The sequence below is a fragment of the Brachionichthys hirsutus genome, unplaced genomic scaffold, assembly GCF_040956055.1.
Source record: "Brachionichthys hirsutus isolate HB-005 unplaced genomic scaffold, CSIRO-AGI_Bhir_v1 contig_389, whole genome shotgun sequence".
In the NCBI taxonomy this organism is placed as follows: Eukaryota; Metazoa; Chordata; class Actinopteri; order Lophiiformes; family Brachionichthyidae; genus Brachionichthys; species Brachionichthys hirsutus.
The window spans coordinates 9,306-153,484 of NW_027180341.1; the positions used below are offsets into that span (position 1 = coordinate 9,306).

Genomic DNA, 144,179 nt, shown 5'->3' on the forward strand with positions numbered 1-144,179 from the left:
CTGTGGATGGACCAGACGCACGGCGTGGCCAGCCGTGGGTTCTATCCTCAGAGACGTCAGACCACCGATTCACTTGAATCACACATTCAGATAAGACACACAACCTACATGAACTCGCTCTCCTTTCCTCAAAGGAGAAACGGAAGAACTGAACTCTCGTGCTTGCAATTCAAAGAAAGACCATTTGATTGTACTTTTATTTATTTTATTTTATTATAAGAGGGATTTATTTTGTACCTTTTTATTTCTATTATTTTGTATATTGTAAATATGTTGCCAGTTATTGTTATGAGGCAATAAATGTGTCACTGTTCAACGTATAAACGTCTTCTCTTTTAAGTGGGTCAACACAACAAAGTAAGAATTGTCCAACTACCGAACCTAACGTGAATGTTGGGTCATTAGCATGAATATTATACTTGAGTGAGTCTAAGGGCGCTACACTTGTCTCACCTGTTTCATCATGGCTGACAGACAGGTGAGAGCTGTTAGAGATCAGCAGGTCAGTGTCTGCTGCTCCTACCACAGAGCTTATAACCGGCATGCTGACAACAGACTCTGTCGGTGCTGCACCATCTTCAGCTTTCACGGAGAGAGCCTGACCGTCACGCTGGTCATTTTCCTCATGAGTAGGAGTCAACATGACGACATCGGTCTCCTGCTTCAGTCCAAGCGGCTCTCCCTCCTGACTGATGTGGAGTTCCTCCGGTTCCTCTTTCAGGTGGAGAAGCTCTGGGTCCTCTTGGTCCATGCTGGACTCCGTCTTACAGACACGAGGCTGTGGGCGATCTGGAGGGACAACAAAAGGAGGATGACGATGCTGTGACAAAACAAACGTAGACATACGACGACATGAGTAGGGATCAACCGATAATCGTCCGGGCCGGTTATATCGGCCGATATTCGGCCTTTTGACAAATATCGGCATCGACCGATGAGAGGTCAATGTAAAACTGGCTTCGGCCTATTTTGGCTCTGATGCAGCGACGCCTCTCTGCCTGCAGTCACTACTCTGACTCCAGCATTGTCCCACCCACAGCAACATCTGATTGGTTGCACGGGTAAAACAGCCAATCAGCAGCGAGCCGTCCATGAAGGGCTCTCGTGGACATGAAGGTTTGCGAGTGAAGAAACTCCGGAGAGCACGTATATTGAAATTTATGAGCCCAAGAGAAGTCGTCTCACTAGAGAGCATGCAGAACTTTGATTTTGCATCACAAACTAATGCTGCACAATTGGGATTAATAACCACGTTTCTGTAAAAAAATATTTACCTTTGTTTTATTTACTTTATAGCTTGATTTTATTTAACATTTCAGGAAGGTCATTAATAAAATTTTAATTTCATTTTATTAGACGTGCTGCTGAGTTTCCTGCACTTTGTTACAATGTTCAAACAAAGATTTGTTAATTATTGTCCGGAATGTAAAAATACTCAACTCGTGTTGAGTTGAAGTTTACGGCGTTAGTTCAGACAATATTTAGCTGTATTACTGTTTTACTACTAAACTGTGTACTTGAACGTCTGAGCCTCCGGTGCCGGTGCCCCGGGGACGGCGCTGCGGTTCACGGAGGGGACTTTTGATTTCGTGCGGTGGAGGAAAAAGCAGCATAAAGGTGAAGGAGATTTTGTACCAGGAGAGACAGTGCTCGCCAGAAACTACCAAGACAAAGTCAAACGGATTCCTGCCGCTGTTATTGCCCAAACTGGCCCTGTAGCTTACACTGTTCACACAACTGATGGAGTTTGGCGCCACCATGTGGACCAACTCTTGAAGACACCCAAACCAACCCTGAACTGTCAGTGGATATCCATAAAGGTGAAAGACACAACAAAAACAAATAAACTAATCAAACCAAAGGCGACAACTAAACCACATAATATAAACATGCGGTGGCACAGTGGTCAGCGCTGTGATCATCATAACAAACAAACATGCATCATGTCCATCTGCTGTGATGCTACTGCAGGGGGCGACAACCTCTGCAGGGGGCTGCCATGCAGAGAATATTAAGAGGCAAAAGAAAATGGTGTTTTATTATATTTCACATTTCACAAAATGCTAAAGATTGAATTGGTTACACTAAATTGTCCGTACGTGTGAGTGTGTGTGTGAATTATTGTTGGACCGGGACTCGGTATCGGTTCAAAATCAAATGACTCTGATTCCCGTTGAGTGAGAAACAGACGGGCATCCTGGCAGGAACAACACACCAACACATGCAGGATCCGACAGGATCCGACAGGATCCGACAGGCCGGCTCGCCGTCATCCCGACTCAGCTCGCTTCTCAGCTGACTTTAGGTGACTTGAAGCCTCGGCTGCTGAGGAGCTCTTCCTGGTCAGCCGGGTGCAGGATGCTAATGAACGAGCCTGAGTTCCAGTGCACCTCCGGCTGGATGACACCGAGCAGCATCTCTGTCAGGAAGCTTCAACCTGCTTTGCTGCACGGCTGACGCTTAGCCACCGCCTTAGCACGTGTTAGCGTTAAAGCGGCTTTGACGTGCACATTCTACACGGGCTCTCTAGATTTGAGTACAGATCCTCGTCTCCGTTGTGCTTCAGGACCAGAAGAAGCATGGAACCCTGAAGACAGCAGCTGTAGTCCGTTTGGATCCAGGACGGTCACGCTGGATTCCAGTGAGGCTCAGTTTCAGGATGGGTTGCTGGTGAAATTCCCTGGAAAGTACGTCAGCTGTAATCACTACCTACTTTGACTCTCACGTGATGCCTTTAAACTATTGGATGGTTTATCAGGCGTGAAAAACAGGACATCGGTATCGAACGCAGGTAAGAATATCCAGAACCATGCTGTTAAACGAACGCCGTCATTATGAGCCCTGTTTTTAATGGATGTCCGTTTTGAAATGTGTGTGCTTTCTGTTTCAGAAGGATCGGTTTCATACCTCAAGTATCTTTGCTCTGACTGCTATTAGTGAAATTGATGCTTGGATTGAGGTCCAATCAATAAGAGTGCAAGCTTTTCACTGGAAGTCTGCTCTGCAGCTTCTTCATGGTTTTCAGTTTCACACTTTCAGGCGGAGTCAAATGAGTTCAGCTCAAGTTCAACGGATGAAACACGCACTTTATCAGTCGTCACAAATACATGCTGCGCGTTTGTTGGATGGAGATTACGTTGTTTGGATCCTCGCTTTGCTCCCATTCATGGATCGTTCTCGGAAATGTGTGAATGAATCCATTTTTAGTGTTATTTCTTATGATTGAACACTTTGGTTAACAAAATCCCACATAAACATTTTAAAATTTGCTATAAATTACATGCCAACTCTTGAACATTTACACAAACAAGTAAAATTTGAACCCTTCACATGAACAACTTCACTCAGCAAACAGAGGTCGCTGTTGAGTGACCAACACAGTGTCGACACAGTTTGTGTAATGTGTCAAAACACTCCTCGAGGTATCAATAACCCATTTTAGAATAGTGGGACAACATTCAGGATTTTATCTGGTGTATAATTTGATGGATAATGTCTACGATTAGCTGCTCGTTGCTACACGGATGTAAGGCTGTAAAATATACCGACAAGATCAAATCCAGAACAAGTGAAAACGAGAAGAAAGGATTTCAGGAAATAGACATTTCATGAATTTACATCATTTATTATTAGACATTTATTATTTAGGAGACTTTGACCCTCGGATCAAGATTCAGGACAAACGACTGAAAACAATCACTGAGAAGTAATAACTGATAATAATAATAATAAATGTCATTTAAAGGTGCCTTTCTCGGCACTCAAGGACACCGTACAGATATGTATATACACACAAAAATAACATATAACATATAAAAAAGTGAGTTGAAAAGTAATAATTCAATTCAATTCAGTTTTATTTCTATAGCGCCAGATCACAACATAAAGTCATCTCAAGGCACTTTACAGGATTAGCAGGGAAAGACCTGCAGGGAAACACAGAACCCAACTTGACCCACAAGAGCAACGGAGGCAAGGAAAAACTTCCCTCTAACGGGCAGAAACCTTGGACAGAACCTAGGCTCATGGTGGACGGCCATCTGTCTGACCGGCTGGGTTGAGAGAGAGAGAAAGAGAGAGAGAGAGAGAGAGAATGGCAGGTCGGAGACGAGTCAAGGAGATGGATAGGGAAGTGATAGCGAGACAGAGCAGGAGCAGACAAAGTAAAACCAAAATAAATTAAACGAAAATAAATTGAGAAAGTGATAAGGAAATAAAAAAATAAAAATTGACAGTTGGCATCAGGGGGGGGGGGGGCGACAGACAGGTGCATGGAGGAAGAGGATCTCAGGATGCGGGAAGGAGAGGGAACACTAAGGAGGTTGGACAGATATGGGGGGGGGGGGGGGGGGGGTTGTGGATGGTCTTGAGCGTTAACAGAAGGCGAAGACGATTGATGTTTCCAAGATGGAAATAGGCAGGAAGTGGGCTGCTCTCTCTCTCTCGCTCTCTCTTCATCTTCTTCTTCACTGGTCTTCTCTCTCTCTCTATGGTGGAAATAAACAAATAGTATCAAGTACTTTTAATGATACTCTCTATATTATAAACAAATAGCATAAAATATTCAAACATTTTTGAAAATAAAAGCTAGCACAGTGTTTTAACGATACACTATTTATCATAAACAAGCAGAATACCATCTTTTAATGATACACTATTCATTATTAACAGCAATAATATATCTATGATCATTCTATGAAGTGATAAAGTCAAATATGGAAACATACGTAACATTAGCACCGAGCTAATTGTTTTTATTCCTATTTGTGTTGAGTAAATACCTTCGGTTGTATATACGTGTTGTATTCATGAATGTATCAGAAAGACATAAAACCAAGTCTGACACAGAATTTTGTTTTATATTCTGAACTCCATTTTTCCAGATATTAAAACATCACAACCGACCTGAAGAAGTCGGTGCTTGTCAACCTTCATCCAGCAGTGGAACGGCCGATGGGAACCTGCGGGATGAGAAACCACAAAGACTCCGGGGAAGAAGTCGTGTTAGTGAGAAGAACTAGTGAAACATTCATGTGTGGAGAGGAAGAGGAAGAGGAAGAGGAAGAAGAAGAGGAGCCCAGTGCAACATGGGAAGTCCCCTCGCTAACAACTAGCCTAGCCTTATTAATAAGCTTTATCAAAACCCAACCAGCTATCCAACCAACCAAACAACCAGCCATCAAAACCAGGCATTCAGCACACCAGCAGCGACTCCACTTCCTGAGGGTGCTCAGGAGGAACAACCTGGAGGAGAAGCTGCTGGTGGCCTTCTACAGAGCCCCCTGGAGAGCATCCTGGCGTACTGCATCACGGTGTGGTACGCCGCGTGCACAGCAGCGGAGAGGAAAACCCTGCAGAGAGTGATCAACACAGCCCAGAAGATCACCGGCTGCTCTCTGCCCCCCCTGGACTGTATCGCCGGCTCTCGCTACCTCAGCAGAGCTACAAACATCGTCAGAGACTCAACAGCCAACCAAAACGTCACCAACCAAAAATTACAACAAACCAGCCAAACAACCAAACGACCAGTCATCAAAACCAGGCCTTCAGCAGACCAACCAAAATCCACACATTCATCCAATGAACAAGCAGCAAACCAACCAGCCAGCCAGCTAACTAACCAAAAATACCAAGAAACCAGCCAAACAACCAAACAACCAGTCATCAAAACCACCAGTTAATCAATCAAGCCAAAAATCCATCCAACCAAAGAAGCAGAGGAGGAGAAGCTAAAGAAAGGAAGACAGGGAGATTCAGGGAGAGAGACAGGAGGTGTGTGGGGAAGGAGATCTTAATGCTGGAGAAAAATCACAAATCAGAATAAATGAAATAAAATCTATTTTATGTCTTTGGAGGAGGTTAAACTTTAGGAGCTCTCCTTCCTCCCCCAACACCACGCTGCCTGTTCCTCTCCTTGAGGATGGCCCGTATGTTTCTGATCCACTTTGGTACAGGGACAGTTGTCCCAGCACGTCTGGTGGAGGACAGAGGAGGTGCAGGCCGCTTTAGGGAAACGGAGGAGGGAGCGTTTGAGGAGGAGGTGGAGCGAGAGTAAGAGGAGGAGCTAAAGGAAGAGTAGCTTGAGGAAGGGGCAGAGGGAAGAGCAGGGGGGGAGATGTGAGGACTAGGAGGAGACTCAGCAGGAGAGCAGCGGGGGGACCTGATGGGTTCCTCCGGTGCCGGGACCCTCCTCAGGACCAGTCTGGTGTTGTCGGGTTGGCTGGGGTCGGGCACGAGGACAGACGTCCAGACGAAGCGCTGAGAAACCTGAAGAGTGAAAAAATGATTGACACTGAAGCTTGGAGAGGCGGGATCATTCATCCTGACAGAGACACTCGGTGAGCTAACTCATGTGTCCATCCAGGAAATGACAGAGGTTTCAAATTCAAAGGTGTGTAGCGTAGAAAAAGAACATTTCAATTTACCCCATAGGTTGGGAAGCAGCCGCAGCAGGTGCAGGGGGGGGGATAGCCGGGGGGGCACCTGGAGGGAGAACCAGTCGGAGTGGCGGGGAACGCCGGGACGTCACAATCCTGAAAGGACAAAGCATTTGATTCAGTTCATTGGGATTTTTATTTTACAGAATATTACACAAGTTTGGATTAGATAAGACGACTATTAGAACCATTCAGGCTTTGTAGAGCAAGAATTTAAATTAATGTCAAGCAGTTTCATCCATCAAAGAGGCACACGGCAGGGTTGCTCGTAGTCTCCACTTCTATTTGCATTATATCTAGAGCCGCTGAATAAACATGAACAAGACTCAGACGCTCTGATACGATCCTAACCCCCCCCCCCCCCCGATGGAGATGACTCCTAAGCACCCTCTGATGTCGCCGGCTGAGTCTCTGTCTGTTGAGCATTTGCTGCAGTTTTCAAACTCAAATGTGTGGAGCATAGAAAAAGAAAATGTCTATTTACTTCATCAGATGCTTCTGGGGAGCACGTGGAGCAGCTGCAGGGGGGAGGAGGGCTGGGGGGGAACCTGGAGGGAGAACCAGTGGGAGTGGCGGGGACCTCCGGTGCCGGGACCCTCCTCAGGACCAGTCTGGTGTTGTCGGGTTGGCTGGGGTCGGGCACGAGGACAGACGTCCAGACGAAGCGCTGAGAAACCTGAAGACAGAAAGAAAACTTTAGAATCCTGCTGCAGGTCACATCAACGCATCGTCAGCGGATCACTGGTTGAGTCGTGCTGGCATTTGATTTTTGTTTTGTTGTTGTTGTTGTTTTCACTTCAATTTATTACGATTTTTAACAGCAACAGAGCATTTGTTACCAATATTATTGTCCACATAATACAGAATATAACATAATAGTCAGACATCATAAACACATTCAGATCTTTAGGTCCAGCTTTCCTATACGATGGAACTAATCTTAATTACAGTAGTGGCACGCCCAGAAATACACGACCCCATTATCCTTTTGATGAGTTTATACATGAAAAAGCCTTCTGCTGGACGCCATCGCTTTATGAAGATGTGTAACTGCAGTCGTAATAAATAAGTTATCTTTTCCATCTCATAAAGTTCTTTCAGTTTTACTTTCCAAACATTAAGCGACGGTGGTTCTGTCTTCATCCATGAGATTGTGATGCATTTCAGAGCTGATGTGAAACGTATGGTTCAAAGGTCGGTTGCAGGTCGTCCTTTGCGGCCCTGGTGGAGTAATACCCAGAACAGCCACCGTCACATCCCTCGCTATTTCTAACTGAAAGATCTGGTTTATGGCAGGATACACCTCATCCCAAAATGTTTTTATTTTAGGACATGACCAGAATATGTGTGTGTTTGTGATTAGGCACGTCTGTGCTGCAATTTCTCCAACACAGACTTGGGATATTCGGTGTCATTTTAGCAACAATATCTGGAGTCCTGAAATATCTACTGATTATGTTGCATTTAAATTCTCTCCATGTGTTTGAGTTTGTGGTCTGGTGTGCCCAGAGCCGGCTCTAGGCATAGGCAAACTAGGCGGTTGCCTAGGGCGCCACCAGCTGGAGGGGGCGCCACTCCAAGCCTCGAAAAAAAATTATATATATAAAAAAAAAAAATGAAAATAAACTAATAATAGTTATAATTTATTGCCCCAACGGGCGCCCTTTTCTCATGCTCTGCCCTAGAAAATAAAAAACAAACAAATACAGAAAAAATTAAAACCAACACCCCCCCCTCGTTGTTTGTCATTCTTGGTATGACCTGAAACACAATGCCTTGACCGTCCAAGGAGAGGGGGGGGGGGGGGCGATTTATCAATGCGCACCTCAGCTAGACCGAGACAGTTGCTGCTGCAGCATGCCTGTCAACCAGTACGTTTTTATGCATTCTAAGACGTGTACGGCGTAGAAGAACATCTGTACGGGAAAACGCACATTTGTAGCGTCCGTCAGACGCTGAAACAAGGACGAGATGGGTCTCAGAACAAGCTTTTATTAATCGGTAACCCCGCCGCTAACAGGACAGATATCCTCTCCCGTCTCTCTCACCCCCTCCACGCTCACACACACCCCGCCCCTCCTCCCTGATGCCTTCACTGACTCCCTGCAGAGTAGGAATTACGAGCACAAACACGAACTGTTACAGTCCCATCCGGTCTGCACCGAATATCAAGAAACGTGAAAAACATGTTTCCCAATCACAAGCCAGCAAAGGTTTGTATTTTCTGTCCCTGTTTGAAATTTAAATTACAAGCATCATTGATCGATACTTAAGTTTGGTTTACAAAAATAAAAATGCTAACGATTTCCCCCCCCGAAATATCTGTTTCTTATTTAAAAATTTAAATTACAAGCATTATTAATGGTTATTTTAGTTTAGTTAAAATATCAAAATTAAACTATCCTAATTAATAATGTCCAACTATGTACATAAATAAACGCATTTGAAAAAAAATATATGGTGTAAGGTTATTTTGTATTTTGTAAGGAAAAAATCAACGGTTTGTAAGGCCATGGAGCCTTGGAGGTTGACAGTTGCTGCTGCAGAGAGGAGCTTCTCCAAACTAAAGCTTATAAAAACTGACCTGAGATCCACGATGTCACAAGAGCGTCTCAATGGACTTGCTTTAATAAGCATAAATCATGAGCTTTCAAGACAGGTATCATTTGATGATACCATCGATGCCTTTGCCACAAGGAAGTCCAGACGTGTAACATTTTAAATGTAAGCTATCATGGAAAAATTATTTGCTATGTATCTGTTTTGCATTGTTTGTGTGGAAGCTGTCAGGACTTTTAATTTCCTCTTAATCTGAACAGTAACCCTGTTTTATTTCTGTTTATTTATTTTATTTTATTTTATTATTATTATTTGTATTGTATAGCGTGTGCTAGTTGTTTTGAAGAATAATTAAACTTTTAAGGTCCGTCATATGGCTGATGTTATTAATGTTTTATATATATAATGTTTGCTGTGTATGGGGGGGGGGGGGGGGGCAAAATCATAATCTCGCCTAGGGCACCAAAATGGCTAGGGCCGGCTCTGACAATGACAGTGAAAACCAATAACATAAAAATATTGGGGGGTGCCTTTTCTAACTGAAATAGTCATGGGTGCCACATTTACATGACAGTCAGAAAATGTTTTGCACGTTATGTTCATTGGAGTTGAGACATTTGAAGGCGTACCTTATGTTCCTGCATGTTGTCTTCAATCTTGAAATATTCCTGTGCATGAATCCCCCTGTTAAGAAACCAGGAACGTGGAGTTCCCAGTAACTTAACCATTTGTGCAACCTGGAGATAAAATACAGATCCGTCATTTTTACAGCATTTCCAGTTCCGTCCACTGAACTGCCCTTTCCCCACATCATTTCAGATTGGTATTTATTAGAAGTGAAGTTGAGGACTTTCACAAAGTCAGAAAAAGCAATATTTCAAGACACTGAAATGTGGTGTGATCTTAGCAGCTCGATAAAGCTTTTGTTTCCAGCAGCTATAATTAAGTAGGGACAAGCCCGTCCGGTGCTGGACCGGGACTCTTCAGAAAGCTGACCTGACTGAACAACAAACAAGAAGGCTGATTACCTACAGATAACTTACCACGGCTCTATCTGAGCTCCCACGAAACAGCGGTTCACCCAAGAGCATGCAGGCCATCACACAGCCCAGGGACCACATATCAACGGCCACTGTAGGTTTAATGCCGATAAACACTTCTGGAGCCCTAAATGTAGAAAAAAAAGCAATGTGTACGTCACGCATAAATATTGAAAAGGTACAAATCCAAAGTTAAATAATAAGCATGTATGGACAGGAGGTCCACACCTGTTTCTTTGTGATACATCTGGAATCTACCCATTTACACAGTATTTTAATCATAATTGAATAGACTTTACCTGAAACAACGAGTTTGAATCGTCATGCCATGCTCTCCTTCAGACTCGCGCATTGCCAAGCCAAAGTCTATCAGCTTGACACGGAAGGGTCTCTCTCGGTCTACCAGCATGATCTTATCTGGCTTGATGTTCGTGTGGATTATTCTCTGTTCCTCGAGTACCCACAATGCTTCGGCCATCTGCAGACCACAGGGAGGAATGTGTTTGAGTTTCTTTCAGGTTAGAACCGTCAGTGTGAGGTTGCTGCTCTCCATCGTATGGAACTTACCTGTTCAATTATGGCTCTGACGTCACTGGGAGCCATTGGCTTTCTATTTTCAGACATAAAGACCCCGAGGTTCTTGTCCAGCACCTCTAACACCGGTGCCTTTCCAATCGTGAAGTTGAGCCAGCCATAATATTTCACAATGTTCCGCTGGTCCGCCTTCACAGCCATCAACTCTTCCAAAATATCAACCTTGGAAAAACATGAAAATTAGATGTGCTTAGTTCCTGACAGACAATTAATCTGTGACTCTATTATTGTGCTGCTAATGCAAACATGCATCGTTGCTAATGCTTGTTCTATTACCGTGCTAGTGTTACTGCATGTACTATTACATGTTAGTATTAATGCATGTACTATTATTGTGTTAGTGTTAATGCATGTACTATTATTGTGTTAGTGTTAATGCATGTACTATTATTGTGTTAGTGTTAATGCATGTACTATTATTGTGTTAGTGTTAATGCATGTACTATTACCCTGTTCATGTTAATTCAATTCAATTCAATTCAATTCAGTTTTATTTATGTAGCGCCAGATCACAACATAAAGTCATCTCAAGGCACTTTACAGGATTAGCAGGGAAACACAGAACCCAACTTGACCCACAAGAGCAACGGAGGCAAGGAAAAACTTCCCTTTAACAGGCAGAAACCTTGGACAGAACCTAGGCTCATGGTGGACGGCCATCTGTCTGGCCGGCTGGGTTGAGAGAGAGAGAGAGAGAGAGAATGGCAGGTCGGAGACGAGTCAAGGAGATGGATAGGGAAGTGATAGTGAGACAGAGCAGGAGCAGACAAAAACTAAATGCTAATGCTAGCGACGTGGACTTCAGTGGTGAGGGACACAGGTCCAGGTTCTGCAGCACCACGGACAGAAGGACCTGAAAGAGAGAGAGGGACAAACAGCGGGAGAGAGCGAACAAGACTACGGGGAATAGAGACATATTGCACACATCTATTTATAACATAAATATAAATAATCAGATAAAGGGGGAGGAGCTCAGTGTGTCATGATGTTAAGCCACCAATGCTGCCTAATGACAGCAGATTGATTATACTGATTACTGCATTGATTAGTTATAAGCTTTGTTAAAAAGGAAAGTCTTTAATCTACTCTTGAACATAGAGATGGTGTTTGTCTCACGAACCAAAACGGGGAGCCGATTCCACAATAAAGGAGCTTGATAACTGAAAGCTCCGCCCCCCTGTCTGCTCTTGGAAATTTTTGGAACCACGAGCAGGCCAGCGTTTTGGGACCGCAGGGTCCTAGTGGGGCAATACGGGGTAATCATCTCTGTAAGGTAAGGAGGGGCCTGGCCAGTGAGGGCTTTAAAAGTAAGTAGAAGGATTTTATATTCAATCCGTTCCCTAACAGGAAGCCAATGCAGAGACGCCAGAACAGGGGAAATGTGTTCTCTCAGTCTGGTTCCCGTCAAAACACGAGCTGCTGCATTCTGGATCAGCTGGAGATGTTTAATAGACCTTTAGGGGCAACGGAACAGTAAGGAATTGCAGTGTCCAGTCTGGAAGTTACAAAAGCATGGACTATTTTTTCTGCATCTTTTCGGGTTAGTAGGTGCCTGACTTTTGAAATATTCCGAAGCTGAAAGAACGCAGTCCTTGAAATATGCTTTATCTGGGACTGAAATGACAGGTCCTGATCAAAGATTACACCCAGATTCTTGGCAGTGGTGCTGGTGGACACTGAGACGCCATCTAGTTCAACTACAACACTAGAACAGACATTTCTGAGATGCTTTGGCCCAAGAACCAGAACCTCAGTTTTATTTAGATTTAATAACAGGAAGTTCTCGGTCATCCAGGAGTTAATGTCCTTAAGGCACGTCTGAAGTCTAACCAACTGATCGACCTTGTCTGGCTGAACTGACAGGTATAATTGTGTGTCGTCTGCATAGCAGTGGAAATTTATGCTATGTTTCTTAATAATGTTACCTAAGGGTAGCATATACAGCGTGAATAGAATAGGTCCAAGCACTGAACCCTGTGGAACTCCATATTTAACTTCTGTGTACCAAGAACATGTATCATGAACACGTACAAACTGAAATATATCAGATAAATATGATCTAAACCAGTTCAATGCAGATCCTCCAACACCAACTGATTGTTCCAGCCTCTGTAACAGAATCTGATGATCTATTGTGTCAAAGGCTGCACTGAGATCTAATAAAATAAGCACGGAGACAAGTCCATTATCAGACGCTATTAAAAGGTCATTGGTGACTTTAACTAATGCTGTCTCTGTGCTATGATGAGCTCTGAAACCTCAAATAACTGATTGTCTTGTAAGAATTCACACAGCTGACTGGAAACTGCTTTCTCTAAAAGCTTTGACAGGAATGGAAGGTTTGAAATTGGCCGATAGTTAGCCGAGACATCAGCGTCTAATGTTGGTTTTTTGAGAAGTGGTTTAATGACTGCTGTTTTAAAAGACTTGGGTACATAGCCTGTGAGTAAAGATAGATTAATTATATTTAGCAAAGCAATACTGATTGAGGGGAAGACTTCTTTAAGCAGCTTAGTTGGGACCGGGTCTAAGAGACAAGAGCACGGTTTAGATGAGGCAATAGCTGCACTCATTTGCTGCAAGTTAATGGGGGTGAAGCTATCCAAGTAACCATCAAGAGTAACAGTCGTATCTCTACTTCCATTGCCAGGGGGGGGGGGGGGGGGTCAATGCCACACGAAGGCAGACGCTGATGAATGACGTCCCTGATCGATTCGATTTTGGTACTGAAGAAGTTCATGAAATCTTCACTACTGAGACCTGTCGGAACAGAAGGGTCAACAGAGCTGGAGCTTTGTGTTAGCCTAGCTACGGTGTCAAAGAGAAACCTTGGATTAGATTTATTATATTCTATTAGAGATGAGTAATATGCTGCTCTAGCTTTGTGTTAGCCTAGCTACGGTGTCAGAGAGAAACCTCGGATTAGATTTGTTCTCTTCTATTAGAGATGAGTAATATGCTGCTCTAGCTTTGTGTTAGCCTAGCTACGGTGTCAGAGAGAAACCTTGGATTAGATTTGTTCTCTTCTATTAGATGAGTAATATGCTGCTCTAGCTTTGTGTTAGCCTAGCTACGGTGTCAAAGAGAAACCTTGGATTAGATTTGTTCTCTTCTATTAGAGACGAGTAATATGCTGCTCTAGCTTTGTGTTAGCCTAGCTACGGTGTCAGAGACAAACCTTGGATTAGATTTGTTCTCTTCTATTAGAGACGAGTAATATGCTGCTCTAGCTTTGTGTTAGCCTAGCTACGGTGTCAAAGAGAAACCTTGGATTAGATTTGTTCTCTTCTATTAGAGATGAGTAATATGCTGCTCTAGCTTTGTGTTAGCCTAGCTACGGTGTCAGAGAGAAACCTTGGATTAGATTTGTTCTCTTCTATTAGAGATGAGTAATATGCTGCTCTAGCTTTGTGTTAGCCTAGCTACGGTGTCAAAGAGAAACCTTGGATTAGATTTGTTCTCTTCTATTAGAGATGAGTAATATGCTGCTCTAGCTTTGTGTTAGCCTAGCTACGGTATCAAAGAGAAACCTCGGATTAGGTTTGTTCTCTTCTATTAGAGATGAGTAATATGCTGCTCTAGCTTTGTGTTAGCCTAGCTACGGTGTCAAAGAGAAACCTTGGATTAGATTTGTTCTCTTCTATTAGAGATGAGTAATATGCTGCTCTAGCTTTGTGTTAGCCTAGCTACGGTGTCAAAGAGAAACCTTGGATTAGATTTGTTCTCTTCTATTAGAGATGAGTAATATGCTGCTCTAGCTTTGTGTTAGCCTAGCTACGGTATCAAAGAGAAACCTTGGATTAGATTTGTTCTCTTCTATTAGAGATGAGTAATATGCTGCTCTAGCTTTGTGTTAGCCTAGCTACGGTATCAAAGAGAAACCTTGGATTAGATTTGTTCTCTTCTATTAGAGATGAGTAATATGCTGCTCTAGCTTTGTGTTAGCCTAGCTACGGTGTCAGAGAGAAACCTTGGATTAGATTTGTTCTCTTCTATTAGAGATGAGTAATATGCACCTCTTGCCTTGCGGAGCGTCTTCCTGTACATTTTCAGGCTGTTTTTCCAGATTAAACAAGACTCCTCCAATTTAGTTGAGCGCCACCTTCTCTCCAGTCTTCGGGATGTTTGTTTTAACAATCTAATTTCAGAATTGAACGACGGAGCTTTCCTTTTTGGTTTTAGTTTTTTAATTCTTAAGGGGGCGATGGAGTCAAGCGTCGTGCGCATCAAGTCCCCAGCACCACCTACAAGATGATCTATGTGGGAGGGGCTAAAGTTACCACACGACTCCTCAGTAATGTTAAGGCTCGATAAAGAGTTTAATGCTGACGGGATCACTTCTTTGAATTCAGCAATAGCACCATCAGACAGACATCTAGTCAAGGCTGTTCTGTTTGATGGAACGTAGTCCAATAATACAAACGTAAAAGTGATGAACTTGTGGTCTGATAAAAAAGGGTTCAGTGGAAATACGATTAATTGATCAATATCAATACCATACGTGAGAACCAGGTCCAAGGTGTGATTAAAGCTGTGGGTGGGTTCGTTCACTATCTGGGAGAAGCCAATTGAGTCCAGCAATGAGAGGAAGGCAGTAGCAAGGCAGTCGTCACTGACATCTACATGAATGTTAAAATCTCCCACAACAAGTATCTGTTCTGCTTTCAGAACTAAGCTTGTTAAAAATTCTGAAAATTCTGACATGAAATCAGAGTCTGGGCCTGGAGGGCGGTAAACTATAACAATCAGGACTGGCTGGCTTGATTTCCATGTTGGGAGTGACAGACTAAGAATAAGACTCTCAAAGGAGGTATAGTTTACCTCTGCAGCACCACGGACTTAATGCGTGTACTATTACCGTTAGCGTTCTCAATACACACACATACAATGCAAACTATTATTGTGTCAGTGACTGACATTAACCTAAAGGGGATCTGTTTATACACTTCTAATTATAAAATCAGTAGTTTGACTAAACTAACAAAATGACAGCAGTAAACTCAACAAGCGTCCACCTACCTCCATGTCACAATTGGAATGATCCAGGGGTCGTTTCACCGCCACAGACTCTCCAGTATCACCATCCATGCATTTCCGTACTTCTGCGAAGGAGCCGCTTCCCAGCTGGTACATCATCTCATATTTTAAGGTGTTATTTGCGTGGTGCGGGAACTTGTAAATGTACTCACGAAACCATGGGCCTTCATAATCAAGCTCTGAAATTGTGAGGGCCTCAGAAAGCGTCAAATTGTTAGTCGGATCTGTTAAGGTCAACAGAAACCCGACCAACTGGTCAACCTTGGGATCGTTTCCTTTGGAATCCATCTAGTTCAGGAAGCAAGGATCATCAGTCAGAATTGTTATTGCAGCAAACATCTTATAATAATTGGACTTTATATGTGTGAAGAAGAAGCACAAAACCAGTAAATATGACATTATCTCCATTTGTCACCCCCAAAGCTAACATTAAAGCCTTTTACTCTGGACATCCGGTGTAAAGGTTTGCCAGAATTAGGAATTGCATTCCTAACGACTGTTAACCTGGATATTTAACTTTACTTTTCTCAACTGCCTGTTAAATTGGCAAAACCAACATCTATTCTACACAATAAAGTTTACCACTTATTTCAAGAGATTCCTACAGTTAAAAAACAGATAATTGCAGGAATGTTTCAGCGAGGCCCTGAAGGAGTGACCAGCCACTGCTGCATGTGTGAAGAGTTTGCTTTGCCTTACAGGCATGGAAGCATAGAAGAGATTCACTGTTTGTCTTTGTACTACAGTATAAACAGGATGTTACGGCTTGAAAAGTGGCTTAACTTCCTGTTTATACTGTAGTACGCCATTAAAAAGTTAACTTATTAACCTTATTTTGATGTAAAATATATATGGGGGGGCACAAGATTGAGAGTCTGTAGGAGATAAACAGTGGATGACTTACCCACAGTCGATATTCTTGACAATTGTCAAGTAAGAATTTCACAACTTTGTCCACAGACAGCATTCTTCTTTCTGGACACCTACATATGGAAGAAAAATTTTAAAGATCAACTCGGTTCCCTGAACAGAGCACAAATCTCCACGACAAACCTCCCCCCGCCCCCCCATTAGCGCATGAAAACATCAAAAGCACCAAGGCCTCCCCATCGCTTAGTCCAGATCATCCATGGTGACGTCCCCCCCCACACCAAGGTTGATTAAATCCATGTATTAGAACTAGAAAACCCATCTGTGAAGAAATGCAGCTGAAAGGGTCTAAGCTAATATGAGACATTAAAAACTGATGGAATATGAAAATTGTTGGAAACATCAGAATTTGATGCAGAGAAAAAAATCAAACATGTAAATGATATGAAATGAAAAATTAATAGAGATTTTTTTTTGCTCCGACAGTAACAGTAAAAGTAAAATTTACTGGCTTGCATCGCTAAGAAATAGCCAAATAGATCAGAGTGAAAACCTGCAGCTGATGGAGCTGGCGCTACGATACAGACAAGGGGGGGTGAGACTCGTATAAAAGGAGCAGATAGGCAACAATCTGGCTTTGAGAGCCGGTCAGACGGAAACTAAGACAGACTTACGTCTCTGGACTGTTCTCTTTCTCCCAATACAGCTGAGCCGAACTGAAGTCTGCCAGCTTGACTCTGACAGGTTTGGCAAATGGATCTACCACAAAGATATTTTTGGGTGATACGTCATACCTCACCCCGACCTTCTTCAGCATAGACAATGTCACGGCAATCTGAAGAAGAAATGCTAGCGTTAGTTCTACTTTTCGTGGTTTAAATGTGACGTATCTTTGTCACTTTGCCATACCTGTTGGAAGATGTCTCTGATGTGAATCAGGGTCACTACGACCATCTTGACAAAGTCTTCGAGGTTAAAGTCTAGTGTCTCGAATACCAGTGTCAGCAGCGGTGCATGAGGAGCGCAGCCGTAAAACTTGACAATATTAAATTCGTCAAAGTTTCGCCACATAAGCTCTTCCAGGATAATAACCTGCAGGTCAATAGAAGGGAATCAATCACTTTGGAAATGTATTAATAATCTGTACTGAATAACACTGAATATTAAAGGTCCATTATTCTACCCTTTTTCCACAAGTTAATTATAATTATTAGTTATTTCTTGTGTACATGGCATTTGGTGTTTTCTTTTGGACATATTTATTCATTTTTTGCCGAATTATGGTTTTTCATACACGAAAAGGTATTAATACAATTTTCTTCTGCTCAAAACAAACAATAAGCTGAAAAAAAACTAAACGTCACAATAATTTCTTCCAGACATATTTTAGTAGTTGATTACTGACTACACAAACTTCAAATGATTGACTGGATAAACATCCTGTCAATCATCCAGATAACCATCAGCTGTTTTGGGGTTGATAATGACCCAAAATCACCAGAATAGTGCAGAAACATGGGAAAAGTGAGTTTTTATGGGACCTTAAAGAATGTGAGCATCAAAATGAACAAGGCCTACCTCATTGTCATAGCTGTTCTCATCATCTCTCTTTATGACAGTTAGAATCTGCCGAGTTTCTTTATCTTTGTAGAAATACGAACCATCGCTGTGCACGTATTGATTCCTCAGCAGAAAATGGAACACAAAAAAATTAGAGAAAATAGGGCAGGAGAAGGAGAAGGAGAAGAGGATCTGCTACAGAGGATTCATCCAAGTGACTCTTGCCATTAGTGTACTACTTACTTCCCTAGTTTCTTTTTGGTCAACAACCCATGTGAGCAGAGGCAAGGATTGGCTGGATTGTTCACTATGAAACGATGGTAGAGCAGTAGAAACAGAACTAACCACCAACAAAACAAAAAAACCATCAGCATCCTTGGAGTGCCTCACCTGACCACACGTGTACGAACACTGCTGCAAGCACCGTGCATGGGTAAAACGCCGTTGGCGATGCTGCACAGGGACCTAAATGTTGGTGAAGGAAAAACAGGAGGCGGGGTTCTAGGTTTGATACTCCAACCCCGCGATGATGACCTGAGGAGTGGTCGTGGGATAGACAGAAACCTCACCCGTGACCAAGAACTGGGAAAACGTCCAAAACAAAAAAAAACCCTTGTTGGAGGACAATCCTACCAAATACTACAACAGTTTCTCTTCCAGGACTTCCTGTACTGAAGAGAAGACGAGCGCAGGGGAGGGACCCGTGGCGAGGAACAGCAGAGCTGTGCGTGACGTACGATTAGCTGGGTTCATCTTCGTGGTGTCCCTCTGACGACTGGAGGTTGGGTTAAGGCTGTGTGTGTGAACATGCTGATACTGAACGCGGCCCCCGCACAACAACTAGCGGCCCCTCTCTGGGCCCCCGATCAGCCTCGAGCAGAAGCGAGTCCGAACAGGACATTATCAGGGCGACGTCGAGCTCAGGTCCAGAATTGTCAGGTCAGATGAAGGATGTTACGATCAGGCTTCCTCTCCTCTTCCTCTACTTCCACCACCCCCCCCCCCCCCCCCATCACCCCATTTGTCATTCCTCAAGCTCTCCTTCCACAACCTCTTCCTCTTTGTAAGTGCCTCATCTCTATCAGGATGGCTGGCCAATCAGGAGCACTCCTCTCCGATGCGCTGGCACGAGCGGCCCACCTTGCGGTCCAGCTTCACCATCTTGAGGATGGCCTCCTCGCGACCACGGCCCAGATGGTCGAACAGACAGTCGTGCTGCTCGGGCAGACGGTGAAGCATGCAGAACACGTAGCCTGGGTGGAAACAGAAAATGGTTTGATGGATTCCCACTTCCTACAGAGAAACCGTTTGGCCATCACCTGGCCAAACACAGCATGGAAAACATTTTCTTACCGGTCTCGCAGAACCTTTTGCGATACGTTTCATATTCAAGTTGAAGATTAAGCAATGAACGAAGCCAAAAGTGAATTATGCTGAAGAAAAGAACTGCAGCGGTCTCGTGAAGATGGAGGTCAGTGCCGTATTTGACGATGACAAAGCCTCACCACAGCGGCAGGAGCCCAGTTCCTGCTGCACCAGCTCTAACTTGGTTTGGCAGCGGTAGCAGCGCCGGCGGTTCTTCTGCTTCGGCAGCCCGCGGGCCTCCTCGCCGCCGCCCTCCTTGTCGTCCGTTCGTGGCCGTTTCTCTGGCGTTTCCTCGCTCTCAGAGCCCGATGCTGAAAATAATCAGCAGGGTTGAAAGTTAGCGCTTCAAGTGGGGCAGGATATAGAGCTACGGGCCGGAACAGGAGAACGAGCGTACCCGATTCTCGGGGGCGTTTTGTGGGGGTGCAGAGTGTGCCTTGGGCCGTTTCTGTGGACGACACGCCTGCAGGTGGAGAATAAAGAGATGCAAGACAGGATTTGTAAAGATGAGTCTCAATGAACATGGAAGACAACTTCCAAGTTAAACCGCTCAGCCAAAATGGGTGACTTCACATACATCAGGAGTCTTAGACTTTTACTGAATGGAACTTGAGGCTTGTCCTTTTTCGCTGTAGAAACAATGACTCAGGAGCCAAACAATCATTGCAATCCACCAGTGAGGACGCCATTAGACTGAAAGCATCATGAGATAACTCTCTAGATGCTTGTTCGATGACTGACTTCCCCTGCCCATGTAGAGAAGCCTGGCAGCTGCTTGTATAAAGCAACAGTTGTAGAAGTCAAACAGACTACGAGCCCACACTCTAGCACAGACATGGGCAAACCACGGCCCGCGGGCCGTATACGGCCCGTTATGCTTTTCAATACGGCCCGCCGAACTTGTCCAATTACCAAAAAATTCAAAATCATAACTTTCATTTTGTCCCTGCAATACCCGTGTTTCACCAGCAGATGGCGCACTGACAACCGCGGTGGAGTGTAGCGAATTACTCTGCATTAGTTTCTTTTTCCCCATTACTCTCTGACCCCGTCTGTAGAAATGAGCGGACCGAAGAAAAGCAAAGTGGACGGTGAGGGCCGAGTGTTTAATAAAGAGCGCACAACAAGATTTCTTTTCACCGAAATCCGATCTACGGCTGCATGTCTGATATGCCAAGAAGCCGTTGCGGGTGGCTCCTGCACAGAGTCCTGCCGTCGCTTCTCTGATTTAAAGAAAATTGACGCATCACTTCAGCTGGTGTCCCGTCCCGTCACAAGACCTTGAAACCGCACCGCAGGATCTGCAGGATAAGTTCAAGTCTCTTAACCTGAATGACTTTTATGTCTCACTTAACGAAGCAACGTTTCCAAACCTCCGGAGGACGGCACAGAATATGCTGCTGTTTGGCTCGACCTACGTGTGTGAGCAGACGTCCAGCGTCATGATCAATAAATCCCGTTCTTCTAATGAAGTGCGCATTTATGCACAGCAGTGGAACAACAATGAGTGCAGCAGAAATGATTGAGATTTAGTATTTCGTGTTTTGATATGTTTTGAATGTTGAAAGTGATCATCTTTTTTCAATAAATGTTGCTTTATTTACGTGTTCAAGTAAAATTTATTAAAAACAGATGCAATCACCAGGTTTGACAGATCACAATGTCATTGCTATTTTAATCTATTTACATTTCTCCTCACACCGTTGTGCCAAAATATGTGTAAATGCTGCATCTTGCATATTCATTGAGACAAACGTACTACCTGGATTAGGGCTATTTTGCACATTTGAAAGACGCAGTTCTTCGTACACACTGTTAGTAAATCGGGTTGTACATTTATCTGTGTGTGTTTACTGTGCTATGAGGTTTGCACACGACACGCAGCGCTTTAGTATATCTAAACACTCATCCAAATGCTCCTGGCCCGGCCCCTCTGTCAAAATTTCAAACCCAATGTGGCCCGCACGTCAAAAAGTTTGCCCACCCCTGCTCTAGCAACAAACCGGGCTTTCCAGTCTGAACCAGCAGCTGATTTCACTCGGGCATTGAGTGCCAGTTGAACCATGTGTACCTTGTGTATGGTGATTCTATTTGTTGTGGCTGCTCACCAACCATCGGAGTATTGCAGTATGAAATTACTTCCTGAATTCTGCAATGCACCCATGGTTCCTTGATGGCATTGTTGAACGTTTTAGAGACTGTGCTGTCGGTACTTTGGCACCTGGCTCTCTATCCCCCTCTGTACTTCACCACTACATTTAAAGACAAAGAACATCCTTCCAATCTTCAACATGTTTCTTTTTTCTTGACGTGGAGGTCGCCGGTTGGACAACCTTACCTTCCCTTGTGTTGGGAAAGATGGGCGAAGGCTCTTCGGTTAACGGCTGCTCGGAGCTCGAGGGTGGCGCTAGGCTACTGCTCGTCTCGCTACTGAAAACTGGCGATTGGCTACTCCCAGTGATCTGGATTGGCGTGGAGGTGCAGTCCTCCCCTGGCTGCTTCTTCTGGATGTCTGTGGTCAATGACAGAAAATAATGAAGTAGGAAGAAATGCGTGTTCAGGACAGGAAATGGAGAGATACACGAAGAGAACAAACACAGAAACTCAAAACAAACGTTCTGTGTAGAGCAGAGGTGTCCATGAACCCAATCACATGATATAGGTACTCAATACAAACACATGGAACACTTAGTATGGAACCAACTTAACTTGCACACATGCATTAGGCAAATTTTGAATAAGAGCTTAAGTAATGATCCGATTCATCAAATGAAACCGTTCAGATCAATCATTCAAGTCACTCCATATGGCCTAAACGTCCTGGTTGCAACTTACCCTCATAGTTGTGCCAAAAAGAAATACATATATACACATCTTTGCATTTGGACTCTTTTTTTGTCTGCTTGGGTACCTTTAAATTGTCATGACTTGATTTCACCTCCGTCAAGATTTTCAAATAATAAATGCACCCAAGTGATTAATTTTTAAATATTCCCTCAACTTTGCCAGCTGAAAAATGATTTGGTAAAAGACCCGATCGCCTCAGACTATTGTGCTGCACTTGGAACCTCTCTGTAGGACACTGGTTGGTATTGATCCACTGTTTTATACCCTCCAGGGGACGCAAGGGAGGGCAACCCAGATTTGAGCTTTTCCTCCACATGCAGACTAACCCACTTGCGCTCAGCCTCTATACTCGTGTGCATCGAGTCTATTCCGAGCATTCGCGCCGTCTGTGAGGCTGAACTGAGGCCAGGCCTTTCTGCCATACTCACCGACAGGGCTGCAGTGCTCCCTCAACCCATCCTGCTAGAATAGTTGGAAACATTTCATGTTTATATTAAACAGTATTAATTGTTGGAATGCATGCCTCTAATCTCTAGGTCTCTACCATGGCTGGGCAGTATGCCTCCAAATCAATGTTACTGTCATTTCAAACTTAGGACTTTATAGTTTTACAGTATTGCATGTTTCTGGCATTCACTCGTTTTCTTCTGCTTTGCGGGTCACGGGAGTAGGCTGGGTACACCCTGAATGTGTCGCCAGCGCAACGTGGGGCCACGCTCAGACAGACAACCACCCACACACACACTGATACACTATGGGCAATTTACATAAAACGCATGTTTTTGGTGGTGGGAGGAAACGGGAGAACTCGGAGGAAACCCATGAACAGACAAACTCAGCACGGACATGATTCAAACCTGGTACCTTCTTGTTGTGAGGTGACAGCACGAACCACTCCGCCACCGTGCTCCCCAATCAGAGCTGGTCATTTATGTGACATAGCGAGACTAAAAGTGGTAATTACATTCAAGTACCTTCCAGTACATCATTGACATCATTACTGGTGTCAGTCCACAGCTGCTTGTGTGCCAGATTCTTTTAGAATACTCTGCCTTTAAAATGACAGTACTGTGCATCTTTACCAATGGGCCTTCAGTTGAGACTGATCCAGACCTGACAACCCTGGGAAAAAATGCACAGCCAAGCATAAACCATATTATAACTAGAAAGACAGAGACTGCAGACCCCGCCTCCAAAAGACTATTGGATCGTGTGAGACAGTAAACAGGGCTTCCGGATCAGAGGGGCCAAACCTGCTCTAGCTTGCTGCTCTGGAACGTACTACAAGACACCTTCTGGACTCTTTTTCCCATCATGCCATTCGTGTCCCTCCCTCTTAAAGTGGCAGTTTACAGCACAGGCACAATTCCTGATGTAAAAATAATTCTAGAATCTGGATCCAGATCCAGATCTGGATCCAGATCCAGATCAACGCCATTCTCGGGGAGGACCGAGCCACGGACAGAACCTTGCTTGTGTAAAAAATTGAAGTCGATTGGGTTACTAGTTTTTGAAAGAAGAAAGAAGGAATGGGCAAGAGCTAACTTCTTCAAAGACCCTTTCAAGTTTGTAAAGGGTCTGTTCACGAAGGAGAAAAATGGAAATCTCCAAACAACAAGGGAAGACCTCGAAGCCCACCTATCACAAATATACTCCGACAGCCGCCGACATGAACAGGTCTCACTACCACATGACATGCCACCGTTACATCCTCCAAAACATCAGCTAGACGTCAGCCCTCCCAAGTGGAGTGAAGTAGAAAGAACTGTACGCCGAGCAAGAGCAGCATCCTCCCCCGGGATCAACGGGGTGCCATACAAACTCTATAAGTATGCACCAGATGTCCTGCGTTTCCTATGGCGACTGATGAGGCTGGTATGGCTGAAGCAGACGATACCAACAGCCTGGCGAAGGGCAGGGAGCATCCTGATCCCAAAGGAAAAGGACTCTACTGATATTAGCCAGTTCCGCCAAATCAGTCTCCTGAATGTAGAGGGTAAAATCTTCTTCAGTGTAGTGGCTCACAGGCTGACTAACTATCTGGAAGTGAACAACTTCATTGACACATCTGTGCAGAAAGCGGGGATGCCAGGCTTTCCCGGGTGCATGGAGCACCTGAGCATGATATGGCACCAAGTCCAGGCTGCAAAAAGGGATGGAAGAGACCTCCATGTTGTTTTCCTTGATTTGGCCAATGCCTTTGGCTCGGTTCCACACAACATCTTATGGTCGGCATTTAGCTATTTTCAAGTTCCAGATGCTATCACTGCCCTCGTCAGGGCCTACTTCCGAGATGTGCAGATATGCCTGTCAACAGCAGAGTACACCACGGCTTGGCAGCATCTGGAGGTGGGCATCATGGCAGGATGCACCATTTCCCCACTTGTCTTCACCATGGCCATGGAAGTCATTATCCGTGCATCTCGATGGGTGGTGGGAGGAGAGCGGCTAAAACCAGGCTTGCGCCTCCCTCCCATTAGGGCATACATGGATGATATGACCACTCTAACCTCAACCATTCCATGCACAAGACGGCTGCTGAAGAAGTTGCAGGAGAACATCGAATGGGCCCGGATGAGGTTTAAACCGAGCAAGTCCAGGAGCTTATCTGTGGTGAAAGGGAAGCTATCAGACCAGCGCTTTAACATCGGCGAGGAGCCCATACCAACTGTGTTAGAGAAGCCAATCAAGAGCCTCGGGCGTTGGTACGATGCAACCCTTAAGGATATGGTTCAAGTGGAGCAGCTTAGACGGGATGCCATCAGCGGTCTTCAGAGCATTGACAGGACCATGCTCCCTGGCAGGCTGAAGCTTTGGTGTCTTCAGTTTGGTCTCATACCTCGGCTGATGTGGCCTCTGACCATTTATGAGGTACCGTGCTCGAAGGTTGAGAAGCTGGAGAGGGTCATCAGCTCTTTTGCCAGGAAATGGCTTGGGCTTCCCAGGTGCCTTACCAACATAGCACTGTATGGTAGAGGCATCCTGGAGCTTCCTCTATGTAGCCTCACAGAGGAATACAAGAGCAGCAAAGTCAGGCTGGAGATGATGCTGACAGATTCTCGAGACCCCTGTGTAGCTCAAACCGCTCCTGCAATTGCAACTGGGAGGAAGTGGACTCCAACTGTAGCTATACACCAGGCTAAATCAGCCCTTAAGCACCGGGATATTGTCGGCCACGTGCAAATGGGAAGAGGAGGCATTGGCCTAGAGGAGGGTAAACCATCCTGGTGCAAGGCATCTCCAGCTCAGCGACGTGGGCTGGTGGTCGAGGAGGTTCGCCGAGAGGAGCAGGCTGCAAGGTGTGCAAAGGCTGTCTCACAAGGAAAGCAAGGTCAATGGATGCGTTGGGAAGATGTCGAGAAGCGCAAGCTCTCTTGGAGAGAGATGTGGGACATGGAAGCTTATCGAACCAGCTTTATCCTGCGAGCGACATATGATGTGCTACCATCACCACAGAACCTCAACCAATGGTACGGAGAAGATCCTACATGCCCCCTCTGTCCATCTCCAGCAAACTTGAAGCACATTCTAGTTGGCTGCAAGACAAGCCTTACACAAGGCCGTTACACCTGGCGGCACAATCAAGTCCTGAAGTGTCTGGCAGCTGCACTGGAGAATAGAAGAATGGTCGTCAATGCCCTGCCCCCCCTTTCCTCCCATCTTACATCATCAGGACATTTTGTCCGTGAAGGGGAAAAACAACAAAAAAGATGTATTCCAAAATCAGAGGTAGGACAGATGGGAGCAGCACGGGACTGGAAGCTCCTTGTTGATCTGGAGCAGAGACTCTGCTTTCCAGTGGAGATCGCCACGACCAACCTCAGGCCAGATCTTGTGTTGTGGTCTACCTCAATTCGAAGTGTTTACATCATAGAGCTCACAGTGCCATGGGAGGATAATATAGGCGAGGCCTTTGAGCGGAAGAAGCTTCGGTATGCTGAGCTGGCAGCGGATGCTGAACAACGGGGCTGGAAGACCACAGTCCTCCCTGTAGAAGTGGGCTGCAGAGGCTTTGTAGGCAGGACTGCTACTAGTCTCCTCAGGGGCATGGGAATCCGGGGCCAGGCCCAACGGCAAATCATCAGAGCCCTGTCCAGTGCTGCTGAACGAGCAAGCCAGTGGCTCTGGATCAGGAGAAGAGACAACAGCTGGGCCCCAAAATGACAGAGACAACATCAGGGGGTATAGAAGGGGGTAAGGCAGAGGGGGGCACACCCGGGACGCCAGGTGTTGCTGCTGAACCCTCTTGAGGTGTCGTGGGCCTGTTCAGTGAAACACCTATGATGGAGGGTGCCCACCTGATGACCCCAATGAAACCCTTAGCCCCTTCTATCCTGCCCTGTGATGACTATAATCCCTACCCATTTATCAAGGTAAAAAAGGATTGTAACATCCAGTCCCATTCCGGTATGCAGTCAGACAAGTTTGGCTCAGGGATGAGGATGCCCCTGCCATGCAGAGTCCAGTGCACTTTGGGTGATAACACCATATCCTGTGTTTGTAAAACTGATCATCTGGATAAACCAGTGACTGCTGGGAAAGATCAGCTGGCAACTAGGGAAAGACCTTGTGACAGCTTGGAAAGACTGCAGACAGGAGGGAAAGACCCCGCCGGGCCTGCCACAGGCTAGCTCCCTGTGGTGGGAGGGGTATGGCACTGTAGTGCACATATCCCACCCAATATTGGCTACGAAAAATCTAAATGAGAAAATACCCCTAGAATCTGCGAGAGCGGGGGCGGAAGATGATTCAATGGCAGACCACACGGTAATTGACCCTGGAACGAACTCGACAATGAACATGATGATCAGCACTTTACCTGAGAAAACAACATCAACTCCAGGAAAAACGCTCCAGAGTTGCATTTGTGGCTGGGCGAAGGTTACATCTGCTGCAGGCCTAAAGATACATCAAGGCAGGAAAAAATGTTTGAAGAAAGTGGTGCAGGGATCTCGCATCGACCACTACTTCTTAAGAAGCAAGTCGAGTCAGTCAAGTGAAGTTCAGCGGCAGGACGTAAACCATAGTCCGCAGGACATCAATCCCCCTGTCCAAGAGGAGGAGGAATCAAGCACAGCAGAGTACCATGAGCCTAGCATACAACATCATGCAACAGAAACGAAGACCCAGGAGCGGAAGTCACCCATTAACTGGCCAAAATCCTGTGACAAAAAGGTATGGGAAACAGTCAACACAGACCTCATATTGCTGTTGGAGCAGCTTCGTGGAAATGCAGTGAAGAAACTGGATAGAATGGGAGAGCTCATTTACAACTATGGAGCTGAACGCTTCGGCGCTGCAAGCAAAAGGAAGAAAACACCATCCATCCCTATTCAATCCAGGAGACAGCAGGAAATAATTCAACTGGTCAAAGAAAGAAGGCAGCTGAAGAAACAGTGGAGGAAAACCACAGAGGAAGAGAAGGAGGGCATAAACGTGCTGCAGGCAGAAATTAAGAACCGGCTATCAGTACTGAGAAGAGCTGAAAACCTGAGAAAGAGGCGTAGAAAGAAGGAATGGGCAAGAGCTAACTTCTTCAAAGACCCTTTCAAGTTTGTAAAGGGTCTGTTCACGAAGGAGAAAAATGGAAATCTCCAAACAACAAGGGAAGACCTCGAAGCCCACCTATCACAAATATACTCCGACAGCCGCCGACATGAACAGGTCTCACTACCACATGACATGCCACCGTTACATCCTCCAAAACATCAGCTAGACGTCAGCCCTCCCAAGTGGAGTGAAGTAGAAAGAACTGTACGCCGAGCAAGAGCAGCATCCTCCCCCGGGATCAACGGGGTGCCATACAAACTCTATAAGTATGCACCAGATGTCCTGCGTTTCCTATGGCGACTGATGAGGCTGGTATGGCTGAAGCAGACGATACCAACAGCCTGGCGAAGGGCAGGGAGCATCCTGATCCCAAAGGAAAAGGACTCTACTGATATTAGCCAGTTCCGCCAAATCAGTCTCCTGAATGTAGAGGGTAAAATCTTCTTCAGTGTAGTGGCTCACAGGCTGACTAACTATCTGGAAGTGAACAACTTCATTGACACATCTGTGCAGAAAGCGGGGATGCCAGGCTTTCCCGGGTGCATGGAGCACCTGAGCATGATATGGCACCAAGTCCAGGCTGCAAAAAGGGATGGAAGAGACCTCCATGTTGTTTTCCTTGATTTGGCCAATGCCTTTGGCTCGGTTCCACACAACATCTTATGGTCGGCATTTAGCTATTTTCAAGTTCCAGATGCTATCACTGCCCTCGTCAGGGCCTACTTCCGAGATGTGCAGATATGCCTGTCAACAGCAGAGTACACCACGGCTTGGCAGCATCTGGAGGTGGGCATCATGGCAGGATGCACCATTTCCCCACTTGTCTTCACCATGGCCATGGAAGTCATTATCCGTGCATCTCGATGGGTGGTGGGAGGAGAGCGGCTAAAACCAGGCTTGCGCCTCCCTCCCATTAGGGCATACATGGATGATATGACCACTCTAACCTCAACCATTCCATGCACAAGACGGCTGCTGAAGAAGTTGCAGGAGAACATCGAATGGGCCCGGATGAGGTTTAAACCGAGCAAGTCCAGGAGCTTATCTGTGGTGAAAGGGAAGCTATCAGACCAGCGCTTTAACATCGGCGAGGAGCCCATACCAACTGTGTTAGAGAAGCCAATCAAGAGCCTCGGGCGTTGGTACGATGCAACCCTTAAGGATATGGTTCAAGTGGAGCAGCTTAGACGGGATGCCATCAGCGGTCTTCAGAGCATTGACAGGACCATGCTCCCTGGCAGGCTGAAGCTTTGGTGTCTTCAGTTTGGTCTCATACCTCGGCTGATGTGGCCTCTGACCATTTATGAGGTACCGTGCTCGAAGGTTGAGAAGCTGGAGAGGGTCATCAGCTCTTTTGCCAGGAAATGGCTTGGGCTTCCCAGGTGCCTTACCAACATAGCACTGTATGGTAGAGGCATCCTGGAGCTTCCTCTATGTAGCCTCACAGAGGAATACAAGAGCAGCAAAGTCAGGCTGGAGATGATGCTGACAGATTCTCGAGACCCCTGTGTAGCTCAAACCGCTCCTGCAATTGCAACTGGGAGGAAGTGGACTCCAACTGTAGCTATACACCAGGCTAAATCAGCCCTTAAGCACCGGGATATTGTCGGCCACGTGCAAATGGGAAGAGGAGGCATTGGCCTAGAGGAGGGTAAACCATCCTGGTGCAAGGCATCTCCAGCTCAGCGACGTGGGCTGGTGGTCGAGGAGGTTCGCCGAGAGGAGCAGGCTGCAAGGTGTGCAAAGGCTGTCTCACAAGGAAAGCAAGGTCAATGGATGCGTTGGGAAGATGTCGAGAAGCGCAAGCTCTCTTGGAGAGAGATGTGGGACATGGAAGCTTATCGAACCAGCTTTATCCTGCGAGCGACATATGATGTGCTACCATCACCACAGAACCTCAACCAATGGTACGGAGAAGATCCTACATGCCCCCTCTGTCCATCTCCAGCAAACTTGAAGCACATTCTAGTTGGCTGCAAGACAAGCCTTACACAAGGCCGTTACACCTGGCGGCACAATCAAGTCCTGAAGTGTCTGGCAGCTGCACTGGAGAATAGAAGAATGGTCGTCAATGCCCTGCCCCCCCTTTCCTCCCATCTTACATCATCAGGACATTTTGTCCGTGAAGGGGAAAAACAACAAAAAAGATGTATTCCAAAATCAGAGGTAGGACAGATGGGAGCAGCACGGGACTGGAAGCTCCTTGTTGATCTGGAGCAGAGACTCTGCTTTCCAGTGGAGATCGCCACGACCAACCTCAGGCCAGATCTTGTGTTGTGGTCTACCTCAATTCGAAGTGTTTACATCATAGAGCTCACAGTGCCATGGGAGGATAATATAGGCGAGGCCTTTGAGCGGAAGAAGCTTCGGTATGCTGAGCTGGCAGCGGATGCTGAACAACGGGGCTGGAAGACCACAGTCCTCCCTGTAGAAGTGGGCTGCAGAGGCTTTGTAGGCAGGACTGCTACTAGTCTCCTCAGGGGCATGGGAATCCGGGGCCAGGCCCAACGGCAAATCATCAGAGCCCTGTCCAGTGCTGCTGAACGAGCAAGCCAGTGGCTCTGGATCAGGAGAAGAGACAACAGCTGGGCCCCAAAATGACAGAGACAACATCAGGGGGTATAGAAGGGGGTAAGGCAGAGGGGGGCACACCCGGGACGCCAGGTGTTGCTGCTGAACCCTCTTGAGGTGTCGTGGGCCTGTTCAGTGAAACACCTATGATGGAGGGTGCCCACCTGATGACCCCAATGAAACCCTTAGCCCCTTCTATCCTGCCCTGTGATGACTATAATCCCTACCCATTTATCAAGGTAAAAAAGGATTGTAACATCCAGTCCCATTCCGGTATGCAGTCAGACAAGTTTGGCTCAGGGATGAGGATGCCCCTGCCATGCAGAGTCCAGTGCACTTTGGGTGATAACACCATATCCTGTGTTTGTAAAACTGAGTTATGCGCTCGGACAGACAAACAGACAAAGGATTCTTTAACATTGCGAGATAGGGCACTTGGAGGCGAGAGTCTGCAATCTCTGATTGATCAGCTTGTTTTCAATTGAACCCTGGTTCGTTTCGTAAGCGGTGATTCAAGATTCAAGATTTATTGTCATCGTCTCAGAACAGCAACAAAATTGTGATTGGAGCATCAACACTGCATAGTCTGCCACCAGTGCATGAACCCCCAAAAATAATGCAGGGCAGAACAGAGCACGTTATATTTGATCTGGTGTGCATTTTTTATTTTTGAGAAGGTATGTGCACCTGCGCACCATTTATGTGCACCACTTAACAGAAATTATAAGCAAGATGTACGGCTTATTGAACTAATTATTTTTGAAATGCATTTTTTCAGTTTTAGTGGGAATAGTTTTGTTGGTCTCGCTTTTTAGCCAGCGCATCAAAGTCTGGAGTGAGTTTGGTTGTGGAGATACTCAGGATGGATCTGAGGTGTTGGTATGTTAACCTGGATCTGTGGCTGGCTTTGTTGATGTCAACTGCCAACCTCTGAGCAGTAGCCTCCCGCTCTTTTTTCGTTGACTGCTCGCTAGCATTGTTAGCATGCTTTGGGGCTATTGTAGCCATTGTATTCTTTAATAGCCTATCGGCATATCAGGTGGACAGCAGTTGATCTGTGAAAAAAATATTTAGGTGTTGATAGAATAATTTAATATTTCCATCCGCTCTTAACTGTTATTGGAAGGAACAGCCCCATCTGGTGGACAGCAATGTTATTATGATGTCACTAGTCAAGGGGCGAAGCTTGAACTTTGTCAATAAAGGCCTCGAAACAGGAAGTCGGGGGGAGAACACGATGCCAGAGGGCCAAGACGGTCCGTGTGGCCGCTAGAGAAAAGTAACTGGTGTCAAGCCTGATTTCATTACCGGTGTGTTTGGTAATTAATAACATGATAGGGATTTATCTCGATCAGGTGTCCACTTATTAAACACAACATTCTCTGTCCACTTTCCTTTTCTTAGGTCCGCTCATCTTTACAGAAGGGCAGCGGGGTCAAAGAGTAAAGCACAAGTGCGGTGTAATATGCCACACCTCAATAAAGGTCAATGTATATACAGTGCACCATCTAGTCGGAAAACGTGAGAAATGCAGGGAAAATAAAACATTAACAAGGTTTATCAATATAATTTCTTCAAATTCGCCAGGCCGGATTAAAAAACTTAATGGGCCACATATGGCCCCTGGGCCATAGTTTGTCCATGCCTGGTCGAACTCACTATTTTCTGCTCAATGGTGAAAAAATAATTATGAAATTTGAGTTTTCTGCAACGTTCCTAGCATTACCTTTTAGCATTGTTAGCATTCCTGACTGGAATCAGTTGGCACACCTAGCAGTCTCTGTGAGAGTAGCTCTAGATGCCAAACAGAAGCTTCAAATGAAACAGGTGGAACTGTTTCCTATTTATGTGTGATCAGTGACATCAGAGATGTACTGTACTATGTCATAAGCATACAAAAATGCAGGCCTTTCCATTAACAAATACATGCAGATTTTACTGGTCAACCATTCAAGGCAGTGAATGCGTGTCAACCACACCTCAAGCACTGCTGTTCCACGGGGTGAACACATCGAAGCAATTCAACACCATCAATACCAACTGATCGCCTGGCTGTGAACAAGACAGAAACTTGTCAACCAAATCCACCAACTAGCTGCCAATATTCTCCCATGCTTTTAATGTCATTTGCCAAGTTAAGGTTTTAAGGATAACAATTGTTTTCATTATTAAGTGATCAGCGAAATGTAACTATAAAATGTTTTCAAATTTTCCAAGACGAAGCCCAAAGCGATATCTGGCTTGTTGAAATAGTGAGATATAAAATTACAAGAACTATGTAAAATCTAGAGTTCTCCCGTCGATTTTCATCTCCATTTTGATCTCTGGCTTCTTCCTCACTGTCCTCATGTCTTTGCTGACGCTGTGGTTCAGACTCTGAAGGCTGAACGGAGGAGCTGATCGCTGCTAACAGATCACTGCCATGCTAATCAATAGCAGTGAGCTGGGTGCTGCAACTATTTGACATCACACCCAGAATGCCTAGCAAAGAAAACAACATTGGCGACCCCCAAACAGAATGGATTTTATATCTTATAAGAAATTATTACATATTTTTGTCTATGTATTTACATAGTAAAAGGTAAATTCTTGTACTTTTGAACTGATTTGTCGAAACAGTCAGGGATCACTTTAAGAGAACCGGGAAATATTTGGCATTAATGATGTGACAAAACATAACTGAAATAAGATTTATTTTCAATGATCAATTATGATCATTTAAAGAAGTCCAGAAGTCCATCTGAACCTGACAGAGGACCGGGATGCTGTAAACCTGTCACATTTGGACAGGCTGGTGGATGAGACAGAGACTTACCCGCAAAACATTTGGAGCAGAGATTCATGGTTTTACTGGACCTGATGGGATATAAAGAAAACCAATGTCATACATCTCACACATCCAGGTTTTTCCTTAACTTATTAAGACTGCTAAGCAAATGTAAAGCTTTTGATACAATTTAATGTCAAATATTTGCTTATGAAACTGCACACAATATCCAGTGGAGAAGAAGCCTCTTATTTCACCACCGAACAATTCCAGCATCCGTTTGTTGCAGACTGGCTGGACACAACATGGCTGCTTCTGTAACACTAGCACGACCTTTATCTCCCCCCTGGCTCGGATTGGACAGTAAAATCTTTCACAACGGTGAAGCTCTTTGTGTTTGCTGATCCTGTAACCGGGCCTTTGTGTCAATAATTTCAAGGAGGGCTGACAGGAATTTGTAGTATGGAGAAGCAAATGAGTGTTATAGGGACACTTAAGAGTAGCTCACAGAGGGTAATACGGCTGTATGGTTATTTTCCTGTCGGCTTCAGAATTGATTCAGCACTGCCAGGTTATATGCAAGCAGAGCTACTATAATCTCAAGTCCATTTTTTTGATCATTAACTATTCAAGGACAAGACCTGAACAGACAAGGCACATGTGCACCTGTTAATTTGACTTTGGAAATGATACATTATTCTAACCCCAACTGTATGATGACCATCACAGACAAGCAGAATGTGAAATGTCCTAAAATGGCCACCGTACATTGGAGATACTCAGGATTGTGTCATAACGATACAGAAAACCACCCTGTTAAATGGGTTTTCAACAAGAACACAATCTTTTCAACTTTCTGGCTCAATCTGACAGCGACCAGAGGGCACAGGGACATCACCAGACATGCTCCATGAGAACAGTGATACCCTACAGAGACTGGCCAACCGTAGGGTATCGTCTGGTCATACAGGAGCAACGCGTCCAATCCTGCAGGACAAGCTTGAACAGACCATTATGCTCCTAAAGCAATGCTAGCGCTCCAACCCAATCCACAATCCGCATTTAAACACAATGTCCAGTGAGCGTTTTGGAAGTCTCACCATTAAAGGTTGAGATCTGACATCCTTTCTTGTGATAAAGAATCACCATGTCTAACAATGATCACGCCCGTGAAAGAACTGGTGTCCATACCGACAGCAGTCAAGGAGGCCAATCACCAATATTTGAAGCTGATATTCATTTGCTGTAAAAGTGAAACTATTGGCGTAAAAATTTAGAATACAAACTCCGAAAACTTAATTTCATTTAAATTCCTTGAAGCAAACGTTTCTTGAAGATATTTTTTTTTTATCTTGGGCAATAATCAACAAGATCGTAAAGAGGGAGAGAATGATCAGTACAGGCTGACCAGACAGAGAGACAGAGACAGGAAGGATGTTCAGCATGTTAGAGTGATGAAGAGTAGAGACAGGAAGGATGTTCAGCATGTTAGAGTGATGAAGAGTAGAGACAGGAAGGATGTTCAGCATGTTAGAGTGATGAAGAGTAGAGACAGGAAGGATGTTCAGCATGTTAGTGATGAAGAGTAGAGACAGGAAGGATGTTCAGCATGTTAGAGTGATGAAGAGTAGAGACAGGAAGGATGTTCAGCATGTTAGAGTGATGAAGAGTAGAGACAGGAAGGATGTTCAGCATGTTAGAGTGATGAAGAGTAGAGACAGGAAGGATGTTCAGCATGTTAGAGTGATGAAGAGTAGAGACAGGAAGGATGTTCAGCATGTTAGTGATGAAGAGGAGAGACAGGAAGGATGTCCAGCATGTTAGAGTGATGAAGAGTAGAGACAGGAAGGATGTTCAGCATGTTAGAGTGATGAAGAGTAGAGACAGGAAGGATGTTCAGCATGTTAGAGTGATGAAGAGTAGAGACAGGAAGGATGTCCAGCATGTTAGAGTGATGAAGAATAGAGACAGGAAGGATGTTCAGCATGTTAGAGTGATGAAGAGTAGAGACAGGAAGGATGTTCAGCATGTTAGAGTGATGAAGAGTAGAGACAGGAAGGATGTTCAGCATGTTAGTGATGAAGAGTAGAGACAGGAAGGATGTCCAGCATGTTAGAGTGATGAAGAGTAGAGACAGGAAGGATGTCCAGCATGTTAGTGATGAAGAGTAGAGACAGGAAGGATGTTCAGCATGTTAGAGTGATGACGAGTAGAGACAGGAAGGATGTTCAGCGTGTTAGAGTGATGAAGAGTAGAGACAGGAAGGATGTTCAGCATGTTAGAGTGATGAAGAGTAGAGACAGGAAGGATGTTCAGCATGTTAGTGATGAAGAGTAGAGACAGGAAGGATGTCCAGCATGTTAGAGTGATGAAGAGTAGAGACAGGAAGGATGTTCAGCATGTTAGTGATGAAGAGTAGAGACAGGAAGGATGTTCAGCATGTTAGAGTGATGAAGAGTAGAGACAGGAAGGATGTTCAGCATGTTAGAGTGATGAAAAGTAGAGACAGGAAGGATGTCCAGCATGTTAGAGTGATGAAGAGTAGAGACAGGAAGGATGTTCAGCATGTTAGAGTGATGAAGAGTAGAGACAGGAAGGATGTTCAGCATGTTAGTGATGAAGAGTAGAGACAGGAAGGATGTTCAGCATGTTAGAGTGATGAAGAGTAGAGACAGGAAGGATGTTCAGCATGTTAGTGATGAAGAGTAGAGACAGGAAGGATGTTCAGCATGTTAGTGATGAAGAGTAGAGACAGGAAGGATGTTCAGCATGTTAGTGATGAAGAGTAGAGACAGGAAGGATGTTCAGCATGTTAGTGATGAAGAGTTTCACATCTTACCATCTGATTCACAAAATCATTTCCGTTATCTCCCTCTGGCCAGACTAGTTCTAAAGATCTTCACTTATTTTTAAGGTAAACATTGTCATAATGATTCCTTCGGGAAACCCATACGCGTGAACCCGCACGCGCGCAACCATTCATGCGCGCCCAGCACGGCGAAATCTCATACACGTGAACCCGCACGCGCGTAACCTAATTCGCACGACCAGCGCGGGTTAAAGCAACCGCAGTACTTTAACACAAGTTTGTCTTACCTTCTTTAAAATGTGCGCAGGATCGCTGTTCGGCCTCGTCAAACCACCCATCGGCGAACCGGAAGAGGAAGGCTGGCCAGTGAAGAAGTTGCTCCACTGGACGTTAGATTCGCTCCGTCGGAGCGCGTGCACGTTCAGCTTCCTCACCGCGGCTCGAAGACGTCGGTTATATTGAGCGCCGGCACTTCGAAGGACCAACTTATGTCGGGGTTTTTCCCTGACACACTGTGTAAGAAATAATTAAACGCACACAAAATGAATCGGGCAGACAAGCTTCGATACTTTGCCGGTAAGGAGGACCTTGCTCGCCCAGCGGCTGCGACCAAGAGACCCCTCAGCCCTTTTATTAACACGGTGAACGTAGGTGTTTCCCAGGTATTTACGTAGATCCCTACCCCCTTCGATGAAACTAGAGACAAAAGGAATTTTTCCTAGAGAAACCCCCGTGGCTTCCTCCATCTTAAAAACTCTACAATGAGACAATGAAAATAAAACAATAACTCTGACAAATGTCTAGCTAGTTTACTGGATGATGCTAGCGGGGTCAGACTCTATAGGCGCATAGTGGTCTATCGTTGTTGTCAAAACTAATTTAATACCAAATCATGTGCATTCTGTAAAATTAGCTACTAATGTTAAACATACAATATATCAAATGTTTATTACCGTAAATGTCTAGCTAGTTTACTGGATGATGCTGCTGGGGTCAGACTCTATAGGCGCATAGTGGTCTAGCGTTGTTGTCAAAACTAATTTAATACCAAATCATGTGCATTCTGTAAAATTAGCTGCTAATGTTAAACATACAATATATCAAATGTTTATTACCGTAAATGTCTAGCTAGTTTACTGGATGATGCTACCGGGGTCAGACTCTATAGGCGCATAGTGGTCTAGCGTTGTTGTTAAAACTAATTTAATACCAAATCATGTGCATTCTGTAAAATTAGCTGCTAATGTTAAACATACAATATATCAAATGTTTATTACCGTAAATGTCTAGCTAGTTTACTGGATGATGCTACCGGGGTCAGACTCTATAGGCGCATAGTGGTCTAGCGTTGTTGTCAAAACTAATTTAATACCAAATCATGTGCATTCTGTGTGCACCGATCCGTCTGTCGATCTCCCGCTCCATCCTTCCCTCACTCGTGAACAAGACCCCGAGGTACTTGAACTCCTCCACTTGTATATCATTAATATCATTAATGATATTCATATATGTAAATACACTGATCATGTTTAATGATTACTCACACTAATTATTAACAAAGTTTTAACAAGGTAGGGGACAGATTTGACTAGAAGTCTTTTATTTTATACAAACTCTTGAGAAACCATGGAAATAAACATTCCACAAAGAATGGGACTATCAATTATTATTTTTTCTAATCTTGTGTTGTTTCAACAGGTAAAAAAAATATATAAAAACTAATTTAAACAGCAGGTCTCCCATCCCCAGTCAGAACTGCTGCTGCCTGATGATTCCAGAACGGACTGAGAATCCTCTTGAGCTGCTTCTAGCAGGAATAAATTTATTCCCGGTTTCCTTTTGGTCTCTGCAAACGAAAAGGTCATTAGAACTCCCACCATCCTCCAAATGCTCAGCTGTCATTCAGGAGTAGAAGTGACTGTTTCTCACCATTAGTGCCTTGGTCCTCGTCGATGGAAGCCTTTGTCATGCATTCAGGGTCTTCTGCTGAAGACTCTGGCGTCTTCGATTTGGATGATCTGCAGTAGTTTTGGTGTGGTTTATCAGTCGGCATAATGAAAGTAGAGATGACCATCTCCGGTATAATCCTCATCACAGGGTCCATCACCAACATCCTCTTCAGCACATCAGTGCACAGGTTCCTGTCACTCCTTTCATTTTCATTGTCTTCCTCCAAATCTTCTCACCTGTCTTGTCTCTCCTCGTCCACCGTACTGAATCTACTCTCAGGTGGAGCGGGCTGCACCAGGGTCACACCTGGTGTTGACCTTACAGGAGATGGACTCCTGGACTCTGTGTTGCACACTTGAAGAATGACTCAGTGTGTTTTGGAATGAATTTATTGTAAAATACATACAGACAACATATTTACATGCGCCGGTGTCCTCCTGCGCCACATTCTAGCATCTCTATGCGTGCCCGTAGGTTGCTGCTATCAGTGCTGTCAGACGTGCTCACCACGCAGCACACTCCCTGCTGTGGCGGATGTCGGTAATACACCGTCAATGTATATTGCCTGCATGTCGATATCTCGAGTACAACATTTTACCCCAAACCCATACCATGAAGACTAACAATAGTAAGTCCAGAGTAAAAGGCTTTAATGTTAGTAACAATACTTCAGTAATATACAATAACAATAATGATATGTAAGAGTGTGGGGGTGTCTTGCTTCACAAACACACTATCCTCACATCTGGTTGGGAGATGATGTCACTGGGGTCCATCTGAGGGGTAACAGGCTGATCCATGGTCACCCAGGCTTTTAAAACTGAGCTTCTCACCCTATCTCTAAGGTAGAGCCCCGCCCCCCTACGGAGGAAGCTCATTTCAGCCGCTTGTACCTGCGACCTTGTTCTTTCGGTCACTATCCAAAGCTCGTGACCATAGGTGAGGGTAGGAGAACGAAGATCGACCGGTAAATCGAGAGCTTCACCTTTGGGCTCAGCTCTCTCTTCACCATGACGGATCTGTGCAGAGTCCGCATCACTGCAGACGCTGCACCGATCCGTCTGTCGATCTCTCGCTCCATCCTTCCCTCACTCGTGAACAAGACCCCGAGGTACTTGAACTCCTCCACTTGGGGCAGGATCTCCTCCCCGACCCGGAGGGTACACTCCACCCTTTTCCGGCTGAGAACCATGGCCTCGGATTTGGAGGTGCTGATTCTCATCCCGGCCGCTTCACATGCGGCTGCGAACCGATCCAGTGAGAGCTGGAGGGCACGGCCTGATGAAGCCAACAGGATCACGTCGTCTGCAAAAAGCAGCGATCCAATCCTGAGGTCACCAAACCGAACCCCCTCAACGCCCTGGCTGCACCTAGAAATTCTGTCCATAAAAGTTACGAACAGAGGGGCAGCCCTGACGGAGTCCAACCCGCACTGGAAATAGGTCCGACTTATTGCCGGCAACGCGGACCAAGCTCTGGCACCGGTCATATAGGGAGCGGACACCCCGTATCAGGGGGTCCGACACCCCATACTCCCGGAGCACCCCCCACAGGACTCCCCGAGGGACACGGTCGAATGCCTTCTCCAAATCCACAAAACACATGTGGACTGGTTGGGCAAACTCCGATGCACCCTCAAGGACCCCGCCGAGGGTGTAGAGCTGGTCCACAGTTCCACGGCCAGGACAAAAACCGCATTGCTCCTCATGGATCTGAGGTTAGACTATCCAGCGGATCCTCCTCTCCAGTACCCCTGAATAGACCTTACTGGGGAGGCTGAGGAGTGTGGTCCCTCTATAGTTGGAACACACCCTCCGGTCCCCCTCTCTGGCCCTCCTCTGGACTCGGGAGCTGTAAACTGAGTCCAAGTCAGGCAGACGGTGACCCACAATCCCCTGAGCTGTCCTCCAAATGCTCAGGTTTCATTCAGCGAGCTGGAGGAACCACGTTCCCGGATCCCGGTCACAAAGCCTTTGTTTTATGTCTCCTCATCCACCGAACTGAAACGACTCTCAGGTGGAGCAGGCTGCACCAGGGTCACACCTGGTGGTAACCTTACAGGAGATGGACTGCAGGGCTCTCGTTGGGAGATGTCACTGGGGTCCATCTGAGGAGAAACAGGCTGCTCCATGGTCACACAGGGTATTAATATGCTCTTCATTCTGCGGAAGAAATGTGAGAACATCTTCTTCCACTTCTTCTTCTTCTTCTTCTTCTTCTTCTTATCCTCCTCCATGGATGTTCCCTGGGTCTCTGCAAACAAAAAGGTCATTAGAACTCCCACCATCCTCCAAATGCTCAGCTGTCATTCAGGAGTAGAAGTGACTGTTTCTCACCATTAGTGACTTGGTCCTCGTGGATGGAAGCCTTTGTGATGCCTGAACATTCTGGCATCTTGTGTTTGACGGTTTGCAAACTAAACACAGATAGAAAAGTATTCCTGTTATCATCTGAAAGAACCTGATAAACCTCACTCAAAGGTGATGATGATGGTTGCCATAACCAGAGAAAATCTTCTCACCTGTCTTGTCTCTCCTCGTCCACCGAACTGAATCTACTCTCAGGTGGAGCGGGCTGCACCAGGGTCACACCTGCTGTTGACCTTACAGGAGATGGACTGCTGGACTCTCGTTGGGAGATGATGTCACTGGGGTCCATCTGAGGGGTAACAGGCTGATCCATGGTCACACAGGCTTTTAAAACTTCCCCCATTCTGAAACTCTTCTCCTCCATGGATGTTCCCTGGGTCTCTGCAAATGAAAAGCACATTAGAACTCCCACCATCCTCCAAATGCTCAGCTGTCATTCAGGAGTAGAAGTGACTGTTTCTCACCATTAGTGCCTTGGTCCTCGTCGATGGAAGCCTTTGTGATGCATGCAGGGTCTTCTTCATGCAGGGCCTTCTGCTGAAGAGTCGGCATGATGAAAGTAGAAATGACCATCTCTGGTATAATTCTCATCACAGGGTCCATCACCAACATCCTCTTCAGCACATCAGTGCACAGGTTCCTGTCACTCCTTTCGTTTTCATTGTCTTCCTCCAGGTTCACCTAGTTCAGGAAGAAACGGTTAAAGCCACCATCAGTCACTCATTCTTATGATCCATAAGAACATCATCGTTCATCATTTAAAAAAACAAGGAACTTTTATCCCTTACTTTATTCAGATCATCCAGACAATTCAGCTCCTGACCTGTGGGATAAAGACCTGGCCTGGGATCCTCCTCAAGCATCTGAAGAAGAAGAAGAAGATGAAGAACTTTAGGAGGAAATGCTTTCTGAAGGAAAGTGTTTGTGTTTACATGACAGTCAGAAAATGTTTTGCACGTTATGTTCATTGGAGTTGAGACATTTGAAGGCGTACCTTATGTTCCTGCATGTTGTCTTCAATCTTGAAATATTCCTGTGCATGAATCCCCCTGTTAAGAAACCAGGAACGTGGAGTTCCCAGTAACTTAACCATTTGTGCAACCTGGAGATAAAATACAGATCCGTCATTTTTACAGCATTTCCAGTTCCGTCCACTGAACTGCCCTTTCCCCACATCATTTCAGATTGGTATTTATTAGAAGTGAAGTTGAGGACTTTCACAAAGTCAGAAAAAGCAATATTTCAAGACACTGAAATGTGGTGTGATCTTAGCAGCTCGATAAAGCTTTTGTTTCCAGCAGCTATAATTAAGTAGGGACAAGCCCGTCCGGTGCTGGACCGGGGACTCTTCAGAAAGCTGACCTGACTGAACAACAAACAAGAAGGCTGATTACCTACAGATAACTTACCACGGCTCTATCTGAGCTCCCACGAAACAGCGGTTCACCCAAGAGCATGCAGGCCATCACACAGCCCAGGGACCACATATCAACGGCCACTGTAGGTTTAATGCCGATAAACACTTCTGGAGCCCTAAATGTAGAAAAAAAAGCAATGTGTACGTCACGCATAAATATTGAAAAGGTACAAATCCAAAGTTAAACAACAAGCATGTATGGACAGGAGGTCCACACCTGTTTCTTTGTGATAAATCTGGAATCTACCCATTTACACAGTATTTTAATCATAATTGAATAGACTTTACCTGAAACAACGAGTTTGAATCGTCATGCCATGCTCTCCTTCAGACTCGCGCATTGCCAAGCCAAAGTCTATCAGCTTGACACGGAAGGGTCTCTCTCGGTCTACCAGCATGATCTTATCTGGCTTGATGTTCGTGTGGATTATTCTCTGTTCCTCGAGTACCCACAATGCTTCGGCCATCTGCAGACCACAGGGAGGAATGTGTTTGAGTTTCTTTCAGGTTAGAACCGTCAGTGTGAGGTTGCTGCTCTCCATCGTATGGAACTTACCTGTTCAATTATGGCTCTGACGTCACTGGGAGCCATTGGCTTTCTATTTTCAGACATAAAGACCCCGAGGTTCTTGTCCAGCACCTCTAACACCGGTGCCTTTCCAATCGTGAAGTTGAGCCAGCCATAATATTTCACAATGTTCCGCTGGTCCGCCTTCACAGCCATCAACTCTTCCAAAATATCAACCTTGGAAAAACATGAAAATTAGATGTGCTTAGTTCCTGACAGACAATTAATCTGTGACTCTATTATTGTGCTGCTAATGCAAACATACATCGTTGCTAATGCTTGTTCTATTACCGTGCTAGTGTTACTGCATGTACTATTACATGTTAGTATTAATGCATGTACTATTATTGTGTTAGTGTTAATGCATGTACTATTATTGTGTTAGTGTTAATGCATGTACTATTACCCTGTTCATGTTAATGCGTGTACTATTACCGTTAGCGTTCTCAATACACACACATGCAATGCAAACTATCATTGAGTCAGTGACTGACATTAACCTAAAGGGGATCTGTTTATACACTTCTAATTATAAAATCAGTAGTTTGACTAAACTAACAAAATGACAGCAGTAAACTCAACAAGCGTCCACCTACCTCCATGTCACAATTGGAATGATCCAGGGGTCGTTTCACCGCCACAGACTCTCCAGTATCACCATCCATGCATTTCCGTACTTCTGCGAAGGAGCCGCTTCCCAGCTGGTACATCATCTCATATTTTAAGGTGTTATTTGCGTGGTGCGGGAACTTGTAAAGGTACTCATGAAACCATGGGCCTTCATAATCAAGCTCTGAACTTGCGAAGGATTCAAAAAGCGTCAAATTGTTAGTCGGATCTGTTAAGGTCAACAGAAACCCGACCAACTGGTCAACCTTGGGATCGTTTCCTTTGGAATCCATCTAGTTCAGGAAGCAAGGATCATCAGTCAGAATTGTTATTGCAGCAAACATCTTATATTAATTGGACTTTATATGTGTGAAGAAGAAGCACAAAACCAGTAAATATGACATTATCTCCATTTGTCACCCCCAAAGCTAACATTAAAGCCTTTTACTCTGGACATCCGGTGTAAAGGTTTGCCAGAATTAGGAATGTGATTGCATTCCTAACGACTGTTAACCTGGATATTTAACTTTACATTTATCAACTGCCTGTTAAATTGGCAAAACCAACATCTATTCTACACTATAAAGTTTACCACTTATTTCAAGAGATTCCTACAGTTAAAAAACAGATAATTGCAGGAATGTTTCAGCGAGGCCCTGAAGGAGTGACCAGCCACTGCTGCATGTGTGAAGAGTTTGCTTTGCCTTACAGGCATGGAAGCATAGAAGAGATTCACTGTTTGTCTTTTCATTGTACTACAGTATAAACAGGATGTTACGGCATGGAAAGTGGCTTAACTTCCTGTTTATACTGTAGTACGCCATTAAAAAGTTAACTTATTAACCTTATTTTGATGTAAAATATATATGGGGGGGCACAAGATTGAGAGTCTGTAGGAGATAAACAGTGGATGACTTACCCACAGTCGATATTCTTGACAATTGTCAAGTAAGAATTTCACAACTTTGTCCACAGACAGCATTCTTCTTTCTGGACACCTACATATGGAAGAAAAATTTTAAAGATCAACTCGGTTCCCTGAACAGAGCACAAATCTCCACGACAAACCTCCCCCCGCCCCCCCATTAGCGCATGAAAACATCAAAAGCACCAAGGCCTCCCCATCGCTTAGTCCAGATCATCCATGGTGACGTCCCCCCCCACACCAAGGTTGATTAAATCCATGTATTATAACTAGAAAACCCATCTGTGAAGAAATGCAGCTGAAAGGGTCTAAGCTAATATGAGACATTAAAAACTGATGGAATATGAAAATTGTTGGAAACATCAGAATTTGATGCAGAGAAAAAAATCAAACATGTAAATGATATGAAATGAAAAATTAATAGAGATTTTTTTTTGCTCCGACAGTAACAGTAAAAGTAAAATTTACTGGCTTGCATCGCTAAGAAATAGCCAAATAGATCAGAGTGAAAACCTGCAGCTGATGGAGCTGGCGCTACGATACAGACAAGGGGGGGGGGGGGGGTGAGACTCGTATAAAAGGAGCAGATAGGCAACAATCTGGCTTTGAGAGCCGGTCAGACGGAAACTAAGACAGACTTACGTCTCTGGACTGTTCTCTTTCTCCCAATACAGCTGAGCCGAACTGAAGTCTGCCAGCTTGACTCTGACAGGTTTGGCAAATGGATCTACCACAAAGATATTTTTGGGTGATACGTCATAGCTCACCCCGACCTTCTTCAGCATAGACAATGTCACGGCAATCTGAAGAAGAAATGCTAGCGTTAGTTCTACTTTTCGTGGTTTAAATGTGACGTATCTTTGTCACTTTGCCATACCTGTTGGAAGATGTCTCTGATGTGAATCAGGGTCACTACGACCATCTTGACAAAGTCTTCGAGGTTAAAGTCTAGTGTCTCGAATACCAGTGTCAGCAGCGGTGCATGAGGAGCGCAGCCGTAAAACTTGACAATATTAAATTCGTCAAAGTTTCGCCACATAAGCTCTTCCAGGATAATAACCTGCAGGTCAATAGAAGGGAATCAATCACTTTGGAAATGTATTAATAATCTGTACTGAATAACACTGAATATTAAAGGTATATTATTCTACCCTTTTTCCACAAGTTAATTATAATTATTAGTTATTTCTTGTGTACATGGCATTTGGTGTTTTCTTTTGGACATATTTATTCATTTTTTGCCGAATTATGGTTTTTCATACACAAAAAGGTATTAATACAATTTTCTTCTGCTCAAAACAAACAATAAGCTAAAAAAAAACTAAACGTCACAATAATTTCTTCCAGACATATTTTAGTAGTTGATTACTGACTACACAAACTTCAAATGATTGACTGGATAAACATCCTGTCAATCATCCAGATAACCATCAGCTGTTTTGGGGTTGATAATGACCCAAAATCACCAGAATAGTGCAGAAACATGGGAAAAGTGAGTTTTTATGGGACCTTAAAGAATGTGAGCATCAAAATGAACAAGGCCTACCTCATTGTCATAGCTGTTCTCATCATCTCTCTTTATGACAGTTAGAATCTGCCGAGTTTCTTTATCTTTGTAGAGATACAAACCATCGCTGTGCACGTATTGATTCATCGTGCCACTCCTGCATCCAGGCTCTGGCGTGCAATTTATAGATTTCTCTCTTATGCTTTGATGTCTGGTGACCATTGAAGATGGATTCATTACATAACAAGTTCAAAGATCAAAGATCAAAGCTTTAACATCTAAGCGAGCATTCACTGGGGTGGTAATTCCTACCCATTCACACCATCAAAGACATTTACTCACTTTTCACCCACGAATAACGCCACTGTTAACGGCAATCCAAACCTCCGTGGTGATGATGCCTATTCAAACTTTGCGTTTAATTGACTAATTAGCTCATTATTAGCACCCGACTTCGAGCGTATCAGTGGGGTTTGTATTACTCGGCATCGTTATTGTTAGACCATAGTCTTACCTCTCTCCAGAGTCCAGACGGATCCCTCAACCATGACCGCTCATTCCACACCTTCCAAAGAGCCTTCAATCCCATAAGTATCCTCCTCAAACAGTCAGTGAACTCATACTTAATTATTCCAATGCAGTACATTAATGTATTATCAGTAATCTCAAAATGGAATTAACTTTAACCCAAAACCGCTGCAACCAAAATATCGATACAACTTAAAATCTGCTCGACGTTGAAGCTGGTAACAATGAGCTGGATTAAACCGTTTTCTGTTCACGGCTCATTCACACCGAACACCAGGATAACGGGGGCAAAGGAAACAGACTAACACACATCCTCAAATCCAGTTTTATTTTCCTCAGCAGAAAATGGAACACAAAATAATTAGAGAAAATAGGGCAGAATATTGTTCTCGCTTATCTTTATACATCTAACTAAAGATATGCAACTCTATGCTAGGGTGTAAGTAACTCAAACTGATAAGATTAAATATTTTTTCTTTCTCTAAAAAGGTACAGAAGGAATTGTTTCTTCCATTTCTGATTAGCACTCCAAAACAAATATCAGAATTAGAACCAGCCAAGCAGAAACACACAAGAGGCCAGGCAGGAGACGTTTGGGTACAATCACCCTTATGATTTTAAAAAGGTCAATGAACAAAAAGGGAACAAGCGAAATCACGGTTGATCGGCGAGTTGAGCTCACTAAACCACCGAGTGGCTGTAATCCTGGTCTCCATGGTAACCAGGCCGGTTACCCTGGAGAGGTTTAAACCAACTTTTCGTTGTCCTGTGCATCAATGTGATATCACTATTTAGGGCAGGATGAACCCTCCTCCCTTTAATTTAGTGAAAGCTCACTGGGAGAAATGAGTGGAGCCAAAATCATGTGGACATCCCCGACGTGAAAATTCAATCTAATCCCACCCAGGAAGTACAAAATCAGAAATAAGTTACAGAACAGTTTTCAGGGTAGAATGTAATTTCTGAATTCAGTTTAGCATTCTTTATTGTTCGTCTACAACTAGTGATGAACTCGGGGTCAGTTTTTAGCATAAATACATGGCATTTTGGAGAACAACTCTTCATTTGGAAGCAAATATTCAGTTGTATTCCCCTTAATGCAAAACAGTACTACTCGGTATATTGAAAAAAGGGGAGGGAAAGAAGGAGAAGAGGATCTGCTACAGAGGATTCATCCAAGTGACTCTTGCCATTAGTGTACTACTTACTTCCCTAGTTTCTTTTTGGTCAACAACCCATGTGAGCAGAGGCAAGGATTGGCTGGATTGTTCACTATGAAACGATGGTAGAGCAGTAGAAACAGAACTAACCACCAACAAAACAAAAAAACCATCAGCATCCTTGGAGTGCCTCACCTGACCACACGTGTACGAACACTGCTGCAAGCACCGTGCATGGGTAAAACGCCGTTGGCGATGCTGCACAGGGACCTAAATGTTGGTGAAGGAAAAACAGGAGGAGGCGGGGTTCTAGGTTTGATACTCCAACCCCGCGATGATGACCTGAGGAGTGGTCGTGGGATAGACAGAAACCTCACCCGTGACCAAGAACTGGGAAAACGTCCAAAACAAAAAAAAACCCTTGTTGGAGGACAATCCTACCAAATACTACAACAGTTTCTCTTCCAGGACTTCCTGTACTGAAGAGAAGACGAGCGCAGGGGAGGGACCCGTGGCGAGGAACAGCAGAGCTGTGCGTGACGTACGATTAGCTGGGTTCATCTTCGTGGTGTCCCTCTGACGACTGGAGGTTGGGTTAAGGCTGTGTGTGTGAACATGCTGATACTGAACGCGGCCCCCGCACAACAACTAGCGGCCCCTCTCTGGGCCCCCGATCAGCCTCGAGCAGAAGCGAGTCCTAACAGGACATTATCAGGGCGACGTCGAGCTCAGGTCCAGAATTGTCAGGTCAGATGAAGGATGTTACGATCAGGCTTCCTCTCCTCTTCCTCTACCACCCCCCCCCCCCCCCCCATCACCCCATTTGTCATTCCTCGAGCTCTCCTTCCACAACCTCTTCCTCTTTGTAAGTGCCTCATCTCTATCAGGATGGCTGGCCAATCAGGAGCACTCCTCTCCGATGCGCTGGCACGAGCGGCCCACCTTGCGGTCCAGCTTCACCATCTTGAGGATGGCCTCCTCGCGACCACGGCCCAGATGGTCGAACAGACAGTCGTGCTGCTCGGGCAGACGGTGAAGCATGCAGAACACGTAGCCTGGGTGGAAACAGAAAATGGTTTGATGGATTCCCACTTCCTACAGAGAAACCGTTTGGCCATCACCTGGCCAAACACAGCATGGAAAACATTTTCTTACCGGTCTCGCAGAACCTTTTGCGATACGTTTCATATTCAAGTTGAAGATTAAGCAATGAACGAAGCCAAAAGTGAATTATGCTGAAGAAAAGAACTGCAGCGGTCTCGTGAAGATGGAGGTCAGTGCCGTATTTGACGATGACAAAGCCTCACCACAGCGGCAGGAGCCCAGTTCCTGCTGCACCAGCTCTAACTTGGTTTGGCAGCGGTAGCAGCGCCGGCGGTTCTTCTGCTTCGGCAGCCCGCGGGCCTCCTCGCCGCCGCCCTCCTTGTCGTCCGTTCGTGGCCGTTTCTCTGGCGTTTCCTCGCTCTCAGAGCCCGATGCTGAAAATAATCAGCAGGGTTGAAAGTTAGCGCTTCAAGTGGGGCAGGATATAGAGCTACGGGCCGGAACAGGAGAACGAGCGTACCCGATTCTCGGGGGCGTTTTGTGGGGGTGCAGAGTGTGCCTTGGGCCGTTTCTGTGGACGACACGCCTGCAGGTGGAGAATAAAGAGATGCAAGACAGGATTTGTAAAGATGAGTCTCAATGAACATGGAAGACAACTTCCAAGTTAAACCGCTCAGCCAAAATGGGTGACTTCACATACATCAGGAGTCTTGGACTTTTACTGAATGGAACTTGAGGCTTGTCCTTTTTCGCTGTAGAAACAATGACTCAGGAGCCAAACAATCATTGCAATCCACCAGTGAGGACGCCATTAGACTGAAAGCATCATGAGATAACTCTCTAGATGCTTGTTCGATGACTGACTTCCCCTGCCCATGTAGAGAAGCCTGGCAGCTGCTTGTATAAAGCAACAGTTGTAGAAGTCAAACAGACTACGAGCCCACACTCTAGCACAGACATGGGCAAACCACGGCCCGCGGGCCGTATACGGCCCGTTATGCTTTTCAATACGGCACGCCGAACTTGTCCAATTACCAAAAAATTCAAAATCATAACTTTCATTTTGTCCCTGCAATACCCGTGTTTCACCAGCAGATGGCGCACTGACAACCGCGGTGGAGTGTAGCGAATTACTCTGCATTAGTTTCTTTTTCCCCATTACTCTCTGACCCCGTCTGTAGAAATGAGCGGACCGAAGAAAAGCAAAGTAGACGGTGAGGGCCGAGTGTTTAATAAAGAGCGCACAACAAGATTTCTTTTCACCGAAATCCGATCTACGGCTGCATGTCTGATATGCCAAGAAGCCGTTGCGGGTGGCTCCTGCACAGAGTCCTGCCGTCGCTTCTCTGATTTAAAGAAAATTGACGCATCACTTCAGCTGGTGTCCCGTCCCGTCACAAGACCTTGAAACCGCACCGCAGGATCTGCAGGATAAGTTCAAGTCTCTTAACCTGAATGACTTTTATGTCTCACTTAACGAAGCAACGTTTCCAAACCTCCGGAGGACGGCACAGAATATGCTGTTGTTTGGCTCGACCTACGTGTGTGAGCAGACGTCCAGCGTCATGATCAATAAATCCCGTTCTTCTAATGAAGTGCGCATTTATGCACAGCAGTGGAACAACAATGAGTGCAGCAGAAATGATTGAGATTTAGTATTTCGTGTTTTGATATGTTTTGAATGTTGAAAGTGATCATCTTTTTTCAATAAATGTTGCTTTATTTACGTGTTCAAGTAAAATTTATTAAAAACAGATGCAATCACCAGGTTTGACAGATCACAATGTCATTGCTATTTTAATCTATTTACATTTCTCCTCACACCGTTGTGCCAAAATATGTGTAAATGCTGCATCTTGCATATTCATTGAGACAAACGTACTACCTGCATTAGGGCTATTTTGCACATTTGAAAGACGCAGTTCTTCGTACACACTGTTAGTAAATCGGGTTGTACATTTATCTGTGTGTGTTTACTGTGCTATGAGGTTTGCACACGACACGCAGCGCTTTAGTATATCTAAACACTCATCCAAATGCTCCTGGCCCGGCCCCTCTGTCAAAATTTCAAACCCAATGTGGCCCGCACGTCAAAAAGTTTGCCCACCCCTGCTCTAGCAACAAACCGGGCTTTCCAGTCTGAACCAGCAGCTGATTTCACTCGGGCATTGAGTGCCAGTTGAACCATGTGTACCTTGTGTATGGTGATTCTATTTGTTGTGGCTGCTCACCAACCATCGGAGTATTGCAGTATGAAATTACTTCCTGAATTCTGCAATGCACCCATGGTTCCTTGATGGCATTGTTGAACGTTTTAGAGACTGTGCTGTCGGTACTTTGGCACCTGGCTCTCTATCCCCCTCTGTACTTCACCACTACATTTAAAGACAAAGAACATCCTTCCAATCTTCAACATGTTTCTTTTTTCTTGACGTGGAGGTCGCCGGTTGGACAACCTTACCTTCCCTTGTGTTGGGAAAGATGGGCGAAGGCTCTTCGGTTAACGGCTGCTCGGAGCTCGAGGGTGGCGCTAGGCTACTGCTCGTCTCGCTACTGAAAACTGGCGATTGGCTACTCCCAGTGATCTGGATTGGCGTGGAGGTGCAGTCCTCCCCTGGCTGCTTCTTCTGGATGTCTGTGGTCAATGACAGAAAATAATGAAGTAGGAAGAAATGCGTGTTCAGGACAGGAAATGGAGAGATACACGAAGAGAACAAACACAGAAACTCAAAACAAACGTTCTGTGTAGTGCAGAGGTGTCCATGAACCCAATCACATGATATAGGTACTCAATACAAACACATGGAACACTTAGTATGGAACCAACTTAACTTGCACACATGCATTAGGCAAATTTTGAATAAGAGCTTAAGTAATGATCCGATTCATCAAATGAAACCGTTCAGATCAATCATTCAAGTCACTCCATATGGCCTAAACGTCCTGGTTGCAACTTACCCTCATAGTTGTGCCAAAAAGAAATACATATATACACATCTTTGCATTTGGACTCTTTTTTTGTCTGCTTGGGTACCTTTAAATTGTCATGACTTGATTTCACCTCCGTCAAGATTTTCAAATAATAAATGCACCCAAGTGATTAATTTTTAAATATTCCCTCAACTTTGCCAGCTGAAAAATGATTTGGTAAAAGACCCGATCGCCTCAGACTATTGTGCTGCACTTGGAACCTCTCTGTAGGACACTGGTTGGTATTGATCCACTGTTTTATACCCTCCAGGGGACGCAAGGGAGGGCAACCCAGATTTGAGCTTTTCCTCCACATGCAGACTAACCCACTTGCGCTCAGCCTCTATACTCGTGTGCATCGAGTCTATTCCGAGCATTCGCGCCGTCTGTGAGGCTGAACTGAGGCCAGGCCTTTCTGCCATACTCACCGACAGGGCTGCAGTGCTCCCTCAACCCATCCTGCTAGAATAGTTGGAAACATTTCATGTTTATATTAAACAGTATTAATTGTTGGAATGCATGCCTCTAATCTCTAGGTCTCTACCATGGCTGGGCAGTATGCCTCCAAATCAATGCTACTGTCATTTCAAACTTAGGACTTTATAGTTTTACAGTATTGCATGTTTCTGGCATTCACTCGTTTTCTTCTGCTTTGCGGGTCACGGGAGTAGGCTGGGTACACCCTGAATGTGTCGCCAGCGCAACGTGGGGCCACGCTCAGACAGACAACCACCCACACACACACTGATACACTATGGGCAATTTACATAAAACGCATGTTTTTGGTGGTGGGAGGAAACGGGAGAACTCGGAGGAAACCCATGAACATACAAACTCAGCACGGACATGATTCAAACCTGGTACCTTCTTGTTGTGAGGTGACAGCACGAACCACTCCGCCACCGTGCTCCCCAATCAGAGCTGGTCATTTATGTGACATAGCGAGACTAAAAGTGGTAATTACATTCAAGTACCTTCCAGTACGTCATTGACATCATTACTGGTGTCAGTCCACAGCTGCTTGTGTGCCAGATTCTTTTAGAATACTCTGCCTTTAAAATGACAGTACTGTGCATCTTTACCAATGGGCCTTCAGTTGAGACTGATCCAGACCTGACAACCCTGGGAAAAAATGCACAGCCAAGCACAAACCATAATATAACTAGAAAGACAGAGACTGCAGACCCCGCCTCCAAAAGACTATTGGATCGTGTGAGACAGTAAACAGGGCTTCCGGATCAGAGGGGCCAAACCTGCTCTAGCTTGCTGCTCCGGAACGTACTACAAGACACCTTCTGGACTCTTTTTCCCATCATGCCATTCGTGTCCCTCCCTCTTAAAGTGGCAGTTTACAGTACAGGCACAATTCCAGATGTCAAAATAATTCTAGAATCTGGATCCAGATCCAGATCAACGCCATTCTCGGGGAGGACCGAGCTACGGACAGAACCTTGCTTGTGTAAAAAATTCAAGTCGATTGGGTTACTAGTTTTTGAGTTATGCGCTCGGACAGACAAACAGACAAAGGATTCTTTAACATTGCGAGATAGGGCACTTGGAGGCGAGGGTCTGCAATCTCTGATTGATCAGCTTGTTTTCAATTGAACCCTGGTTCGTTTCGTAAGCGGTGATTCAAGATTCAAGATTTATTGTCATCGTCTCAGAACAGCAACAAAATTGTGATTGGAGCATCAACACTGCATAGTCTGCCACCAGTGCATGAACCCCCAAAAATAATGCAGGGCGGAACAGAGCACGTTATATTTGATCTGGTGTGCATTTTTTATTTTTGAGAAGGTATGTGCACCTGCGCACCATTTATGTGCACCACTTAACAGAAATTATAAGCAAGATGTACGGCTTATTGAACTAATTATTTTTGAAATGCATTTTTTCAGTTTTAGTGGGAATAGTTTTGTTGGTCTCGCTTTTTAGCCAGCGCATCAAAGTCTGGAGTGAGTTTGGTTGTGGAGATACTCAGGATGGATCTGAGGTGTTGGTATGTTAACCTGGATCTGTGGCTGGCTTTGTTGATGTCAACTGCCAACCTCTGAGCAGTAGCCTCCCGCTCTTTTTTCGTTGACTGCTCGCTAGCATTGTTAGCATGCTTTGGGGCTATTGTAGCCATTGCATTCTTTAATAGCCTATCGGCATATCAGGTGGACAGCAGTTGATCTGTGAAAAAAATATTTAGGTGTTGATAGAATAATTTAATATTTCCATCCGCTCTTAACTGTTATTGGAAGGAACAGCCCCATCTGGTGGACAGCAATGTTATTATGATGTCACTAGTCAAGGGGCGAAGCTTGAACTTTGTCAATAAAGGCCTCGAAACAGGAAGTCGGGGGGAGAACACGATGCCAGAGGGCCAAGACGGTCCGTGTGGCCGCTAGAGAAAAGTAACTGGTGTCAAGCCTGATTTCATTACCGGTGTGTTTGGTAATTAATAACATGATAGGGATTTATCTCGATCAGGTGTCCACTTATTAAACACAACATTCTCTGTCCACTTTCCTTTTCTTAGGTCCGCTCATCTTTACAGAAGGGCAGCGGGGTCAAAGAGTAAAGCACAAGTGCGGTGTAATATGCCACACCTCAATAAAGGTCAATGTATATACAGTGCACCATCTAGTAGGAAAACGTGAGAAATGCAGGGAAAATAAAACATTAACAAGGTTTATCAATATAATTTCTTCAAATTCGCCAGGCCGGATTAAAAAACTTAATGGGCCACATATGGCCCCTGGGCCATAGTTTGTCCATGCCTGGTCAAACTCACTATTTTCTGCTCAATGGTGAAAATATAATTATGAAATTTGAGTTTTCTGCAACGTTCCTAGCATTACCTTTTCGCATTGTTAGCATTCCTGACTGGAATCAGTTGGCACACCTAGCAGTCTCTGTGAGAGTAGCTCTAGATGCCAAACAGAAGCTTCAAATGAAACAGGTGGAACTGTTTCCTATTTATGTGTGATCAGTAACATCAGAGATGTACTGTACTATGTCATAAGCATACAAAAATGCAGGCCTTTCCATTAACAAATACATGCAGATTTTACTGGTCAACCACTCAAGGCAGTGAATGCGTGTCAACCACACCTCAAGCACTGCTGTTCCACGGGGTGAACACATCGAAGCAATTCAACACCATCAATACCAACTGATCGCCTGGCTGTGAACAAGACAGAAACTTGTCAACCAAATCCACCAACTAGCTGCCAATATTCTCCCATGCTTTTAATGTCATTTGCCAAGTTAAGGTTTTAAGGATAACAATTGTTTTCATTATTAACTGATCAGCGAAATGTAACTATAAAATGTTTTCAAAATTTCCAAGACGAAGCCCAAAGCGATATCTGGCTTGTTGAAATAGTGAGATATAAAATTACAAGAACTATGTAAAATCTAGAGTTCTCCCGTCGATTTTCATCTCCATTTTGATCTCTGGCTTCTTCCTCACTGTCCTCATGTCTTTGCTGACGCTGTGGTTCAGACTCTGAAGGCTGAACGGAGGAGCTGATCGCTGCTAACAGATCACTGCCATGCTAATCAATAGCAGTGAGCTGGGTGCTGCAACTATTTGACATCACACCCAGAATGCCTAGCAAAGAAAACAACATTGGCGACCCCCAAACAGAATGGATTTTATATCTTATAAGAAATTATTACATATTTTTGTCTATGTATTTACATAGTAAAAGGTAAATTCTTGTACTTTTGAACTGATTTGTCGAAACAGTCAGGGATCACTTTAAGAGAACCGGGAAATATTTGGCATTAATGATGTGACAAAACATAACTGAAATAAGATTTATTTTCAATGATCAATTATGATCATTTAAAGAAGTCCAGAAGTCCATCTGAACCTGACAGAGGACCGGGATGCTGTAAACCTGTCACATTTGGACAGGCTGGTGGATGAGACAGAGACTTACCCGCAAAACATTTGGAGCAGAGATTCATGGTTTTACTGGACCTGATGGGATATAAAGAAAACCAATGTCATACATCTCACACATCCAGGTTTTTCCTTAACTTATTAAGACTGCTAAGCAAATGTAAAGCTTTTGATACAATTTAATGTCAAATATTTGCTTATGAAACTGCACACAATATCCAGTGGAGAAGAAGCCTCTTATTTCACCACCGAACAATTCCAGCATCCGTTTGTTGCAGACTGGCTGGACACAACATGGCTGCTTCTGTAACACTAGCACGACCTTTATCTCCCCCCTGGCTCGGATTGGACAGTAAAATCTTTCATAACTGTGAAGCTCTTTGTGTTTGCTGATCCTGTAACCGGGCCTTTGTGTCAATAATTTCAAGGAGGGCTGACAGGAATTTGTAGTATGGAGAAGCAAATGAGTGTTATAGGGACACTTAAGAGTAGCTCACAGAGGGTAATACGGCTGTATGGTTATTTTCCTGTTGGCTTCAGAATTGATTCAGCACTGCCAGGTTATATGCAAGCAGAGCTACTATAATCTCAAGTCCATTTTTTTGATCATTAACTATTCAAGGACAAGACCTGAACAGACAAGGCACATGTGCACCTGTTAATTTGACTTTGGAAATGATACATTATTCTAACCCCAACTGTATGATGACCATCACAGACAAGCAGAATGTGAAATGTCCTAAAATGGCCACCGTACATTGGAGATACTCAGGATTGTGTCATAACGATACAGAAAACCACCCTGTTAAATGGGTTTTCAACAAGAACACAATCTTTTCAACTTTCTGGCTCAATCTGACAGCGACCAGAGGGCACAGGGACATCACCAGACATGCTCCATGAGAACAGTGATACCCTACAGAGACTGGCCAACCGTAGGGTATCGTCTGGTCATACAGGAGCAACGCGTCCAATCCTGCAGGACAAGCTTGAACAGACCATTATGCTCCTAAAGCAATGCTAGCGCTCCAACCCAATCCACAATCCGCATTTAAACACAATGTCCAGTGAGCGTTTTGGAAGTCTCACCATTAAAGGTTGAGATCTGACATCCTTTCTTGTGATAAAGAATCACCATGTCTAACAATGATCACGCCCGTGAAAGAACTGGTGTCCATACCGACAGCAGTCAAGGAGGCCAATAACCAATATTTGAAGCTGATATTCATTTGCTGTAAAAGTGAAACTATTGGCGTAAAAATTTAGAATACAAACTCCGAAAACTTAATTTCATTTAAATTCCTTGAAGCAAACGTTTCTTGAAGATATTTTTTTTTTATCTTGGGCAATAATCAACAAGATCGTAAAGAGGGAGAGAATGATCAGTACAGGCTGACCAGACAGAGAGACAGAGACAGGAAGGATGTTCAGCATGTTAGAGTGATGAAGAGTAGAGACAGGAAGGATGTTCAGCATGTTAGAGTGATGAAGAGTAGAGACAGGAAGGATGTTCAGCATGTTAGAGTGATGAAGAGTAGAGACAGGAAGGATGTTCAGCATGTTAGAGTGATGAAGAGTAGAGACAGGAAGGATGTTCAGCATGTTAGAGTGATGAAGAGTAGAGACAGGAAGGATGTTCAGCATGTTAGAGTGATGAAGAATAGAGACAGGAAGGATGTTCAGCATGTTAGTGATGAAGAGTAGAGACAGGAAGGATGTCCAGCATGTTAGAGTGATGAAGAGTAGAGACAGGAAGGATGTTCAGCATGTTAGAGTGATGAAGAGTAGAGACAGGAAGGATGTTCAGCATGTTAGAGTGATGAAGAGTAGAGACAGGAAGGATGTCCAGCATGTTAGAGTGATGAAGAGTAGAGACAGGAAGGATGTTCAGCATGTTAGAGTGATGAAGAATAGAGACAGGAAGGATGTTCAGCATGTTAGAGTGATGAAGAGCAGAGACAGGAAGGATGTTCAGCATGTTAGTGATGAAGAGTAGAGACAGGAAGGATGTTCAGCATGTTAGTGATGAAGAGTAGAGACAGGAAGGATGTTCAGCATGTTAGAGTGATGAAGAGTAGAGACAGGAAGGATGTTCAGCATGTTAGAGTGATGAAGAGTAGAGACAGGAAGGATGTTCAGCATGTTAGTGATGAAGAGTAGAGACAGGAAGGATGTTCAGCATGTCAGAGTGATGAAGAGTAGAGACAGGAAGGATGTTCAGCATGTTAGTGATGAAGAGTAGAGACAGGAAGGATGTTCAGCATGTTAGAGTGATGAAGAGTAGAGACAGGAAGGATGTTCAGCATGTTAGTGATGAAGAGTAGAGACAGGAAGGATGTCCAGCATGTTAGAGTGATGAAGAGTAGAGACAGGAAGGATGTCCAGCATGTTAGTGATGAAGAGTAGAGACAGGAAGGATGTTCAGCGTGTTAGAGTGATGAAGAGTAGAGACAGGAAGGATGTTCAGCATGTTAGAGTGATGAAGAGTAGAGACAGGAAGGATGTTCAGCATGTTAGTGATGAAGAGTAGAGACAGGAAGGATGTCCAGCATGTTAGAGTGATGAAGAGTAGAGACAGGAAGGATGTTCAGCATGTTAGTGATGAAGAGTAGAGACAGGAAGGATGTTCAGCATGTTAGAGTGATGAAGAGTAGAGACAGGAAGGATGTTCAGCATGTTAGAGTGATGAAGAGTAGAGACAGGAAGGATGTTCAGCATGTTAGAGTGATGAAGAGTAGAGACAGGAAGGATGTTCAGCATGTTAGAGTGATGAAGAGTAGAGACAGGAAGGATGTTCAGCATGTTAGTGATGAAGAGTAGAGACAGGAAGGATGTTCAGCATGTTAGTGATGAAGAGTAGAGACAGGAAGGATGTTCAGCATGTTAGAGTGATGAAGAGTAGAGACAGGAAGGATGTTCAGCATGTTAGTGATGAAGAGTAGAGACAGGAAGGATGTTCAGCATGTTAGAGTGATGAAGAGTAGAGACAGGAAGGATGTTCAGCATGTTAGAGTGATGAAGAGTAGAGACAGGAAGGATGTTCAGCATGTTAGAGTGATGAAGAGTAGAGACAGGAAGGATGTTCAGCATGTTAGTGATGAAGAGTAGAGACAGGAAGGATGTTCAGCATGTTAGTGATGAAGAGTAGAGACAGGAAGGATGTTCAGCATGTTAGTGATGAAGAGTAGAGACAGGAAGGATGTTCAGCATGTTAGTGATGAAGAGTAGAGACAGGAAGGATGTCCAGCATGTTAGAGTGATGAAGAGTAGAGACAGGAAGGATGTTCAGCATGTTAGTGATGAAGAGTAGAGACAGGAAGGATGTTCAGCATGTTAGAGTGATGAAGAGTAGAGACAGGAAGGATGTTCAGCATGTTAGAGTGATGAAGAGTAGAGACAGGAAGGATGTTCAGCATGTTAGAGTGATGAAGAGTAGAGACAGGAAGGATGTTCAGCATGTTAGAGTGATGAAGAGTAGAGACAGGAAGGATGTTCAGCATGTTAGTGATGAAGAGTAGAGACAGGAAGGATGTTCAGCATGTTAGTGATGAAGAGTAGAGACAGGAAGGATGTTCAGCATGTTAGAGTGATGAAGAGTAGAGACAGGAAGGATGTTCAGCATGTTAGTGATGAAGAGTAGAGACAGGAAGGATGTTCAGCATGTTAGAGTGATGAAGAGTAGAGACAGGAAGGATGTTCAGCATGTTAGAGTGATGAAGAGTAGAGACAGGAAGGATGTTCAGCATGTTAGTGATGAAGAGTAGAGACAGGAAGGATGTTCAGCATGTTAGTGATGAAGAGTAGAGACAGGAAGGATGTTCAGCATGTTAGTGATGAAGAGTAGAGACAGGAAGGATGTTCAGCATGTTAGAGTGATGAAGAGTAGAGACAGGAAGGATGTTCAGCATGTTAGTGATGAAGAGTAGAGACAGGAAGGATGTTCAGCATGTTAGAGTGATGAAGAGTAGAGACAGGAAGGATGTTCAGCATGTTAGAGTGATGAAGAGTAGAGACAGGAAGGATGTTCAGCATGTTAGAGTGATGAAGAGTAGAGACAGGAAGGATGTTCAGCATGTTAGTGATGAAGAGTAGAGACAGGAAGGATGTTCAGCATGTTAGAGTGATGAAGAGTAGAGACAGGAAGGATGTTCAGCATGTTAGTGATGAAGAGTAGAGACAGGAAGGATGTTCAGCATGTTAGTGATGAAGAGTAGAGACAGGAAGGATGTTCAGCATGTTAGTGATGAAGAGTTTCACATCTTACCATCTGATTCACAAAATCATTTCCGTTATCTCCCTCTGGCCAGACTAGTTCTAAAGATCTTCACTTATTTTTAAGGTAAACATTGTCATAATGATTCCTTCGGGAAACCCATACGCGTGAACCCGCACGCGCGCAACCATTCATGCGCGCCCAGCACGGCGAAATCTCATACACGTGAACCCGCACGCGCGTAACCTAATTCGCGCGACCAGCGCGGGTTAAAGCAACCGCAGTACTTTAACACAAGTTTGTCTTACCTTCTTTAAAATGTGCGCAGGATCGCTGTTCGGCCTCGTCAAACCACCCATCGGCGAACCGGAAGAGGAAGGCTGGCCAGTGAAGAAGTTGCTCCACTGGACGTTAGATTCGCTCCGTCGGAGCGCGTGCACGTTCAGCTTCCTCACCGCGGCTCGAAGACGTCGGTTATATTGAGCGCCGGCACTTCGAAGGACCAACTTATGTCGGGGTTTTTCCCTGACACACTGTGTAAGAAATAATTAAACGCACACAAAATGAATCGGGCAGACAAGCTTCGATACTTTGCCGGTAAGGAGGACCTTGCTCGCCCAGCGGCTGCGACCAAGAGACCCCTCAGCCCTTTTATTAACACGGTGAACGTAGGTGTTTCCCAGGTATTTACGTAGATCCCTACCCCCTTCGATGAAACTAGAGACAAAAGGAATTTTTCCTAGAGAAACCCCCGTGGCTTCCTCCATCTTAAAAACTCTACAATGAGACAATGAAAATAAAACAATAACTCTGACAAATGTCTAGCTAGTTTACTGGATGATGCTAGCGGGGTCAGACTCTATAGGCGCATAGTGGTCTATCGTTGTTGTCAAAACTAATTTAATACCAAATCATGTGCATTCTGTAAAATTAGCTACTAATGTTAAACATACAATATATCAAATGTTTATTACCGTAAATGTCTAGCTAGTTTACTGGATGATGCTACCGGGGTCAGACTCTATAGGCGCATAGTGGTCTAGCGTTGTTGTCAAAACTAATTTAAGACCAAATCATGTGCATTCTGTAAAATTAGCTACTAATGTTAAACATACAATATATCAAATGTTTATTACCGTAAATGTCTAGCTAGTTTACTGGATGATGCTGCTGGGGTCAGACTCTATAGGCGCATAGTGGTCTAGCGTTGTTGTCAAAACTAATTTAAGACCAAATCATGTGCATTCTGTAAAATTAGCTACTAATGTTAAACATACAATATATCAAATGTTTATTACCGTAAATGTCTAGCTAATTTACTGCATGATGCTACCGGGGTCAGACTCTATAGGCGCATAGTGGTCTAGCATTGTTGTTAAAACTAATTTAATACCAAATCATGTGCATTCTGTAAAATTAGCTGCTAATGTTAAACATACAATATATCAAATGTTTATTACCGTAAATGTCTAGCTAGTTTACTGGATGATGCTACCGGGGTCAGACTCTATAGGCGCATAGTGGTCTAGCGTTGTTGTTAAAACTAATTTAATACCAAATCATGTGCATTCTGTAAAATTAGCTGCTAATGTTAAACATACAATATATCAAATGTTTATTACCGTAAATGTCTAGCTAGTTTACTGGATGATGCTACCGGGGTCAGACTCTATAGGCGCATAGTGGTCTAGCGTTGTTGTCAAAACTAATTTAATATCAAATCATGTGCATTCTGTAAAATTAGCTACTAATGTTAAACATACAATATATCAAATGTTTATTACCGTAAATGTCTAGCTAGTTTACTGGATGATGCTACCGGGGTCAGACTCTATAGGCGCATAGTGGTCTAGCGTTGTTGTCAAAACTAATTTAATACCAAATCATGTGCATTCTGTAAAATTAGCTACTAATGTTAAACATACAATATATCAAATGTTTATTACCGTAAATGTCTAGCTAGTTTACTGGATGATGCTACCGGGGTCAGACTCTATAGGCGCATAGTGGTCTATCGTTGTTGTCAAAACTAATTTAATACCAAATCATGTGCATTCTGTGTGCACCGATCCGCTGCACCGATCCGTCTGTCAATCTCCCGCTCCATCCTTCCCTCACTCGTGAACAAGACCCCGAGGTACTTGAACTCCTCCACTTGTATATCATTAATATCATTAATGATATTCATATATGTAAATACACTGATCATGTTTAATGATTACTCACACTAATTATTAACAAAGTTTTAACAAGGTAGGGGACAGATTTGACTAGAAGTCTTTTATTTTTTACAAACTCTTGAGAAACCATGGAAATAAACATTCCACAAAGAATGGGACTATCAATTATTATTTTTTCTAATCTTGTGTTGTTTCAACAGGTAAAAAGAATATATAAAAACTAATTTAAACAGCAGGTCTCCCATCCCCAGTCAGAACTGCTGCTGCCTGATGATTCCAGAACGGACTGAGAATCCTCTTGAGCTGCTTCTAGCAGGAATAAATTTATTCCCGGTTTCCTTTTGGTCTCTGCAAACGAAAAGGTCATTAGAACTCCCACCATCCTCCAAATGCTCAGCTGTCATTCAGGAGTAGAAGTGACTGTTTCTCACCATTAGTGCCTTGGTCCTCGTCGATGGAAGCCTTTGTCATGCATTCAGGGTCTTCTGCTGAAGACTCTGGCGTCTTTGATTTGGATGATCTGCAGTAGTTTTGGTGGGGTTTATCAGTCGGCATAATGAAAGTAGAGATGACCATCTCCGGTATAATCCTCATCACAGGGTCCATCACCAACATCCTCTTCAGCACATCAGTGCACAGGTTCCTGTCACTCCTTTCATTTTCATTGTCTTCCTCCAAATCTTCTCACCTGTCTTGTCTCTCCTCATCCACCGTACTGAATCTACTCTCAGGTGGAGCGGGCTGCACCAGGGTCACACCTGGTGTTGACCTTACAGGAGATGGACTCCTGGACTCTGTGTTGCACACTTGAAGAATGACTCAGTGTGTTTTGGAATGAATTTATTGTAAAATACATACAGACAACATATTTACATGCGCCGGTGTCCTCCTGCGCCACATTCTAGCATCTCTATGCGTGCCCGTAGGTTGCTGCTATCAGTGCTGTCAGACGTGCTCACCACGCAGCACACTCCCTGCTGTGGCGGATGTCGGTAATACACCGTCAATGTATATTGCCTGCATGTCGATATCTCGAGTACAACATTTTACCCCAAACCCATACCATGAAGACTAACAATAGTAAGTCCAGAGTAAAAGGCTTTAATGTTAGTAACAATACTTCAGTAATATACAATAACAATAATGATATGTAAGAGTGTGGGGGTGTCTTGCTTCACAAACACACTATCCTCACATCTGGTTGGGAGATGATGTCACTGGGGTCCATCTGAGGGGTAACAGGCTGATCCATGGTCACCCAGGCTTTTAAAACTGAGCTTCTCACCCTATCTCTAAGGTAGAGCCCCGCCCCCCTACGGAGGAAGCTCATTTCAGCCGCTTGTACCTGCGACCTTGTTCTTTCGGTCACTATCCAAAGCTCGTGACCATAGGTGAGGGTAGGAGAACGAAGATCGACCGGTAAATCGAGAGCTTCACCTTTGGGCTCAGCTCTCTCTTCACCATGACGGATCTGTGCAGAGTCCGCATCACTGCAGACGCTGCACCGATCCGTCTGTCGATCTCTCGCTCCATCCTTCCCTCACTCGTGAACAAGACCCCGAGGTACTTGAACTCCTCCACTTGGGGCAGGATCTCCTCCCCGACCCGGAGGGTACACTCCACCCTTTTCCGGCTGAGAACCATGGCCTCGGATTTGGAGGTGCTGATTCTCATCCCGGCCGCTGCGGCTGCGAACCGATCCAGTGAGAGCTGGAGGGCACGGCCTGATGAAGCCAACAGGATCACGTCGTCTGCAAAAAGCAGCGATCCAATCCTGAGGTCACCAAACCGAACCCCCTCAACGCCCTGGCTGCACCTAGAAATTCTGTCCATAAAAGTTACGAACAGAGGGGCAGCCCTGACGGAGTCCAACCCGCACTGGAAATAGGTCCGACTTATTGCCGGCAACGCGGACCAAGCTCTGGCACCGGTCATATACGGAGCGGACACCCCGTATCAGGGGGTCCGACACCCCATACTCCCGGAGCACCCCCCACAGGACTCCCCAAGGGACACGGTCGAATGCCTTCTCCAAATCCACAAAACACATGTGGACTGGTTGGGCAAACTCCGATGCACCCTCAAGGACCCCGCCGAGGGTGTAGAGCTGGTCCACAGTTCCACGGCCAGGACAAAAACCGCATTGCTCCTCATGGATCTGAGGTTAGACTATCCAGCAGATCCTCCTCTCCAGTACCCCTGAATAGACCTTACTGGGGAGGCTGAGGAGTGTGGTCCCTCTATAGTTGGAACACACCCTCCGGTCCCCCTCTCTGGCCCTCCTCTGGACTCGGGAGCTGTAAACTGAGTCCAAGTCAGGCAGACGGTGACCCACAATCCCCTGTGCTGTCCTCCAAATGCTCAGGTTTCATTCAGCGAGCTGGAGGAACCACGTTCCCGGATCCCGGTCACAAAGCCTTTGTTTTATGTCTCCTCGTCCACCGAACTGAAACGACTCTCAGGTGGAGCAGGCTGCACCAGGGTCACACCTGGTGGTAACCTTACAGGAGATGGACTGCAGGGCTCTCGTTGGGAGATGTCACTGGGGTCCATCTGAGGAGAAACAGGCTGCTCCATGGTCACACAGGGTATTAATATGCTCTTCATTCTGCGGAAGAAATGTGAGAACATCTTCTTCCACTTCTTCTTCTTCTTCTTCTTCTTCTTCTTATCCTCCTCCATGGATGTTCCCTGGGTCTCTGCAAACAAAAAGGTCATTAGAACTCCCACCATCCTCCAAATGCTAAGCTGTCATTCAGGAGTAGAAGTGACTGTTTCTCACCATTAGTGACTTGGTCCTCGTGGATGGAAGCCTTTGTGATGCCTGAACATTCTGGCATCTTGTGTTTGACGGTTTGCAAACTAAACACAGATAGAAAAGTATTCCTGTTATCATCTGAAAGAACCTGATAAACCTCACTCAAAGGTGATGATGATGGTTGCCATAACCAGAGAAAATCTTCTCACCTGTCTTGTCTCTCCTCGTCCACCGAACTGAATCTACTCTCAGGTGGAGCGGGCTGCACCAGGGTCACACCTGCTGTTGACCTTACAGGAGATGGACTGCTGGACTCTCGTTGGGAGATGATGTGACTGGGGTCCATCTGAGGGGTAACAGGCTGATCCATGGTCACACAGGCTTTTAAAACTTCCCCCATTCTGAAACTCTTCTCCTCCATGGATGTTCCCTGGGTCTCTGCAAACGAAAAGCACATTAGAACTCCCACCATCCTCCAAATGCTCAGCTGTCATTCAGGAGTAGAAGTGACTGTTTCTCACCATTAGTGCCTTGGTCCTCGTCGATGGAAGCCTTTGTGATGCATGCAGGGTCTTCTTCATGCAGGGTCTTCTGCTGAAGAGTCGGCATGATGAAAGTAGAAATGACCATCTCTGGTATAATTCTCATCACAGGGTCCATCACCAACATCCTCTTCAGCACATCAGTGCACAGGTTCCTGTCACTCCTTTCGTTTTCACTGTCTTCCTCCAGGTTCACCTAGTTCAGGAAGAAACGGTTAAAGCCACCATCAGTCACTCATTCTTATGATCCATAAGAACATCATCGTTCATCATTTAAAAAAACAAGGAACTTTTATCCCTTACTTTATTCAGATCATCCAGACAATTCAGCTCCTGACCTGTGGGATAAAGACCTGGCCTGGGATCCTCCTCAAGCATCTGAAGAAGAAGAAGAAGATGAAGAACTTTAGGAGGAAATGCTTTCTGAAGGAAAGTGTTTGTGTTTACATGACAGTCAGAAAATGTTTTGCACGTTATGTTCATTGGAGTTGAGACATTTGAAGGCGTACCTTATGTTCCTGCATGTTGTCTTCAATCTTGAAATATTCCTGTGCATGAATCCCCCTGTTAAGAAACCAGGAACGTGGAGTTCCCAGTAACTTAACCATTTGTGCAACCTGGAGATAAAATACAGATCCGTCATTTTTACAGCATTTCCAGTTCCGTCCACTGAACTGCCCTTTCCCCACATCATTTCAGATTGGTATTTATTAGAAGTGAAGTTGAGGACTTTCACAAAGTCAGAAAAAGCAATATTTCAAGACACTGAAATGTGGTGTGATCTTAGCAGCTCGATAAAGCTTTTGTTTCCAGCAGCTATAATTAAGTAGGGACAAGCCCGTCCGGTGCTGGACCGGGACTCTTCAGAAAGCTGACCTGACTGAACAACAAACAAGAAGGCTGATTACCTACAGATAACTTACCACGGCTCTATCTGAGCTCCCACGAAACAGCGGTTCACCCAAGAGCATGCAGGCCATCACACAGCCCAGGGACCACATATCAACGGCCACTGTAGGTTTAATGCCGATAAACACTTCTGGAGCCCTAAATGTAGAAAAAAAAGCAATGTGTACGTCACGCATAAATATTGAAAAGGTACAAATCCAAAGTTAAATAACAAGCATGTATGGACAGGAGGTCCACACCTGTTTCTTTGTGATAAATCTGGAATCTACCCATTTACACAGTATTTTAATCATAATTGAATAGACTTTACCTGAAACAACGAGTTTGAATCGTCATGCCATGCTCTCCTTCAGACTCGCGCATTGCCAAGCCAAAGTCTATCAGCTTGACACGGAAGGGTCTCTCTCGGTCTACCAGCATGATCTTATCTGGCTTGATGTTCGTGTGGATTATTCTCTGTTCCTCGAGTACCCACAATGCTTCGGCCATCTGCAGACCACAGGGAGGAATGTGTTTGAGTTTCTTTCAGGTTAGAACCGTCAGTGTGAGGTTGCTGCTCTCCATCGTATGGAACTTACCTGTTCAATTATGGCTCTGACGTCACTGGGAGCCATTGGCTTTCTATTTTCAGACATAAAGACCCCGAGGTTCTTGTCCAGCACCTCTAACACCGGTGCCTTTCCAATCGTGAAGTTGAGCCAGCCATAATATTTCACAATGTTCCGCTGGTCCGCCTTCACAGCCATCAACTCTTCCAAAATATCAACCTTGGAAAAACATGAAAATTAGATGTGCTTAGTTCCTGACAGACAATTAATCTGTGACTCTATTATTGTGCTGCTAATGCAAACATACATCGTTGCTAATGCTTGTTCTATTACCGTGCTAGTGTTACTGCATGTACTATTACATGTTAGTATTAATGCATGTACTATTATTGTGTTAGTGTTAATGCATGTACTATTATTGTGTTAGTGTTAATGCATGTACTATTACCCTGTTCATGTTAATGCGTGTACTATTACCGTTAGCGTTCTCAATACACACACATGCAATGCAAACTATTATTGTGTCAGTGACTGACATTAACCTAAAGGGGATCTGTTTATACACTTCTAATTATAAAATCAGTAGTTTGACTAAACTAACAAAATGACAGCAGTAAACTCAACAAGCGTCCACCTACCTCCATGTCACAATTGGAATGATCCAGGGGTCGTTTCACCGCCACAGACTCTCCAGTATCACCATCCATGCATTTCCGTACTTCTGCGAAGGAGCCGCTTCCCAGCTGGTACATCATCTCATATTTTAAGGTGTTATTTGCGTGGTGCGGGAACTTGTAAAGGTACTCATGAAACCATGGGCCTTCATAATCAAGCTCTGAACTTGCGAAGGATTCAAAAAGCGTCAAATTGTTAGTCGGATCTGTTAAGGTCAACAGAAACCCGACCAACTGGTCAACCTTGGGATCGTTTCCTTTGGAATCCATCTAGTTCAGGAAGCAAGGATCATCAGTCAGAATTGTTATTGCAGCAAACATCTTATATTAATTGGACTTTATATGTGTGAAGAAGAAGCACAAAACCAGTAAATATGACATTATCTCCATTTGTCACCCCCAAAGCTAACATTAAAGCCTTTTACTCTGGACATCCGGTGTAAAGGTTTGCCAGAATTAGGAATGCGATTGCATTCCTAACGACTGTTAACCTGGATATTTAACTTTACATTTATCAACTGCCTGTTAAATTGGCAAAACCAACATCTATTCTACACAATAAAGTTTACCACTTATTTCAAGAGATTCCTACAGTTAAAAAACAGATAATTGCAGGAATGTTTCAGCGAGGCCCTGAAGGAGTGACCAGCCACTGCTGCATGTGTGAAGAGTTTGCTTTGCCTTACAGGCATGGAAGCATAGAAGAGATTCACTGTTTGTCTTTGTACTACAGTATAAACAGGATGTTACGGCTTGAAAAGTGGCTTAACTTCCTGTTTATACTGTAGTACGCCATTAAAAAGTTAACTTATTAACCTTATTTTGATGTAAAATATATATGGGGGGGCACAAGATTGAGAGTCTGTAGGAGATAAACAGTGGATGACTTACCCACAGTCGATATTCTTGACAATTGTCAAGTAAGAATTTCACAACTTTGTCCACAGACAGCATTCTTCTTTCTGGACACCTACATATGGAAGAAAAATTTTAAAGATCAACTCGGTTCCCTGAACAGAGCACAAATCTCCACGACAAACCTCCCCCCGCCCCCCCATTAGCGCATGAAAACATCAAAAGCACCAAGGCCTCCCCATCGCTTAGTCCAGATCATCCATGGTGACGTCCCCCCCCACACCAAGGTTGATTAAATCCATGTATTATAACTAGAAAACCCATCTGTGAAGAAATGCAGCTGAAAGGGTCTAAGCTAATATGAGACATTAAAAACTGATGGAATATGAAAATTGTTGGAAACATCAGAATTTGATGCAGAGAAAAAAATCAAACATGTAAATGATATGAAATGAAAAATTAATAGAGATTTTTTTTTGCTCCGACAGTAACAGTAAAAGTAAAATTTACTGGCTTGCATCGCTAAGAAATAGCCAAATAGATCAGAGTGAAAACCTGCAGCTGATGGAGCTGGCGCTACGATACAGACAAGGGGGGGGGGGGGGGGGTGAGACTCGTATAAAAGAAGCAGATAGGCAACAATCTGGCTTTGAGAGCCGGTCAGACGGAAACTAAGACAGACTTACGTCTCTGGACTGTTCTCTTTCTCCCAATACAGCTGAGCCGAACTGAAGTCTGCCAGCTTGACTCTGACAGGTTTGGCAAATGGATCTACCACAAAGATATTTTTGGGTGATACGTCATAGCTCACCCCGACCTTCTTCAGCATAGACAATGTCACGGCAATCTGAAGAAGAAATGCTAGCGTTAGTTCTACTTTTCGTGGTTTAAATGTGACGTATCTTTGTCACTTTGCCATACCTGTTGGAAGATGTCTCTGATGTGAATCAGGGTCACTACGACCATCTTGACAAAGTCTTCGAGGTTAAAGTCTAGTGTCTCGAATACCAGTGTCAGCAGCGGTGCATGAGGAGCGCAGCCGTAAAACTTGACAATATTAAATTCGTCAAAGTTTCGCCACATAAGCTCTTCCAGGATAATAACCTGCAGGTCAATAGAAGGGAATCAATCACTTTGGAAATGTATTAATAATCTGTACTGAATAACACTGAATATTAAAGGTATATTATTCTACCCTTTTTCCACAAGTTAATTATAATTATTAGTTATTTCTTGTGTACATGGCATTTGGTGTTTTCTTTTGGACATATTTATTCATTTTTTGCCGAATTATGGTTTTTCATACACAAAAAGGTATTAATACAATTTTCTTCTGCTCAAAACAAACAATAAGCTGAAAAAAAACTAAACGTCACAATAATTTCTTCCAGACATATTTTAGTAGTTGATTACTGACTACACAAACTTCAAATGATTGACTGGATAAACATCCTGTCAATCATCCAGATAACCATCAGCTGTTTTGGGGTTGATAATGACCCAAAATCACCAGAATAGTGCAGAAACATGGGAAAAGTGAGTTTTTATGGGACCTTAAAGAATGTGAGCATCAAAATGAACAAGGCCTACCTCATTGTCATAGCTGTTCTCATCATCTCTCTGTATGACAGTTAGAATCTGGCGAGTTTCTTTATCCTTGTAGAAATACAAACCATCGCTGTCCACGTATTGATTCATCGTGCCACTCCTGCATCCAGGCTCTGGCGTGCAATTTATAGATTTCTCTCTTATGCTTTGATGTCTGGTGACCATTGAAGATGGATTCATTACATAACAAGTTCAAAGATCAAAGATCAAAGCTTTAACATCTAAGCGAGCATTCACTGGGGTGGTAATTCCTACCCATTCACACCATCAAAGACATTTACTCACTTTTCACCCACGAATAACGCCACTGTTAACGGCAATCCAAACCTCCGTGGTGATGATGCCTATTCAAACTTTGCGTTTAATTGACTAATTAGCTCATTATTAGCACCCGACTTCGAGCGTATCAGTGGGGTTTGTATTACTCGGCATCGTTATTGTTAGACCATAGTCTTACCTCTCTCCAGAGTCCAGACGGATCCCTCAACCATGACCGCTCATTCCACACCTTCCAAAGAGCCTTCAATCCCATAAGTATCCTCCTCAAACAGTCAGTGAACTCATACTTAATTATTCCAATGCAGTACATTAATGTATTATCAGTAATCTCAAAATGGAATTAACTTTAACCCAAAACCGCTGCAACCAAAATATCGATACAAACTTAAAATCTGCTCGACGTTGAAGCTGGTAACAATGAGCTGGATTAAACCGTTTTCTGTTCACGGCTCATTCACACCGAACACCAGGATAACGGGGGCAAAGGAAACAGACTAACACACATCCTCAAATCCAGTTTTATTTTCCTCAGCAGAAAATGGAACACAAAATAATTAGAGAAAATAGGGCAGAATATTGTTCTCGCTTATCTTTATACATCTAACTAAAGATATGCAACTCTATGCTAGGGTGTAAGTAACTCAAACTGATAAGATTAAATATTTTTTCTTTCTCTAAAAAGGTACAGAAGGAATTGTTTCTTCCATTTCTGATTAGCACTCCAAAACAAATATCAGAATTAGAACCAGCCAAGCAGAAACACACAAGAGGCCAGGCAGGAGACGTTTGGGTACAATCACCCTTATGATTTTAAAAAGGTCAATGAACAAAAAGGGAACAAGCGAAATCACGGTTGATCGGCGAGTTGAGCTCACTAAACCACCGAGTGGCTGTAATCCTGGTCTCCATGGTAACCAGGCCGGTTACCTGGAGAGGTTTAAACCAACTTTTCGTTGTCCTGTGCATCAATGTGATATCACTATTTAGGGCAGGATGAACCCTCCTCCCTTTAATTTAGTGAAAGCTCACTGGGAGAAATGAGTGGAGCCAAAATCATGTGGACATCCCCGACGTGAAAATTCAATCTAATCCCACCCAGGAAGTACAAAATCAGAAATAAGTTACGGAACAGTTTTCAGGGTAGAATGTAATTTCTGAATTCAGTTTAGCATTCTTTATTGTTCGTCTACAACTAGTGATGAACTCGGGGTCAGTTTTTAGCATAAATACATGGCATTTTGGAGAACAACTCTTCATTTGGAAGCAAATATTCAGTTGTATTCCCCTTAATGCAAAACAGTACTACTCGGTATATTGAAAAAAGGGGAGGGAAAGAAGGAGAAGAGGATCTGCTACAGAGGATTCATCCAAGTGACTCTTGCCATTAGTGTACTACTTACTTCCCTAGTTTCTTTTTGGTCAACAACCCATGTGAGCAGAGGCAAGGATTGGCTGGATTGTTCACTATGAAACGATGGTAGAGCAGTAGAAACAGAACTAACCACCAACAAAACAAAAAAACCATCAGCATCCTTGGAGTGCCTCACCTGACCACACGTGTACGAACACTGCTGCAAGCACCGTGCATGGGTAAAACGCCGTTGGCGATGCTGCACAGGGACCTAAATGTTGGTGAAGGAAAAACAGGAGGAGGCGGGGTTCTAGGTTTGATACTCCAACCCCGCGATGATGACCTGAGGAGTGGTCGTGGGATAGACAGAAACCTCACCCGTGACCAAGAACTGGGAAAACGTCCAAAACAAAAAAAAACCCTTGTTGGAGGACAATCCTACCAAATACTACAACAGTTTCTCTTCCAGGACTTCCTGTACTGAAGAGAAGACGAGCGCAGGGGAGGGACCCGTGGCGAGGAACAGCAGAGCTGTGCGTGACGTACGATTAGCTGGGTTCATCTTCGTGGTGTCCCTCTGACGACTGGAGGTTGGGTTAAGGCTGTGTGTGTGAACATGCTGATACTGAACGCGGCCCCCGCACAACAACTAGCGGCCCCTCTCTGGGCCCCCGATCAGCCTCGAGCAGAAGCGAGTCCGAACAGGACATTATCAGGGCGACGTCGAGCTCAGGTCCAGAATTGTCAGGTCAGATGAAGGATGTTACGATCAGGCTTCCTCTCCTCTTCCTCTACTTCCACCACCCCCCCCCCCCCCCATCACCCCATTTGTCATTCCTCAAGCTCTCCTTCCACAACCTCTTCCTCTTTGTAAGTGCCTCATCTCTATCAGGATGGCTGGCCAATCAGGAGCACTCCTCTCCGATGCGCTGGCACGAGCGGCCCACCTTGCGGTCCAGCTTCACCATCTTGAGGATGGCCTCCTCGCGACCACGGCCCAGATGGTCGAACAGACAGTCGTGCTGCTCGGGCAGACGGTGAAGCATGCAGAACACGTAGCCTGGGTGGAAACAGAAAATGGTTTGATGGATTCCCACTTCCTACAGAGAAACCGTTTGGCCATCACCTGGCCAAACACAGCATGGAAAACATTTTCTTACCGGTCTCGCAGAACCTTTTGCGATACGTTTCATATTCAAGTTGAAGATTAAGCAATGAACAAAGCCAAAAGTGAATTATGCTGAAGAAAAGAACTGCAGCGGTCTCGTGAAGATGGAGGTCAGTGCCGTATTTGACGATGACAAAGCCTCACCACAGCGGCAGGAGCCCAGTTCCTGCTGCACCAGCTCTAACTTGGTTTGGCAGCGGTAGCAGCGCCGGCGGTTCTTCTGCTTCGGCAGCCCGCGGGCCTCCTCGCCGCCGCCCTCCTTGTCGTCCGTTCGTGGCCGTTTCTCTGGCGTTTCCTCGCTCTCAGAGCCCGATGCTGAAAATAATCAGCAGGGTTGAAAGTTAGCGCTTCAAGTGGGGCAGGATATAGAGCTACGGGCCGGAACAGGAGAACGAGCGTACCCGATTCTCGGGGGCGTTTTGTGGGGGTGCAGAGTGTGCCTTGGGCCGTTTCTGTGGACGACACGCCTGCAGGTGGAGAATAAAGAGATGCAAGACAGGATTTGTAAAGATGAGTCTCAATGAACATGGAAGACAACTTCCAAGTTAAACCGCTCAGCCAAAATGGGTGACTTCACATACATCAGGAGTCTTAGACTTTTACTGAATGGAACTTGAGGCTTGTCCTTTTTCGCTGTAGAAACAATGACTCAGGAGCCAAACAATCATTGCAATCCACCAGTGAGGACGCCATTAGACTGAAAGCATCATGAGATAACTCTCTAGATGCTTGTTCGATGACTGACTTCCCCTGCCCATGTAGAGAAGCCTGGCAGCTGCTTGTATAAAGCAACAGTTGTAGAAGTCAAACAGACTACGAGCCCACACTCTAGCACAGACATGGGCAAACCACGGCCCGCGGGCCGTATACGGCCCGTTATGCTTTTCAATACGGCCCGCCGAACTTGTCCAATTACCAAAAAATTCAAAATCATAACTTTCATTTTGTCCCTGCAATACCCGTGTTTCACCAGCAGATGGCGCACTGACAACCGCGGTGGAGTGTAGCGAATTACTCTGCATTAGTTTCTTTTTCCCCATTACTCTCTGACCCCGTCTGTAGAAATGAGCGGACCGAAGAAAAGCAAAGTAGACGGTGAGGGCCGAGTGTTTAATAAAGAGCGCACAACAAGATTTCTTTTCACCGAAATCCGATCTACGGCTGCATGTCTGATATGCCAAGAAGCCGTTGCGGGTGGCTCCTGCACAGAGTCCTGCCGTCGCTTCTCTGATTTAAAGAAAATTGACGCATCACTTCAGCTGGTGTCCCGTCCCGTCACAAGACCTTGAAACCGCACCGCAGGATCTGCAGGATAAGTTCAAGTCTCTTAACCTGAATGACTTTTATGTCTCACTTAACGAAGCAACGTTTCCAAACCTCCGGAGGACGGCACAGAATATGCTGTTGTTTGGCTCGACCTACGTGTGTGAGCAGACGTCCAGCGTCATGATCAATAAATCCCGTTCTTCTAATGAAGTGCGCATTTATGCACAGCAGTGGAACAACAATGAGTGCAGCAGAAATGATTGAGATTTAGTATTTCGTGTTTTGATATGTTTTGAATGTTGAAAGTGATCATCTTTTTTCAATAAATGTTGCTTTATTTACGTGTTCAAGTAAAATTTATTAAAAACAGATGCAATCACCAGGTTTGACAGATCACAATGTCATTGCTATTTTAATCTATTTACATTTCTCCTCACACCGTTGTGCCAAAATATGTGTAAATGCTGCATCTTGCATATTCATTGAGACAAACGTACTACCTGGATTAGGGCTATTTTGCACATTTGAAAGACGCAGTTCTTCGTACACACTGTTAGTAAATCGGGTTGTACATTTATCTGTGTGTGTTTACTGTGCTATGAGGTTTGCACACGACACGCAGCGCTTTAGTATATCTAAACACTCATCCAAATTCTCCTGGCCCGGCCCCTCTGTCAAAATTTCAAACCCAATGTGGCCCGCACGTCAAAAAGTTTGCCCACCCCTGCTCTAGCAACAAACCGGGCTTTCCAGTCTGAACCAGCAGCTGATTTCACTCGGGCATTGAGTGCCAGTTGAACCATGTGTACCTTGTGTATGGTGATTCTATTTGTTGTGGCTGCTCACCAACCATCGGAGTATTGCAGTATGAAATTACTTCATGAATTCTGCAATGCACCCATGGTTCCTTGATGGCATTGTTGAACGTTTTAGAGACTGTGCTGTCGGTACTTTGGCACCTGGCTCTCTATCCCCCTCTGTACTTCACCACTACATTTAAAGACAAAGAACATCCTTCCAATCTTCAACATGTTTCTTTTTTCTTGACGTGGAGGTCGCCGGTTGGACAACCTTACCTTCCCTTGCGTTGGGAAAGATGGGCGAAGGCTCTTCGGTTAACGGCTGCTCGGAGCTCGAGGGTGGCGCTAGGCTACTGCTCGTCTCGCTACTGAAAACTGGCGATTGGCTACTCCCAGTGATCTGGATTGGCGTGGAGGTGCAGTCCTCCCCTGGCTGCTTCTTCTGGATGTCTGTGGTCAATGACAGAAAATAATGAAGTAGGAAGAAATGCGTGTTCAGGACAGGAAATGGAGAGATACACGAAGAGAACAAACACAGAAACTCAAAACAAACGTTCTGTGTAGTGCAGAGGTGTCCATGAACCCAATCACATGATATAGGTACTCAATACAAACACATGGAACACTTAGTATGGAACCAACTTAACTTGCACACATGCATTAGGCAAATTTTGAATAAGAGCTTAAGTAATGATCCGATTCATCAAATGAAACCGTTCAGATCAATCATTCAAGTCACTCCATATGGCCTAAACGTCCTGGTTGCAACTTACCCTCATAGTTGTGCCAAAAAGAAATACATATATACACATCTTTGCATTTGGACTCTTTTTTTGTCTGCTTGGGTACCTTTAAATTGTCATGACTTGATTTCACCTCCGTCAAGATTTTCAAATAATAAATGCACCCAAGTGATTAATTTTTAAATATTCCCTCAACTTTGCCAGCTGAAAAATGATTTGGTAAAAGACCCGATCGCCTCAGACTATTGTGCTGCACTTGGAACCTCTCTGTAGGACACTGGTTGGTATTGATCCACTGTTTTATACCCTCCAGGGGACGCAAGGGAGGGCAACCCAGATTTGAGCTTTTCCTCCACATGCAGACTAACCCACTTGCGCTCAGCCTCTATACTCGTGTGCATCGAGTCTATTCCGAGCATTCGCGCCATCTGTGAGGCTGAACTGAGGCCAGGCCTTTCTGCCATACTCACCGACAGGGCTGCAGTGCTCCCTCAACCCATCCTGCTAGAATAGTTGGAAACATTTCATGTTTATATTAAACAGTATTAATTGTTGGAATGCATGCCTCTAATCTCTAGGTCTCTACCATGGCTGGGCAGTATGCCTCCAAATCAATGCTACTGTCATTTCAAACTTAGGACTTTATAGTTTTACAGAATTGCATGTTTCTGGCATTCACTCGTTTTCTTCTGCTTTGCGGGTCACGGGAGTAGGCTGGGTACACCCTGAATGTGTCGCCAGCGCAACGTGGGGCCACGCTCAGACAGACAACCACCCACACACACACTGATACACTATGGGCAATTTACATAAAACGCATGTTTTTGGTGGTGGGAGGAAACGGGAGAACTCGGAGGAAACCCATGAACATACAAACTCAGCACGGACATGATTCAAACCTGGTACCTTCTTGTTGTGAGGTGACAGCACGAACCACTCCGCCACCGTGCTCCCCAATCAGAGCTGGTCATTTATGTGACATAGCGAGACTAAAAGTGGTAATTACATTCAAGTACCTTCCAGTACGTCATTGACATCATTACTGGTGTCAGTCCACAGCTGCTTGTGTGCCAGATTCTTTTAGAATACTCTGCCTTTAAAATGACAGTACTGTGCATCTTTACCAATGGGCCTTCAGTTGAGACTGATCCAGACCTGACAACCCTGGGAAAAAATGCACAGCCAAGCATAAACCATAATATAACTAGAAAGACAGAGACTGCAGACCCCGCCTCCAAAAGACTATTGGATCGTGTGAGACAGTAAACAGGGCTTCCGGATCAGAGGGGCCAAACCTGCTCTAGCTTGCTGCTCCGGAACGTACTACAAGACACCTTCTGGACTCTTTTTCCCATCATGCCATTCGTGTCCCTCCCTCTTAAAGTGGCAGTTTACAGCACAGGCACAATTCCTGATGTAAAAATAATTCTAGAATCTGGATCCAGATCCAGATCTGGATCCAGATCCAGATCAACGCCATTCTCGGGGAGGACCGAGCCACGGACAGAACCTTGCTTGTGTAAAAAATTGAAGTCGATTGGGTTACTAGTTTTTGAGTTATGCGCTCGGACAGACAAACAGACAAAGGATTCTTTAACATTGCGAGATAGGGCACTTGGAGGCGAGGGTCTGCAATCTCTGATTGATCAGCTTGTTTTCAATTGAACCCTGGTTCGTTTCGTAAGCGGTGATTCAAGATTCAAGATTTATTGTCATCGTCTCAGAACAGCAACAAAATTGTGATTGGAGCATCAACACTGCATAGTCTGCCACCAGTGCATGAACCCCCAAAAATAATGCAGGGCGGAACAGAGCACGTTATATTTGATCTGGTGTGCATTTTTTATTTTTGAGAAGGTATGTGCACCTGTGCACCATTTATGTGCACCACTTAACAGAAATTATAAGCAAGATGTACGGCTTATTGAACTAATTATTTTTGAAATGCATTTTTTCAGTTTTAGTGGGAATAGTTTTGTTGGTCTCGCTTTTTAGCCAGCGCATCAAAGTCTGGAGTGAGTTTGGTTGTGGAGATACTCAGGATGGATCTGAGGTGTTGGTATGTTAACCTGGATCTGTGGCTGGCTTTGTTGATGTCAACTGCCAACCTCTGAGCAGTAGCCTCCCGCTCTTTTTTCGTTGACTGCTCGCTAGCATTGTTAGCATGCTTTGGGGCTATTGTAGCCATTGTATTCTTTAATAGCCTATCGGCATATCAGGTGGACAGCAGTTGATCTGTGAAAAAAATATTTAGGTGTTGATAGAATAATTTAATATTTCCATCCGCTCTTAACTGTTATTGGAAGGAACAGCCCCATCTGGTGGACAGCAATGTTATTATGATGTCACTAGTCAAGGGGCGAAGCTTGAACTTTGTCAATAAAGGCCTCGAAACAGGAAGTCGGGGGGAGAACACGATGGCAGAGGGCCAAGACGGTCCGTGTGGCCGCTAGGGAAAAGTAACTGGTGTCAAGCCTGATTTCATTACCGGTGTGTTTGGTAATTAATAACATGATAGGGATTTATCTCGATCAGGTGTCCACTTATTAAACACAACATTCTCTGTCCACTTTCCTTTTCTTAGGTCCGCTCATCTTTACAGAAGGGCAGCGGGGTCAAAGAGTAAAGCACAAGTGCGGTGTAATATGCCACACCTCAATAAAGGTCAATGTATATACAGTGCACCATCTAGTAGGAAAACGTGAGAAATGCAGGGAAAATAAAACATTAACAAGGTTTATCAATATAATTTCTTCAAATTCGCCAGGCCGGATTAAAAAACTTAATGGGCCACATATGGCCCCTGGGCCATAGTTTGTCCATGCCTGGTCGAACTCACTATTTTCTGCTCAATGGTGAAAATATAATTATGAAATTTGAGTTTTCTGCAACGTTCCTAGCATTACCTTTTCGCATTGTTAGCATTCCTGACTGGAATCAGTTGGCACACCTAGCAGTCTCTGTGAGAGTAGCTCTAGATGCCAAACAGAAGCTTCAAATGAAACAGGTGGAACTGTTTCCTATTTATGTGTGATCAGTAACATCAGAGATGTACTGTACTATGTCATAAGCATACAAAAATGCAGGCCTTTCCATTAACAAATACATGCAGATTTTACTGGTCAACCACTCAAGGCAGTGAATGCATGTCAACCACACCTCAAGCACTGCTGTTCCACGGGGTGAACACATCGAAGCAATTCAACACCATCAATACCAACTGATCGCCTGGCTGTGAACAAGACAGAAACTTGTCAACCAAATCCACCAACTAGCTGCCAATATTCTCCCATGCTTTTAATGTCATTTGCCAAGTTAAGGTTTTAAGGATAACAATTGTTTTCATTATTAAGTGATCAGCGAAATGTAACTATAAAATGTTTTCAAAATTTCCAAGACGAAGCCCAAAGCGATATCTGGCTTGTTGAAATAGTGAGATATAAAATTACAAGAACTATGTAAAATCTAGAGTTCTCCCGTCGATTTTCATCTCCATTTTGATCTCTGGCTTCTTCCTCACTGTCCTCATGTCTTTGCTGACGCTGTGGTTCAGACTCTGAAGGCTGAACGGAGGAGCTGATCGCTGCTAACAGATCACTGCCATGCTAATCAATAGCAGTGAGCTGGGTGCTGCAACTATTTGACATCACACCCAGAATGCCTAGCAAAGAAAACAACATTGGCGACCCCCAAACAGAATGGATTTTATATCTTATAAGAAATTATTACATATTTTTGTCTATGTATTTACATAGTAAAAGGTAAATTCTTGTACTTTTGAACTGATTTGTCGAAACTGTCAGGGATCACTTTAAGAGAACCGGGAAATATTTGGCATTAATGATGTGACAAAACATAACTGAAATAAGATTTATTTTCAATGATCAATTATGATCATTTAAAGAAGTCCAGAAGTCCATCTGAACCTGACAGAGGACCGGGATGCTGTAAACCTGTCACATTTGGACAGGCTGGTGGATGAGACAGAGACTTACCCGCAAAACATTTGGAGCAGAGATTCATGGTTTTAATGGACCTGATGGGATATAAAGAAAACCAATGTCATACATCTCACACATCCAGGTTTTTCCTTAACTTATTAAGACTGCTAAGCAAATGTAAAGCTTTTGATACAATTTAATGTCAAATATTTGCTTATGAAACTGCACACAATATCCAGTGGAGAAGAAGCCTCTTATTTCACCACCAAACAATTCCAGCATCCGTTTGTTGCAGACTGGCTGGACACAACATGGCTGCTTCTGTAACACTAGCACGACCTTTATCTCCCCCCTGGCTCGGATTGGACAGTAAAATCTTTCACAACGGTGAAGCTCTTTGTGTTTGCTGATCCTGTAACTGGGCCTTTGTGTCAATAATTTCAAGGAGGGCTGACAGGAATTTGTAGTATGGAGAAGCAAATGAGTGTTATAGGGACACTTAAGAGTAGCTCACAGAGGGTAATACGGCTGTATGGTTATTTTCCTGTCGGCTTCAGAATTGATTCAGCACTGCCAGGTTATATGCAAGCAGAGCTACTATAATCTCAAGTCCATTTTTTTGATCATTAACTATTCAAGGACAAGACCTGAACAGACAAGGCACATGTGTACCTGTTAATTTGACTTTGGAAATGATACATTATTCTAACCCCAACTGTATGATGACCATCACAGACAAGCAGAATGTGAAATGTCCTAAAATGGCCACCGTACATTGGAGATACTCAGGATTGTGTCATAACGATACAGAAAACCACCCTGTTAAATGGGTTTTCAACAAGAACACAATCTTTTCAACTTTCTGGCTCAATCTGACAGCGACCAGAGGGCACAGGGACATCACCAGACATGCTCCATGAGAACAGTGATACCCTACAGAGACTGGCCAACCATAGGGTATCGTCTGGTCATACAGGAGCAACGCGTCCAATCCTGCAGGACAAGCTTGAACAGACCATTATGCTCCTAAAGCAATGCTAGCGCTCCAACCCAATCCACAATCCGCATTTAAACACAATGTCCAGTGAGCGTTTTGGAAGTCTCACCATTAAAGGTTGAGATCTGACATCCTTTCTTGTGATAAAGAATCACCATGTCTAACAATGATCACGCCCGTGAAAGAACTGGTGTCCATACCGACAGCAGTCAAGGAGGCCAATAACCAATATTTGAAGCTGATATTCATTTGCTGTAAAAGTGAAACTATTGGCGTAAAAATTTAGAATACAAACTCCGAAAACTTAATTTCATTTAAATTCCTTGAAGCAAACGTTTCTTGAAGATATTTTTTTTTTATCTTGGGCAATAATCAACAAGATTGTAAAGAGGGAGAGAATGATCAGTACAGGCTGACCAGACAGAGAGACAGAGACAGGAAGGATGTTCAGCATGTTAGAGTGATGAAGAGTAGAGACAGGAAGGATGTTCAGCATGTTAGAGTGATGAAGAGTAGAGACAGGAAGGATGTTCAGCATGTTAGAGTGATGAAGAGTAGAGACAGGAAGGATGTTCAGCATGTTAGAGTGATGAAGAGTAGAGACAGGAAGGATGTTCAGCATGTTAGAGTGATGAAGAGTAGAGACAGGAAGGATGTTCAGCATGTTAGAGTGATGAAGAGTAGAGACAGGAAGGATGTTCAGCATGTTAGAGTGATGAAGAGTAGAGACAGGAAGGATGTTCAGCATGTTAGTGATGAAGAGTAGAGACAGGAAGGATGTTCAGCATGTTAGAGTGATGAAGAATAGAGACAGGAAGGATGTTCAGCATGTTAGTGATGAAGAGTAGAGACAGGAAGGATGTTCAGCATGTTAGAGTGATGAAGAGTAGAGACAGGAAGGATGTTCAGCATGTTAGAGTGATGAAGAGTAGAGACAGGAAGGATGTTCAGCATGTTAGAGTGATGAAGAGTAGAGACAGGAAGGATGTTCAGCATGTTAGAGTGATGAAGAGTAGAGACAGGAAGGATGTTCAGCATGTTAGAGTGATGAAGAATAGAGACAGGAAGGATGTTCAGCATGTTAGTGATGAAGAGTAGAGACAGGAAGGATGTCCAGCATGTTAGAGTGATGAAGAGTAGAGACAGGAAGGATGTTCAGCATGTTAGAGTGATGAAGAGTAGAAACAGGAAGGATGTTCAGCATGTTAGAGTGATGAAGAGTAGAGACAGGAAGGATGTTCAGCATGTTAGTGATGAAGAGTAGAGACAGGAAGGATGTTCAGCATGTTAGAGTGATGAAGAATAGAGACAGGAAGGATGTTCAGCATGTTAGAGTGATGAAGAGTAGAGACAGGAAGGATGTTCAGCATGTTAGAGTGATGAAGAGTAGAGACAGGAAGGATGTTCAGCATGTTAGTGATGAAGAGTAGAGACAGGAAGGATGTCCAGCATGTTAGAGTGATGAAGAGTAGAGACAGGAAGGATGTCCAGCATGTTAGTGATGAAGAGTAGAGACAGGAAGGATGTTCAGCGTGTTAGAGTGATGAAGAGTAGAGACAGGAAGGATGTTCAGCATGTTAGAGTGATGAAGAGTAGAGACAGGAAGGATGTTCAGCATGTTAGTGATGAAGAGTAGAGACAGGAAGGATGTCCAGCATGTTAGAGTGATGAAGAGTAGAGACAGGAAGGATGTTCAGCATGTTAGTGATGAAGAGTAGAGACAGGAAGGATGTTCAGCATGTTAGAGTGATGAAGAGTAGAGACAGGAAGGATGTTCAGCATGTTAGAGTGATGAAGAGTAGAGACAGGAAGGATGTTCAGCATGTTAGAGTGATGAAGAGTAGAGACAGGAAGGATGTTCAGCATGTTAGAGTGATGAAGAGTAGAGACAGGAAGGATGTTCAGCATGTTAGTGATGAAGAGTAGAGACAGGAAGGATGTTCAGCATGTTAGTGATGAAGAGTAGAGACAGGAAGGATGTTCAGCATGTTAGAGTGATGAAGAGTAGAGACAGGAAGGATGTTCAGCATGTTAGTGATGAAGAGTAGAGACAGGAAGGATGTTCAGCATGTTAGTGATGAAGAGTAGAGACAGGAAGGATGTTCAGCATGTTAGTGATGAAGAGTAGAGACAGGAAGGATGTTCAGCATGTTAGAGTGATGAAGAGTAGAGACAGGAAGGATGTTCAGCATGTTAGTGATGAAGAGTAGAGACAGGAAGGATGTTCAGCATGTTAGTGATGAAGAGTTTCACATCTTACCATCTGATTCACAAAATCATTTCCGTTATCTCCCTCTGGCCAGACTAGTTCTAAAGATCTTCACTTATTTTTAAGGTAAACATTGTCATAATGATTCCTTCGGGAAACCCATACGCGTGAACCCGCACGCGCGCAACCATTCATGCGCGCCCAGCACGGCGAAATCTCATACACGTGAACCCGCACGCGCGTAACCTAATTCGCGCGACCAGCGCGGGTTAAAGCAACCGCAGTACTTTAACACAAGTTTGTCTTACCTTCTTTAAAATGTGCGCAGGATCGCTGTTCGGCCTCGTCAAACCACCCATCGGCGAACCGGAAGAGGAAGGCTGGCCAGTGAAGAAGTTGCTCCACTGGACGTTAGATTCGCTCCGTCGGAGCGCGTGCACGTTCAGCTTCCTCACCGCGGCTCGAAGACGTCGGTTATATTGAGCGCCGGCACTTCGAAGGACCAACTTATGTCGGGGTTTTTCCCTGACACACTGTGTAAGAAATAATTAAACGCACACAAAATGAATCGGGCAGACAAGCTTCGATACTTTGCCGGTAAGGAGGACCTTGCTCGCCCAGCGGCTGCGACCAAGAGACCCCTCAGCCCTTTTATTAACACGGTGAACGTAGGTGTTTCCCAGGTATTTACGTAGATCCCTACCCCCTTCGATGAAACTAGAGACAAAAGGAATTTTTCCTAGAGAAACCCCCGTGGCTTCCTCCATCTTAAAAACTCTACAATGAGACAATGAAAATAAAACAATAACTCTGACAAATGTCTAGCTAGTTTACTGGATGATGCTAGCGGGGTCAGACTCTATAGGCGCATAGTGGTCTATCGTTGTTGTCAAAACTAATTTAATACCAAATCATGTGCATTCTGTAAAATTAGCTACTAATGTTAAACATACAATATATCAAATGTTTATTACCGTAAATGTCTAGCTAGTTTACTGGATGATGCTACCGGGGTCAGACTCTATAGGCGCATAGTGGTCTAGCGTTGTTGTCAAAACTAATTTAAGACCAAATCATGTGCATTCTGTAAAATTAGCTACTAATGTTAAACATACAATATATCAAATGTTTATTACCGTAAATGTCTAGCTAGTTTACTGGATGATGCTGCTGGGGTCAGACTCTATAGGCGCATAGTGGTCTAGCGTTGTTGTCAAAACTAATTTAAGACCAAATCATGTGCATTCTGTAAAATTAGCTACTAATGTTAAACATACAATATATCAAATGTTTATTACCGTAAATGTCTAGCTAATTTACTGCATGATGCTACCGGGGTCAGACTCTATAGGCGCATAGTGGTCTAGCATTGTTGTTAAAACTAATTTAATACCAAATCATGTGCATTCTGTAAAATTAGCTGCTAATGTTAAACATACAATATATCAAATGTTTATTACCGTAAATGTCTAGCTAGTTTACTGGATGATGCTACCGGGGTCAGACTCTATAGGCGCATAGTGGTCTAGCGTTGTTGTTAAAACTAATTTAATACCAAATCATGTGCATTCTGTAAAATTAGCTGCTAATGTTAAACATACAATATATCAAATGTTTATTACCGTAAATGTCTAGCTAGTTTACTGGATGATGCTACCGGGGTCAGACTCTATAGGCGCATAGTGGTCTAGCGTTGTTGTCAAAACTAATTTAATATCAAATCATGTGCATTCTGTAAAATTAGCTACTAATGTTAAACATACAATATATCAAATGTTTATTACCGTAAATGTCTAGCTAGTTTACTGGATGATGCTACCGGGGTCAGACTCTATAGGCGCATAGTGGTCTAGCGTTGTTGTCAAAACTAATTTAATACCAAATCATGTGCATTCTGTAAAATTAGCTACTAATGTTAAACATACAATATATCAAATGTTTATTACCGTAAATGTCTAGCTAGTTTACTGGATGATGCTACCGGGGTCAGACTCTATAGGCGCATAGTGGTCTATCGTTGTTGTCAAAACTAATTTAATACCAAATCATGTGCATTCTGTGTGCACCGATCCGCTGCACCGATCCGTCTGTCAATCTCCCGCTCCATCCTTCCCTCACTCGTGAACAAGACCCCGAGGTACTTGAACTCCTCCACTTGTATATCATTAATATCATTAATGATATTCATATATGTAAATACACTGATCATGTTTAATGATTACTCACACTAATTATTAACAAAGTTTTAACAAGGTAGGGGACAGATTTGACTAGAAGTCTTTTATTTTTTACAAACTCTTGAGAAACCATGGAAATAAACATTCCACAAAGAATGGGACTATCAATTATTATTTTTTCTAATCTTGTGTTGTTTCAACAGGTAAAAAAAATATATAAAAACTAATTTAAACAGCAGGTCTCCCATCCCCAGTCAGAACTGCTGCTGCCTGATGATTCCAGAACGGACTGAGAATCCTCTTGAGCTGCTTCTAGCAGGAATAAATTTATTCCCGGTTTCCTTTTGGTCTCTGCAAACGAAAAGGTCATTAGAACTCCCACCATCCTCCAAATGCTCAGCTGTCATTCAGGAGTAGAAGTGACTGTTTCTCACCATTAGTGCCTTGGTCCTCGTCGATGGAAGCCTTTGTCATGCATTCAGGGTCTTCTGCTGAAGACTCTGGCGTCTTTGATTTGGATGATCTGCAGTAGTTTTGGTGGGGTTTATCAGTCGGCATAATGAAAGTAGAGATGACCATCTCCGGTATAATCCTCATCACAGGGTCCATCACCAACATCCTCTTCAGCACATCAGTGCACAGGTTCCTGTCACTCCTTTCATTTTCATTGTCTTCCTCCAAATCTTCTCACCTGTCTTGTCTCTCCTCATCCACCGTACTGAATCTACTCTCAGGTGGAGCGGGCTGCACCAGGGTCACACCTGGTGTTGACCTTACAGGAGATGGACTCCTGGACTCTGTGTTGCACACTTGAAGAATGACTCAGTGTGTTTTGGAATGAATTTATTGTAAAATACATACAGACAACATATTTACATGCGCCGGTGTCCTCCTGCGCCACATTCTAGCATCTCTATGCGTGCCCGTAGGTTGCTGCTATCAGTGCTGTCAGACGTGCTCACCACGCAGCACACTCCCTGCTGTGGCGGATGTCGGTAATACACCGTCAATGTATATTGCCTGCATGTCGATATCTCGAGTACAACATTTTACCCCAAACCCATACCATGAAGACTAACAATAGTAAGTCCAGAGTAAAAGGCTTTAATGTTAGTAACAATACTTCAGTAATATACAATAACAATAATGATATGTAAGAGTGTGGGGGTGTCTTGCTTCACAAACACACTATCCTCACATCTGGTTGGGAGATGATGTCACTGGGGTCCATCTGAGGGGTAACAGGCTGATCCATGGTCACCCAGGCTTTTAAAACTGAGCTTCTCACCCTATCTCTAAGGTAGAGCCCCGCCCCCCTACGGAGGAAGCTCATTTCAGCCGCTTGTACCTGCGACCTTGTTCTTTCGGTCACTATCCAAAGCTCGTGACCATAGGTGAGGGTAGGAGAACGAAGATCGACCGGTAAATCGAGAGCTTCACCTTTGGGCTCAGCTCTCTCTTCACCATGACGGATCTGTGCAGAGTCCGCATCACTGCAGACGCTGCACCGATCCGTCTGTCGATCTCTCGCTCCATCCTTCCCTCACTCGTGAACAAGACCCCGAGGTACTTGAACTCCTCCACTTGGGGCAGGATCTCCTCCCCGACCCGGAGGGTACACTCCACCCTTTTCCGGCTGAGAACCATGGCCTCGGATTTGGAGGTGCTGATTCTCATCCCGGCCGCTGCGGCTGCGAACCGATCCAGTGAGAGCTGGAGGGCACGGCCTGATGAAGCCAACAGGATCACGTCGTCTGCAAAAAGCAGCGATCCAATCCTGAGGTCACCAAACCGAACCCCCTCAACGCCCTGGCTGCACCTAGAAATTCTGTCCATAAAAGTTACGAACAGAGGGGCAGCCCTGACGGAGTCCAACCCGCACTGGAAATAGGTCCGACTTATTGCCGGCAACGCGGACCAAGCTCTGGCACCGGTCATATACGGAGCGGACACCCCGTATCAGGGGGTCCGACACCCCATACTCCCGGAGCACCCCCCACAGGACTCCCCGAGGGACACGGTCGAATGCCTTCTCCAAATCCACAAAACACATGTGGACTGGTTGGGCAAACTCCGATGCACCCTCAAGGACCCCGCCGAGGGTGTAGAGCTGGTCCACAGTTCCACGGCCAGGACAAAAACCGCATTGCTCCTCATGGATCTGAGGTTAGACTATCCAGCAGATCCTCCTCTCCAGTACCCCTGAATAGACCTTACTGGGGAGGCTGAGGAGTGTGGTCCCTCTATAGTTGGAACACACCCTCCGGTCCCCCTCTCTGGCCCTCCTCTGGACTCGGGAGCTGTAAACTGAGTCCAAGTCAGGCAGACGGTGACCCACAATCCCCTGAGCTGTCCTCCAAATGCTCAGGTTTCATTCAGCGAGCTGGAGGAACCACGTTCCCGGATCCCGGTCACAAAGCCTTTGTTTTATGTCTCCTCGTCCACCGAACTGAAACGACTCTCAGGTGGAGCAGGCTGCACCAGGGTCACACCTGGTGGTAACCTTACAGGAGATGGACTGCAGGGCTCTCGTTGGGAGATGTCACTGGGGTCCATCTGAGGAGAAACAGGCTGCTCCATGGTCACACAGGGTATTAATATGCTCTTCATTCTGCGGAAGAAATGTGAGAACATCTTCTTCCACTTCTTCTTCTTCTTCTTCTTCTTCTTCTTATCCTCCTCCATGGATGTTCCCTGGGTCTCTGCAAACAAAAAGGTCATTAGAACTCCCACCATCCTCCAAATGCTAAGCTGTCATTCAGGAGTAGAAGTGACTGTTTCTCACCATTAGTGACTTGGTCCTCGTGGATGGAAGCCTTTGTGATGCCTGAACATTCTGGCATCTTGTGTTTGACGGTTTGCAAACTAAACACAGATAGAAAAGTATTCCTGTTATCATCTGAAAGAACCTGATAAACCTCACTCAAAGGTGATGATGATGGTTGCCATAACCAGAGAAAATCTTCTCACCTGTCTTGTCTCTCCTCGTCCACCGAACTGAATCTACTCTCAGGTGGAGCGGGCTGCACCAGGGTCACACCTGCTGTTGACCTTACAGGAGATGGACTGCTGGACTCTCGTTGGGAGATGATGTGACTGGGGTCCATCTGAGGGGTAACAGGCTGATCCATGGTCACACAGGCTTTTAAAACTTCCCCCATTCTGAAACTCTTCTCCTCCATGGATGTTCCCTGGGTCTCTGCAAACGAAAAGCACATTAGAACTCCCACCATCCTCCAAATGCTCAGCTGTCATTCAGGAGTAGAAGTGACTGTTTCTCACCATTAGTGCCTTGGTCCTCGTCGATGGAAGCCTTTGTGATGCATGCAGGGTCTTCTTCATGCAGGGTCTTCTGCTGAAGAGTCGGCATGATGAAAGTAGAAATGACCATCTCTGGTATAATTCTCATCACAGGGTCCATCACCAACATCCTCTTCAGCACATCAGTGCACAGGTTCCTGTCACTCCTTTCGTTTTCACTGTCTTCCTCCAGGTTCACCTAGTTCAGGAAGAAACGGTTAAAGCCACCATCAGTCACTCATTCTTATGATCCATAAGAACATCATCGTTCATCATTTAAAAAAACAAGGAACTTTTATCCCTTACTTTATTCAGATCATCCAGACAATTCAGCTCCTGACCTGTGGGATAAAGACCTGGCCTGGGATCCTCCTCAAGCATCTGAAGAAGAAGAAGAAGATGAAGAACTTTAGGAGGAAATGCTTTCTGAAGGAAAGTGTTTGTGTTTACATGACAGTCAGAAAATGTTTTGCACGTTATGTTCATTGGAGTTGAGACATTTGAAGGCGTACCTTATGTTCCTGCATGTTGTCTTCAATCTTGAAATATTCCTGTGCATGAATCCCCCTGTTAAGAAACCAGGAACGTGGAGTTCCCAGTAACTTAACCATTTGTGCAACCTGGAGATAAAATACAGATCCGTCATTTTTACAGCATTTCCAGTTCCGTCCACTGAACTGCCCTTTCCCCACATCATTTCAGATTGGTATTTATTAGAAGTGAAGTTGAGGACTTTCACAAAGTCAGAAAAAGCAATATTTCAAGACACTGAAATGTGGTGTGATCTTAGCAGCTCGATAAAGCTTTTGTTTCCAGCAGCTATAATTAAGTAGGGACAAGCCCGTCCGGTGCTGGACCGGGACTCTTCAGAAAGCTGACCTGACTGAACAACAAACAAGAAGGCTGATTACCTACAGATAACTTACCACGGCTCTATCTGAGCTCCCACGAAACAGCGGTTCACCCAAGAGCATGCAGGCCATCACACAGCCCAGGGACCACATATCAACGGCCACTGTAGGTTTAATGCCGATAAACACTTCTGGAGCCCTAAATGTAGAAAAAAAAGCAATGTGTACGTCACGCATAAATATTGAAAAGGTACAAATCCAAAGTTAAATAACAAGCATGTATGGACAGGAGGTCCACACCTGTTTCTTTGTGATAAATCTGGAATCTACCCATTTACACAGTATTTTAATCATAATTGAATAGACTTTACCTGAAACAACGAGTTTGAATCGTCATGCCATGCTCTCCTTCAGACTCGCGCATTGCCAAGCCAAAGTCTATCAGCTTGACACGGAAGGGTCTCTCTCGGTCTACCAGCATGATCTTATCTGGCTTGATGTTCGTGTGGATTATTCTCTGTTCCTCGAGTACCCACAATGCTTCGGCCATCTGCAGACCACAGGGAGGAATGTGTTTGAGTTTCTTTCAGGTTAGAACCGTCAGTGTGAGGTTGCTGCTCTCCATCGTATGGAACTTACCTGTTCAATTATGGCTCTGACGTCACTGGGAGCCATTGGCTTTCTATTTTCAGACATAAAGACCCCGAGGTTCTTGTCCAGCACCTCTAACACCGGTGCCTTTCCAATCGTGAAGTTGAGCCAGCCATAATATTTCACAATGTTCCGCTGGTCCGCCTTCACAGCCATCAACTCTTCCAAAATATCAACCTTGGAAAAACATGAAAATTAGATGTGCTTAGTTCCTGACAGACAATTAATCTGTGACTCTATTATTGTGCTGCTAATGCAAACATACATCGTTGCTAATGCTTGTTCTATTACCGTGCTAGTGTTACTGCATGTACTATTACATGTTAGTATTAATGCATGTACTATTATTGTGTTAGTGTTAATGCATGTACTATTATTGTGTTAGTGTTAATGCATGTACTATTACCCTGTTCATGTTAATGCGTGTACTATTACCGTTAGCGTTCTCAATACACACACATGCAATGCAAACTATTATTGTGTCAGTGACTGACATTAACCTAAAGGGGATCTGTTTATACACTTCTAATTATAAAATCAGTAGTTTGACTAAACTAACAAAATGACAGCAGTAAACTCAACAAGCGTCCACCTACCTCCATGTCACAATTGGAATGATCCAGGGGTCGTTTCACCGCCACAGACTCTCCAGTATCACCATCCATGCATTTCCGTACTTCTGCGAAGGAGCCGCTTCCCAGCTGGTACATCATCTCATATTTTAAGGTGTTATTTGCGTGGTGCGGGAACTTGTAAAGGTACTCATGAAACCATGGGCCTTCATAATCAAGCTCTGAACTTGCGAAGGATTCAAAAAGCGTCAAATTGTTAGTCGGATCTGTTAAGGTCAACAGAAACCCGACCAACTGGTCAACCTTGGGATCGTTTCCTTTGGAATCCATCTAGTTCAGGAAGCAAGGATCATCAGTCAGAATTGTTATTGCAGCAAACATCTTATATTAATTGGACTTTATATGTGTGAAGAAGAAGCACAAAACCAGTAAATATGACATTATCTCCATTTGTCACCCCCAAAGCTAACATTAAAGCCTTTTACTCTGGACATCCGGTGTAAAGGTTTGCCAGAATTAGGAATGTGATTGCATTCCTAACGACTGTTAACCTGGATATTTAACTTTACATTTATCAACTGCCTGTTAAATTGGCAAAACCAACATCTATTCTACACTATAAAGTTTACCACTTATTTCAAGAGATTCCTACAGTTAAAAAACAGATAATTGCAGGAATGTTTCAGCGAGGCCCTGAAGGAGTGACCAGCCACTGCTGCATGTGTGAAGAGTTTGCTTTGCCTTACAGGCATGGAAGCATAGAAGAGATTCACTGTTTGTCTTTTCATTGTACTACAGTATAAACAGGATGTTACGGCATGGAAAGTGGCTTAACTTCCTGTTTATACTGTAGTACGCCATTAAAAAGTTAACTTATTAACCTTATTTTGATGTAAAATATATATGGGGGGGCACAAGATTGAGAGTCTGTAGGAGATAAACAGTGGATGACTTACCCACAGTCGATATTCTTGACAATTGTCAAGTAAGAATTTCACAACTTTGTCCACAGACAGCATTCTTCTTTCTGGACACCTACATATGGAAGAAAAATTTTAAAGATCAACTCGGTTCCCTGAACAGAGCACAAATCTCCACGACAAACCTCCCCCCGCCCCCCCATTAGCGCATGAAAACATCAAAAGCACCAAGGCCTCCCCATCGCTTAGTCCAGATCATCCATGGTGACGTCCCCCCCCACACCAAGGTTGATTAAATCCATGTATTATAACTAGAAAACCCATCTGTGAAGAAATGCAGCTGAAAGGGTCTAAGCTAATATGAGACATTAAAAACTGATGGAATATGAAAATTGTTGGAAACATCAGAATTTGATGCAGAGAAAAAAATCAAACATGTAAATGATATGAAATGAAAAATTAATAGAGATTTTTTTTTGCTCCGACAGTAACAGTAAAAGTAAAATTTACTGGCTTGCATCGCTAAGAAATAGCCAAATAGATCAGAGTGAAAACCTGCAGCTGATGGAGCTGGCGCTACGATACAGACAAGGGGGGGTGAGACTCGTATAAAAGGAGCAGATAGGCAACAATCTGGCTTTGAGAGCCGGTCAGACGGAAACTAAGACAGACTTACGTCTCTGGACTGTTCTCTTTCTCCCAATACAGCTGAGCCGAACTGAAGTCTGCCAGCTTGACTCTGACAGGTTTGGCAAATGGATCTACCACAAAGATATTTTTGGGTGATACGTCATAGCTCACCCCGACCTTCTTCAGCATAGACAATGTCACGGCAATCTGAAGAAGAAATGCTAGCGTTAGTTCTACTTTTCGTGGTTTAAATGTGACGTATCTTTGTCACTTTGCCATACCTGTTGGAAGATGTCTCTGATGTGAATCAGGGTCACTACGACCATCTTGACAAAGTCTTCGAGGTTAAAGTCTAGTGTCTCGAATACCAGTGTCAGCAGCGGTGCATGAGGAGCGCAGCCGTAAAACTTGACAATATTAAATTCGTCAAAGTTTCGCCACATAAGCTCTTCCAGGATAATAACCTGCAGGTCAATAGAAGGGAATCAATCACTTTGGAAATGTATTAATAATCTGTACTGAATAACACTGAATATTAAAGGTATATTATTCTACCCTTTTTCCACAAGTTAATTATAATTATTAGTTATTTCTTGTGTACATGGCATTTGGTGTTTTCTTTTGGACATATTTATTCATTTTTTGCCGAATTATGGTTTTTCATACACAAAAAGGTATTAATACAATTTTCTTCTGCTCAAAACAAACAATAAGCTGAAAAAAAACTAAACGTCACAATAATTTCTTCCAGACATATTTTAGTAGTTGATTACTGACTACACAAACTTCAAATGATTGACTGGATAAACATCCTGTCAATCATCCAGATAACCATCAGCTGTTTTGGGGTTGATAATGACCCAAAATCACCAGAATAGTGCAGAAACATGGGAAAAGTGAGTTTTTATGGGACCTTAAAGAATGTGAGCATCAAAATGAACAAGGCCTACCTCATTGTCATAGCTGTTCTCATCATCTCTCTGTATGACAGTTAGAATCTGGCGAGTTTCTTTATCCTTGTAGAAATACAAACCATCGCTGTCCACGTATTGATTCATCGTGCCACTCCTGCATCCAGGCTCTGGCGTGCAATTTATAGATTTCTCTCTTATGCTTTGATGTCTGGTGACCATTGAAGATGGATTCATTACATAACAAGTTCAAAGATCAAAGATCAAAGCTTTAACATCTAAGCGAGCATTCACTGGGGTGGTAATTCCTACCCATTCACACCATCAAAGACATTTACTCACTTTTCACCCACGAATAACGCCACTGTTAACGGCAATCCAAACCTCCGTGGTGATGATGCCTATTCAAACTTTGCGTTTAATTGACTAATTAGCTCATTATTAGCACCCGACTTCGAGCGTATCAGTGGGGTTTGTATTACTCGGCATCGTTATTGTTAGACCATAGTCTTACCTCTCTCCAGAGTCCAGACGGATCCCTCAACCATGACCGCTCATTCCACACCTTCCAAAGAGCCTTCAATCCCATAAGTATCCTCCTCAAACAGTCAGTGAACTCATACTTAATTATTCCAATGCAGTACATTAATGTATTATCAGTAATCTCAAAATGGAATTAACTTTAACCCAAAACCGCTGCAACCAAAATATCGATACAAACTTAAAATCTGCTCGACGTTGAAGCTGGTAACAATGAGCTGGATTAAACCGTTTTCTGTTCACGGCTCATTCACACCGAACACCAGGATAACGGGGGCAAAGGAAACAGACTAACACACATCCTCAAATCCAGTTTTATTTTCCTCAGCAGAAAATGGAACACAAAATAATTAGAGAAAATAGGGCAGAATATTGTTCTCGCTTATCTTTATACATCTAACTAAAGATATGCAACTCTATGCTAGGGTGTAAGTAACTCAAACTGATAAGATTAAATATTTTTTCTTTCTCTAAAAAGGTACAGAAGGAATTGTTTCTTCCATTTCTGATTAGCACTCCAAAACAAATATCAGAATTAGAACCAGCCAAGCAGAAACACACAAGAGGCCAGGCAGGAGACGTTTGGGTACAATCACCCTTATGATTTTAAAAAGGTCAATGAACAAAAAGGGAACAAGCGAAATCACGGTTGATCGGCGAGTTGAGCTCACTAAACCACCGAGTGGCTGTAATCCTGGTCTCCATGGTAACCAGGCCGGTTACCTGGAGAGGTTTAAACCAACTTTTCGTTGTCCTGTGCATCAATGTGATATCACTATTTAGGGCAGGATGAACCCTCCTCCCTTTAATTTAGTGAAAGCTCACTGGGAGAAATGAGTGGAGCCAAAATCATGTGGACATCCCCGACGTGAAAATTCAATCTAATCCCACCCAGGAAGTACAAAATCAGAAATAAGTTACGGAACAGTTTTCAGGGTAGAATGTAATTTCTGAATTCAGTTTAGCATTCTTTATTGTTCGTCTACAACTAGTGATGAACTCGGGGTCAGTTTTTAGCATAAATACATGGCATTTTGGAGAACAACTCTTCATTTGGAAGCAAATATTCAGTTGTATTCCCCTTAATGCAAAACAGTACTACTCGGTATATTGAAAAAAGGGGAGGGAAAGAAGGAGAAGAGGATCTGCTACAGAGGATTCATCCAAGTGACTCTTGCCATTAGTGTACTACTTACTTCCCTAGTTTCTTTTTGGTCAACAACCCATGTGAGCAGAGGCAAGGATTGGCTGGATTGTTCACTATGAAACGATGGTAGAGCAGTAGAAACAGAACTAACCACCAACAAAACAAAAAAACCATCAGCATCCTTGGAGTGCCTCACCTGACCACACGTGTACGAACACTGCTGCAAGCACCGTGCATGGGTAAAACGCCGTTGGCGATGCTGCACAGGGACCTAAATGTTGGTGAAGGAAAAACAGGAGGAGGCGGGGTTCTAGGTTTGATACTCCAACCCCGCGATGATGACCTGAGGAGTGGTCGTGGGATAGACAGAAACCTCACCCGTGACCAAGAACTGGGAAAACGTCCAAAACAAAAAAAAACCCTTGTTGGAGGACAATCCTACCAAATACTACAACAGTTTCTCTTCCAGGACTTCCTGTACTGAAGAGAAGACGAGCGCAGGGGAGGGACCCGTGGCGAGGAACAGCAGAGCTGTGCGTGACGTACGATTAGCTGGGTTCATCTTCGTGGTGTCCCTCTGACGACTGGAGGTTGGGTTAAGGCTGTGTGTGTGAACATGCTGATACTGAACGCGGCCCCCGCACAACAACTAGCGGCCCCTCTCTGGGCCCCCGATCAGCCTCGAGCAGAAGCGAGTCCGAACAGGACATTATCAGGGCGACGTCGAGCTCAGGTCCAGAATTGTCAGGTCAGATGAAGGATGTTACGATCAGGCTTCCTCTCCTCTTCCTCTACTTCCACCACCCCCCCCCCCCCCCATCACCCCATTTGTCATTCCTCGAGCTCTCCTTCCACAACCTCTTCCTCTTTGTAAGTGCCTCATCTCTATCAGGATGGCTGGCCAATCAGGAGCACTCCTCTCCGATGCGCTGGCACGAGCGGCCCACCTTGCGGTCCAGCTTCACCATCTTGAGGATGGCCTCCTCGCGACCACGGCCCAGATGGTCGAACAGACAGTCGTGCTGCTCGGGCAGACGGTGAAGCATGCAGAACACGTAGCCTGGGTGGAAACAGAAAATGGTTTGATGGATTCCCACTTCCTACAGAGAAACCGTTTGGCCATCACCTGGCCAAACACAGCATGGAAAACATTTTCTTACCGGTCTCGCAGAACCTTTTGCGATACGTTTCATATTCAAGTTGAAGATTAAGCAATGAACGAAGCCAAAAGTGAATTATGCTGAAGAAAAGAACTGCAGCGGTCTCGTGAAGATGGAGGTCAGTGCCGTATTTGACGATGACAAAGCCTCACCACAGCGGCAGGAGCCCAGTTCCTGCTGCACCAGCTCTAACTTGGTTTGGCAGCGGTAGCAGCGCCGGCGGTTCTTCTGCTTCGGCAGCCCGCGGGCCTCCTCGCCGCCGCCCTCCTTGTCGTCCGTTCGTGGCCGTTTCTCTGGCGTTTCCTCGCTCTCAGAGCCCGATGCTGAAAATAATCAGCAGGGTTGAAAGTTAGCGCTTCAAGTGGGGCAGGATATAGAGCTACGGGCCGGAACAGGAGAACGAGCGTACCCGATTCTCGGGGGCGTTTTGTGGGGGTGCAGAGTGTGCCTTGGGCCGTTTCTGTGGACGACACGCCTGCAGGTGGAGAATAAAGAGATGCAAGACAGGATTTGTAAAGATGAGTCTCAATGAACATGGAAGACAACTTCCAAGTTAAACCGCTCAGCCAAAATGGGTGACTTCACATACATCAGGAGTCTTAGACTTTTACTGAATGGAACTTGAGGCTTGTCCTTTTTCGCTGTAGAAACAATGACTCAGGAGCCAAACAATCATTGCAATCCACCAGTGAGGACGCCATTAGACTGAAAGCATCATGAGATAACTCTCTAGATGCTTGTTCGATGACTGACTTCCCCTGCCCACGTAGAGAAGCCTGGCAGCTGCTTGTATAAAGCAACAGTTGTAGAAGTCAAACAGACTACGAGCCCACACTCTAGCACAGACATGGGCAAACCACGGCCCGCGGGCCGTATACGGCCCGTTATGCTTTTCAATACGGCCCGCCGAACTTGTCCAATTACCAAAAAATTCAAAATCATAACTTTCATTTTGTCCCTGCAATACCCGTGTTTCACCAGCAGATGGCGCACTGACAACCGCGGTGGAGTGTAGCGAATTACTCTGCATTAGTTTCTTTTTCCCCATTACTCTCTGACCCCGTCTGTAGAAATGAGCGGACCGAAGAAAAGCAAAGTAGACGGTGAGGGCCGAGTGTTTAATAAAGAGCGCACAACAAGATTTCTTTTCACCGAAATCCGATCTACGGCTGCATGTCTGATATGCCAAGAAGCCGTTGCGGGTGGCTCCTGCACAGAGTCCTGCCGTCGCTTCTCTGATTTAAAGAAAATTGACGCATCACTTCAGCTGGTGTCCCGTCCCGTCACAAGACCTTGAAACCGCACCGCAGGATCTGCAGGATAAGTTCAAGTCTCTTAACCTGAATGACTTTTATGTCTCACTTAACGAAGCAACGTTTCCAAACCTCCGGAGGACGGCACAGAATATGCTGTTGTTTGGCTCGACCTACGTGTGTGAGCAGACGTCCAGCGTCATGATCAATAAATCCCGTTCTTCTAATGAAGTGCGTATTTATGCACAGCAGTGGAACAACAATGAGTGCAGCAGAAATGATTGAGATTTAGTATTTCGTGTTTTGATATGTTTTGAATGTTGAAAGTGATCATCTTTTTTCAATAAATGTTGCTTTATTTACGTGTTCAAGTAAAATTTATTAAAAACAGATGCAATCACCAGGTTTGACAGATCACAATGTCATTGCTATTTTAATCTATTTACATTTCTCCTCACACCGTTGTGCCAAAATATGTGTAAATGCTGCATCTTGCATATTCATTGAGACAAACGTACTACCTGGATTAGGGCTATTTTGCACATTTGAAAGACGCAGTTCTTCGTACACACTGTTAGTAAATCGGGTTGTACATTTATCTGTGTGTGTTTACTGTGCTATGAGGTTTGCACACGACACGCAGCGCTTTAGTATATCTAAACACTCATCCAAATGCTCCTGGCCCGGCCCCTCTGTCAAAATTTCAAACCCAATGTGGCCCGCACGTCAAAAAGTTTGCCCACCCCTGCTCTAGCAACAAACCGGGCTTTCCAGTCTGAACCAGCAGCTGATTTCACTCGGGCATTGAGTGCCAGTTGAACCATGTGTACCTTGTGTATGGTGATTCTATTTGTTGTGGCTGCTCACCAACCATCGGAGTATTGCAGTATGAAATTACTTCCTGAATTCTGCAATGCACCCATGGTTCCTTGATGGCATTGTTGAACGTTTTAGAGACTGTGCTGTCGGTACTTTGGCACCTGGCTCTCTATCCCCCTCTGTACTTCACCACTACATTTAAAGACAAAGAACATCCTTCCAATCTTCAACATGTTTCTTTTTTCTTGACGTGGAGGTCGCCGGTTGGACAACCTTACCTTCCCTTGTGTTGGGAAAGATGGGCGAAGGCTCTTCGGTTAACGGCTGCTCGGAGCTCGAGGGTGGCGCTAGGCTACTGCTCGTCTCGCTACTGAAAACTGGCGATTGGCTACTCCCAGTGATCTGGATTGGCGTGGAGGTGCAGTCCTCCCCTGGCTGCTTCTTCTGGATGTCTGTGGTCAATGACAAAAAATAATGAAGTAGGAAGAAATGCGTGTTCAGGACAGGAAATGGAGAGATACACGAAGAGAACAAACACAGAAACTCAAAACAAACGTTCTGTGTAGAGCAGAGGTGTCCATGAACCCAATCACATGATATAGGTACTCAATACAAACACATGGAACACTTAGTATGGAACCAACTTAACTTGCACACATGCATTAGGCAAATTTTGAATAAGAGCTTAAGTAATGATCCGATTCATCAAATGAAACCGTTCAGATCAATCATTCAAGTCACTCCATATGGCCTAAACGTCCTGGTTGCAACTTACCCTCATAGTTGTGCCAAAAAGAAATACATATATACACATCTTTGCATTTGGACTCTTTTTTTGTCTGCTTGGGTACCTTTAAATTGTCATGACTTGATTTCACCTCCTTCAAGATTTTCAAATAATAAATGCACCCAAGTGATTAATTTTTAAATATTCCCTCAACTTTGCCAGCTGAAAAATGATTTGGTAAAAGACCCGATCGCCTCAGACTATTGTGCTGCACTTGGAACCTCTCTGTAGGACACTGGTTGGTATTGATCCACTGTTTTATACCCTCCAGGGGACGCAAGGGAGGGCAACCCAGATTTGAGCTTTTCCTCCACATGCAGACTAACCCACTTGCGCTCAGCCTCTATACTCGTGTGCATCGAGTCTATTCCGAGCATTCGCGCCGTCTGTGAGGCTGAACTGAGGCCAGGCCTTTCTGCCATACTCACCGACAGGGCTGCAGTGCTCCCTCAACCCATCCTGCTAGAATAGTTGGAAACATTTCATGTTTATATTAAACAGTATTAATTGTTGGAATGCATGCCTCTAATCTCTAGGTCTCTACCATGGCTGGGCAGTATGCCTCCAAATCAATGTTACTGTCATTTCAAACTTAGGACTTTATAGTTTTACAGTATTGCATGTTTCTGGCATTCACTCGTTTTCTTCTGCTTTGCGGGTCACGGGAGTAGGCTGGGTACACCCTGAATGTGTCGCCAGCGCAACGTGGGGCCACGCTCAGACAGACAACCACCCACACACACACTGATACACTATGGGCAATTTACATAAAACGCATGTTTTTGGTGGTGGGAGGAAACGGGAGAACTCGGAGGAAACCCATGAACATACAAACTCAGCACGGACATGATTCAAACCTGGTACCTTCTTGTTGTGAGGTGACAGCACGAACCACTCCGCCACCGTGCTCCCCAATCAGAGCTGGTCATTTATGTGACATAGCGAGACTAAAAGTGGTAATTACATTCAAGTACCTTCCAGTACGTCATTGACATCATTACTGGTGTCAGTCCACAGCTGCTTGTGTGCCAGATTCTTTTAGAATACTCTGCCTTTAAAATGACAGTACTGTGCATCTTTACCAATGGGCCTTCAGTTGAGACTGATCCAGACCTGACAACCCTGGGAAAAAATGCACAGCCAAGCATAAACCATAATATAACTAGAAAGACAGAGACTGCAGACCCCGCCTCCAAAAGACTATTGGATCGTGTGAGACAGTAAACAGGGCTTCCGGATCAGAGGGGCCAAACCTGCTCTAGCTTGCTGCTCTGGCACGTACTACAAGACACCTTCTGGACTCTTTTTCCCATCATGCCATTCGTGTCCCTCCCTCTTAAAGTGGCAGTTTACAGCACAGGCACAATTCCTGATGTAAAAATAATTCTAGAATCTGGATCCAGATCCGGATCAACGCCATTCTCGGGGAGGACCGAGCCACGGACAGAACCTTGCTTGTGTAAAAAATTCAAGTCGATTGAGTTACTAGTTTTTGAGTTATGCGCTCGGACAGACAAACAGACAAAGGATTCTTTAACATTGCGAGATAGGGCACTTGGAGGCGAGGGTCTGCAATCTCTGATTGATCAGCTTGTTTTCAATTGAACCCTGGTTCGTTTCGTAAGCGGTGATTCAAGATTCAAGATTTATTGTCATCGTCTCAGAACAGCAACAAAATTGTGATTGGAGCATCAACACTGCATAGTCTGCCACCAGTGCATGAACCCCCAAAAATAATGCAGAGCGGAACAGAGCACGTTATATTTGATCTGGTGTGCATTTTTTATTTTTGAGAAGGTATGTGCACCTGCGCACCATTTATGTGCACCACTTAACAGAAATTATAAGCAAGATGTACGGCTTATTGAACTAATTATTTTTGAAATGCATTTTTTCAGTTTTAGTCGGAATAGTTTTGTTGGTCTCGCTTTTTAGCCAGCGCATCAAAGTCTGGAGTGAGTTTGGTTGTGGAGATACTCAGGATGGATCTGAGGTGTTGGTATGTTAACCTGGATCTGTGGCTGGCTTTGTTGATGTCAACTGCCAACCTCTGAGCAGTAGCCTCCCGCTCTTTTTTCGTTGACTGCTCGCTAGCATTGTTAGCATGCTTTGGGCCTATTGTAGCCATTGTATTCTTTAATAGCCTATGGGCATATCAGGTGGACAGCAGTTGATCTGTGAAAAAAATATTTAGGTGTTGATAGAATAATTTAATATTTCCATCCGCTCTTAACTGTTATTGGAAGGAACAGCCCCATCTGGTGGACAGCGATGTTATTATGATGTCACTAGTCAAGGGGCGAAGCTTAAACTTTGTAAATAAAGGCCTCGAAACAGGAAGTCGGGGGGAGAATACGATGGCAGAGGGCCAAGACGGTCCGTGTGGCCGCTAGAGAAAAGTAACTGGTGTCAAGCCTGATTTCATTACCGGTGTGTTTGGTGATTAATAACATGATAGGGATTTATCTCGATCAGGTGTCCACTTATTAAACACAACATTCTCTGTCCACTTTCCTTTTCTTAGGTCCGCTCATCTTTACAGAAGGGCAGCGGGGTCAAAGAGTAAAGCACAAGTGCGGTGTAATATGCCACACCTCAATAAAGGTCAATGTATATACAGTGCACCATCTAGTAGGAAAACGTGAGAAATGCAGGGAAAATAAAACATTAACAAGGTTTATCAATATAATTTCTTCAAATTCGCCAGGCCGGATTAAAAAACTTAATGGGCCACATATGGCCCCTGGGCCATAGTTTGTCCATGCCTGGTCGAACTCACTATTTTCTGCTCAATGGTGAAAATATAATTATGAAATTTGAGTTTTCTGCAACGTTCCTAGCATTACCTTTTCGCATTGTTAGCATTCATGACTGGAATCAGTTGGCACACCTAGCAGTCTCTGTGAGAGTAGCTCTAGATGCCAAACAGAAGCTTCAAATGAAACAGGTGGAACTGTTTCCTATTTATGTGTGATCAGTGACATCAGAGATGTACTGTACTATGTCATAAGCATACAAAAATGCAGGCCTTTCCATTAACAAATACATGCAGATTTTACTGGTCAACCACTCAAGGCAGTGAATGCGTGTCAACCACACCTCAAGCACTGCTGTTCCACGGGGTGAACACATCGAAGCAATTCAACACCATCAATACCAACTGATCGCCTGGCTGTGAACAAGACAGAAACTTGTCAACCAAATCCACCAACTAGCTGCCAATATTCTCCCATGCTTTTAATGTTATTTGCCAAGTTAAGGTTTTAAGGATAACAATTGTTTTCATTATTAAGTGATCAGCGAAATGTAACTATAAAATGTTTTCAAAATTTCCAAGACGAAGCCCAAAGCGATATCTGGCTTGTTGAAATAGTGAGATATAAAATTACAAGAACTATGTAAAATCTAGAGTTCTCCCGTCGATTTTCATCTCCATTTTGATCTCTGGCTTCTTCCTCACTGTCCTCATGTCTTTGCTGACGCTGTGGTTCAGACTCTGAAGGCTGAACGGAGGAGCTGATCGCTGCTAACAGATCACTGCCATGCTAATCAATAGCAGTGAGCTGGGTGCTGCAACTATTTGACATCACACCCAGAATGCCTAGCAAAGAAAACAACATTGGCGACCCCCAAACAGAATGGATTTTATATCTTATAAGAAATTATTACATATTTTTGTCTATGTATTTACATAGTAAAAGGTAAATTCTTGTACTTTTGAACTGATTTGTCGAAACAGTCAGGGATCACTTTAAGAGAACCGGGAAATATTTGGCATTAATGATGTGACAAAACATAACTGAAATAAGATTTATTTTCAATGATCAATTATGATCATTTAAAGAAGTCCAGAAGTCCATCTGAAGCTGACAGAGGACCGGGATGCTGTAAACCTGTCACATTTGGACAGGCTGGTGGATGAGACAGAGACTTACCCGCAAAACATTTGGAGCAGAGATTCATGGTTTTACTGGACCTGATGGGATATAAAGAAAACCAATGTCATACATCTCACACATCCAGGTTTTTCCTTAACTTATTAAGACTGCTAAGCAAATGTAAAGCTTTTGATACAATTTAATGTCAAATATTTGCTTATGAAACTGCACACAATATCCAGTGGAGAAGAAGCCTCTTATTTCACCACCAAACAATTCCAGCATCCGTTTGTTGCAGACTGGCTGGACACAACATGGCTGCTTCTGTAACACTAGCACGACCTTTATCTCCCCCCTGGCTCGGATTGGACAGTAAAATCTTTCACAACGGTGAAGCTCTTTGTGTTTGCTGATCCTGTAACCGGGCCTTTGTGTCAATAATTTCAAGGAGGGCTGACAGGAATTTGTAGTATGGAGAAGCAAATGAGTGTTATAGGGACACTTAAGAGTAGCTCACAGAGGGTAATACGGCTGTATGGTTATTTTCCTGTCGGCTTCAGAATTGATTCAGCACTGCCAGGTTATATGCAAGCAGAGCTACTATAATCTCAAGTCCATTTTTTTGATCATTAACTATTCAAGGACAAGACCTGAACAGACAAGGCACATGTGTACCTGTTAATTTGACTTTGGAAATGATACATTATTCTAACCCCAACTGTATGATGACCATCACAGACAAGCAGAATGTGAAATGTCCTAAAATGGCCACCGTACATTGGAGATACTCAGGATTGTGTCATAACGATACAGAAAACCACCCTGTTAAATGGGTTTTCAACAAGAACACAATCTTTTCAACTTTCTGGCTCAATCTGACAGCGACCAGAGGGCACAGGGACATCACCAGACATGCTCCATGAGAACAGTGATACCCTACAGAGACTGGCCAACCGTAGGGTATCGTCTGGTCATACAGGAGCAACGCGTCCAATCCTGCAGGACAAGCTTGAACAGACCATTATGCTCCTAAAGCAATGCTAGCGCTCCAACCCAATCCACAATCCGCATTTAAACACAATGTCCAGTGAGCGTTTTGGAAGTCTCACCATTAAAGGTTGAGATCTGACATCCTTTCTTGTGATAAAGAATCACCATGTCTAACAATGATCACGCCCATGAAAGAACTGGTGTCCATACCGACAGCAGTCAAGGAGGCCAATAACCAATATTTGAAGCTGATATTCATTTGCTGTAAAAGTGAAACTATTGGCGTAAAAATTTAGAATACAAACTCCGAAAACTTAATTTCATTTAAATTCCTTGAAGCAAACGTTTCTTGAAGATATTTTTTTTTTATCTTGGGCAATAATCAACAAGATCGTAAAGAGGGAGAGAATGATCAGTACAGGCTGACCAGACAGAGAGACAGAGACAGGAAGGATGTTCAGCATGTTAGAGTGATGAAGAGTAGAGACAGGAAGGATGTTCAGCATGTTAGAGTGATGAAGAGTAGAGACAGGAAGGATGTTCAGCATGTTAGAGTGATGAAGAGTAGAGACAGGAAGGATGTTCAGCATGTTAGTGATGAAGAGTAGAGACAGGAAGGATGTTCAGCATGTTAGAGTGATGAAGAGTAGAGACAGGAAGGATGTTCAGCATGTTAGAGTGATGAAGAGTAGAGACAGGAAGGATGTTCAGCATGTTAGTGATGAAGAGTAGAGACAGGAAGGATGTTCAGCATGTTAGAGTGATGAAGAGTAGAGACAGGAAGGATGTTCAGCATGTTAGAGTGATGAAGAGTAGAGACAGGAAGGATGTTCAGCATGTTAGAGTGATGAAGAGTAGAGACAGGAAGGATGTTCAGCATGTTAGAGTGATGAAGAGTAGAGACAGGAAGGATGTTCAGCATGTTAGAGTGATGAAGAGTAGAGACAGGAAGGATGTTCAGCATGTTAGAGTGATGAAGAGTAGAGACAGGAAGGATGTTCAGCATGTTAGAGTGATGAAGAGTAGAGACAGGAAGGATGTTCAGCATGTTAGTGATGAAGAGTAGAGACAGGAAGGATGTTCAGCATGTTAGAGTGATGAAGAGTAGAGACAGGAAGGATGTTCAGCATGTTAGTGATGAAGAGTAGAGACAGGAAGGATGTTCAGCATGTCAGAGTGATGAAGAGTAGAGACAGGAAGGATGTTCAGCATGTTAGTGATGAAGAGTAGAGACAGGAAGGATGTTCAGCATGTTAGTGATGAAGAGTAGAGACAGGAAGGATGTTCAGCATGTTAGAGTGATGAAGAGTAGAGACAGGAAGGATGTTCAGCATGTTAGAGTGATGAAGAGTAGAGACAGGAAGGATGTTCAGCATGTTAGAGTGATGAAGAGTAGAGACAGGAAGGATGTTCAGCATGTTAGTGATGAAGAGTAGAGACAGGAAGGATGTTCAGCATGTTAGTGATGAAGAGTAGAGACAGGAAGGATGTTCAGCATGTTAGTGATGAAGAGTAGAGACAGGAAGGATGTTCAGCATGTTAGTGATGAAGAGTAGAGACAGGAAGGATGTTCAGCATGTTAGAGTGATGAAGAGTAGAGACAGGAAGGATGTTCAGCATGTTAGTGATGAAGAGTAGAGACAGGAAGGATGTCCAGCATGTTAGTGATGAAGAGTAGAGACAGGAAGGATGTTCAGCATGTTAGTGATGAAGAGTAGAGACAGGAAGGATGTTCAGCATGTTAGAGTGATGAAGAGTAGAGACAGGAAGGATGTTCAGCATGTTAGAGTGATGAAGAGTAGAGACAGGAAGGATGTTCAGCATGTTAGAGTGATGAAGAGTAGAGACAGGAAGGATGTTCAGCATGTTAGTGATGAAGAGTAGAGACAGGAAGGATGTTCAGCATGTTAGAGTGATGAAGAGTAGAGACAGGAAGGATGTTCAGCATGTTAGTGATGAAGAGTAGAGACAGGAAGGGTGTCCAGCATGTTAGAGTGATGAAGAGTAGAGACAGGAAGGATGTTCAGCACGTTAGTGATGAAGAGTAGAGACAGGAAGGATGTCCAGCATGTTAGAGTGATGAAGAGTAGAGACAGGAAGGATGTTCAGCACGTTAGTGATGAAGAGTAGAGACAGGAAGGATGTCCAGCATGTTAGAGTGATGAAGAGTAGAGACAGGAAGGATGTTCAGCATGTTAGAGTGATGAAGAGTAGAGACAGGAAGGATGTTCAGCACGTTAGTGATGAAGAGTAGAGACAGGAAGGATGTCCAGCATGTTAGAGTGATGAAGAGTAGAGACAGGAAGGATGTTCAGCATGTTAGAGTGATGAAGAGTAGAGACAGGAAGGATGTTCAGCATGTTAGTGATGAAGAGTAGAGACAGGAAGGATGTTCAGCATGTTAGAGTGATGAAGAGTAGAGACAGGAAGGATGTTCAGCATGTTAGTGATGAAGAGCAGAGACAGGAAGGATGTTCAGCATGTTAGAGTGATGAAGAGTAGAGACAGGAAGGATGTTCAGCATGTTAGTGATGAAGAGTAGAGACAGGAAGGATGTTCAGCATGTTAGAGTGATGAAGAGTAGAGACAGGAAGGATGTTCAGCATGTTAGTGATGAAGAGTAGAGACAGGAAGGATGTTCAGCATGTCAGAGTGATGAAGAGTAGAGACAGGAAGGATGTTCAGCATGTTAGTGATGAAGAGTAGAGACAGGAAGGATGTTCAGCATGTTAGTGATGAAGAGTAGAGGCAGGAAGGATGTTCAGCATGTTAGTGATGAAGAGTAGAGACAGGAAGGATGTTCAGCATGTTAGAGTGATGAAGAGTAGAGACAGGAAGGATGTTCAGCATGTTAGAGTGATGAAGAGTAGAGACAGGAAGGATGTTCAGCATGTTAGAGTGATGAAGAGTAGAGACAGGAAGGATGTTCAGCATGTTAGTGATGAAGAGTAGAGACAGGAAGGATGTTCAGCATGTTAGAGTGATGAAGAGTAGAGACAGGAAGGATGTTCAGCATGTTAGTGATGAAGAGTAGAGACAGGAAGGGTGTCCAGCATGTTAGAGTGATGAAGAGTAGAGACAGGAAGGATGTTCAGCATGTTAGTGATGAAGAGTAGAGACAGGAAGGATGTTCAGCATGTTAGAGTGATGAAGAGTAGAGACAGGAAGGATGTTCAGCACGTTAGTGATGAAGAGTAGAGACAGGAAGGATGTCCAGCATGTTAGAGTGATGAAGAGTAGAGACAGGAAGGATGTTCAGCATGTTAGAGTGATGAAGAGTAGAGACAGGAAGGATGTTCAGCATGTTAGTGATGAAGAGTAGAGACAGGAAGGATGTTCAGCATGTTAGAGTGATGAAGAGCAGAGACAGGAAGGATGTTCAGCATGTTAGAGTGATGAAGAGTAGAGACAGGAAGGATGTTCAGCATGTTAGAGTGATGAAGAGTAGAGACAGGAAGGATGTTCAGCATGTTAGAGTGATGAAGAGTAGAGCCAGGAAGGATGTTCAGCATGTTAGAGTGATGAAGAGTAGAGACAGGAAGGATGTTCAGCATGTTAGTGATGAAGAGTAGAGACAGGAAGGATGTTCAGCATGTTAGTGATGAAGAGTAGAGACAGGAAGGATGTTCAGCATGTTAGTGATGAAGAGTAGAGACAGGAAGGATGTTCAGCATGTTAGTGATGAAGAGTTTCACATCTTACCATCTGATTCACAAAATCATTTCCGTTATCTCCCTCTGGCCAGACTAGTTCTAAAGATCTTCACTTATTTTTAAGGTAAACATTGTCATAATGATTCCTTCGGGAAACCCATACGCGTGAACCCGCACGCGCGCAACCATTCATGCGCGCCCAGCACGGCGAAATCTCATACACGTGAACCCGCACGCGCGTAACCTAATTCGCGCGACCAGCGCGGGTTAAAGCAACCGCAGTACTTTAACACAAGTTTGTCTTACCTTCTTTAAAATGTGCGCAGGATCGCTGTTCGGCCTCGTCAAACCACCCATCGGCAAACCGGAAGAGGAAGGCTGGCCAGTGAAGAAGTTGCTCCACTGGACGTTAGATTCGCTCCGTCGGAGCGCGTGCACGTTCAGCTTCCTCACCGCGGCTCGAAGACGTCGGTTATATTGAGCGCCGGCACTTCGAAGGACCAACTTATGTCGGGGTTTTTCCCTGACACACTGTGTAAGAAATAATTAAACGCACACAAAATGAATCGGGCAGACAAGCTTCGATACTTTGCCGGTAAGGAGGACCTTGCTCGCCCAGCGGCTGCGACCAAGAGACCCCTCAGCCCTTTTATTAACACGGTGAACGTAGGTGTTTCCCAGGTATTTACGTAGATCCCTACCCCCTTCGATGAAACTAGAGACAAAAGGAATTTTTCCTAGAGAAACCCCCGTGGCTTCCTCCATCTTAAAAACTCTACAATGAGACAATGAAAATAAAACAATAACTCTGACAAATGTCTAGCTAGTTTACTGGATGATGCTACCGGGGTCAGACTCTATAGGCGCATAGTGGTCTATCGTTGTTGTCAAAACTAATTTAAGACCAAATCATGTGCATTCTGTAAAATTAGCTACTAATGTTAAACATACAATATATCAAATGTTTATTACCGTAAACGTCTAGCTAGTTTACTGGATGATGCTACCGGGGTCAGACTCTATAGGCGCATAGTGGTCTAGCGTTGTTGTCAAAACTAATTTAATACCAAATCATGTGCATTCTGTAAAATTAGCTACTAATGTTAAACATACAATATATCAAATGTTTATTACCGTAAATGTCTAGCTAGTTTACTGGATGATGCTACCGGGGTCAGACTCTATAGGCGCATAGTGGTCTAGCGTTGTTGTCAAAACTAATTTAATACCAAATCATGTGCATTCTGTGTGCACCGATCCGCTGCACCGATCCGTCTGTCGATCTCCCGCTCCATCCTTCCCTCACTCGTGAACAAGACCCCGAGGTACTTGAACTCCTCCACTTGTATATCATTAATATCATTAATGATATTCATATATGTAAATACACTGATCATGTTTAATGATTACTCACACTAATTATTAACAAAGTTTTAACAAGGTAGGGGACAGATTTGACTAGAAGTCTTTTATTTTATACAAACTCTTGAGAAACCATGGAAATAAACATTCCACAAAGAATGGGACTATCAATTATTATTTTTTCTAATCTTGTGTTGTTTCAACAGGTAAAAAAAATATATAAAAACTAATTTAAACAGCAGGTCTCCCATCCCCAGTCAGAACTGCTGCTGCCTGATGATTCCAGAACGGACTGAGAATCCTCTTGAGCTGCTTCTAGCAGGAATAAATTTATTCCCGGTTTCCTTTTGGTCTCTGCAAACGAAAAGGTCATTAGAACTCCCACCATCCTCCAAATGCTCAGCTGTCATTCAGGAGTAGAAGTGACTGTTTCTCACCATTAGTGCCTTGGTCCTCGTGGATGGAAGCCTTTGTCATGCATTCAGGGTCTTCTGCTGAAGACTCTGGCGTCTTCGATTTGGATGATCTGCAGTAGTTTTGGTGTGGTTTATCAGTCGGCATAATGAAAGTAGAGATGACCATCTCCGGTATAATCCTCATCACAGGGTCCATCACCAACATCCTCTTCAGCACATCAGTGCACAGGTTCCTGTCACTCCTTTCATTTTCATTGTCTTCCTCCAAATCTTCTCACCTGTCTTGTCTCTCCTCATCCACCGTACTGAATCTACTCTCAGGTGGAGCGGGCTGCACCAGGGTCACACCTGGTGTTGACCTTACAGGAGATGGACTCCTGGACTCTGTGTTGCACACTTGAAGAATGACTCAGTGTGTTTTGGAATGAATTTATTGTAAAATACATACAGACAACATATTTACATGCGCCGGTGTCCTCCTGCGCCACATTCTAGCATCTCTATGCGTGCCCGTAGGTTGCTGCTATCAGTGCTGTCAGACGTGCTCACCACGCAGCACACTCCCTGCTGTGGCGGATGTCGGTAATACACCGTCAATGTATATTGCCTGCATGTCGATATCTCGAGTACAACATTTTACCCCAAACCCATACCATGAAGACTAACAATAGTAAGTCCAGAGTAAAAGGCTTTAATGTTAGTAACAATACTTCAGTAATATACAATAACAATAATGATATGTAAGAGTGTGGGGGTGTCTTGCTTCACAAACACACTATCCTCACATCTGGTTGGGAGATGATGTCACTGGGGTCCATCTGAGGGGTAACAGGCTGATCCATGGTCACCCAGGCTTTTAAAACTGAGCTTCTCACCCTATCTCTAAGGTAGAGCCCCGCCCCCCTACGGAGGAAGCTCATTTCAGCCGCTTGTACCTGCGACCTTGTTCTTTCGGTCACTATCCAAAGCTCGTGACCATAGGTGAGGGTAGGAGAACGAAGATCGACCGCTAAATCGAGAGCTTCACCTTTGGGCTCAGCTCTCTCTTCACCATGACGGATCTGTGCAGAGTCCGCATCACTGCAGACGCTGCACCGATCCGTCTGTCGATCTCTCGCTCCATCCTTCCCTCACTCGTGAACAAGACCCCGAGGTACTTGAACTCCTCCACTTGGGGCAGGATCTCCTCCCCGACCCGGAGGGTACACTCCACCCTTTTCCGGCTGAGAACCATGGCCTCGGATTTGGAGGTGCTGATTCTCATCCCGGCCGCTGCGGCTGCGAACCGATCCAGTGAGAGCTGGAGGGCACGGCCTGATGAAGCCAACAGGATCACGTCGTCTGCAAAAAGCAGCGATCCAATCCTGAGGTCACCAAACCGAACCCCCTCAACGCCCTGGCTGCACCTAGAAATTCTGTCCATAAAAGTTACGAACAGAGGGGCAGCCCTGACGGAGTCCAACCCGCACTGGAAATAGGTCCGACTTATTGCCGGCAACGCGGACCAAGCTCTGGCACCGGTCATATACGGAGCGGACACCCCGTATCAGGGGGTCCGACACCCCATACTCCCGGAGCACCCCCCACAGGACTCCCCGAGGGACACGGTCGAATGCCTTCTCCAAATCCACAAAACACATGTGGACTGGTTGGGCAAACTCCGATGCACCCTCAAGGACCCCGCCGAGGGTGTAGAGCTGGTCCACAGTTCCACGGCCAGGACAAAAACCGCATTGCTCCTCATGGATCTGAGGTTAGACTATCCAGCAGATCCTCCTCTCCAGTACCCCTGAATAGACCTTACTGGGGAGGCTGAGGAGTGTGGTCCCTCTATAGTTGGAACACACCCTCCGGTCCCCCTCTCTGGCCCTCCTCTGGACTCGGGAGCTGTAAACTGAGTCCAAGTCAGGCAGACGGTGACCCACAATCCCCTGAGCTGTCCTCCAAATGCTCAGGTTTCATTCAGCGAGCTGGAGGAACCACGTTCCCGGATCCCGGTCACAAAGCCTTTGTTTTATGTCTCCTCGTCCACCGAACTGAAACGACTCTCAGGTGGAGCAGGCTGCACCAGGGTCACACCTGGTGGTAACCTTACAGGAGATGGACTGCAGGGCTCTCGTTGGGAGATGTCACTGGGGTCCATCTGAGGAGAAACAGGCTGCTCCATGGTCACACAGGGTATTAATATGCTCTTCATTCTGCGGAAGAAATGTGAGAACATCTTCTTCCACTTCTTCTTCTTCTTCTTCTTCTTCTTCTTATCCTCCTCCATGGATGTTCCCTGGGTCTCTGCAAACAAAAAGGTCATTAGAACTCCCACCATCCTCCAAATGCTCAGCTGTCATTCAGGAGTAGAAGTGACTGTTTCTCACCATTAGTGCCTTGGTCCTCGTGGATGGAAGCCTTTGTGATGCCTGAACATTCTGGCATCTTGTGTTTGACGGTTTGCAAACTAAACACAGATAGAAAAGTATTCCTGTTATCATCTGAAAGAACCTGATAAACCTCACTCAAAGGTGATGATGATGGTTGCCATAACCAGAGAAAATCTTCTCACCTGTCTTGTCTCTCCTCGTCCACCGAACTGAATCTACTCTCAGGTGGAGCGGGCTGCACCAGGGTCACACCTGCTGTTGACCTTACAGGAGATGGACTGCTGGACTCTCGTTGGGAGATGATGTCACTGGGGTCCATCTGAGGGGTAACAGGCTGATCCATGGTCACACAGGCTTTTAAAACTTCCCCCATTCTGAAACTCTTCTCCTCCATGGATGTTCCCTGGGTCTCTGCAAACGAAAAGCACATTAGAACTCCCACCATCCTCCAAATGCTCAGCTGTCATTCAGGAGTAGAAGTGACTGTTTCTCACCATTAGTGCCGTGGTCCTCGTCGATGGAAGCCTTTGTGATGCATGCAGGGTCTTCTTCATGCAGGGTCTTCTGCTGAAGAGTCGGCATGATGAAAGTAGAAATGACCATCTCTGGTATAATTCTCATCACAGGGTCCATCACCAACATCCTCTTCAGCACATCAGTGCACAGGTTCCTGTCACTCCTTTCGTTTTCACTGTCTTCCTCCAGGTTCACCTAGTTCAGGAAGAAACGGTTAAAGCCACCATCAGTCACTCATTCTTATGATCCATAAGAACATCATCGTTCATCATTTAAAAAAACAAGGAACTTTTATCCCTTACTTTATTCAGATCATCCAGACAATTCAGCTCCTGACCTGTGGGATAAAGACCTGGCCTGGGATCCTCCTCAAGCATCTGAAGAAGAAGAAGAAGATGAAGAACTTTAGGAGGAAATGCTTTCTGAAGGAAAGTGTTTGTGTTTACATGACAGTCAGAAAATGTTTTGCACGTTATGTTCATTGGAGTTGAGACATTTGAAGGCGTACCTTATGTTCCTGCATGTTGTCTTCAATCTTGAAATATTCCTGTGCATGAATCCCCCTGTTAAGAAACCAGGAACGTGGAGTTCCCAGTAACTTAACCATTTGTGCAACCTGGAGATAAAATACAGATCCGTCATTTTTACAGCATTTCCAGTTCCGTCCACTGAACTGCCCTTTCCCCACATCATTTCAGATTGGTATTTATTAGAAGTGAAGTTGAGGACTTTCACAAAGTCAGAAAAAGCAATATTTCAAGACACTGAAATGTGGTGTGATCTTAGCAGCTCGATAAAGCTTTTGTTTCCAGCAGCTATAATTAAGTAGGGACAAGCCCGTCCGGTGCTGGACCGGGACTCTTCAGAAAGCTGACCTGACTGAACAACAAACAAGAAGGCTGATTACCTACAGATAACTTACCACGGCTCTATCTGAGCTCCCACGAAACAGCGGTTCACCCAAGAGCATGCAGGCCATCACACAGCCCAGGGACCACATATCAACGGCCACTGTAGGTTTAATGCCGATAAACACTTCTGGAGCCCTAAATGTAGAAAAAAAAGCAATGTGTACGTCACGCATAAATATTGAAAAGGTACAAATCCAAAGTTAAATAACAAGCATGTATGGACAGGAGGTCCACACCTGTTTCTTTGTGATAAATCTGGAATCTACCCATTTACACAGTATTTTAATCATAATAGAATAGACTTTACCTGAAACAACGAGTTTGAATCGTCATGCCATGCTCTCCTTCAGACTCGCGCATTGCCAAGCCAAAGTCTATCAGCTTGACACGGAAGGGTCTCTCTCGGTCTACCAGCATGATCTTATCTGGCTTGATGTTCGTGTGGATTATTCTCTGTTCCTCGAGTACCCACAATGCTTCGGCCATCTGCAGACCACAGGGAGGAATGTGTTTGAGTTTCTTTCAGGTTAGAACCGTCAGTGTGAGGTTGCTGCTCTCCATCGTATGGAACTTACCTGTTCAATTATGGCTCTGACGTCACTGGGAGCCATTGGCTTTCTATTTTCAGACATAAAGACCCCGAGGTTCTTGTCCAGCACCTCTAACACCGGTGCCTTTCCAATCGTGAAGTTGAGCCAGCCATAATATTTCACAATGTTCCGCTGGTCCGCCTTCACAGCCATCAACTCTTCCAAAATATCAACCTTGGAAAAACATGAAAATTAGATGTGCTTAGTTCCTGACAGACAATTAATCTGTGACTCTATTATTGTGCTGCTAATGCAAACATACATCGTTGCTAATGCTTGTTCTATTACCGTGCTAGTGTTACTGCATGTACTATTACATGTTAGTATTAATGCATGTACTATTATTGTGTTAGTGTTAATGCATGTACTATTATTGTGTTAGTGTTAATGCATGTACTATTACCCTGTTCATGTTAATGCGTGTACTATTACCGTTAGCGTTCTCAATACACACACATGCAATGCAAACTATCATTGAGTCAGTGACTGACATTAACCTAAAGGGGATCTGTTTATACACTTCTAATTATAAAATCAGTAGTTTGACTAAACTAACAAAATGACAGCAGTAAACTCAACAAGCGTCCACCTACCTCCATGTCACAATTGGAATGATCCAGGGGTCGTTTCACCGCCACAGACTCTCCAGTATCACCATCCATGCATTTCCGTACTTCTGCGAAGGAGCCGCTTCCCAGCTGGTACATCATCTCATATTTTAAGGTGTTATTTGCGTGGTGCGGGAACTTGTAAAGGTACTCATGAAACCATGGGCCTTCATAATCAAGCTCTGAACTTGCGAAGGATTCAAAAAGCGTCAAATTGTTAGTCGGATCTGTTAAGGTCAACAGAAACCCGACCAACTGGTCAACCTTGGGATCGTTTCCTTTGGAATCCATCTAGTTCAGGAAGCAAGGATCATCAGTCAGAATTGTTATTGCAGCAAACATCTTATATTAATTGGACTTTATATGTGTGAAGAAGAAGCACAAAACCAGTAAATATGACATTATCTCCATTTGTCACCCCCAAAGCTAACATTAAAGCCTTTTACTCTGGACATCCGGTGTAAAGGTTTGCCAGAATTAGGAATGTGATTGCATTCCTAACGACTGTTAACCTGGATATTTAACTTTACATTTATCAACTGCCTGTTAAATTGGCAAAACCAACATCTATTCTACACAATAAAGTTTACCACTTATTTCAAGAGATTCCTACAGTTAAAAAACAGATAATTGCAGGAATGTTTCAGCGAGGCCCTGAAGGAGTGACCAGCCACTGCTGCATGTGTGAAGAGTTTGCTTTGCCTTACAGGCATGGAAGCATAGAAGAGATTCACTGTTTGTCTTTTCATTGTACTACAGTATAAACAGGATGTTACGGCATGGAAAGTGGCTTAACTTCCTGTTTATACTGTAGTACGCCATTAAAAAGTTAACTTATTAACCTTATTTTGATGTAAAATATATATGGGGGGGCACAAGATTGAGAGTCTGTAGGAGATAAACAGTGGATGACTTACCCACAGTCGATATTCTTGACAATTGTCAAGTAAGAATTTCACAACTTTGTCCACAGACAGCATTCTTCTTTCTGGACACCTACATATGGAAGAAAAATTTTAAAGATCAACTCGGTTCCCTGAACAGAGCACAAATCTCCACGACAAACCTCCCCCCGCCCCCCCATTAGCGCATGAAAACATCAAAAGCACCAAGGCCTCCCCATCGCTTAGTCCAGATCATCCATGGTGACGTCCCCCCCCACACCAAGGTTGATTAAATCCATGTATTATAACTAGAAAACCCATCTGTGAAGAAATGCAGCTGAAAGGGTCTAAGCTAATATGAGACATTAAAAACTGATGGAATATGAAAATTGTTGGAAACATCAGAATTTGATGCAGAGAAAAAAATCAAACATGTAAATGATATGAAATGAAAAATTAATAGAGATTTTTTTTTGCTCCGACAGTAACAGTAAAAGTAAAATTTACTGGCTTGCATCGCTAAGAAATAGCCAAATAGATCAGAGTGAAAACCTGCAGCTGATGGAGCTGGCGCTACGATACAGACAAGGGGGGGTGAGACTCGTATAAAAGGAGCAGATAGGCAACAATCTGGCTTTGAGAGCCGGTCAGACGGAAACTAAGACAGACTTACGTCTCTGGACTGTTCTCTTTCTCCCAATACAGCTGAGCCGAACTGAAGTCTGCCAGCTTGACTCTGACAGGTTTGGCAAATGGATCTACCACAAAGATATTTTTGGGTGATACGTCATACCTCACCCCGACCTTCTTCAGCATAGACAATGTCACGGCAATCTGAAGAAGAAATGCTAGCGTTAGTTCTACTTTTCGTGGTTTAAATGTGACGTATCTTTGTCACTTTGCCATACCTGTTGGAAGATGTCTCTGATGTGAATCAGGGTCACTACGACCATATTGACAAAGTCTTCGAGGTTAAAGTCTAGTGTCTCGAATACCAGTGTCAGCAGCGGTGCATGAGGAGCGCAGCCGTAAAACTTGACAATATTAAATTCGTCAAAGTTTCGCCACATAAGCTCTTCCAGGATAATAACCTGCAGGTCAATAGAAGGGAATCAATCACTTTGGAAATGTATTAATAATCTGTACTGAATAACACTGAATATTAAAGGTATATTATTCTACCCTTTTTCCACAAGTTAATTATAATTATTAGTTATTTCTTGTGTACATGGCATTTGGTGTTTTCTTTTGGACATATTTATTCATTTTTTGCCGAATTATGGTTTTTCATACACAAAAAGGTATTAATACAATTTTCTTCTGCTCAAAACAAACAATAAGCTAAAAAAAAACTAAACGTCACAATAATTTCTTCCAGACATATTTTAGTAGTTGATTACTGACTACACAAACTTCAAATGATTGACTGGATAAACATCCTGTCAATCATCCAGATAACCATCAGCTGTTTTGGGGTTGATAATGACCCAAAATCACCAGAATAGTGCAGAAACATGGGAAAAGTGAGTTTTTATGGGACCTGAAAGAATGTGAGCATCAAAATGAACAAGGCCTACCTCATTGTCATAGCTGTTCTCATCATCTCTCTGTATGACAGTTAGAATCTGGCGAGTTTCTTTATCCTTGTAGAAATACAAACCATCGCTGTCCACGTATTGATTCATCGTGCCACTCCTGCATCCAGGCTCTGGCGTGCAATTTATAGATTTCTCTCTTATGCTTTGATGTCTGGTGACCATTGAAGATGGATTCATTACATAACAAGTTCAAAGATCAAAGATCAAAGCTTTAACATCTAAGCGAGCATTCACTGGGGTGGTAATTCCTACCCATTCACACCATCAAAGACATTTACTCACTTTTCACCCACGAATAACGCCACTGTTAACGGCAATCCAAACCTCCGTGGTGATGATGCCTATTCAAACTTTGCGTTTAATTGACTAATTAGCTCATTATTAGCACCCGACTTCGAGCGTATCAGTGGGGTTTGTATTACTCGGCATCGTTATTGTTAGACCATAGTCTTACCTCTCTCCAGAGTCCAGACGGATCCCTCAACCATGACCGCTCATTCCACACCTTCCAAAGAGCCTTCAATCCCATAAGTATCCTCCTCAAACAGTCAGTGAACTCATACTTAATTATTCCAATGCAGTACATTAATGTATTATCAGTAATCTCAAAATGGAATTAACTTTAACCCAAAACCGCTGCAACCAAAATATCGATACAAACTTAAAATCTGCTCGACGTTGAAGCTGGTAACAATGAGCTGGATTAAACCGTTTTCTGTTCACGGCTCATTCACACCGAACACCAGGATAACGGGGGCAAAGGAAACAGACTAACACACATCCTCAAATCCAGTTTTATTTTCCTCAGCAGAAAATGGAACACAAAATAATTAGAGAAAATAGGGCAGAATATTGTTCTCGCTTATCTTTATACATCTAACTAAAGATATGCAACTCTATGCTAGGGTGTAAGTAACTCAAACCGATAAGATTAAATATTTTTTCTTTCTCTAAAAAGGTACAGAAGGAATTGTTTCTTCCATTTCTGATTAGCACTCCAAAACAAATATCAGAATTAGAACCAGCCAAGCAGAAACACACAAGAGGCCAGGCAGGAGACGTTTGGGTACAATCACCCTTATGATTTTAAAAAGGTCAATGAACAAAAAGGGAACAAGCGAAATCACGGTTGATCGGCGAGTTGAGCTCACTAAACCACCGAGTGGCTGTAATCCTGGTCTCCATGGTAACCAGGCCGGTTACCTGGAGAGGTTTAAACCAACTTTTCGTTGTCCTGTGCATCAATGTGATATCACTATTTAGGGCAGGATGAACCCTCCTCCCTTTAATTTAGTGAAAGCTCACTGGGAGAAATGAGTGGAGCCAAAATCATGTGGACATCCCCGACGTGAAAATTCAATCTAATCCCACCCAGGAAGTACAAAATCAGAAATAAGTTACGGAACAGTTTTCAGGGTAGAATGTAATTTCTGAATTCAGTTTAGCATTCTTTATTGTTCGTCTACAACTAGTGATGAACTCGGGGTCAGTTTTTAGCATAAATACATGGCATTTTGGAGAACAACTCTTCATTTGGAAGCAAATATTCAGTTGTATTCCCCTTAATGCAAAACAGTACTACTCGGTATATTGAAAAAAGGGGAGGGAAAGAAGGAGAAGAGGATCTGCTACAGAGGATTCATCCAAGTGACTCTTGCCATTAGTGTACTACTTACTTCCCTAGTTTCTTTTTGGTCAACAACCCATGTGAGCAGAGGCAAGGATTGGCTGGATTGTTCACTATGAAACGATGGTAGAGCAGTAGAAACAGAACTAACCACCAACAAAACAAAAAAACCATCAGCATCCTTGGAGTGCCTCACCTGACCACACGTGTACGAACACTGCTGCAAGCACCGTGCATGGGTAAAACGCCGTTGGCGATGCTGCACAGGGACCTAAATGTTGGTGAAGGAAAAACAGGAGGAGGCGGGGTTCTAGGTTTGATACTCCAACCCCGCGATGATGACCTGAGGAGTGGTCGTGGGATAGACAGAAACCTCACCCGTGACCAAGAACTGGGAAAACGTCCAAAACAAAAAAAAACCCTTGTTGGAGGACAATCCTACCAAATACTACAACAGTTTCTCTTCCAGGACTTCCTGTACTGAAGAGAAGACGAGCGCAGGGGAGGGACCCGTGGCGAGGAACAGCAGAGCTGTGCGTGACGTACGATTAGCTGGGTTCATCTTCGTGGTGTCCCTCTGACGACTGGAGGTTGGGTTAAGGCTGTGTGTGTGAACATGCTGATACTGAACGCGGCCCCCGCACAACAACTAGCGGCCCCTCTCTGGGCCCCCGATCAGCCTCGAGCAGAAGCGAGTCCGAACAGGACATTATCAGGGCGACGTCGAGCTCAGGTCCAGAATTGTCAGGTCAGATGAAGGATGTTACGATCAGGCTTCCTCTCCTCTTCCTCTACTTCCACCACCCCCCCACCCCCCCCCATCACCCCATTTGTCATTCCTCAAGCTCTCCTTCCACAACCTCTTCCTCTTTGTAAGTGCCTCATCTCTATCAGGATGGCTGGCCAATCAGGAGCACTCCTCTCCGATGCGCTGGCACGAGCGGCCCACCTTGCGGTCCAGCTTCACCATCTTGAGGATGGCCTCCTCGCGACCACGGCCCAGATGGTCGAACAGACAGTCGTGCTGCTCGGGCAGACGGTGAAGCATGCAGAACACGTAGCCTGGGTGGAAACAGAAAATGGTTTGATGGATTCCCACTTCCTACAGAGAAACCGTTTGGCCATCACCTGGCCAAACACAGCATGGAAAACATTTTCTTTCCGGTCTCGCAGAACCTTTTGCGATACGTTTCATATTCAAGTTGAAGATTAAGCAATGAACGAAGCCAAAAGTGAATTATGCTGAAGAAAAGAACTGCAGCGGTCTCGTGAAGATGGAGGTCAGTGCCGTATTTGACGATGACAAAGCCTCACCACAGCGGCAGGAGCCCAGTTCCTGCTGCACCAGCTCTAACTTGGTTTGGCAGCGGTAGCAGCGCCGGCGGTTCTTCTGCTTCGGCAGCCCGCGGGCCTCCTCGCCGCCGCCCTCCTTGTCGTCCGTTCGTGGCCGTTTCTCTGGCGTTTCCTCGCTCTCAGAGCCCGATGCTGAAAATAATCAGCAGGGTTGAAAGTTAGCGCTTCAAGTGGGGCAGGATATAGAGCTACGGGCCGGAACAGGAGAACGAGCGTACCCGATTCTCGGGGGCGTTTTGTGGGGGTGCAGAGTGTGCCTTGGGCCGTTTCTGTGGACGACACGCCTGCAGGTGGAGAATAAAGAGATGCAAGACAGGATTTGTAAAGATGAGTCTCAATGAACATGGAAGACAACTTCCAAGTTAAACCGCTCAGCCAAAATGGGTGACTTCACATACATCAGGAGTCTTGGACTTTTACTGAATGGAACTTGAGGCTTGTCCTTTTTCGCTGTAGAAACAATGACTCAGGAGCCAAACAATCATTGCAATCCACCAGTGAGGACGCCATTAGACTGAAAGCATCATGAGATAACTCTCTAGATGCTTGTTCGATGACTGACTTCCCCTGCCCATGTAGAGAAGCCTGGCAGCTGCTTGTATAAAGCAACAGTTGTAGAAGTCAAACAGACTACGAGCCCACACTCTAGCACAGACATGGGCAAACCACGGCCCGCGGGCCGTATACGGCCCGTTATGCTTTTCAATACGGCCCGCCGAACTTGTCCAATTACCAAAAAATTCAAAATCATAACTTTCATTTTGTCCCTGCAATACCCGTGTTTCACCAGCAGATGGCGCACTGACAACCGCGGTGGAGTGTAGCGAATTACTCTGCATTAGTTTCTTTTTCCCCATTACTCTCTGACCCCGTCTGTAGAAATGAGCGGACCGAAGAAAAGCAAAGTAGACGGTGAGGGCCGAGTGTTTAATAAAGAGCGCACAACAAGATTTCTTTTCACCGAAATCCGATCTACGGCTGCATGTCTGATATGCCAAGAAGCCGTTGCGGGTGGCTCCTGCACAGAGTCCTGCCGTCGCTTCTCTGATTTAAAGAAAATTGACGCATCACTTCAGCTGGTGTCCCGTCCCGTCACAAGACCTTGAAACCGCACCGCAGGATCTGCAGGATAAGTTCAAGTCTCTTAACCTGAATGACTTTTATGTCTCACTTAACGAAGCAACGTTTCCAAACCTCCGGAGGACGGCACAGAATATGCTGCTGTTTGGCTCGACCTACGTGTGTGAGCAGACGTCCAGCGTCATGATCAATAAATCCCGTTCTTCTAATGAAGTGCGTATTTATGCACAGCAGTGGAACAACAATGAGTGCAGCAGAAATGATTGAGATTTAGTATTTCGTGTTTTGATATGTTTTGAATGTTGAAAGTGATCATCTTTTTTCAATAAATGTTGCTTTATTTACGTGTTCAAGTAAAATTTATTAAAAACAGATGCAATCACCAGGTTTGACAGATCACAATGTCATTGCTATTTTAATCCATTTACATTTCTCCTCACACCGTTGTGCCAAAATATGTGTAAATGCTGCATCTTGCATATTCATTGAGACAAACGTACTACCTGCATTAGGGCTATTTTGCACATTTGAAAGACGCAGTTCTTCGTACACACTGTTAGTAAATCGGGTTGTACATTTATCTGTGTGTGTTTACTGTGCTATGAGGTTTGCACACGACACGCAGCGCTTTAGTATATCTAAACACTCATCCAAATGCTCCTGGCCCGGCCCCTCTGTCAAAATTTCAAACCCAATGTGGCCCGCACGTCAAAAAGTTTGCCCACCCCTGCTCTAGCAACAAACCGGGCTTTCCAGTCTGAACCAGCAGCTGATTTCACTCGGGCATTGAGTGCCAGTTGAACCATGTGTACCTTGTGTATGGTGATTCTATTTGTTGTGGCTGCTCACCAACCATCGGAGTATTGCAGTATGAAATTACTTCCTGAATTCTGCAATGCACCCATGGTTCCTTGATGGCATTGTTGAACGTTTTAGAGACTGTGCTGTCGGTACTTTGGCACCTGGCTCTCTATCCCCCTCTGTACTTCACCACTACATTTAAAGACAAAGAACATCCTTCCAATCTTCAACATGTTTCTTTTTTCTTGACGTGGAGGTCGCCGGTTGGACAACCTTACCTTCCCTTGTGTTGGGAAAGATGGGCGAAGGCTCTTCGGTTAACGGCTGCTCGGAGCTCGAGGGTGGCGCTAGGCTACTGCTCGTCTCGCTACTGAAAACTGGCGATTGGCTACTCCCAGTGATCTGGATTGGCGTGGAGGTGCAGTCCTCCCCTGGCTGCTTCTTCTGGATGTCTGTGGTCAATGACAGAAAATAATGAAGTAGGAAGAAATGCGTGTTCAGGACAGGAAATGGAGAGATACACGAAGAGAACAAACACAGAAACTCAAAACAAACGTTCTGTGTAGAGCAGAGGTGTCCATGAACCCAATCACATGATATAGGTACTCAATACAAACACATGGAACACTTAGTATGGAACCAACTTAACTTGCACACATGCATTAGGCAAATTTTGAATAAGAGCTTAAGTAATGATCCGATTCATCAAATGAAACCGTTCAGATCAATCATTCAAGTCACTCCATATGGCCTAAACGTCCTGGTTGCAACTTACCCTCATAGTTGTGCCAAAAAGAAATACATATATACACATCTTTGCATTTGGACTCTTTTTTTGTCTGCTTGGGTACCTTTAAATTGTCATGACTTGATTTCACCTCCGTCAAGATTTTCAAACAATAAATACACCCAAGTGATTAATTTTTAAATATTCCCTCAACTTTGCCAGCTGAAAAATGATTTGGTAAAAGACCCGATCGCCTCAGACTATTGTGCTGCACTTGGAACCTCTCTGTAGGACACTGGTTGGTATTGATCCACTGTTTTATACCCTCCAGGGGACGCAAGGGAGGGCAACCCAGATTTGAGCTTTTCCTCCACATGCAGACTAACCCACTTGCGCTCAGCCTCTATACTCGTGTGCATCGAGTCTATTCCGAGCATTCGCGCCGTCTGTGAGGCTGAACTGAGGCCAGGCCTTTCTGCCATACTCACCGACAGGGCTGCAGTGCTCCCTCAACCCATCCTGCTAGAATAGTTGGAAACATTTCATGTTTATATTAAACAGTATTAATTGTTGGAATGCATGCCTCTAATCTCTAGGTCTCTACCATGGCTGGGCAGTATGCCTCCAAATCAATGTTACTGTCATTTCAAACTTAGGACTTTATAGTTTTACAGTATTGCATGTTTCTGGCATTCACTCGTTTTCTTCTGCTTTGCGGGTCACGGGAGTAGGCTGGGTACACCCTGAATGTGTCGCCAGCGCAACGTGGGGCCACGCTCAGACAGACAACCACCCACACACACACTGATACACTATGGGCAATTTACATAAAACGCATGTTTTTGGTGGTGGGAGGAAACGGGAGAACTCGGAGGAAACCCATGAACAGACAAACTCAGCACGGACATGATTCAAACCTGGTACCTTCTTGTTGTGAGGTGACAGCACGAACCACTCCGCCACCGTGCTCCCCAATCAGAGCTGGTCATTTATGTGACATAGCGAGACTAAAAGTGGTAATTACATTCAAGTACCTTCCAGTACGTCATTGACATCATTACTGGTGTCAGTCCACAGCTGCTTGTGTGCCAGATTCTTTTAGAATACTCTGCCTTTAAAATGACAGTACTGTGCATCTTTACCAATGGGCCTTCAGTTGAGACTGATCCAGACCTGACAACCCTGGGAAAAAATGCACAGCCAAGCATAAACCATAATATAACTAGAAAGACAGAGACTGCAGACCCCGCCTCCAAAAGACTATTGGATCGTGTGAGACAGTAAACAGGGCTTCCGGATCAGAGGGGCCAAACCTGCTCTAGCTTGCTGCTCCGGAACGTACTACAAGACACCTTCTGGACTCTTTTTCCCATCATGCCATTCGTGTCCCTCCCTCTTAAAGTGGCAGTTTACAGTACAGGCACAATTCCAGATGTCAAAATAATTCTAGAATCTGGATCCAGATCCAGATCAACGCCATTCTCTGGGAGGACCGAGCTACGGACAGAACCTTGCTTGTGTAAAAACTTCAAGTCGATTGGGTTACTAGTTTTTGAGTTATGCGCTCGGACAGACAAACAGACAAAGGATTCTTTCACATTGCGAGATAGGGCACTTGGAGGCGAGGGTCTGCAATCTCTGATTGATCAGCTTGTTTTCAATTGAACCCTGGTTCGTTTCGTAAGCGGTGATTCAAGATTCAAGATTTATTGTCATCGTCTCAGAACAGCAACAAAATTGTGATTGGAGCATCAACACTGCATAGTCTGCCACCAGTGCATGAACCCCCAAAAATAATGCAGGGCGGAACAGAGCACGTTATACTTGATCTGGTGTGCATTTTTTATTTTTGAGAAGGTATGTGCACCTGTGCACCATTTATGTGCACCACTTAACAGAAATTATAAGCAAGATGTACGGCTTATTGAACTAATTATTTTTGAAATGCATTTTTTCAGTTTTAGTGGGAATAGTTTTGTTGGTCTCGCTTTTTAGCCAGCGCATCAAAGTCTGGAGTGAGTTTGGTTGTGGAGATACTCAGGATGGATCTGAGGTGTTGGTATGTTAACCTGGATCTGTGGCTGGCTTTGTTGATGTCAACTGCCAACCTCTGAGCAGTAGCCTCCCGCTCTTTTTTCGTTGACTGCTCGCTAGCATTGTTAGCATGCTTTGGGGCTATTGTAGCCATTGTATTCTTTAATAGCCTATCGGCATATCAGGTGGACAGCAGTTGATCTGTGAAAAAAATATTTAGGTGTTGATAGAATAATTTAATATTTCCATCCGCTCTTAACTGTTATTGGAAGGAACAGCCCCATCTGGTGGACAGCAATGTTATTATGATGTCACTAGTCAAGGGGCGAAGCTTGAACTTTGTCAATAAAGGCCTCGAAACAGGAAGTCGGGGGGAGAACACGATGCCAGAGGGCCAAGACGGTCCGTGTGGCCGCTAGAGAAAAGTAACTGGTGTCAAGCCTGATTTCATTACCGGTGTGTTTGGTGATTAATAACATGATAGGGATTTATCTCGATCAGGTGTCCACTTATTAAACACAACATTCTCTGTCCACTTTCCTTTTCTTAGGTCCGCTCATCTTTACAGAAGGGCAGCGGGGTCAAAGAGTAAAGCACAAGTGCGGTGTAATATGCCACACCTCAATAAAGGTCAATGTATATACAGTGCACCATCTAGTAGGAAAACGTGAGAAATGCAGGGAAAATAAAACATTAACAAGGTTTATCAATATAATTTCTTCAAATTCGCCAGGCCGGATTAAAAAACTTAATGGGCCACATATGGCCCCTGGGCCATAGTTTGTCCATGCCTGGTCGAACTCACTATTTTCTGCTCAATGGTGAAAATATAATTATGAAATTTGAGTTTTCTGCAACGTTCCTAGCATTACCTTTTCGCATTGTTAGCATTCCTGACTGGAATCAGTTGGCACACCTAGCAGTCTCTGTGAGAGTAGCTCTAGATGCCAAACAGAAGCTTCAAATGAAACAGGTGGAACTGTTTCCTATTTATGTGTGATCAGTGACATCAGAGATGTACTGTACTATGTCATAAGCATACAAAAATGCAGGCCTTTCCATTAACAAATACATGCAGATTTTACTGGTCAACCACTCAAGGCAGTGAATGCGTGTCAACCACACCTCAAGCACTGCTGTTCCACGGGGTGAACACATCGAAGCAATTCAACACCATCAATACCAACTGATCGCCTGGCTGTGAACAAGACAGAAACTTGTCAACCAAATCCACCAACTAGCTGCCAATATTCTCCCATGCTTTTAATGTCATTTGCCAAGTTAAGGTTTTAAGGATAACAATTGTTTTCATTATTAAGTGATCAGCGAAATGTAACTATAAAATGTTTTCAAAATTTCCAAGACGAAGCCCAAAGCGATATCTGGCTTGTTGAAATAGTGAGATATAAAATTACAAGAACTATGTAAAATCTAGAGTTCTCCCGTCGATTTTCATCTCCATTTTGATCTCTGGCTTCTTCCTCACTGTCCTCATGTCTTTGCTGACGCTGTGGTTCAGACTCTGAAGGCTGAACGGAGGAGCTGATCGCTGCTAACAGATCACTGCCATGCTAATCAATAGCAGTGAGCTGGGTGCTGCAACTATTTGACATCACACCCAGAATGCCTAGCAAAGAAAACAACATTGGCGACCCCCAAACAGAATGGATTTTATATCTTATAAGAAATTATTACATATTTTTGTCTATGTATTTACATAGTAAAAGGTAAATTCTTGTACTTTTGAACTGATTTGTCGAAACTGTCAGGGATCACTTTAAGAGAACCGGGAAATATTTGGCATTAATGATGTGACAAAACATAACTGAAATAAGATTTATTTTCAATGATCAATTATGATCATTTAAAGAAGTCCAGAAGTCCATCTGAACCTGACAGAGGACCGGGATGCTGTAAACCTGTCACATTTGGACAGGCTGGTGGATGAGACAGAGACTTACCCGCAAAACATTTGGAGCAGAGATTCATGGTTTTACTGGACCTGATGGGATATAAAGAAAACCAATGTCATACATCTCACACATCCAGGTTTTTCCTTAACTTATTAAGACTGCTAAGCAAATGTAAAGCTTTTGATACAATTTAATGTCAAATATTTGCTTATGAAACTGCACACAATATCCAGTGGAGAAGCCTCTTATTCACCACCGAACAATTCCAGCATCCGTTTGTTGCAGACTGGCTGGACACAACATGGCTGCTTCTGTAACACTAGCACGACCTTTATCTCCCCCCTGGCTCGGATTGGACAGTAAAATCTTTCACAACGGTGAAGCTCTTTGTGTTTGCTGATCCTGTAACTGGGCCTTTGTGTCAATAATTTCAAGGAGGGCTGACAGGAATTTGTAGTATGGAGAAGCAAATGAGTGTTATAGGGACACTTAAGAGTAGCTCACAGAGGGTAATACGGCTGTATGGTTATTTTCCTGTCGGCTTCAGAATTGATTCAGCACTGCCAGGTTATATGCAAGCAGAGCTACTATAATCTCAAGTCCATTTTTTTGATCATTAACTATTCAAGGACAAGACCTGAACAGACAAGGCACATGTGCACCTGTTAATTTGACTTTGGAAATGATACATTATTCTAACCCCAACTGTATGATGACCATCACAGACAAGCAGAATGTGAAATGTCCTAAAATGGCCACCGTACATTGGAGATACTCAGGATTGTGTCATAACGATACAGAAAACCACCCTGTTAAATGGGTTTTCAACAAGAACACAATCTTTTCAACTTTCTGGCTCAATCTGACAGCGACCAGAGGGCACAGGGACATCACCAGACATGCTCCATGAGAACAGTGATACCCTACAGAGACTGGCCAACCGTAGGGTATCGTCTGGTCATACAGGAGCAACGCGTCCAATCCTGCAGGACAAGCTTGAACAGACCATTATGCTCCTAAAGCAATGCTAGCGCTCCAACCCAATCCACAATCCGCATTTAAACACAATGTCCAGTGAGCGTTTTGGAAGTCTCACCATTAAAGGTTGAGATCTGACATCCTTTCTTGTGATAAAGAATCACCATGTCTAACAATGATCACGCCCGTGAAAGAACTGGTGTCCATACCGACAGCAGTCAAGGAGGCCAATAACCAATATTTGAAGCTGATATTCATTTGCTGTAAAAGTGAAACTATTGGCGTAAAAATTTAGAATACAAACGCCGAAAACTTAATTTCATTTAAATTCCTTGAAGCAAACGTTTCTTGAAGATATTTTTTTTTTATCTTGGGCAATAATCAACAAGATCGTAAAGAGGGAGAGAATGATCAGTACAGGCTGACCAGACAGAGAGACAGAGACAGGAAGGATGTTCAGCATGTTAGAGTGATGAAGAGTAGAGACAGGAAGGATGTTCAGCATGTTAGAGTGATGAAGAGTAGAGACAGGAAGGATGTTCAGCATGTTAGAGTGATGAAGAGTAGAGACAGGAAGGATGTTCAGCATGTTAGAGTGATGAAGAGTAGAGACAGGAAGGATGTTCAGCATGTTAGAGTGATGAAGAGTAGAGACAGGAAGGATGTTCAGCATGTTAGAGTGATGAAGAATAGAGACAGGAAGGATGTTCAGCATGTTAGTGATGAAGAGTAGAGACAGGAAGGATGTCCAGCATGTTAGAGTGATGAAGAGTAGAGACAGGAAGGATGTTCAGCATGTTAGAGTGATGAAGAGTAGAGACAGGAAGGATGTCCAGCATGTTAGAGTGATGACGAGTAGAGACAGGAAGGATGTTCAGCATGTTAGTGATGAAGAGTAGAGACAGGAAGGATGTTCAGCGTGTTAGAGTGATGAAGACTAGAGACAGGAAGGATGTTCAGCATGTTAGAGTGATGAAGAGTAGAGACAGGAAGGATGTTCAGCATGTTAGTGATGAAGAGTAGAGACAGGAAGGATGTCCAGCATGTTAGAGTGATGAAGAGTAGAGACAGGAAGGATGTTCAGCATGTTAGTGATGAAGAGTAGAGACAGGAAGGATGTTCAGCATGTTAGAGTGATGAAGAGTAGAGACAGGAAGGATGTTCAGCATGTTAGAGTGATGAAGAGTAGAGACAGGAAGGATGTTCAGCATGTTAGAGTGATGAAGAGTAGAGACAGGAAGGATGTCCAGCATGTTAGAGTGATGAAGAGTAGAGACAGGAAGGATGTTCAGCATGTTAGAGTGATGACGAGTAGAGACAGGAAGGATGTTCAGCATGTTAGTGATGAAGAGTAGAGACAGGAAGGATGTTCAGCGTGTTAGAGTGATGAAGAGTAGAGACAGGAAGGATGTTCAGCATGTTAGAGTGATGAAGAGTAGAGACAGGAAGGATGTTCAGCATGTTAGTGATGAAGAGTAGAGACAGGAAGGATGTCCAGCATGTTAGAGTGATGAAGAGTAGAGACAGGAAGGATGTTCAGCATGTTAGAGTGATGAAGAGTAGAGACAGGAAGGATGTTCAGCATGTTAGAGTGATGAAGAGTAGAGACAGGAAGGATGTCCAGCATGTTAGAGTGATGACGAGTAGAGACAGGAAGGATGTTCAGCATGTTAGTGATGAAGAGTAGAGACAGGAAGGATGTTCAGCGTGTTAGAGTGATGAAGACTAGAGACAGGAAGGATGTTCAGCATGTTAGAGTGATGAAGAGTAGAGACAGGAAGGATGTTCAGCATGTTAGTGATGAAGAGTAGAGACAGGAAGGATGTCCAGCATGTTAGAGGGATGAAGAGTAGAGACAGGAAGGATGTTCAGCATGTTAGTGATGAAGAGTAGAGACAGGAAGGATGTTCAGCATGTTAGAGTGATGAAGAGTAGAGACAGGAAGGATGTTCAGCATGTTAGAGTGATGAAGAGTAGAGACAGGAAGGATGTTCAGCATGTTAGAGTGATGAAGAGTAGAGACAGGAAGGATGTCCAGCATGTTAGAGTGATGAAGAGTAGAGACAGGAAGGATGTTCAGCATGTTAGAGTGATGACGAGTAGAGACAGGAAGGATGTTCAGCATGTTAGTGATGAAGAGTAGAGACAGGAAGGATGTTCAGCGTGTTAGAGTGATGAAGAGTAGAGACAGGAAGGATGTTCAGCATGTTAGAGTGATGAAGAGTAGAGACAGGAAGGATGTTCAGCATGTTAGTGATGAAGAGTAGAGACAGGAAGGATGTTCAGCATGTTAGAGTGATGAAGAGTAGAGACAGGAAGGATGTTCAGCATGTTAGTGATGAAGAGTAGAGACAGGAAGGATGTTCAGCATGTTAGAGTGATGAAGAGTAGAGACAGGAAGGATGTTCAGCATGTTAGTGATGAAGAGTAGAGACAGGAAGGATGTTCAGCATGTTAGAGTGATGAAGAGTAGAGACAGGAAGGATGTTCAGCATGTTAGAGTGATGAAGAGTAGAGACAGGAAGGATGTTCAGCATGTTAGTGATGAAGAGTAGAGACAGGAAGGATGTTCAGCATGTTAGAGTGATGAAGAGTAGAGACAGGAAGGATGTTCAGCATGTTAGTGATGAAGAGTAGAGACAGGATGGATGTTCAGCATGTTAGAGTGATGAAGAGTAGAGACAGGAAGGATGTTCAGCATGTTAGAGTGATGAAGAGTAGAGACAGGAAGGATGTTCAGCATGTTAGAGTGATGAAGAGTAGAGACAGGAAGGATGTTCAGCATGTTAGAGTGATGAAGAGTAGAGACAGGAAGGATGTTCAGCATGTTAGTGATGAAGAGTAGAGACAGGATGGATGTTCAGCATGTTAGAGTGATGAAGAGTAGAGACAGGAAGGATGTTCAGCATGTTAGAGTGATGAAGAGTAGAGACAGGAAGGATGTTCAGCATGTTAGAGTGATGAAGAGTAGAGACAGGAAGGATGTTCAGCATGTTAGTGATGAAGAGTAGAGACAGGATGGATGTTCAGCATGTTAGAGTGATGAAGAGTAGAGACAGGAAGGATGTTCAGCATGTTAGAGTGATGAAGAGTAGAGACAGGAAGGATGTTCAGCATGTTAGAGTGATGAAGAGTAGAGACAGGAAGGATGTTCAGCATGTTAGTGATGAAGAGTAGAGACAGGAAGGATGTTCAGCATGTTAGTGATGAAGAGTAGAGACAGGAAGGATGTTCAGCATGTTAGAGTGATGAAGAGTAGAGACAGGAAGGATGTTCAGCATGTTAGTGATGAAGAGTAGAGACAGGAAGGATGTTCAGCATGTTAGAGTGATGAAGAGTAGAGACAGGAAGGATGTTCAGCATGTTAGTGATGAAGAGTAGAGACAGGAAGGATGTTCAGCATGTTAGTGATGAAGAGTAGAGACAGGAAGGATGTTCAGCATGTTAGTGATGAAGAGTAGAGACAGGAAGGATGTTCAGCATGTTAGTGATGAAGAGTTTCACATCTTACCATCTGATTCACAAAATCATTTCCGTTATCTCCCTCTGGCCAGACTAGTTCTAAAGATCTTCACTTATTTTTAAGGTAAACATTGTCATAATGATTCCTTCGGGAAACCCATACGCGTGAACCCGCACGCGCGCAACCATTCATGCGCGCCCAGCACGGCGAAATCTCATACACGTGAACCCGCACGCGCGTAACCTAATTCGCGCGACCCGCGCGGGTTAAAGCAACCGCAGTACTTTAACACAAGTTTGTCTTACCTTCTTTAAAATGTGCGCAGGATCGCTGTTCGGCCTCGTCAAACCACCCATCGGCAAACCGGAAGAGGAAGGCTGGCCAGTGAAGAAGTTGCTCCACTGGACGTTAGATTCGCTCCGTCGGAGCGCGTGCACGTTCAGCTTCCTCACCGCGGCTCGAAGACGTCGGTTATATTGAGCGCCGGCACTTCGAAGGACCAACTTATGTCGGGGTTTTTCCCTGACACACTGTGTAAGAAATAATTAAACGCACACAAAATGAATCGGGCAGACAAGCTTCGATACTTTGCCGGTAAGGAGGACCTTGCTCGCCCAGCGGCTGCGACCAAGAGACCCCTCAGCCCTTTTATTAACACGGTGAACGTAGGTGTTTCCCAGGTATTTACGTAGATCCCTACCCCCTTCGATGAAACTAGAGACAAAAGGAATTTTTCCTAGAGAAACCCCCGTGGCTTCCTCCATCTTAAAAACTCTACAATGAGACAATGAAAATAAAACAATAACTCTGACAAATGTCTAGCTAGTTTACTGGATGATGCTAGCGGGGTCAGACTCTATAGGCGCATAGTGGTCTATCGTTGTTGTCAAAACTAATTTAATACCAAATCATGTGCATTCTGTAAAATTAGCTACTAATGTTAAACATACAATATATCAAATGTTTATTACCGTAAATGTCTAGCTAGTTTACTGGATGATGCTACCGGGGTCAGACTCTATAGGCGCATAGTGGTCTAGCGTTGTTGTCAAAACTAATTTAATACCAAATCATGTGCATTCTGTAAAATTAGCTACTAATGTTAAACATACAATATATCAAATGTTTATTACCGTAAATGTCTAGCTAGTTTACTGGATGATGCTACCGGGGTCAGACTCTATAGGCGCATAGTGGTCTAGCGTTGTTGTTAAAACTAATTTAATACCAAATCATGTGCATTCTGTAAAATTAGCTGCTAATGTTAAACATACAATATATCAAATGTTTATTACCGTAAATGTCTAGCTAGTTTACTGGATGATGCTACCGGGGTCAGACTCTATAGGCGCATAGTGGTCTAGCGTTGTTGTTAAAACTAATTTAATACCAAATCATGTGCATTCTGTAAAATTAGCTGCTAATGTTAAACATACAATATATCAAATGTTTATTACCGTAAATGTCTAGCTAGTTTACTGGATGATGCTACCGGGGTCAGACTCTATAGGCGCATAGTGGTCTAGCGTTGTTGTCAAAACTAATTTAATATCAAATCATGTGCATTCTGTAAAATTAGCTACTAATGTTAAACATACAATATATCAAATGTTTATTACCGTAAATGTCTAGCTAGTTTACTGGATGATGCTACCGGGGTCAGACTCTATAGGCGCATAGTGGTCTATCGTTGTTGTCAAAACTAATTTAATACCAAATCATGTGCATTCTGTAAAATTAGCTACTAATGTTAAACATACAATATATCAAATGTTTATTACCGTAAATGTCTAGCTAGTTTACTGGATGATGCTACCGGGGTCAGACTCTATAGGCGCATAGTGGTCTAGCGTTGTTGTCAAAACTAATTTAATACCAAATCATGTGCATTCTGTGTGCACCGATCCGCTGCACCGATCCGTCTGTCGATCTCCCGCTCCATCCTTCCCTCACTCGTGAACAAGACCCCGAGGTACTTGAACTCCTCCACTTGTATATCATTAATGATATTCATATATGTAAATACACTGATCATGTTTAATGATTACTCACACTAATTATTAACAAAGTTTTAACAAGGTAGGGGACAGATTTGACTAGAAGTCTTTTATTTTTTACAAACTCTTGAGAAACCATGGAAATAAACATTCCACAAAGAATGGGACTATCAATTATTATTTTTTCTAATCTTGTGTTGTTTCAACAGGTAAAAAAAATATATAAAAACTAATTTAAACAGCAGGTCTCCCATCCCCAGTCAGAACTGCTGCTGCCTGATGATTCCAGAACGGACTGAGAATCCTCTTGAGCTGCTTCTAGCAGGAATAAATTTATTCCCGGTTTCCTTTTGGTCTCTGCAAACGAAAAGGTCATTAGAACTCCCACCATCCTCCAAATGCTCAGCTGTCATTCAGGAGTAGAAGTGACTGTTTCTCACCATTAGTGCCTTGGTCCTCGTGGATGGAAGCCTTTGTCATGCATTCAGGGTCTTCTGCTGAAGACTCTGGCGTCTTTGATTTGGACGATCTGCAGTAGTTTTGGTGGGGTTTATCAGTCGGCATAATGAAAGTAGAGATGACCATCTCCGGTATAATCCTCATCACAGGGTCCATCACCAACATCCTCTTCAGCACATCAGTGCACAGGTTCCTGTCACTCCTTTCATTTTCATTGTCTTCCTCCAAATCTTCTCACCTGTCTTGTCTCTCCTCATCCACCGTACTGAATCTACTCTCAGGTGGAGCGGGCTGCACCAGGGTCACACCTGGTGTTGACCTTACAGGAGATGGACTCCTGGACTCTGTGTTGCACACTTGAAGAATGACTCAGTGTGTTTTGGAATGAATTTATTGTAAAATACATACAGACAACATATTTACATGCGCCGGTGTCCTCCTGCGCCACATTCTTGCATCTCTATGCGTGCCCGTAGGTTGCTGCTATCAGTGCTGTCAGACGTGCTCACCACGCAGCACACTCCCTGCTGTGGCGGATGTCGGTAATACACCGTCAATGTATATTGCCTGCATGTCGATATCTCGAGTACAACATTTTACCCCAAACCCATACCATGAAGACTAACAATAGTAAGTCCAGAGTAAAAGGCTTTAATGTTAGTAACAATACTTCAGTAATATACAATAACAATAATGATATGTAAGAGTGTGGGGGTGTCTTGCTTCACAAACACACTATCCTCACATCTGGTTGGGAGATGATGTCACTGGGGTCCATCTGAGGGGTAACAGGCTGATCCATGGTCACCCAGGCTTTTAAAACTTCCCCCATTCTGAAACTCTTCTCCTCCATGGATGTTCCCTGGGTCTCTGCAAACGAAAAGCACATTAGAACTCCCAATCCTCCAAATGCTCAGCTGTCATTCAGGAGTAGAAGTGACTGTTTCTCACCATTAGTGCCTTGGTCCTCGTCGATGGAAGCCTTTGTCATGCATTCAGGGTCTTCTGCTGAAGACTCTGGCGTCTTTGATTTGGATGATCTGCAGTAGTTTTGGTGGGGTTTATCAGTCGGCATGATGAAAGTAGAAATGACCATCTCCGGTATAATTCTCATCACAGGGTCCATCACCAACATCCTCTTCAGCACATCAGTGCACAGGTTCCTGTCACTCCTTTCATTTTCACTGTCTTCCTCCAGGTTCACCTAGTTCAGGAAGAAACGGTTAAAGCCACCATCAGTCACTCATTCTTATGATCCATAAGAACATCATCGTTCATCATTTAAAAAAACAAGGAACTTTTATCCCTTACTTTATTCAGATCATCCAGACAATTCAGCTCCTGACCTGTGGGATAAAGACCTGGCCTGGGATCCTCCTCAAGCATCTGAAGAAGAAGAAGAAGATGAAGAACTTTAGGAGGAAATGCTTTCTGAAGGAAAGTGTTTGTGTTTATGTTACACACGTAAAGACAGAGGCACAGCCTTTAGTGTAACTGGTGAATCTTTAATGCTGTAAATGCAACAAAAGTATATTAGTAGAGGCGCTATCTGCCTCGCGCCGTCACCTCGCTTCCACTGCGCACTAACTGCGCATGCGTGTGTTAAACAGTCTAGCAGCTAACAGTTATCTATCACTGTTACAATCATTGAGGTATCACATAACATATACCGTATAACAGGAATCATGTTTTAAAACAATTAAACTACCGAACATAGTTCGGTAGAGACACCCGTCGATTGCAGAGGCTACGGTAGCTGCTAACAGCGGGCGCTAACGGTACTTAGCATTCACTTTTAATACAGAACAACGATCTTACAACGCAAGATAATTATATACAAAATGCCTTGAACATGAACGAGTCCATTCTAGTGCTATCCAACATGTGCTTATGTACTGAACCCACCTGTAAATGCAACAAAAGTATATTAGTAGAGGCGCTATCTGCCTCGCGCCGTCACCTCGCTTCCACTGCGCACTAACTGCGCATGCGTGTGACGTCACCGGATGCGCTGCGGAGTCCGTCGGTGCGCCACTACTGCCACTTACTGGTGGCGACTGGGATAACACCAGAACGTCCTGTTCAGTCAGTCTACATGCACAATGACCAGAGCCGGCTCTAGGCATAGGCAAACTAGGCGGTTGCCTAGGGCGCCACCAGCTGGAGGGGGCGCCACTCCAAGCCTCGAAAAAAAATTATATATATAAAAAAAAAAAATGAAAATAAACTAATAATAGTTATAATTTATTGCCCCAACGGGCGCCCTTTTCTCATGCTCTGCCCTAGAAAATAAAAAACAAACAAATACAGAAAAAATTAAAACCAACACCCCCCCCTCGTTGTTTGTCATTCTTGGTATGACCTGAAACACAATGCCTTGACCGTCCAAGGAGAGGGGGGGGGGGCGATTTATCAGTGCGCACCTCGGCTAGACCGAGACAGTTGCTGCTGCAGCATACCTGTCAACCAGTACGTTTTTATGCATTCTAAGACGTGTACGGCGTAGAAGAACATCTGTACGGGAAAACGCACATTTGTAGCGTCCGTCAGACGCTGAAACAAGGACGAGATGGGTCTCAGAACAAGCTTTTATTAATCGGTAACCCCGCCGCTAACAGGACAGATATCCTCTCCCGTCTCTCTCACCCCCTCCACGCTCACACACACCCCGCCCCTCCTCCCTGATGCCTTCACTGACTCCCTGCAGAGTAGGAATTACGAGCACGAACACGAACTGTTACAGTACCATCCGGTCTGCACCGAATATCAAGAAACGTGAAAAACATGTTTCCCAATCACAAGCCAGCAAAGGTTTGTATTTTCTGTCCCTGTTTGAAATTTAAATTACAAGCATCATTGATCGATACTTAAGTTTGGTTTACAAAAATAAAAATGCTAACGATTTCCCCCCCCGAAATATCTGTTTCTTATTTAAAAATTTAAATTACAAGCATTATTAATGGTTATTTTAGTTTAGTTAAAATATCAAAATTAAACTATCCTAATTAATAATGTCCAACTATGTACATAAATAAACGCATTTGAAAAAAATATATGGTGTAAGGTTATTTTGTATTTTGTAAGGAAAAAATCAACGGTTTGTAAGGCCATGGAGCCTTGGAGGTTGACAGTTGCTGCTGCAGAGGAGCTTCTCCAAACTAAAGCTTATAAAAACTTACCTGAGATCCACGATGTCACAAGAGCGTCTCAATGGACTCGCTTTAATAAGCATAAATCATGAGCTTTCAAGACAGGTATCATTTGATGATACCATCGATGCCTTTGCCACAAGGAAGTCCAGACGTGTAACATTTTAAATGTAAGCTATCATGGCAAAATTATTTGCTATGTATCTGTTTTGCATTGTTTGTGTGGAAGCTGTCAGGACTTTTAATTTCCTCTTAATCTGAACAGTAACCCTGTTTATTTATTTTATTTATTTTATTTTATTTTATTATTATTATTTGTATTGTATAGCGTGTGCTAGTTGTTTTGAAGAATAATTAAACTTTTAAGGTCCGTCATATGGCTGTTGTTATTAATGTTTTATATATATAATGTTTGCTGTGTATGGGGGGGGGGGGGGGCAAAATCATAATCTCGCCTAGGGCACCAAAATGGCTAGGGCCGGCTCTGGGTGTGCCGCTATACACGCCTCTTTACACATTTCATCAGAGATATTTTGTACCGCCTCCGCCTCGCCAAAATGGGTTTGTTTTGAGTCATCGACTCAAATATTTTGTATAACTTTGTCATTACTTTTTGATCTCCTTCTCGCTTTTGAATCTGTGTAAGGAATTTTTCAATGGCCGATGGATCCAGCACTTTTCTCCAATCTCTGTGAGACACTAAGAAAGACCGTATTTGCAGGTACCTAAAGAGATCATTTTTATTAAGTTGGTATTTTCTTCTCAGCTGATCGAATGACAATAATCAATTAGCTCATGTATATAAATAAGACTACGGTCAGCCCATGTCAGGAAGCCTGTGTCCATCTTGCCTGGTGTAAAGGATTTAATATAACCAATGCTAGACAGTATAGAGATATTGGTTGGTAACTTAAAAGTAATTCTGACCCTCTTCCAAATGTCAAGAGTAAATTTATTCCACTCTGCTAACCCCTGAGATGGAATATCAGCAAGTGGGTCAGTGCACATCTTCTGTTCAATGCTTAACCATCTCGTATCAGCATCATTTTGTATATACGAAATCAATGATTTTAATTATGCAGCCCAGAAATAGTATTTAAAATTAGGAAGATTAAGGCCTCCCTCTTCCTTAAATCCTTGGAGAGCTTTATATTTTATTCGAGGGCGCTTTCCATGCCATATAAATTTTTAAATGATTTTGTCTAACCCTTCAAATGTTGACTTGGGTATTTCAATTAGTAGCATTTGAAATAAATATAAAAACCTGGGCAGGACATTCATGCAAACCGATTCTAGGAGGGACGGGGGCAACGCAGACCAGCGATCCAAATCACTTTTTATTATGTTCATTCGGCTCCCATAATTTGAATCAAACAAATTGTCTAATGAGAGAGGGATACTTTATACCTTTCTGAGGCCAGAGAAAGCCACTTTGCCGTTTTAAATCCGGCTGCATCTGTTTTAATGCTACATGTGTCTAAATATGAGTGGAGAGGAGAAGGAAAATATTCCACAAAAAACTGAGACAAATTCCACTTGGATTTGTTCAGCAGCTTCTAGAGAGGCTCATCGTGAGTTCATTTCAACAACATGATCGATGGTTTTCTAGATGCTAAAATGTGTTCTAACCGAGTTAGCATTTAGCCACAGTTGTAACCATGGAAACCAGTTAGTCCAAAAGCTTCTCGTCTTTCTCAATTTAAATCACTTGGCCTCCTTTCTACCTGACAGAAAGCTACAAATCTCTTATTTAATAAAGTATAAGGTTCAGAATGTCTCAAACTACAGGTAAAATGGAAGGGAAATTAAAATGAGACTTACCGGTTTCATCTTCAGCTGACGGTTGTCCTCGTTCGCTGGGATGAATTTAATTCTTTTAAAGAGGTTCTATAAAATAAAAGTTCTCAAAGAGGTTGTCTTGTACAACAAACGTGTAGATGGAGGTGTGTTCTACAAAAAACGGCCTTTGTGAAAGTTTTATTCTCTTTTCTTTCCTCAGAAATCGCCTCGTTCAAAGTTTAGCTGCAAACAGACGCTCAGCAAGTTGACGGGTGACGCTTTCTGCGCATGCGCAGTGTGCCGCAAGCGCTCACAAACGGCGCAGTTTCTGCTGCTCGTTATCAGCCAATCACAACTGTCACGTGGTCCTGTTGACCAATCACTGCCAGGATGTCAAAGTTGACGTCACGTGTCTGGACGTGAAGTTGAGGACCAATCAGCTGATTGGCCTTTCGGAGCCCCGCCTGCCGAAGTTTCCTTTTGAAGTCTCCTCGCGCCCGGCTCAGTCTCCGGTAGGCGGACCGGGGACCGGGGACCGGGGACCGGGGACCGGGGACGATTGTGTTGACCGGGTGAGTGTTGTGTGTTTCGTGTCTCTTTTGTGTGGCAGTGAAATCGCTCCGGCCTCTCCGATGGCGGAAGCGACGCAATCAATTGAGGCTGCAGGTAGGATTTTTGCCCGGTTTATCCGTGACTGTTACTGTAAGAGCCAATGTGTGCGCGCTGGGTGTGTGCGCGCCGGGTGTGTGCGCGTCCACGCCGCGGTGTGGAGGTTTTATTTGCGTGCGCTCACCTGTGCGGTGTCAGTGTGTGGCCTTGTTCTGGTGGTGGGGTGAGCGTGGGAAGAAACTTTTTGTTGAGCGCATGATCATAAACGCAGGACCGCAGGATACACCAGACGTGGTGATGGAAACATCCAAAGATTGCATTGGCACAACGAGCTATTTAACGACAATCAATACAACAGCAGAAAAGTAAGTCCTCGAGCCGTTCTCACTGCGATCTGGAGCAAATCAATATGTCAAGGCCTGTGCAACGTACTGCGTGCGCGTCTCCAATGTTTTAACCCCCTCGACTTAGCCCACCGTGGCGTTTGGATTCATTTAGAATTATACGCCACAACATTTTCTATGACAACTATCGATCTGCAATGATTACTCGTTAACTCGTAGGAGCCGACTGTCGGTGCGGGGCTGTGAATGAGAGAGAGACACGGAATGGGTGAGTCTGTGCTAACGATAGCATTTCTCACTCGATTATTGACTAGTTAGCTTTAGCCGCTGCCATTGGTTTCGATGGGCGTGGTTAGCAATTGCTATTTGTGTCATATTTCTATTGGCTCTTTAATATAATTGACAGATCTGAAGTGTTGAAGGCAGTTAATAATGTATGCTCTCTGTCCCAATGAAGGTTATTAATTGGGATCCATTGATAACAGATCATACAAATAGTGTTATTGATTGAAGATAATAAATTGTGTACACCGATTGATTTCCTTCCTGGTTGTGTGCAGGCCAGGTTCTTTTCCAAGGATGGCGAGCTAGCCCAACAGAAGAGAATTGATCTGAACAATCATCTGGATTCCTATCCGGAACCCCCGACCTCCTGCTCTGTCCGGGTTGGTAGGAGGCTCTTGCAGCCGACCCTTGACCTTTTTCCACTCTCCCCCTGTTTTCCTGTGTGGTTCCTCCATCATACAGTCGGCCCATATGAACTGTTTCTAAACTGCGAGCTATCCCCATGTGCGCATCGTGCTGATGCGTGCAAGGAACGACAACGATCCTGTGCGTTCCCTGTTTGTGGACCGTAGGACATGAACTGTCCAATTCAGGAGCTGATTTCATTGTAAATGTTGAGATTTGGTCAATTAAGTGTTTGCACTGAATGGCCATTCAGATCAAATGTCATTGTAGACTTCTTGTTCTTGTCCACTAAACTGAATTTAAGGTACTGAAACAGTTTCTGCTTCCTCTCTCTCAGCGAACGATGGTCTTCTGACCTGGCCCATATTTATTGTCGTCATTATGGCATGATTAATGTTGCATTCATTAAGTGTGAATTATCATGTTCCTGTGCAGAGTACAGGCTACAGGTCATTAATTCGGGAGTGGAGAATATATTAATATTATGAAGAAAAGCATTCTTCCTTTCGTTTGGGACAATTTCAATGATGATCACATACGACGTACGGAAAGGGTTATTTAGTTATTTAGTGTTGTTATTTATATTATTAATAGTGTTATTATTTATTATTAATAGTGTTATTGTTTATATTATTAATAGTGTTATTATTTATATTATTAATAGTGTTATTGCTTATTATTAATAGTGTTATTTTATTAATGGTGTTATTATTTATATTATTAATGGTGTTATTATTTATTTTATTAATAGTGTTATTATTTATATTATTAACAGTGTTATTATTTATATTATTAATGGTGTTATTATTTATTTTATTAATAGTGTTATTATTTATATTATTAACAGTGTTATTATTTATATTATTAATAGTGTTATTATTTATTTTATTAACAGTGTTATTATTTATATTATTAATAGTGTTATTATTTATTTTATTAACAGTGTTATTATTTATATTATTAATGGTGTTATTATTTATATTATTATTTATTTCCTGACTTTATTTTCTGTGAAGAACGCGTTATTTGGTGGCTGTCTGGAAAACAATAAATGTTGAGGCCCCCCTCCCATCGTCACACTTTTCCTGTACAAACTGACCCCCCATCAGAGAAGGGAGACGTTATGTGTCCCTCACGAGACAGTTTGGGGACCCCTGCTATACAACATGTGCTTGTTGTCTTCGTCCCTGTGGCCTCCATCATGGTCAAACCGTGGTCGACCACATGGACAACCAAAGTGGGCCGGATCTCATCAGAGATGATGGCTCTCCCTCGTCCTCCTCCTCTCCCACGCCCCCCTCCTCGTCCTCCTCTTCCTCTCACTACTCTGCCTCTCTCTTCAATGTGGCCGTCCATTGCTCTCCAAACCAGGCGTCCATCGCTGTGTCCATCGCTGGCCATTTTATTGCTGAAGCTCTGATTCCAGATTCTCCTGCAGGCTTGTAAATAGGAGTGTTGCCATTTGGGTGGCAGCGTGTCCCACGTGGACACAAAGACGCTTTATCCATGAAGACTGTGCTTTTGAGAACAGAGTGAAGAGCAGGAATCGTGTTTGTGTTTCTGCAGAGTCTCTTCATGACTTCCAGGTTTCAGTGATTGTGTTTCAGGTTCAGATTGTTGTGTTGACAAACTGTAACATGTGAGGCGTCTTTCTGTCTCTCTCGTCCTGCGCTGCAGATCTGCAGAAGACTCCGGTCCACAAACACAGAGAGCAGCTGCTGCTCCAGGAGCTGGTCTCACTGGTCAACCAGAGGGACGGACTGGTCCAGGACATGGACGCCAAGGAGAGAGGGTGAGAGACGCATGGGATTGATCCTTATTCCGTTTGATAGCCAGGCTCTTGTCCCTGAGCCAGTGGACATGCTTCTGCTGTCTGTCCCATCACGTCATTTATTCACATGTGTGTGTGTGTGTGTGTGTGTGTGTGTCCAGTAGCTTGCAGCTCCTCTTTGGTTCCACAGTTTGTGTTTGGAAATGCTTTTATTTCAGGGTTTTATGTGGAATTGCACCGTTTGTTTGAGAATAAAAGATATTTGAACACCTTTGATCCTGTCCTGCACTTTTATTGCCTTTGATAGTATTAGTGCCGCCGTTATTACGCTTTCAGTACAGACAAGTAGTCATTTCTGTGAACACGTTTATGCCATCGGAGGAGGAGCAGGAGGAGGAGCCCATATTAGCCCATTACAGTCGAATGAACTGTGAGCTACTCATGCAGCTCAAATCTAAACATTTGTGAAGCACTCCGGACAAAAGCGGCGTGCGTCGGGGGGTCAGCTCATCGGCCTGTCGGCCGGCGAGGGCCTACGATGCCGCTTGCGGCTTTAATATAGTAATGTTTTTGATGTGACATGAACAATCGGTGAGTGATGCCATCATTTCTTAAAATTAACAAAGTCTTGGAATTTGGAAAACATAAGCCATTAATTCATCAATTTACTGAACATAATTTTATTTTCACAATATGTATTTCATTAAAACATTAACAGATGTTGGAATAACTTTATCATGACCCTTTATTCTGTTCGTAACGGTCCTCTGGCGTTTGTAACCAACATTTAAATGTTGGAGAGGAGGATTTAAATAAGGAGAGGAGAGGAGAGGAGAGGAATAAATAAATAATGAACATCAACTTTATTCATTGACAAACAACACAGTAGGCTCCAAAAGACAAAACTCAATTTCCAACAACTCTGTCTCAAACATTCTTCTCCAGAACAAAAACTCGCTTGTTGTGTTTTGAACGTTTCAAAACTTTAGTCCTTTCTAACTTTAGCTTTCCACATGTTTTACAAATGTAAGGTTTCTCTCCTGTGTGTATTCTCATGTGTTTTCCCAAATCGGAATTTTGTTTCAAAGCTTTTCCACATGTTTTACAAATGTAAGGTTTCTCTCCTGTGTGGATTCTCATGTGTTTTCTCAAATTGGAATTTTCTTCAAAAGCTTATCCACATGTTTTACAAATGTAAGGTTTCTCTCCTGTGTGGATTCTCAATTTGGAATTTTGTTTAAAAGCTTTTCCACACATTTCACAAATGTAACGTTTCTCTCCTGTGTGGATTCTCAATTTGGAACTTTGTTTAAAAGCTTTTCCACACATTTCACAAATGTAAGGTTTCTCTCCTGTGTGGATTCTCATGTGGACTTTCAAGCTATCAAGAGGAGCCGCTATCATCCAGCGGGCCCTCTCAACTTGAGCTCCGGTAAGCAAGCAACAAAGGCTAAAATGCTAGCGCTAGTTGCTAACAAGGCCATGAACCGTTAAGTTGTTTCTGGGCAAATAACACCTAGAATTCACGTTATGCTAATTTTAAATGGGGCTTTTGGGAAATGGATACTGTTATAGATAATTGACACTTCATTAAATTAAATGTAATATCTGCAACAACAGACAAAATGTTTGACACTTCTAAAAATAAAAAAAACAGGTTGCAACATTCAAATTAATTATAAAGAAGAAACCTTGCACTGTAATGCCCCGCTGATTCAAACATTTCCCTGTTTACTGAAATCCTATACCCTGGCATACTCCTACTGTGGAGCTGTCCGTGGAGCTGAAACGCACCGCTTTGTTTTGGAGTTCAAAACATGTAGTTTCAAATGACATGTAAAGTCCATTACATGGATTTTATATTAGTTAACACAAACACTCCATTCATCTGTCAAATGCTAGTTATCGGCCCGCAAGTCAAAAGGTTTGCCCACCCCTGTGATAGGCTGCCAACTAACTATGCTCGGAGCATAATGAGTTGTACATTCAAGTACAACACAATGTTGTACTGAAACTTGAAGATTCGCAACCGGGGTTGAGAAGTATTTGCTGATTCTGGAAAAAAAAAATGCAATTAAATAAGGTAATAAAGAAATGAAGATAGAAAATTACTTCCATCTGGACTTGGAGATGGTACAGTATCTCCTCCAAATGCAGCAAGGCTAGTTAACGTTTTCCAGGGTATCTAACCCTCATTAATGATAAGCATCATTCAGCAAATGATTTTCAACTTCACTTCCAGAAAATAGAAATACAAGAGTGGGGCCCATCATCGTAATATTGCATGTATAAAAATGGCTTTACAGTACCCTTGATATATTGATAAAACCTCGTTGGAACTAGAAGTAGTAGTACATATGGCCATTGGTTGCTGCCCATTGGGCTCAGTGATCATATCAAAATAAAACATATTCAGAAAATACTTTACGTCGAAAAACTCTTGATATTCAAATGTTTGGAGAAAATAAATATTTCCTCACATATAGCGTTTGGCTTTTTTCAAACAACCAAACTAGACATAATCTTTGGCCAGCATTTGGACACATTCATTCATATGTGCATCAATGCAGAACAGATTAGAGAAGCTCCCATTTTCTTACTAATCTTCATTATCGTCTCCTGTGGCACTTTCTGTGTTGTGCTGCAATGCATCCTTCCCTGTGGCCTTGGCCTCTCCCCCAGTGCAGGCTGGTGCGCAGCTTTCAGGCCTGTTTAACACTGCCTCTGCACTATTGCGAATACCATAGGTGAAGTAGATTAAAAGACCTACAAATGGGGTAGAAGCATGGAACTGAAGTCATTAATTAGTCCGCAATTATAAGTGAAATGGGGACGATATTGACATAATTGTCTAATAATCCAAAGTACCTATGGCCATCCAGATGACAAAGCGCATCCAGGTCCCTTTGTCGAGTTGCATCATGAGATATACGTTGATGAACAAGCTGGCGATGGGAAGAAAAGGCAGCAGGGGAACCTATGAAAAGGGAGCGTATTAAATGATTGACGACATCAGAAACATAGACACAATAAGAGCCGTGTCTACATTGCTACCGTGATGATGAAGGAAGGTGCTGAAGGAGTACATTTGATGACAAACAATTATTTTCCTTCACGCCCAGCACAAGCTGACATGCAGCATACAGCGCTTGCATTTGCTTTGCACAAAGGACATCTTCAATGCAAATAGTGAGCAATTTCACGTTTGGCTTGAACCAATTTCTAAAAATCAAGATTAGCCTCAGTTTTCCGACAGTCATTGGTCCTAATTATTTAATTACAGTACAAAAACATTTTATTGCACTTGCAAGGGGTCTGATTGCATTTCATCAATAGCAGTGATCTCAACAAAGTAGGTACCAAATCTAATGAAAGCCCAAAAAAGTGGTTCTGGTTGGGATCATGATGAACAAACTCTACCTTGAGTGCAAGTTTGGTCTCGCTCTGCGGCTGTCTCCACACGATGAAGATGAGTGCAAGGCAAACCACCAAGAAAATGCAGAGGAGAGGCACACACCAGGCTGTCATCTCTTCTTGAACAGCTAAAATGCTGACAACACATGCCAAAATACCTGAAGGAAGGATGAAGATAGTTAAGCGATGAAGGCTTGTTTCATTAGTCAGGGGAAAATGTACCTGCCATTCACTGTTCTCTATACTTTGTTTGTATCTCACCAAGGCAACAAGTGCAAATGTTGACGACAGACCCGGACTGAAGGGACGGCTGCATGCTCGAGGGGTAAAGTAGATTTTTGATGGTGAAGCGGTCCTCAGGTTGTGGCAACACGTCAGAGTAATAAGAATCACCCAATTCAGGCTCATCCTGAGGGCTGGCCATCTCATTGGTTGCAACGGGTTGTTCAGGCTGGTACCTTTAGATGGCAAAACAGGCAGTCAAACAGGCAGTGCACAGA

General features: G+C 44.0%; 5 protein-coding genes across 5 annotated transcripts; all 5 read right to left on the bottom strand.

The window, feature by feature from the left end:
* Positions 1-19,153: 19,153 nt before the first annotated feature.
* LOC137913723 (AN1-type zinc finger protein 3-like) lies at positions 19,154-39,178 on the bottom strand. The gene is made up of 6 exons (XM_068757355.1): positions 39,049-39,178; positions 21,801-21,974; positions 20,284-20,286; positions 19,860-19,925; positions 19,603-19,773; positions 19,154-19,350 (listed from the first exon to the last, which is right to left on the bottom strand). Exons 1-6 carry the CDS (start codon positions 39,176-39,178, stop codon positions 19,196-19,198), a joined length of 699 nt encoding a protein of 232 aa, XP_068613456.1. The 3' UTR covers positions 19,154-19,195.
* Positions 39,179-47,862: 8,684 nt separating this feature from the next.
* On the bottom strand, positions 47,863-63,018 carry LOC137913724 (AN1-type zinc finger protein 3-like). Its single transcript, XM_068757356.1, has 8 exons — positions 62,889-63,018; positions 62,033-62,102; positions 54,989-55,029; positions 50,545-50,718; positions 49,028-49,030; positions 48,604-48,669; positions 48,347-48,517; positions 47,863-48,094 (listed from the first exon to the last, which is right to left on the bottom strand). The coding sequence occupies exons 1-8, from the start codon at positions 63,016-63,018 to the stop codon at positions 47,940-47,942; spliced, it is 810 nt and encodes a 269-aa protein (XP_068613457.1). The 3' UTR covers positions 47,863-47,939.
* An 8,719-nt stretch (positions 63,019-71,737) lies between these two features.
* Positions 71,738-85,846, bottom strand: LOC137913725 (AN1-type zinc finger protein 3-like). Its single transcript, XM_068757358.1, has 8 exons — positions 85,717-85,846; positions 84,861-84,930; positions 78,841-78,881; positions 74,379-74,552; positions 72,862-72,864; positions 72,438-72,503; positions 72,181-72,351; positions 71,738-71,928 (listed from the first exon to the last, which is right to left on the bottom strand). The coding sequence occupies exons 1-8, from the start codon at positions 85,844-85,846 to the stop codon at positions 71,774-71,776; spliced, it is 810 nt and encodes a 269-aa protein (XP_068613459.1). The 3' UTR covers positions 71,738-71,773.
* Positions 85,847-94,519: 8,673 nt separating this feature from the next.
* On the bottom strand, positions 94,520-109,273 carry LOC137913726 (AN1-type zinc finger protein 3-like). Its single transcript, XM_068757359.1, has 8 exons — positions 109,144-109,273; positions 108,288-108,357; positions 101,646-101,686; positions 97,202-97,375; positions 95,685-95,687; positions 95,261-95,326; positions 95,004-95,174; positions 94,520-94,751 (listed from the first exon to the last, which is right to left on the bottom strand). The coding sequence occupies exons 1-8, from the start codon at positions 109,271-109,273 to the stop codon at positions 94,597-94,599; spliced, it is 810 nt and encodes a 269-aa protein (XP_068613460.1). The 3' UTR covers positions 94,520-94,596.
* An 8,710-nt stretch (positions 109,274-117,983) lies between these two features.
* On the bottom strand, positions 117,984-126,171 carry LOC137913727 (AN1-type zinc finger protein 3-like). Its single transcript, XM_068757360.1, has 8 exons — positions 126,123-126,171; positions 125,949-126,009; positions 125,075-125,115; positions 120,631-120,804; positions 119,114-119,116; positions 118,690-118,755; positions 118,433-118,603; positions 117,984-118,180 (listed from the first exon to the last, which is right to left on the bottom strand). Exons 1-8 carry the CDS (start codon positions 126,169-126,171, stop codon positions 118,026-118,028), a joined length of 720 nt encoding a protein of 239 aa, XP_068613461.1. The 3' UTR covers positions 117,984-118,025.
* Positions 126,172-144,179: the final 18,008 nt, after the last annotated feature.

Excerpts from the sequence above, each read along its gene's own strand:
- LOC137913725 (XM_068757358.1), bottom strand. The coding sequence starts at position 85,846 with ATGAGAATCAGCACCTCCAAATCCGAGGCCATGGTTCTCAGCCGGAAA. Across the intron at positions 78,882-84,860 it reads GATGAGGAGAGACAAGACAG|GTCCATTAAAACCATGAATC; the intron begins GTGAGAAGATTT and ends ATATCCCATCAG. Across the intron at positions 74,553-78,840 it reads CTGCTCCAAATGTTTTGCGG|ACATCCAGAAGAAGCAGCCA; the intron begins GTAAGTCTCTGT and ends CATTGACCACAG.
- LOC137913723 (XM_068757355.1), bottom strand. The coding sequence starts at position 39,178 with ATGAGAATCAGCACCTCCAAATCCGAGGCCATGGTTCTCAGCCGGAAA. Across the intron at positions 21,975-39,048 it reads CCTCGGGGTCTTGTTCACGA|ACATCCAGAAGAAGCAGCCA; the intron begins GTGAGGGAAGGA and ends CATTGACCACAG. Across the intron at positions 19,774-19,859 it reads AAAACGCCCCCGAGAATCGG|CATCGGGCTCTGAGAGCGAG; the intron begins GTACGCTCGTTC and ends GATTATTTTCAG.
- LOC137913724 (XM_068757356.1), bottom strand. The coding sequence starts at position 63,018 with ATGAGAATCAGCACCTCCAAATCCGAGGCCATGGTTCTCAGCCGGAAA. Across the intron at positions 50,719-54,988 it reads CTGCTCCAAATGTTTTGCGG|ACATCCAGAAGAAGCAGCCA; the intron begins GTAAGTCTCTGT and ends CATTGACCACAG. Across the intron at positions 48,095-48,346 it reads ACTGGGCTCCTGCCGCTGTG|GCTACGTGTTCTGCATGCTT; the intron begins GTGAGGCTTTGT and ends GTTTCCACCCAG.
- LOC137913727 (XM_068757360.1), bottom strand. The coding sequence starts at position 126,171 with ATGGTGATTCTTTATCACAAGAAAGGATGTCAGATCTCAACCTTTAAT. Across the intron at positions 125,116-125,948 it reads GGTTGGCCAGTCTCTGTAGG|GTCCAGTAAAACCATGAATC; the intron begins GTATCACTGTTC and ends ATATCCCATCAG. Across the intron at positions 118,604-118,689 it reads AAAACGCCCCCGAGAATCGG|CATCGGGCTCTGAGAGCGAG; the intron begins GTACGCTCGTTC and ends GATTATTTTCAG.
- LOC137913726 (XM_068757359.1), bottom strand. The coding sequence starts at position 109,273 with ATGAGAATCAGCACCTCCAAATCCGAGGCCATGGTTCTCAGCCGGAAA. Across the intron at positions 97,376-101,645 it reads CTGCTCCAAATGTTTTGCGG|ACATCCAGAAGAAGCAGCCA; the intron begins GTAAGTCTCTGT and ends CATTGACCACAG. Across the intron at positions 95,175-95,260 it reads AAAACGCCCCCGAGAATCGG|CATCGGGCTCTGAGAGCGAG; the intron begins GTACGCTCGTTC and ends GATTATTTTCAG.